Source organism: Chelmon rostratus, chromosome 16 (genome assembly GCF_017976325.1).
Source record: "Chelmon rostratus isolate fCheRos1 chromosome 16, fCheRos1.pri, whole genome shotgun sequence".
In the NCBI taxonomy this organism is placed as follows: Eukaryota; Metazoa; Chordata; class Actinopteri; order Chaetodontiformes; family Chaetodontidae; genus Chelmon; species Chelmon rostratus.
The window spans coordinates 2844174-2975484 of record NC_055673.1 but is presented as its reverse complement, the minus strand read 5'-3'; the positions used below and the strand labels follow the sequence as shown (position 1 = coordinate 2975484).

Genomic DNA, 131311 nt, shown 5'->3' with positions numbered 1-131311 from the left:
TTTCTTGTCAAGAGGTACAACACCACTCCTATAACTGTGAAAGTGGAGCCAGGAGGGGGTTAGCTTAGCCTAGCATAAAGTCTTGAAACAGCTAACAGCTCAGTCCAAATGTGACAAAATAAACCAAAGCTTACTAAGTATGCATCTGTGGTTTTAAGGAAAATATCGTAGCAAATGTTGGAGGAATTATCATGAAGTTTGGTGCACGCATTCATTTCCCCCTCAGGGTGAACTCGTTTTCATTTAGCACCATCATCTGATCATCATTTCAAGCCTCAGTCGTGTAGCTATTTAGCGCTGATTAGCGCTGCTAGACATCAGAAGGATAATACTGTCATTTTGAGCATTTTAGCATGCTGATGTTAGCACTGAGCTCAAAGTAGCGCTGTGCTTTCCACTCAGGAGGCGTTTCATCTGTGCATTTGTGCAAAGCACAAGTGACCTACACACAGTATTGCACCCGAACACATCGTGTGATGTAGGACTGAAGCTGCTTGCTCAACTTATGCCATGATTTCTCTCCAGCTACTTCGGAGAGATCGGGAATTTGGCATTTGGGAAATGCTCTCAGTTCGTTTACTTGGAAAGAATCCACAGTAATTGTTTCCACCGCTGCGTTCAGGCTTAATGAGTGTGTGCACAACTATGAGGCGACTGGGAGTAGTAACGCAGATGTTTGTGCATGTGTGTGTGTGTGTGTGAGACAGAGAGAGAGATAGGTAAAAAGAGAGAAACTATCCATTCATGGGTAATGAGCATCAGAAACATGTGTGTGACATCTGGCAACAATGGGCAAAACCCTCCAAACCCCCACTCCTCTCATCTGGCACCAGGCCTCTCCCATGAATCCTTTGCTCTCCACTCTACCACCCTTCCTCTTCCTCTTCCTCCCTCCTGGCGTTCCTCCCGTCTCCTCACTGAAATCCACATCTTAAATCCTGCGCTGGAGAGATGTAAGCAGAGGGGAGTGGCGCAGCCAGGGGGATGATGGAGGGAGAGAGAAAGCGGAGGAGGGAGGGGGAAACCCTGACGAGAGGAGGTGAAAGAGAGAGTTTTGGGTGGAGGTGGGGGGTGAGAGATGAAGGCTAATGATGCAGCATGATGAGAGGAGATGGCGAGAGTGAGGAGTCATCACCACTGGAGAGCGAATGAAAGAAAACGGTAAAATCATGAAGGGAGATCCAAGGAGGTAGAAACACTCAGAGGACAGCGGGCACTTTGAGGATCACAACAGGAGGAAAGTGGTGGGAAGATGGAGTGAGAGCACACACACACACACACACAAGCACGCACACACCTCCTGCCTTCTCCCTGAAAGCGCACAGACCCGTAAATCCCTCTGAAGCCAGCAGCAATGCAGCTCAGCTCACAGCCGCTGGATCCTCTCTCCATATTCCAAATCCCATGATGGTCTTATTACCATAATCGGCTCTGAATGGAAACACAACAAGAACACACACACACCGCCAGTCGCTCAGTTACTCAGCCGGTCTGCCAGCCATCCAGCGGGCCAGTCAGCCACAATCTCCATATTTTACCTAAATCCCAAAATGTCCCTGCCAACCCAGGCCGCCCTATAAGTAACGATTCTGAAAGAAACCATTTGATCAAAGTGCAGCGATAACACGGAAAACACAAAAACACCTGCACACTTACATTAATGACAGCCAGCATGAGATTTTTCAAATGTGAAATAACACAAGCCACTCGGCCCCACTTCCTCTTCCGCCTCCTTCGTAAACCCTGGCGATCACGTAACCGACCAGAAGACCACAGTGGAGATCATCATCTGCAGCCTTTCCGGCTTTCTTTCTCGAAAACAAACTTGGACAAGCTGCAAAAAGCTGAGACTCATCCTTCATCGGACACCAGGTTTTGATCTTACAAGAGAGAAGAAATTTACAGACTAACTAGTTTGGCAAATGCACGTTTTGTTAAGTTTAGTAAGTCCTGTAAAGCACAGTGCAACATTCAAATCTGTCATGAGACCAACCGACACAAAGCAAACCTGGGGGTTTTGGGCTCCTGGTGGTCTGTGGACTCGTGGTAGCTGCTGGCTGTCCCTGGTTGGTCATCTGAAGCACACAGTCCAGCACAGAGCTTTGCTTTGTTCTTTTATGTGAATGAGTCTCAAAAAGCTGAATTAATTTAGAATCTTCTTCATTTAGATCCTGATTGTGAGTTGACAGGTAAAAGCAGGTAAGCGGCTCAGTGAGCCACGTGTACTGGTTTGACTGGACGCACTTTCAGGTCCATCTTTGTGGCATGTTTCCTCTGTGAAAAGGTCTTGAATCAGCCTGTGAGTCAGCTCGTCCATTAGCTTCTCAGGCACCATGATGGCCAAGTAGCCAGACGGCTAACCGCTAACCTTGTTACACCTTCACCTCGGTGACATTACACACACACGCACACACAAACATGCTCACACAGACTCTGCGAGATAACAAGGCCTGCAAACGAGGCTAACCTCATGTAGCGGAGCAGCCAATTAAACCCCCGGCAGCCTCGCGCTACACCGCTGCTGCTCATAAGAACGATGATGACGGTGATGATGGCGCCCGCACCGCAGAGCCCAAACAAGACTTGAAACATCGCCTCCCTCTAATCGTTATTTGATTCCCCGCGGAGACAAAAAAACACGAGGAGAGCAGGAGGAGGAGGAGGAGGGCTGAGGGGAGAGGAGTTGAAAGGGTTTACTGTGGCTTAGTTTAAAATATGCCGTTTTATTTTATTTTTTTTTCTTCTGCGCACTAAATTTAGTCGCTCACAGAGCCGTCTGGCACTTAACACAGCAAGCTAATGAAGCATGCGAACCACCACCACCAGCTCATCGCTATGTGATGCTGCTACGTAGAAGCTTTTGGTAAATTCATTATTGACTGTTAGTGGGTTATGGTCGGGGTTGTACGTGACCAAGTGTTTTCAAAGAAGTATAAAACCTTTAAATACTTGAATCCTGCATATTTATCGGGACATTAGGCTCCAGCTGATTGTCAAACCTCAGATTCAGGTGTGGGTCTGCTGCTATCTGCCACTTGATCCTTGTACAGTTAACCAGAGTCTGTATGCTCGTCAATAAGTCTATGAATGTCCCTGTAGGTGGCTCTCCCAGTGATGCACCTCCAGGACAGAAACTTAAGGTTTGGAGAGTGTGCAGTTTGGTGGATCTCTGCTTTTTGCTGATAGAGTTTAGAGCTTTATCAGACCGTGACCTCCGCTTTGCACCGGGACGGTTGGTCGTCAAGTGGGAAGCGGCTGGAATGAAAATCAGGACCTCTCTGCCGGGAGCTTGAATCAGATTCGCTGCTTTTTTGTGATAAAATGAGTCAGTTGAGTAAGTTTGGACTCATTAGGAAGACATCCAGGCACCTTCATTTCTAGGCGTGTCCATCTATGGGGAGGGTAGAAGTTTTCTTTTAATGATAAACTCAATATTTCTCAACAAAAAAGTGTCCTTGATAATTTAGTAATGATTGAATAATTTATTTTTTATGGCCGTCACTTTTTATTCTTTCTCATTCAATTCTAAGAAGTTTTGAAAAGTGGAGGTCTAAATTGTGCACGATCCTCAGTCTCTGTTGCTATGGAGACAAAACCATAATTTATTTTTTGCAGAGTAATTTATTTTGTAAGTGGAGGTTCAAACACACACTTTAACTAAAACAGACAAAATCTTGTTCATACATTTCTGTGTTAGCACAGATGAGCTAGCTTTCCCAATGTGTCCAGTCTTTATGCTAAGCTAGGCTAACCACATCCTGACTCCATCACAGTATTTAATGTACAGACACGATTGATTTTGATCTTCTAATCTCACTTTGGGACATAAAAACAAGTCAAACGTGGACACCCTGCAGACTTTTCCTCATAGTGTCTTCTTTGTGGTCCATTTTTAGGCCAGTGTTTGATTTGTTCTTCTCATTTGTGCACCTGACAGTACGTATCTTTAAACCCTCTATGGTACAGCGTTGCCACATGGCAACAACCCCCTTTTAAGCCTTTTACACACAGATAATACATCCCAAATTATGATGCGATGCATTAAAAACGAGGTGGGGTTCTAAGGAAACCAACAGCAGTGTTTAAATTTGTCAAATTACTTTCTGGAGGCCGTTTTGAAACCCTTTTCATCATCGACAGGAGGAGCCTCACCATTTGACTCCTAAAAATTCAACAAAAAAGTGTTTTTTTGAGGTTTTTCAACGGGGAAAAAAATACACACTCAACAATAGGTGAGTTAAGTTCATTATTATGTAGTTTCTTGCATTGTACTCAAACAATTAATAATAGAAAATGTTAAAAATGTGCATGTTGCCATATGGCAACACCGTACCATTATGGATTGCTAGTCTGGCATGTTGGAGAGGGAAGCCCTAAAGAAGAGGGGAAGACCGTCCCACATTGAGGCCAGGAAGAGGAACAGAGGTCCCATTGCACCAGTGCCACCAGCAGCAGTGCATCAGGACAACACAGATCACGTCATGTCGAAAAAGGGCTGGTGCAAATACCCAGGCTGCACTGGGATTGTCAGAGTTTAGTGCACAAAGTGCGACGTCTACCTGTGCCTCACGACTGAGACGAACTGCTTTATCAGTTTTCACAAGCAGTAAGGCAAAGATGGCCATCAACAAGTCAAATCAGTTACTCAAAAAGTACTGTACATGTATTCCAATTAAATGTTGTTGTTCAGGCCACTGGGGATTGTTTATACTATAACATGAGTTTTAAAATAAAGGTTATATACAATTTTAAACAAAACTCTCTTGTTTTCATTACTTTCCATTAAGGTACGGTGTTGCCATATGGCAACGAACCCTAAAAACTACTAAAAAAATAATATTTTTTGAAAATGTCTCTTCATTATGTTTACTTTTAAGAGAAAAAAAAACACCCCAAACATTTTTTTTACCAACTGGGATCATAGTGCATACCATAGCGGGTTAAAAGAGGTCAGACAGACACTGGGACAGTCAGTCAACTTTCTGTCCACACTGGGGACGCCATTAGCCAGAACACTTGTGCTTGTAACTCTCTTACATTAAAAGAATGAATATACAGCTAATGTGAACTTCAGAAGACTGCTTTTCACTCCGAGTAGAAACACGTCCACCCTCAGTCGGACATTGCAGGTCGTGTTGGTTTAAACACGTCTTTCACTACGTTGCACCTGCTTGACTCACCTCAGCACCCGGCTGCCCCCTGCGGAGTCAGTCACAAGCAACAAAGATGGAGACGGAACAAGAGCATCTAAAGGACTACCACTCGAAATCCTATTTCTGCTTGATTTCTCTCCGTTCTTCACTGCTGCCTGGACCAAACATTCCCTCGGGGGAACAATAAAGCGAATGCAAATATTACACTGACTTCAGTCTTTGGAGGGAGGGTTTACTCGTTTACCTCCCGGCCATCCTGCTCTATTCTTAAAAATACGCTCCTGAAATTAACATTCATATTGTTTCCACTTTATTGAGCTTTGCTGTTATTAATACTGCAAGACGCGTTCAGGAAACGGCAGAAGTGAGTTTTTTATTTGCGCTGCACAGAAGGTTTCTCACTTTGAGGATTAAAGATGTTTTTGTTGTTGTTGTTGTTGTGCTTCACTTAAATGTTGCTTTTAATCCAGTGAAAGACACGAGTCGTGTTTCAAGAGTAATTCTTTTCAATCCATTCTGAGCCAGATTTGCATTTTCTATCCATCCTTTTTTTTTTTTTTTTCTCATATTGTCACCTCAGTCTTCCTCTGGCTCTTCCTTGGCAGCTAAGGGCATGGTGACACACACACACACACACACACACACACACTCAACTCCAGCTGAGCGCTGCTCCCTGATGTGGAGAGGGAGCTTAAGTGTGTGTGTAAGCTCATCTTGCCTTTAGCTAATGCCATCCACACACACATGGACACACATGGACACACACACACACCACATAGGCATGCAGTATGATTAGGTGGAAATTCAACATTGCGCTGCACTGTCACTAACATGCATGAATATTGATGTGCGAACAGGCGGCTGCCTCTCACACACGCGTATGTGGCCAAAAGCAGCTCTGCAGCACGCACACACAGACCTGCAATGAACAGAATACTAAGGCAAAGGGATATGACTGTCAAACGTGACACACACACACACACACACAGCTGAGCATCAAGTGTTGAGAAGGCCCACACACAAGTCATCAAGGTGACTGAGCAACAATATCCTCTGTGTCATTAACACACACACAAACACACACACACACTCAGGGTGAGAAATCCGTCTCACACGCGTCGTTTCACGCACACACGTGCAAAGTTTTACACACTCATCAAGTACAAACATGCCTGAGCACTTAAGCCTTCACACGCAGACGTGCTCATGCATAACAGAGCATCACTTCCTCGACCTCTGCAGGACAAGAGTTGCCCCCCCACTCCCCCCGAACACCAATGCTCCCCCCGCCACCCCTCAAGCAGCTGTTTCCATGACAACATCCAATCGGCAAGCTTGTACAGAGAAACAGCCAGTCGCCGTTTAGAGGCTCATGGATTCCACTGGAGGGAGGGAGGAGGGTGGGAAAGATGGACAAGACAAATCAGAGAGAAAGAGGAGGCACGGATGGAGAAAGGGAAGAAAGGCGAAGAAGAGAAGAGATACGAAAAATCAAGAGAATGAAGGAAGGAAGTGCAGGGGAGATGAGAGGGGAGACTTGAAGAGGAAAGAGAGGAAAGGAAGGAGGAAAGGAAAGCAGGCAGGAGCAAAGATGGAAACAAAACAGGAAGGAAAAGAAAGAACAGAAGGAAGGATAACAGGAAAGTAGGAAGCAGTTGGTTGGGAGAGAAGGGATGAAACAAATTGGCAAGGAAGAGGAGGAGGGAAGAGGACAAGAAGGGAAGAGAAATGGATGAAAGTAAATCACAGGGAGAAAGAAGGTAAAGAGGAAGGAAGAGGAGAGAGAGAGGAAACAAGAGGAAGGGAAGGGGAAGAAAAAGTTAGGAAGTATAGAATGAGGTAAAGGAGAGAAAGGATACAAACAAGTCGAAGGAATTGGGCTCAAAGGAAGGAGGACATGTAGGGTTGAGGGAGGAAAGGGACAAATCAGGAAGAACAAAACGAAGAAGGAAAGAACTTAAGGAAGGATGGAAGTCTATGGAAAATAAAGAAGAAGAGGAAAGGAGGAAGCAAACAAAAGAAATTAAAGAAGAAAGAACATGTAAGGAAACAGGCTGGAAACCAGCAGGGAGAGCGGGGCTCAAGGGAGCGAAAGTGAGAAGGAATGTCAGGTCAAAGGTCAAGTACAAGCCAGGATCAGAGAGCGAGAGTTACGTAGATAAAAGGTTGAACCTGTGATGTAACAGGAAGAACACAGGGGCCCTCTGTGTGTGTGTGTGTGTGTGTGTGTGTGTGTGTGTGTGTGTGTGTGTGTGAGAGAGTGTGAGGTCCACTGGGTGATGTAACACAGGGGTCCATTTTTCCTAGAAAACCCTTTTCAGCTCTTAGAAAAGTATTTTCAGGAAATGTGCCTCTAACCGGTGGAGGATCTGCTGTGTGGTTTCACCTGAAAGACGTCTTTATGAGCTGCAGTGTCACCAATAACCACCAACAATAATCTAAATACAGCAGATTGAGTCAAAAAAAAATCATAGAAAAAAGACTGTGAAGAAGAAATCAGTCAGATCTGATCCAGAATCTGATCAGGTGTCTGCCAAATGGCTTCAGATTGGATGCTTCCCAATGAAAAAGACCTTACGAGACTTCTCTTTCTTACATGTTTTTGCCCACAGACTTGAACTTTTGGCTTTTTACAGCACCAAACATTCTGGAAAATTTTTAAAACAGCTGCTCGTATTTTATTTCACATCCAGTGGGGGCTCGAAGCTTCAGTCACACAACATCTCACAACAAGACAAAACTCACCAGATCTTGAATAAAGTCTGCGCAAACAGGAAAAACTGAGGAGGGTAAAAACACTTAAGTGTTAAAAGTGCTAAATATTAAGATTGTTCTTCAGCTGGTCTGGTTTAGGTGTTCCTCCACAATAAAACATTTATCCAGAGAAAACAGAGCTTAAAGAGTCTGATAAATATCTAATATTTCATTAGATTATAGACACAAATCAGAAGTGTAAACACGTGACAGATTGTGGGATTTCCAGGTGTTGCCTTGATGCTTGATGCTTCTTTCTGATCAAAACCCTTAAAACAACCCATTGAGCACATCAAGCACGAAAACACGTGTGACACTTTTGGGGGTCAAACGTTTTCACACCACGACGACGATGATGAGCAAATTAGATCTCGAGATCTTTTGCCAACAACAAAGTCTTGACCCGCACCGCTCCTCTTTTCACATCGTCGGGGCTCGACGGCGCCGCAATTAGCCGCAGAGCACGCGGCGGTGATGCAGAGGCCGACGGCGCTCGGGGGCGACGCAACGTTAATTAGAGTGTGTGGAAAGAAACAACACGATGCACACAGAGAGACACGGTTCAGCGGGCAAATGAGACGGCAAATGGGGCATGCCAAAGTGGATGAAGAGTACTCAGCATCTGTGTGTGTGTGTGTGTGTGTGTGTGTGGTGGAGGGAGGCAGGTGTGTGTATATGTAAACTTACATGCAAGCAACCACATGTGTGTGGCTCATGTTATCCATGAGTGTAAAGAAAATGTTTTATGCACTAAATGTGCATGTACTCATCATATATACTGAGTGTGTGTGTTTGTGTGTGTGTGTGTGAGAGAGCGCCCTCATGCTTGTGGGAGGCAGCAGCTTCTTCAAAAAGCTTTTCCCAGAAAGTCATTACCATTCATTCAGGCAGGCAGCCTTCCATAAACAGTGATTAGAGGAGGAACACTTAGCGTAACGCCGGATCACTGAGCCTCTTCACACTCCACATCGCCGCCGCTCTCCTAAGTCACCACTTTAATTTGAAAATCCATCAAACGCTGTTTTGAATGAGTACGTTCAGTTTGCAAACTCTCCTTCAGCGCCGAGGACCCCCGGATGGAGACGCTGCACGGCGCCGTCACGCAGTTTGTCTCCTCTGTTTTCCACAAAGGACACGTTTATTTTGCTGCATTACTGTTTTGGGCTCGTTTGGCTGATTACTGTCTGATTGGAAGTGAATCACGGTTTGCAAACAGATGATTTGTAAACATCTCTCGTCGTGTCAGATTTCAGTGTTTTATGATCTTTTCAGGATCTTTTCAGGGGGGGTCCTCTTTGGTGTGTCTATCCAGTTAATCTACATTTTTCTTTTTGTCATCAAATCCCATGAAAACAACCAGAGCAGCCATGAACGTCGCTAACGAGCTTCTTCCTCTGCGCCGTCGAGCTTCGTTACTAAAAACTCATCAATGAGGCACACTGTCTGTCTGAACACACACACACACACACTGTGTGTACCTACGTACTGTACATCAAATGTGGATTAATCCGCTGCTGAAAGTAGTCCCCCGACACTTCCTCTGGTTTCAGTAACACCTGCTAAAAACTACAGCGACCAGCTGTTTAAAAAACTGTTCGTCAGTTATTATTGACGAACTATTGACTATTATTAGTCAATGATAGTCAATTAGACACCTGTCTGTCTGTCTGTCTCGCTGTCTGTCTCTCTGTCTGTCTGTCTGTCTGTCTCTCTCCCTCTGTGTCTCTCTCTGCATGTCTCTCTGCTTCTGTCTGTCTCTGTCTGTCTCTCTGTCTGTCTCTCTCTCTCTGTCTGTCTGTCTGTCTGTCTATCTCTGTCTATCTGTCTCTCTCTCTGTCTGTCTCTCTGTCTCTTTCTCTCTGCCTGTCTCTCTCTCTCTCTGTCTCTCCCTCTGTCTGTCTCTCTGTCTATCTCTCTGTCTGTCTCTCCTCCTCTGTCTGTCTCTCCCTCTCTCTGTCTCTCTGTCTGTCTCTCTGTCTGTCTCTCCTCCTCTGTCTGTCTCTCCCTCTCTCTGTCTCTCTGTCTGTCTCTCTGTCTCTCCCTCTGTCTGTCTCTCTGCCTGTCTGTCTCTCTGTCTCTCCCTCTCTCTCTATCTCTGTCTCTCTCTCTGTCTCTATCTCTGTCTCTCTCTCTGTCTCTCTGTCTGTCTCTCTCTGTCTGTCTCTCCCTCTGCCTGTCTCTCTGCCTGTCTCTCTGCCTGTCTCTCTCTCTCTGTCTCTCTGTCTGTCTCTCTCTGCCTGTCTCTCTGCCTGTCTCTCTGTCTCTCCCTCTGTCTGTCTCTCTGTCTGTCTCTCTGCCTGTCTCTCTGCCTGTCTCTCTGTCTCTCCCTCTGCCTGTCTCTCTGTCTGTCTCTCTGCCTGTCTCTCTGCCTGTCTCTCTGTCTGTCTCTCTCTGCCTGTCTCTCTGCCTGTCTCTCTGTCTCTCCCTCTGTCTGTCTCTCTGTCTGTCTCTCTGCCTGTCTCTCTGCCTGTCTCTCCCTCTGTCTGTCTCTCTCTCTCTCTGTCTCTCTGTCTGTCTCTCTCTGTCTGTCTCTCTGCCTGTCTCTCTGCCTGTGTCTCTCTCTCTGTATCTATGGAAACTCTCTGAATGTAAATCAGTTGACAGTTTTTCTTTCTGCTTTGTTTTAATTCACTTTAAGAACAAACTGGTTTCTCTGCTCACAGTCTGACATTTTATTATCATTTTTATAAAAACCTAAAAACAAATATTCTCTCAGACTTTAGAGTCGCTCAGAGTTAAGAAACAGAAGACACTGATTTAAGGGAAGTCACAAAGTGTTTCAGACTGTTGGTTTTGATCTTTTTCTGGGCTTTGTTGACTGTAGAACAGAGACAGAATAATTCAGCTGAATATGAACGAGCTTCAGGTCTGATTTAATGTCCGCTCAGCTCTCCGAGTTTATGGAATAAGGTGTCAATAATCCATCTCTCTGTACCCATGAACACGCCTGTTGGGTCATTTCCTGCACATGGTTTGGTTTATATAATCATACCGAACACATTCCTGAGCCGCTGTCTTGGAAGAAGGCTGAGAATCACGTTTTCTACAACACAAGACAAAACAAGCAGAGTCCCTCATGAGGCAAATCCTGAAACCTGAAGCCTTCCTCCAGGACAGTTTCCCACTTTACCCAGATATCAGTCCAGCTTGGTGATATCAGATAAAACACACCGATAGCCACTGCAAACCACAAAAACATGGGATTTCACAAACAAGCGTTAGCCCAACGGTGTTGTTCAACCAGGAAACAGATCCGTCCAGGAAGAAAGCATCAAAGCAACATGACAGTAATTCATAGTGCATAGTCCACGAGTGTGAATCGACATAAACAGAGTAAAACAAGCCCAACAGTAAGTGAAGACCTCAGACCGCGAGCATAACGTGAGTGAGTCACCTGAAATACGTCTAAACGCTTGAATAATGAAACATCCCTGCTTCTCATTAAGCTCCTGCTGGGGTGAAATTAAGATAAGATAAGATCTTAACAGCCTCGGTTTGCGGTGATCTGGTTCTGAACTGAGAGGAAATCCAGCCCAGGAAGCCCCCCCTTCAGCACTGTTACAGCAGGTGAGCGTTTTAAATGATGTTAGAAGCTCCTCTGTTGCCTAAAGCTTGTTTAAAAGGTCTCTTTTTCCACATGAAGCGCCCTCGGCTGCTCCCTGCGGACCAATTAGACTCCAACTTGGGGAGTTTATCCTCCCTCTCTGCTCAGAGCGATCCCACCAGCCCCATTTACTTTCACTTTACTTAACCGGGATAATCCACTTGGTGATGAATCGCTTCCCGGGGAGCTGTGCTCCGAAATCGGCCAGCTTGAAGTGAAAATTCACAGATGTGGTAAACGGAATGATATCGATGTGTTAAATCCTTCTCTGCTGAAAGTGGGCATTTATCTTCATATCAGAGTTTATGGTGTGTGGCAGGGAGAGTTTTGACCATCTTTTGAACATATTTAGCTGTTGATCAGATCAGTAAAGGACTATCGGATAACTCAGTGATAGATGTTAGCTTGCTTTTTACAAAATGTTTGCGAACGATCACAGGGACATTTGTTGGATGACATGAAGGCTGTGTGATCCCCCAAACTTTTAGGTTACAGCATTACTTTAATTTTATTGTGCTGGTCACACGTTAATCTAAAGAAGAGGCTTTTGATTGGCTGACATGATTACAGCAGTCATTATCAATGTCCCTGCTAAATTAATCAATAATCAATATTTAAACATTTGTAAACAAAGTGTCTCCTCGCTCTCATCTGCGTTGTTTCCAGGACGCTGATTTTTGTTAGCGTTAGCGAGTTAGCGACTAGCCGCTAGAGCATTCAGCAGCTGGACAGCCAGATGTTTGTCTTGAGAGGTGGTGGAGAACAAAAGGAGAGCTAAAAGGAGAGTGAACGGCGGCCCGACGTTCATCAGGACACGACTCTAAATGAACGATTGTGTTGGTCCGTGTCTGTTTGCTAACATGCTCAGCTGATACTGTGGCAGCCTTGTGTTTCCCCAGATAGTTTGTTGAACTGCCCCCTAGTGGCCAAAAAATCAATACAGGTTTAAATAATATACAGTAAATATATAAAATGTACTATTTTTCTCCCCAAATATTAGAGCTTTACTAAAGTGTCCATTGGTGCTTTGCATGATGAATACCTTCAGCACTGAGAAGTGCTGTATATATCATATAAGGAGAGGAACCAATATGCCTCTTTAAATCTTGTAAAAATCCCTTTCTCTAAATAGCAGACTTAATATTTAGAAATCCAGCACAAAATCAATCTAGGTGTCATGACCCGTGCCATGCACGGCAGTTTCCCATTGTGTGTTGTCTTTGTCTAGGTTTTGTCACATTCTGTTTTATTTTGAAGGTTCATGTTATGTGTCTTTGGTTTACTTTACTTCCTGTGTTTTCCCTCTCTTGTGATTGTCTGTTTCCACCTGTGTGTCATTAGTGATCCCTCCTTATGTATTTAAGTCTGTGTCTTCCTCCCTGTCTTTGTTGGGTCGTTGTCTGCGCTAGCTTATTGTTTTGTCCCCTTACCATCTGCCACAGCCACAGCCTTAGCCACAGTCACAGTCATAGCCATAGCCCCCTTAGTAAGTGTTTTCGCCTTGTTTTGTCTTTGTTCATGTCCGTGCCATGTTCCCGGTGAGTGTTTCCTTGTATTGTCGCTGTCTCAAGCCATGCCACAGTCCATCTAAGTTTGTTTTCTGGTTTTGTCTTTGTCTTTCACCATGCCACGTGTCATGTAAATGTTTGTTCACCATTTTCTTGTGTTGTCTTTGTTCCTGTGGTACTCCTAAAATGGGTAACCACATTTAGTATTTCATATATCACATTTAGTATTTCATATAAGGAGCCAGCCTTATTTTCATATAACTGTGTAGGTCACATTAATAAATAAATTGTATTTTTTTTCGTTTTATATGCGTTATCCTCTATAAAGGGAAATTAAAAAGGTGAGTAACTAAATAAGAGAAGAAAAGCGGAACCTCAGGTACTGTTGTCGTGCGCTCCCGGTTGTCTAATGCGGACCAACTTCCGGTTTCCGGTTAGACGCAGTTTGGAGAAAGAAACGAGTACTCCTGTCGTTTGTGCTCAGAGTCTTCCCTTCTTTTCCCGATTGGTCTCATATCTTTTGTTATCGTGGTCACCGAGCCTGGGACCTGTAACATTCCCATCCGAGGCCATGTCGCTGTTTGTTTGTTTCTCCACAGTCACTAGTGTGTTTCAGGTGTTTTTGAATATTTGTTTAGTTTTTCCCCAGCCTCATTTCTTGTGTCTTCTAGTGTTGTCTTTCTCAATCAGCCGTGTCACATTCTTTGTAAGCGTTTGTCCTGTGTTTCCCTATGTTGCCCTCATTTTATGTGTAATCCCTTTTACCCTAGTGTGTGTTTATTCATAGTTTCCTGAGTTATGGTTTTTTTTGTTGCGTTAATAAATGTATTAATTTGAATCTAGTGCCCCACGAGTCTGCATTTGGGTTTAATCCTTCATAGTTCCCACTTCCTGACACTAGGACTCCCCGACCTCATTAGAGGTCAACCAAATGTATATTGATAATATTAATATTTTTCCAAATTCTGTCTAATTCCTTAAGATTTCTATCCTTACAGAAGTCTGTGTTGAATTTTGTATTAGGGTGGATTTCCGCAGCACTCCCACTCTATTATATGTAATTACACTGTATATATCTTAAATCAGCTTTAATTTAATACACGCTAATAGAGAAAACTGAAGCTAATTAAAGAATTCACGCTCTCTGCTGGTTATTTGCACACATGTACTTAGCTGCGCTTGAGTTACCCATTTTCCCGGCTATAATAATTCTTGTCGACAACCAATACTGGCAATATTCGCTGTATATTTGGAACATTTTCAGCCGCTATATTTCAACAGTGCACCTAATGAGGATAAATCAAGCAGAACGAAGCCTCCCACAGTTGGAGCAGCACACAAGCCAGCGCTCCATCACATCGTTAGCGGCCTCCGAGTCAAACCAAGTCAACGTTGTTATAAGGCTCGGGGGCAAACGTTAGAGAGCAGGAGAGCTGAGGACAATTGATTTATCTGTGGTCGCACAGAGGGACCGTATAGGAACTATTGAACGCATGAGACTGTATGGGTGAGTTTGATTCACTGGATATGTGGCCGACCCGGCTGAAGCTCTAATTAGCTGTGGTTGATTTTTCTGTCAGTCCGCTGTGGATGAAACCCTCGTGAGAAATAAAGACGGCATCTCTTCCTGAGCCTGAGCCTCAATATTTAAAGCCGTGATAAGAAATATTTAATAGCCGCAATACAGACACAGATTTTTGATCAATAACTGAAGCTTAACGTGGCCTTTCACAAAGAGATTAAAGGATGATCACGGTTACTTTCAGCTTCACCCCAGATTTTCTCTCTTGATAGCTGACTGACCTTTGACCCAGGTTAAATCACCATGGTAACCTGTGCTGTTCGGCTGGTTCAGGGGATCAGAGCTGTGCTCCGATTGGAAAAAACCCAGGATCCTTCATTACATGGACATGCAGCAAAAATAGGAAATCATATGCGCAAGTTATTGGAAAATGTAGCCCCAACGTGTGGCAGGCGTTGACAGAGTGTCAGCTTTTATCCAGCAGTTTTTCAGCTGAACTCGACCACATGTTGTACCTCACACAGCTGCTCTGACGGCTTGCTTTAACAGGATATGGGCCTGTTTTCCCCTGACAGGTCCAGAACCACAAGCACCCACATTCATTAGAGGTACGGAGAAGAGGTGGGAATTAAATTAAACGTCACCCCTCTTTCTATTAAATGTACATTTTTCATGTTCCGGCTTCAGTAAATGCTGTGTTTCAAACCATCCACTCATGTTTTTAGTCCACTGAAGGATAATATGAAGCAGTTATAATGGCTGAACGGATAAAGCAGAGAGAAACGCGGTGGAGAACACAGCTTTTTTTATTTGAAAAGGTTTCACTGCTACATTAAATTCTTTGAAATGAAATAGACTCTTCCGAGTTATTCTCGCTCCACTCGGCAACATTATCTCTGGGTAGAGGTGCACAATGCATTTCTAAAATATTTCACTTTTATCTTGCAAACAGAGCCAAAGGGCTGGTAGGCACGAGGAGTCACAGGTGGATTTTATATTGGCCCAAAAATGAAAGGAAAGTTTACAAAATATGCAGCAAAGTAAAGGAGGTCAGTTAAACAGAACCAAACTCTGGCTATGATAATATAAACTGTGCATAAAGTCAACAAACAAAAATGAACTATTAAGTATAGTATAAGTCCTTTTAATTTAGTAATCATTCTACACACAGGGTCGTGCAACATACTGCAAGCTGCAGTCCCTTTATACACAAAAAAAAAAAAATCTTTTATGGTGGAGGACGAGTTGAGGGGTCTCAGCCTGAGGAGAGAAGCTGCAGTCTGGTGGTCCAGCAGAGGATACTTCTGTATCGCTTGTCAGACGGCAGCAGGGTGGCTGGTACTCTGCAGCTTTAATCTCCCTCTGCAGAGCTCTCCTGTAATTTGTATCGGGACGCTTCCTGAAGCTCCTCTGTCGGAGTTTACAAGAACTCGACTCAGGAGTTTTGCTTGTTTAAGTTTCCTAAAAAATGCAATATGTGAGCTATTTAAAAAAGGTGAGAGATATTTAAATCAGCTGTGTGGCTGCAGGTGCTTCATCACAGTGTCCCAGCTCTTGTTTTCATTAAAGATTAATTTACTTTTTGAGTCTTTATAAAAAGAAATTATAATAATAAATGATTCAGAATAATAAGAGAAGCATTTTTTCCACCATCCCCGGCACTGACAGTAATCTATAAAGGTGAGCATTGAATCCCACAATGACTCAAATGTTACTCATAAGAGGATTGTGGATTGTGTCCAGAATGATATCCTTGTGTAAATAAAGAGGATTATTGCTGCCTGTCAATACGACACAGTAGACGTGTTCTTTCGTTATTGAAACGGTCACAGTTTGTTTCTTTGTTTCTGCAGATCCGGAGAGAACGTGGAGAAAAAATATATATATCGAGAACACGTTTTACTGCATTAATATTGTGTGCAAATGAGCTTCAATTCTTTCTCAAGTTTTGATTAACTCACAAATGCACAAATCAACCAGAACGTGAAGTTGACTCTTGTGCACATGCAACAGCATTTCAAGTGCTCAATAGAGTAAACTGTGGTTTTGACATGAATGATTTGGTAACATACACTTTTATTTGTGTTTTAACAGGATCTGCAGTTTTAAAGAGGAAACAGTGTGACTTTAACTTGTTATAATAGCCAAATACTCAATACCTAATGTACCAGCAGTGAATAAATGAAGGCTTATATAATATTAATTATTCCTTGTATTGTCATGTCTGCATCTTATTTTCTCTTACAGTCTGCTCCTTATTTTTGTGGTTACACCTTCAACCTTTCATTGAAACATATCATTTATCTCTACAGGGATCAACTGGTTGATCATGTTTGAGGTTAATTACTCTCATCTGGATCTGATTCATTTGTTCCATGAAATCCAGAGCTAAGTGTGGAACCAGCTCCACACGTTAATGAAGTCGTGACTCGTCCTGACAAAGCTCCCCTCAGTGTGTGCGCCACGGCTGCCGAGACCTTCAGCCTGTTTAAACTTTCAGGTCCACACTTTCTAGTTTTCAGGTCAGCGCTGTTTGGAAAATAAAAATTCATGACCCATTGTAATTTTAAGACACTGACACTCCCCAGACTCTGCTGCACAACACAGTCAGTCTGCAGCTGAGAGCCTCCAAAGTCTGATTTTATTTCTTCGCCTTCGTGACACAGAAACAGTGTTTTGGAATCATAATAAACACAATAAAACTGAATTTAACTGCAGTGAAGATCACGTGTGCAGCAAAATCAAACCCTGAGACGTGCAGAGATGGAAGACGCATTCGGAAGATTTATCAGCTAACTGTGCTTAAAGTAGGATAAATGTTCATGTCGCAGTAAAATGTTCCTGTCAGTGTTTCTCTATCATATCTGATGTTTGTGGATTAATATTCCTGCTGCATTAATGTTGCATTTTACTGCTTTAGATGTTTCAGGTTGAGCTCATGTGAACTACTTTATACACTGTTGCCTGGTTTAATCTACAGCGATGCATCAAGTTCTATAAGATCGTCATCTATATAAACTATACAATTATGGAAATTGCCTACTCAAGTAAAGTACAAGTACCTCAAATTTGTACTTACATACAGATTTTGAATAATGTAAACTTGTAGTTTGTTCTGAGTCAGACTTCACATCCTGATTTACTCCGCTTCATAAGATAAGATTCATGGACTTAATCTTATCTTACAGATATTTAACAATAATTTCTGAGGACACCAACATCCATCGCACGCAAACACCTAGTCACAGGCAAATGCATGAGAAGACTTCAGATTTGTGCCGTTTGAATACTGCTGTCAGTAAATACTGGAAGAATTTAAGTGTAAATAGCATGAATGTGGCTAAAAAGTCCTCATTAAACAAGAGCATGTGAGTTTGCTTCAGGCTGCGCTGTCAGAACAAACCACAGCGATCACATCTGTCTCCTGTGCACATCAGCGCCGACGCCCCGCTGTTCCAGACCTCCACCCCCGTCCATCTCCTCATTCATCACGCTTCACCTTTCTGTTAACTCTCGACCCTCCGCGGCCTCCAGAGGAAGCAGCAAATGTCAGCGGGCCCCGACGAGGCCGCGTCATCAGGCTGGAGATGAGAATTACTGCTGAAATCACAGGGCGGTTAGGCTGCTTTAAAGCTGAGATTCACTCCGACAGGCTCTGCATCGATCTGAGCTGCAAGGTGGACGCACTTGAATCTTAAAAATTGTTTCAGCTTAATACACCTTGGACCTTATTCTTAATAAATAGGGCAGTTTGTGCCATGGCTTCAATCAGTTATGATAACACTGAACACACCAGAGACTCATTTCCAAGCAACCATCCATCTCAGAAGTTTCTACAAACACTTTAGCTTCTGCAAGATTTCCCAAAGTAATACTTCAGAGTAAGAGCATCCACCTGCTGCTGAGAGTACCTTTAGTGGATTACAAATATCATTTAACCAGAGAAAAGTCAGTACAAGGACATGTTGTGCTTAATTTAAAGTGTGTTTGACATAAAAAGTCTACTTCTAAATATACGGTAATTAAGTTCTACTTGCATGTACAAAAAGTGAATATACTAATTCTGCAATTTAAAGTGGTATTTCAAAGCACTTATAAAAAGTGTGCTTCATTGTAAGTGTATTAGAAATTGTACTAAATTACAAATACTTTTAATAGTAATAAAGTGTACTTATTTCCAAGTCCTTTGTAAAACACTATTAGCAGCTTGTGTACTTTAATTTTACTTCATTTGAAGTATATTTAATGTTGTTTTACTAAGTTCAACAGACTTTAACACCAGGTTCTGACAGAGGAAGCAGGAGGCAAAACTTGAATAAACTAATGTTTTAATTAACGTTCAGCAAGCAAACCAACAGAGATATTTTTCCAAGAATACTGAGTTCAGTGGTGCACAGTCCCAAAACTCCTGATCCGAGTCTTCGGGGTTAGCAGACAGAACTGGTCCTAGATGGGGTCCAAGGGTGGGGCATGTCTCCACGAGGAGTCCAAACAGACGAGATCCAGGCGAGGGCTGAAGCGGCAGGATTTCTCACAGCGAGAGCAGACAGGCAGCACACAGACGAGAGCAGGTGAGTGGAAACACCTGAGCATAAACACGTGAGCGGAGCTCACAAGGTGGAGGACAGACTGAAGCACAATGAAGGAGTCTCTTTAGCTACCACTCGTAAGCAGACAATTCAACGAAGACTGGTTGTTTGTCCGGGGTTTTTATACTGTGCGTCCATGTGCTCCCATGATTGAGCACACCTGTGCTCACCTCACACCTGCGCTCAATCAGAGGAGAGGCTGGCCCGACCTGTCGGCCCCGCCCTAGAGTGATGTCACTCACAACACAAACAGACAGGAGACAAACACACGAGTACAAAAAAAACATAATTACCAACTAAAAAAGCGGAGTTATGAGGATTTTACCTAACAGTGGCAGCTTGCAGCACAGCTATAGCATAAGCACAAACACACACTTTACATGCACGCATGGCAGCATTCATCAGCCAGATACTGGTGTGAGAGTTTGCACTGAAATCACCGTGATCGAGGTCCCACAATGCATTGCTCTCTCAGTAGCAGCAGCCTGCAGACAATTAGATCAGACCGCCTGATTCGCTCATCAGTATGCTGCCGCTGACATTTCACTGGCCGCTTCATCGTCAAACACACACCAAAACGCCAGCGCTGTCAGGTGTACAGGGAGGTGTGTGTGTGGTGGTCGTGGTGGGGGGGCAGGGATGATGCTACACTGTCTGTGTTTTTAGGTTCATATTTCAGTTTTTAACATTTCAACTGGACTGATTCTTTTTTTCCTTCCACCCTTGATGTTTTCCTATAAATAACACGAGAATGACGACGGCGCCGCACGCCGGTCACGTTGTTTGCTCTTTAAGATGCTGGTCACGCTCCAGAGGGCGTTTGATGGGTTGAGGTCAGGGCTTTTTGCAGGCCAGTCGAGTTCTCCCACCAAACTGGGAAGACGTTTGTTTATGACGCCGGCTTTAAGCACGGGGCCACCGTCACGTCGAACAAGAACCTTCCACAAACTGTTGGCTCCGAATCCTTCAGAATTAATGTCCGCCATCACTCAATACTCTGATAAACTTAGAAATCATCAAATTCACTGTCCCATGTCGCTATTTTCTATAGCTGCCATATTTCGTGGGACCGCCTGAGGGCAGTTTCCATGGGAACACAGCCGCCATGGCTTCCATCATATGGAAGCGGGCGTGGTTTCATCTACAGTGGGTTGGAAAAATGATGAGGCCTGGCACAGCTGAAAGCTAACACCTGACAGATTGGTCGCAGTCCGACAGCGAACAGGAGGACGCGGCTTCTGAACCCACGACTGCTTGGCAACCAGCTGGAAACCGCAGACCCCAATTATTCCCTCCTTAAATAAGCAGACAGGTTATAATGGCCGCGCTGCACACCTCTGGGGGTCATCAGGTGGAAACCTCCCTTCAACAGTGTTTCGCCTACTTAGTCCCACTACACCTCCAGGAGGTTAGGCAGTGAACTCCGGCGTCCCAGAGTCACCCCCCCTAGTGCCAGTTCACACTGCTCCTACACAATCCAAACAGCACCGCCACGTTCAACTGACCCAGAGATGCTCCAGGTAGTGGCCAGTACCGATGCTACCATTTAACTATTGCTAATGCTAATGCTAACCGCTAAGAAGAACAGAAGAAGACAATACAGTTCCGATGCTACCATTTAGCTAATGTTATGTGCTAACCGCTACCTGCTAAGAGGAACAGAAGAAGACAATAAAGCTAGATTCACCTATACTGTTAATGTTAATTGCTAGCTACCAATACTAACTGCTAAGATACTATCATACTCTCACCGCTTTAGCTATTGTTAGCTGCTACAATGCTACCACAGGCCTAGATGCCACATGTAACTGCCGATTGCCACACTACCATCATCTACCCCTGCCTCTCACCAACTGCACCAAGAAAAAGCGGGGTGGGAATACAAACCCTGGTTCGGGTAGGGGATAGAAAATAAAGAGGTAGAGTCAAAAGATGAAAGTAGGGATTGGATACAGACCCTTGTTCGGGTAGGGGGTGGAAAATTTAGAGGGTGCTGAAGGTGGAGGCCTAAACCACAGACTAGATTTAACAGCCTCTTCTAACATTTCCTTCAAGAAGCAGCAAACCCTACCATTTCCTTCAAAAAGCAAACAAAGCAGGAAAACAAACCCTAACATTTCCTTCAGGAAGCAAACAAAACAGGAAAACAACCAAAAAGATCAAAAAACAAGCCAACTCTGTATCTTACAACGCAAACTCACCTGAACAGGCCGCATGGTCCCAAAGAGAGACTCTAGCTGGCCACACCCCCACCTTATCTAAACTTCCTCTTCCTGGTTCTCTTCCTATTGGCAGAGCGAGAAGATGGGGCGGGGAAAGCAGAGAGAGGTGTCTTGTTCAGACTTTAACCTCTTCTCCCGCCGGGTTAGGCATGCATGTCCTCTGCCCCCCCCCCCCCCTCCCTTACTGTCCCTATTTCACCCCCCAACTACTATTATTTCTCCTGATCCATATCCACTGACTAGACCTAGCAGCCTCATCTGACATCTCCCTCACTGTCTTCCTTAAATTTTGCCGATGCACTCCCAGCTCCCTCAACAGTGAAACAGCTGACCCTGCAACAAAACCTCTACACCCCACTTCAACCGGACAGACCCTGGTCTTCCATCCCCTCTGCTCAGATTCTGTCTTTAAATCTGCATACTTAGTCTTCTTCCTTTCATAAGCTGCCTCCACTGAATTTTCCCAAGGGACTGTTAACTCAATAAAAAACACAGTCTTTTTACTCATGGACCATAAGACAATGTCCGGCCTCAGATTACTATAAACCATTTCCTGGGGCACAACTAGCTTTCCTCCCAAGTCGACCTGCATTTGCCAATCATCAGCCCCTACCAGGCAGCCACCTACCTGCCTTCTCCCTGACTTAGCAGCTCTATTTTTCTCCCCCTCTCGAACAAACTGCACATCTAACCTCTCCTTTCTAGAACTTCCAGAATTCACCTGCTTCCTTCTCTCTTCAATGCCTGCGGCTAAGCTTCTCAGCACCTGATTATGCCGCCATGTATACCGGCCTTGTGATAAGCTAATTCTACAACCTGACAAAATGTGCTTTAAACTTGCTGTACCTGAGCAGAGTGGGCACGATTGATCGCCCTGTACCCAGAGACTCTGCGGGGTTGGCAACACATCGTATGTCGCCCCTATCAGAAATTTAATACGGCCTTCCTCCATATTCCACAGGTCCCTCCAACTAAGTTTCCTCTTCTCAACACCTTCCCAATTCAACCATTGTCCCTGTTTGGCTTGACCAACTGCTTTTGCCCCCCTTAACATCTCCTCCTGCCTACGCACCTGTTCCACTACAAGCTTTCTTTTCTCCTTTAGACCTGCTTTATTCCACACTGGTTTGCCTGGGCCAAGCCCCAAGCCTCCCTGGCCAAATTGAACATTTCCTACCATTTCTGCATGCCTAAGAGCTGCCTCTGCCTCCTGCACTGCTGCCCTTGGGTTCCATTTCCTCCCCCCAGAAGGATTCGGAACCACATTGCTAACTAACATGTCCTTACTCCCAGATAATAAAAGTTCTGTCCTAACCTTAGTGCATTTAAACTCCTCTGTTAGACTGGATACTGGCAGCTGAAGCATTCCTTTCCCATACAAAGCTACATTGCTTAAGCACCTGGGAGCACCCAACCATTTTCTAATATAAGAGCTAACTAGCCTTTCCATTCTCTCTGCTACAGATAATGGGACTTCATATACTGACATTGGCCACATTAACCTAGGATACAAGCCAAACTGCAAGCACCACAACCTCAGTTTTCCTGGGAGCCCTGATTTATCTATTCTCTCCAGCCCTTCTGCAACATCCTTTCTAAATTGCACAACCTGTTCAACATCATTCAGGTCCACATTGTACCACCGTCCTAGACTCTTAACTGATTTCTCCCTAATTGTTGGGATTTCCTCACCATCTATAGCAAACTTCCTATCACTTACTTTCCCTCTGTATATTGAAATACTCCTTGACTTACTAGGCTTAATCTTCATACTAGCCCACTTGAGATTCTGATTGACTTTATCTAACAACCTCCTTGTACATGGCACTGTTGAAGTTAGCAGTGTCATATCATCCATATAAGCCCTAATTGGTGGAAGACGCATTCCATTCTGCCGTCTCTCCCCACCTACGACCCACTTGGAAGCCCTAATAATTACCTCCATAGCCATTGTGAAAGCTAGCGGGGAAACTGTACATCCTGCCATAATACCAACCTCCAATCTTTGCCAGCCTGTTGTGAGCTCTGCGCTACTTGCACACAGTCTGATGTCTTGGAAATATGCTTTCACCAAGTTAACAACTATCTCCGGCACTTTAAAGTAGTCAAAGGAACTCCAAATAAGGTTATGTGGCACTGACCCAAACGCATTAGCCAGATCTAAAAATACAACATTCAAGTCTCTTTTCTCCCTTTTAGCTGTCTGAATCTGATGCCAAATCATGCTAGTATGCTCTAAGCATCCCGCAAATCCTGGTATCCCTGCTTTTTGCACTGTCGTATCTATCATACCATTCCTTTCTAAGTAATTAGCCAGCCTCTGTGCTACGATACTAAAGAAAATCTTTCCCTCAACATTTAGGAGAGAAATCATCCGAAACTGGCTAAGGTCCGATGACTCCTTCTCCTTAGGGATGAAGACACCTCCTGCCCTGCGCCATGCTCTTGGAATACTTTGTTTCTCCCAAACTATTCTCAGGTATCTCCATAGTGTCCTTAAGATGCCAGGTGCACTCTTATAGACACGGTAGGGGACTCCATTAGGCCCTGGGGCCGAAGAAGCCTTTGCACGCCTAACCACCTCCACAACTTCTCTCCACCTAGGTGGGCTCACAAAAATAACCTGGTTCAAATGAACAGCAGGCTCCCAAAAAACCTGGACAACAACATTATGAGCATTTAAAGTTCATTCGTTTAGCTGGTTCACCAGTCCCAAAAATGACATTTTGGAATAAATGTCCACCTTAAATCATTAACATTTAACCACTTTAAATCATTAACATTTTACCATTTTACCATTAAGACAACATTTGGTTATGTGCTGAGGCCTGGAACAAGGACGATCAACCAGAGCTCAAAGTGACACCTTCATGTTAAAATTATTTGACTAATTAAAAAGGAAATGCAGCAAATTCTCCCATTTATGAAACAAAATTTTAAAGTAATCAGTAACAAAGGTTGTTAAATAATTGTAGTGGAGTAAAAAGTTCAGTATTTCCCTCTGAAATATGGAAGTATAAGAACCTTGAAGTTGTACCTCAGTACGTGAGGTAGCCCAGCTACATTTCACCACTCATCATAATTGATAGGAACGATGTCTAAATCCACTTAAATAAGACCCAAAGTCCTCTTTTAAACAGGGTTCATGCTGGCAGACTCATAGACCTGGTTTTATTCAGGTTTTATTTTTGGAACAATAAATAAATAAAGTAGAGTGGAGGTGAGTTCAAGGTCTGTGGGTTTTTATATTCCCTTACTGCTTCATCCTGCGGTTTGTGGGGAGTGAATACAAACACTGTTCGACTTGTTTGTGGCCACACACACACACACACGCACACACACACCTGCCCACCTGTGGACTGTGTCGGAGGAGGCGGTTTGTGATTGACAGCTGGTTGGGATCAGGTGGGGCTGCTGAAGGTTTTTGAGGGCAAACGGAGCCTCGGAGAGACATTTAGAGTGACGTCCTCACAGTGAAACAGAGAGCGACACGGCAACAGATGTGACAGTTAAACCTCGATCTGACCCGCTGTGTGCCGCGCACACACGCACACAGGCACACACACACACACACACACACACACATTATTTTTGTTAATTATTAATGATTTGAGTCTCTTTTCCGCTTGCTCTCTCTGTTAGAAAAAGACACACCGACATGTTTGTGGAAGGCTGACGTGGCCTCAGACAGCAGCCGTGCAAAGTTTGAGCATTTGAGAAAAATAAAATAAGGCGTGAACGGTGTTGGGAAAATAAAAGATGACCTTGAATGTGCCTTTAAAGTGCAGCGTCTGGGCTTCTTTCCTTCACAGAACCGCAGGAAAACAACAATGTCTCATCCTGAATAATTTAATTTCAGTCCGTCACAAAACAAGACCTTGAACGAGTCATCAACACAAATCAGCACAAGAATTTAAATGTGTGTTCTCTACTTAGAGCTCACAACACTTTGAGGGAATAAAATGTTTGCTTTGACAACATCCAGTCCCAAAAAGCTTCCATCTTACTATTTAAATTAATTCTGTGTCGGCAGTTTCCCTCGACATCGACGTCTGCATTGTGACAATAACCAGACTGACTTTCAGCTCATTGATTTGGTTTTCTGCTCCTCAGCTTTGTCCCGATTAATAGACTGTTTGACGCCTGCTCTGCACCAATCATCAAACAGACACAGTGAGCGACGAGCCGGTGAGCACGGTGGCGCCTCGTGTCTGCAGGAAGTGTAGCCAGGCGGCTGCTTGCTAACTTTGACTTTACATACTGGCAAACATGTTATGGTGATAACTTGTCTGTCCTCTTGTCATTTCAGGTTGTTCTGCTGCCATCAAATGACCAACAATATATTAATATGAAATTATCTCTGGACATTTCTCTAAAATTCTGCTAAAATCATTGTATAATTATGAGAAAGATAATGAAGCCTTGGGGTAAACAGTAGAAAACAAAGGATAACATCAATTAGACCCCCGTTAACAATGAGCACTAAGAGTTTGGGATGTGCTTTAATCAACTTCATTTGCAATTGAGTTGATTACATAATTGCTGCTGCTAAACTGCACAAACTGCTCCAGAAAACGAGCCTGTCTTTAATTTCAGCTTAATTACTCGTGTGTTAGCTTTGGCGCAAGTTCTCGGTATTGATCTTCTAAAAGAGGCGTCACATCCAATTTGTGTTCTAAATTTGAACAAATGGGTCGGCCCATTACGAAACAATTCAGAACACACAATGAGAACCGCCGACTCTGAAGCTTTTCCTACAATTGGAGGGAGGCTGAAACACACACACGCACACACACACACACACACACGTGTTGCCTGCGTAGTCGTCAAGGCAACCGAGGTGACAAAAGGGATGACAGCAGAGTGTAAGGGAGGCCGGAGAAGAGAAGTGTGTGTGTGTGTGTGTGTGTGTGTGTGTGTGTGTGTGTGTGTGTGCTGTGCATCAGCCACAATCTTCAAGACAATTAAATGAGTTTATTAGTGACTTTAACTGATTTTATTCTCCAGATTTGTAATTAAACGTTCTTAATCGGCCTGTTTATGTCTCGTTTTCCCTAAATTCATTTTGATCCTTCTAATGAACTCGTAGAAGAAATGTAATGGAGTTCCAGCCTGAGAGAGAAGAGTTCACACAAATAAACCTCATTTAAACTGAAGTAACTCGCCAAAAAGGATGGACGACACACAGGGTGTGTGTGCGTGTGTGTGTGTGTGTGTGTCTCAGTATGGGAGGTTGGCCATCTGGTTCTCATTGAAACTCGAGGTGGTACATTGAACTCACCTTTCACCCAGTTCTCCTCTGGGTCTGAAGATGACAGCCACACACACATGCACACACACACACACACACATCAAGTTGCCTGTTCAATTAAGAAATGAAACCAGGTTCTTTACAACCAGTGCTGCCTAATAAAGGGTCTCCAAATGTGGTCGCAGCAGGGTCGTATCACCTGAAAGCAGACAGACACATCACTTCATTCTGAAGAATTATGTGATTTAATTAAACAGTGAATAATGTGAAAAAGTGGAATCCTCTCAGATAAACACGTTTTCTGTGGTTTTACTTGAAAGGCTCGTAAGCTTTGGTACAGAACAGTCTCACAGTCACATATCCTGTGAATTTCTCCTTCCATTTTTTAGAGAAATTTGAATTTGACTTTTTCTGGTGAACTGAAGGATGAAATTTTCCTTCATGTCTTGAGAAAATTCTCGTCCTTCTTCAGCTGAATAAACTGTTTTAAAAGCCTCTTGGATCAGCTGGAAAATGCTTCGTCACAAAGCTGAAAACAGGCTGTTTTTCTGAGATACGAGGTTCTCACAGGACAGCCAGGCTACAAACATATGATGATCTTATAGAATATGATGCATCACTGTACATTAAACCAGCCAACAGGATATAAAGTAGTTCAAATGAGCTCAACCTGAAACATCTACAGCAGGAATATTAATCCACAAACATCAGATATGATAGAGAAACACTGACAGAAACATTTTACTGCTACATGACGACTTTTACCCTCATACTTTAAACACATGTAGCTGATGCAGGACTTTTACTCATAATGGAGTATTTCATCAGTGTTGTATTTGTTCTTTCGCTTAAGCAAAGAATCTAAATACTTCTTCCACTGCTGAAGAATGTCCCTGAAAGAAACCAACAACAGCTGAAAGATGCCGCTGCCTTTCAAAGCCTTGCTCTCTGGGACTCCCTGGTCTGACTGTAAATACATTCAGCAGCGGGGTTGCAGGTCCTGGCATCAGCTGGCACAGCTCGGCACAGTGTGGCACAGATCGGCCGATGTTGGCTCGCAGCATCGGCGCCATCATGGGCAGATGGTCTGCGGCGTGACGAGGGGGAGCTGGTGACGCAAACATCGCCGAGCAGCTGAAACAACCCACCAGATACAGGTGGTGAGGTGATCCACTCCTACACACACACACACACACACACACACACACACACACACACACACACACACACACACACACACAGGGGCGCACAGACCAGACTGGTGTGTGTTGCATAACTGAGGTTGAGGGGCTTCACTGTCCAATCTGTGCAGGGGGCCTACAATTCATAGCGGTAGTCATGGAAACACACACATTAGGACATGTAACCGTGCAGACACACGTGTTCAGTTAAAGAAAACACACGTAGCTTACTGTGCGTGCACATGGAAGTGAAGACACACACATGCACACACACACACTCTGTGACTGAACAGAGGAGCTGTCAGAAGGGTCCGAGTGCCTCCCGATGGTCTGCTGTTGCACTTTCTGTGTGAAGCCTTTTATTGTTCAGTATCTCACACAAACAGGCAGAAGAGGGCACAATAATAACATCAGAGGAAGTGTTCTAGTGAGGCGCTTTAAATAACGTGGATACATTTTAAATTATACTTCAGATCAAACAGTAAACACTTCAGTATTTGACAGAAAACAAGCTGATTTCCCACAAACAGACAGAAAAAAATAATTTTATTCACCAGTGGAAACGAGCACGGATGCAACGTCTGTGATGTTACCTGGTTCCTGAAGGATTTACCACCCTGCACCTTATTCCTAGCTGTCTGCAGCCAGGAAATCCAGGTTTTGGCGCAAGTGTGCAGCCTGGACGGAGCTGAGGCAGGACGAGCAAGTGGCAGCCAATCGAGGCAAAGCACGGCTGTTAAAGGATAAGGCTCGATAATTTCTTATTGTCAACAAATTCCATGAAAAGATGAAAACCATCACTGTGTTCGTCCACCTCTCATTCACTGACTTTCCAACTCTGTCTGCAGCTCTCGGCTCTAAACCCAAGACACACAAAACAGTTCACGCATATGAAGTTTCACTTAAAAAGGCTCAGATGGCCGAAATTAGCCTGCCACTGTGCTGCTTAGCAAACATTACTCAGACAGGAGGAAATGTATTGGGGACTATTTTCAGCGGCGTATTAATACACATTTTCTGCTCCAGTGAGTTTTTGGGGCAGCAGGACGGTGTTTGAGGGATTCAGTAAAAATACACTCCGTGTGTGTTCATGGTAATGAAGGAGCGTGTCAGCCAGTGGCTCGTCAGTGTTTTTAATAGTATTTGGAGCTCTATGATACAAAGAATTTTTCTTTACGCCTTAATATCTTCCTTCCTTCCTTGATGCAATACATTTTTAGGGGTTGTTCAGATGTTGCATCTGGAGATGTGTGGAAAACGGTTGGGAGGTTTTGTAGCAGAAGCAATTTGCATTGCCAGGAATTAGCAACTAGTAACATAAAAACAACGTATCATCATGCTAACCAGTTATCCCAAGTTCTGAGCTGGTGTATCTCCAGGTGTTGTTGGTGTAGTGAGAACTTGATGGCTCTGGGAATCCCTGAAGGATCTCTTCCATCTTCATCTTTGGCTGACATAAGACAGAATATCTGAAGGGCCCCTTAAACCATCAAAAAACACACATTAGAGGAAGTGATGTTGAGAATCTAACTTGTGGAGTTTAACATTTTTTATTTGTATAACTTGAGTGTTTGGTGCTTTTTGTATCCATATTTCTGTCATGCTGGGATGGTTTCTCACTGACTTCAATACAGTCCTCTGTCTCTACAGCGCCTCTCCAGGAGCAGGTCACAACACTTTCACATTAGATTGAACAGTGTGGTGGTTGCCGCTTGGTTTGTGCTTTCAGATCACACAGCAAGACACCAGAAAAGCTTTGTCGGTGAGTAAGGATAAGCCTTTATTGGTGTTTGGAGGGAAAAAAGCCAGACCACATATGCCATCGTCCCTGTGGACAGCACACAATACTGGTGAGGAGTCGGGGTAGTGTTGCGCTCATGGGACTTATAGTTCATAACAGTCAGTCACAACATGGAGAAGTTAGCCGAGAGTCCACAAAACTGAAGGAGAAATAACATGGCTGTGTACATTATTGTCATCATCATTAGTATTGTTGTCATTATTACCCGCAATGCTGTTTTATCATACAGCAGCAATCGCTGCCACCACGTGAAGTGCGGGCCTCATACGCCCGCCAGAAAAAGTCGTAACACGCTCAACAACACAGTTACATAGAAAAATAGCACTGTCAAAAAGTTTCTGAAATGTCTGTGAAGAGATCCAAAAATCCCAGGTATCAAAAAGAAAAAACACATGGCTTCTTCTCCCATCGACAGATGGAAACGAACGAAGCTCTGAAACTTTTCTTCCAGGGATTTAAATTCAAAAGTTTGTGTATCGGGTTTAAACATATTCCCACAAATAACCAAAAAAGACAAGAAAAAGGAAAAAATATATATTTATATATATATTAAGGTTATAACTACAGCTCCCACAATGCACCTGGGGTTCACTTCAGTCTCTGTGGATGGTGCCGACAGCAAACAGGCTCATGGGAAACAAAGTGAAAGTTTTTCTTGGGAATCAAACAGGGATTTATGTGAGAATCAAATCACGTCTTCCCCTGAAGAAAACAGGCTGTTGCATGAAATGAGTGAAAAGAAAATTTTAAGCGCATCATCAACAACAACAGCAGTTATAATACTAGCAACTGTGGCTAGAGAGCAGCTAGCTGGATCTTTAGTTTCTTTTTTGAAAAATAAGGTTTGGTTGACATCTCTAAATAAAGACAGGACTGCTCTAAATGAACCGTTCACTAAACCCCTCCCCCAAACAGCGACTGTCCAATCATGGCTTAGCAAACATGACTGACAGGTCTACCAAGCTTTGGGTGTCTCAGTGAAGAGAAGTGTAGTAAAAACAGTAATGTACATTTAGTTTGGGGGGTCGCTGAAAAAACACAAGCGTTAGGAGTGGATTAATCTGCATGTTTACCTTCTCTAACATGAGCTAAAAACGTCAGCGGGCATGGCTAGCTGGAAAAAGATGTAACCCATTGTTACTGCCAAGCCCAAGAGTTAGCATATGATTAGCTAAATACATTATTAGTAGTATTAAAAGCGATTATAGCATTAGTCCCTAATGCTACTAATGCTATATCAGTTTCAGCTACTGTTAGCCATTAGCGGCTCTATCCTACTCTTTATATACTCATAGCTCATAGTTTTGCCAAATTCGTGGGTTTGCTCTCATACGAAGTCTCGTCTTACAAACATGTTTGAAAATATTTATAATAAAGCAAACGGCTGCAAGACAAGAACAATACTGTTCAGAGTCTTCCACAAGGAACGCTAACATTTTGCTTGGGACATGAAGCTTTAGCCTCAGTCTTTTAGCACAATATCCTGTGTGTAGCCATCAAGTTACTACCCAAACTGGAAACAGCATTTTCCCAGGATGTTAGCTTAATGAGCTAGCTGTCAAACCAAACTGCGACAGTTTTCCTCAGCCATTTCTGCATCATTGCACAGCATTGTAGTACATTTGCATGATATAATATGTGTAGCCAGCAAATGCATGTTTAAGACCCTTTTGCAAATTTCTCCAGCTGAGTTTTTGTTCGTTAGCCAGCTAGCTATAGCTAATACAATCGACTAGCGCCACCAGTCGTTTTAGCCACTAAAATTAGCAAGCAACAAAAACTGAGAAGCTGCGTGTCCACATCTTTGTCAGCCACTGTTTCAAAGCTATCGAAGGCTGTGCATATTATCAATACAGTGCAACTTATTTAGTGTCTGAATTCTGATCGTGAATTTAAAGCCAAAAACAAAAAACAACAGAAAAAAGAAAAACAAATGGAATGGTTAAAGTTGTCATATTGACATTTACGGTGTGTTGATTGAATCATGACGTCAACTCATGCATTAAGTAGCTAACGTTAATGAGTAAAGATGAAAAGGCAGCAAAACATCCTTTCACTCATCACACCCTCGTCTGTCGGCTTCTTTATCTGTGATGCATTTGTGAAGAAACATTACGAAGCCGCCCGTTAAACTCGGACGGCCAATCCAATGATTTCGGAAGCAATGGAGTTGCTAGCTAGGTAGCTACAGCTAATAAAATCTGCCAGCAACCATTGGCCTACAAATAAGAAGCTGCTTGTCTGACTTATGGACCCACTGTTTTGAGAAATAAAGCCACTGGTGCTGATGGTGAACTGTTCACGGATGGAGCGGGGTTTAGCAAACGGTCAGCTGGTCGGACGAGGAAGTTTTACGTCCCATCGTGAGTTAGTAATAAACTGGGGTACAACAGATTTATAACTATAAAACCCAACAGCTCTGAAATGCTTTGCAAAACAGGAAAAATAAAATATAACCTCCCACCCCAAACAGAAAGAAAAAGAAATGACAAATTCTATGATCGAATCAAAGACTTTTTCTGTTTTTTTAATACGTGTATTTAATACCTCAGACAAAAACACCTGAGAAAAAAACTGACAAAATGATTCAGATGGGTTTCTTTGTAATATATTCCATATTACAACTATAATCACATAATTCAAGCATATATCATATACATATATATATATATCTAGTGAGAGAATAGTTTAATATTCAATAGTACAGTTGTATGGTACAGTAGCAGTAGGGTGCATTTCTCGTTTCTCATTGGGTAAAGTTTGAAGGAGAGGTATAGACAAGTGTTGGTGTGTAAATCTATATACGATTTATCGATACAATATGCAACAAAAGAAAGAAGAAATAAACTAAAAAGAAGGAATAAAAGACAAAGAAAGGGTATAGGCAGTTCAGTACTGTGTGTGTGTGAGATGGTGGAAGTGGTTTTTATGTGTGTTTGCATGTGTGGCTGTGATTTTTGTCAGTGTGTGTGTGTGTGTGTGTGCATCAGGTGAAGGATCAGATCAGATCAGCACCATAGAAGTCCATAACAACATCAACAACAACGATAAGGGTTAAAACCTGGGTGAGGACCGAGTGTGTCCGTGTGTTTGTTTGTTGTGTGTCTGCATGCTGAAGGTTTCAGTCACTGGGCAAATCAACCCTAAACCAGTTAGTATTTCATTTTTGCACTTCCTGGACAAATTGAGGAGTAAATAGAGAGAGAAAGACTGCAACCACGTTGCGTTTTCGTCATCAAATTGTGTCTCAGCATGCGTGTGTGTGAGCGAGACACCAAGCCGAACGCAAACCCGGCAGCCAAACCCTCCACCTTATTTATTTTCTAACATCTGCTCACGTCCAGCTGCTCTGATGGCTAATTACTTCCTGTTTTCCTCTCTCTCTCTCTCTCTTTCTCCTTCACCTTCAAAAGTAAGAGCCCTGCGATTATTTCAAAGTCAGACACGGAATCAAAGAGAAGATAACAAATCAAGTGCTTGAACGAGCCCACAAAGAAAAAAACGAACACAAAAATTTCCTAAAACTATACAATTTTTGTTTCACCATCTTCCCCCTGACGCCCTCCGTGCCGCGAACAATCGTTACTAAGATACCCGGCCTCGCCTCGCCTCGCCTCGCACCGTGTGAAATACCTGATTCAACCATGATACATTCTCTGTTACGCCTCCACCTCCAACTAACCAGCTCCATGAAATCGAAAATAGATTATTTGTTGTTTAGCGATAAACAGCTGGGAGGAAAAAGCTTCATGTGGCCCAGTGACTGTCCAGCTTACAGCCCCTCCCCGCCCCATATATAAAATATACAAAAGATTATCTCCAAAATCCTCCTCCTGACTATCTCTGCTAATAGAAAAATATACAATAATCCTATGTCAAAATCTCTTTGCGGTATGGACGAAAACCCTGCACCCCTTCCTCCTCCTCCTCCTCCTCCTCCTCTTTGCTGGACTAGTCTTGCCTTCCTGCTCAGTTCAAAAATATACATGTTTTTTGTCCTATTTATAGAAAAAAATTACACATCTGACCTCTCCTGGCTTGAATCCGTGCCTTGAGCTTAAAAAGTGAGATTTCACTGGCATAATGTGAATTCAACACCCTGTTTGAACTGGCTGGAGCGGCGGCCGGAACGCACTACCTGCGAAAACGCCGTGCGACACCGGCCGTAAGCACAGCACCGAGGGCGACGGGAGCTGCCGAGGTAACACGGGGTGATACAGTACGTTGTGTGGATTCAACGAAGCAGCATGTACAAAGAGAGTCAAAAAAAAAAATGGCGTCGCTGTGCTTTCCTGTCGTGACATCCTGGAGCACAGCGCGCACGCTAACACGTGTTTCGTGTTTGCGCCCGGTGTCGCACAGCGCTTACTGTAGATCTACGCCGGCCTTCCCCCTCGCCACTTCAACTAAAGTGCTGCTGTTGTTGGGTTGCCTTGTACCCTTTTCTCATTTCCTCCTCCCCATCCCGCCCCTTCCTCCTTCATCTTCTTCCTCCTCCGTCGCCTCACAAGTCTCCGTGTCGACTCTCGTACTTGTTGATGATGTTCCTGCAGCGCCCCAGCTCCTTCCGCATGTCGGCCACCTCCTGGCGAAGGGCGGCGTTCTCCCGCTCCAGGAAGGCGGCGCGCACGGAGATCTGGTTCTCCTTCAGCCGCCGGGCGTCCCGCGAGCGCTTCGCCGCCTCGTTGTTCTTGACGCGCCGGCTCCAGTACTTCTCATCCTGTCATCCACGCCAGTGTGGTATGTTGGGGTGTGTGGGGAGGAAAGTGGGGGGAGGAGACAAAGAAAAAAGGGAGAGAGCGGAATGAGAAGGGTCAGTTGTGTGGTGAGAGGGAAAGGATGGAAGGAAAGGAGCGAGGGAAGGAGGAAAGGTGGCAACGGCTCAATAGTCAGAACATGAAAACATGAAAATGTGGACTGCAAGAGAACAGAAAGGCTAAACGATGTCATTTTATACCATGGCCACAGAAAATACTCATTTCTGATTGGCTAGAAGGGATAGCGGGAAAACCTCTGTTGCTCCAACATGCCATCGCATTACACCAAGATGGTTAGCCCCAAAGCTAATTTCTGTGGTTGTTTGTTAGCTTTAGTGCTAATATAGATTCTGTACAGATGCATTGCTAGCGACAGTGTCTCTGTAGCCAAACATTTGTTATTTTCAGGTGGTTCTATGGGACACAGTTAAGCAGCTAACTGCGCTAGCAACAAGCAGAAGCTATATTAGCATTTGCCTTTTTATGGTTAGGACGCCTCTGCCTCGTCCTCCCCTGTGTTGTCCCCTGTCCCTTTGTGTGAGGTGAGTCCTCTCCTTGAGTCTGTCCTCGTGCGTGTGTGTGTGTGTGTGTTCCCCCTCAATCATGGCTCACCTACACCTGATCCCCGTGCCAATCAGCCACCACAGCTGCAGCCGATCCACCAATCACCAGCCACAGGATCAATACGTTCTTTGCTCTAGTTTTAGCCTTTTTTTTTAACTAAAGCGTGTTCTCCTCGTGTCTCAGGATCATCTGCCCAGCTCCGGTCCACCACCTGAAATCCTGCTGACCCCTCCTGGATCTGCACAGATCGTCTCCCATTGATCAATCTACCTTTTTTATTATTCTAACCACCTGAACCTTGAATCCAGTATTTTCTCAGCCCTTAACAATTCTGTCATATAATAATGTATATTTATATTTATAATGCAGCATATTGAACATAAGGGCAGACAGTGGATGGATGTTTTTATGCTTTTTTCGCCAGTCAACACTACAGTTTATTGTAGCTTCATCATCATGTGACTTCTTTTTGCCTGTGGTTGGCGGCCATGGTATAAGAGCAGTAATACACTCCAAGATGTTCTCATCTAGACTATAACAGACTCTTCATTATGTTCTTCTTTTGGAGCATCTGCTCATGTTTTTTCATGTTGGCCGTTAATGTTAAAGCTCACGCAGACACATTAAAAGACAGACACCTGCACTCTCCAGCACTCACATGGTCTGCATGTATATCAAGCAGGTGCTACTTGCTAAACTTGATAATGTTGAATCACTTGCATCGTGCAACATCTAGGATGGGACTCCAAGGTGAGACTGAGGATAATAATGACTCGTGAAAATACTATTAATAAATCTTCTCTCTTAATGGAGCTTGCTGTGCTCAGCTGCTCAGATGAATGAATAAGTACTCAACGCTGCAGACAGAAATACCCTGCAGCCTCCCGAAAGTCTGCAACGTGGTTTTTTGGGGCATGAAAGACATTTGCTGGCAGATGAGGGTCTCATGAGAGGAGGATTGGAAACCACTGAGATTGTTGTTTTGAACTTTTGGACCTAGAGAGCAAAACAGAATTCCAAACTGAAAGTAAAACCCTGCCAGAGATCTCTGTCTGAAAGATTTATGCCAGTGGAATCACGGCAGGTTCACAGAGCTTTTAACTGGATCTGTTTACATCTGGCAAAGTTAACTTTACTCCACCATTAAACTCATCAGAGAAGTCATTATGCTCTTGCAGCATTTTTACACTAATCTCAGAGCACTGATCATTGCTTTGGTATTAAATCATTGAATCTAATGTCTCAATTATGGGCAGCTGCAGAGCAATCTGAGCTAGCTTTGGGCCAAGATCATTTTTCCAAAACCTGTATACAAGTAATTTATAAAACCGGCTGCGACTGAGCGCGACAAGGTGAATCTTCATCTCTCCGTAAATTACAGACACCTCAGGAGCTGCAGCTGCTCTGCACTGAGCGATGAAAGCATGAGCCAATGATAAGACCCTACTGTGCAATAAACTGAGCTCAATATATTGTAGTACTGTTGTCAAGTCAGGTTCAACTTTGACCTTACTTTAAATTATGAAAACATCTCACTGTATGAATGAATTTATCTGTAACTGAGTCCCAAAAACCTTATTTTCTGCCAGTGCTGTCAGAATATTTCAGCCTATTTCAGAAATCGACTCATTATCTGGAAATTTGTGTCAGTATTTGGAAATTGGATATTAACAAGTATCAAGAAATACAACATTTTTGTATTACTGGCAAATTTTGAAACTAAAAAGCCCATCGTGTTTGCCTTAAACAAACCATAAATGCTGTAAAATCATAGTAAAGCTAACCTACAGAATTACTGGGTGGCTGGTGAGCAGTTTGCATGCTTGCATTTGGCAAAAAAAAAAAAACATGTGAAACAAGCCAGACTCTGATAGGACTGCAAGGAATTGAGGGAGATGTAGTACCTTCTGCTCATTGGGGACCAGCATTTTGCGCGCCTTCTTGATCATCGGCTGGGGCTTCAGCTCCTCCTCAGAGAAGCGGTGCCGCCGCGGGTCGAACGCCTCCTGGCCCGGCACGCTGGACAGAGCCAGGTCGGCTGGGTCGGGGTCAAAGTTCACCATGATGTCGCTGTTGCCGTTGGCCCCCGCCGGAGGTCCAGGAGGTCCCGGAGGGCAAGTTGAAGTGGGTGACTGGTCCTGAGGCACCGCCTGACCACCTGGGAGGGATAAAGAGACGGATGATGACTTAGTTTGATGCTCCACAAACTTCAGGAGTCATTCAGATCTTGAATTTTGTACTGATTGCAACTTTTCTCCCAAATTAGAGTATCAGTTTTTCTAAAAGCCAAGACAGCTTTGTATAGAAGTGAAGGAGGGACACAGCCTGAATTTCTAGAGATACAAGACTGGTACAATGTTTAACACCTATGAGTCCAACAAAGGTGCTGATCCGACATAAACCCAAAAGAAAACAGCACAAACACAATATATTTAATGTTTGAGCTCATCAGCTTCATTGATTTTCATAAATTTCTGCTTATTCTGCTGATGCTGATGCAGCAACACGTTTCAAACAAGTCGGGACAGGAGCAACTAAAGACTGGGAAAGATGTGGAACGCTCCAAAAACACCTGTTTGGATCATTCCACAGGTAAACAGGCTGATTGGTAACAGGTGATAGGATCATGATTGAAAGGCTCAGTGGGTCACAGCGAGGATGGAGCGAGGTTCAACACTTTGTGAACACATGATTGGATAAAGGATGTTACTATATGAGCTCAGGAACACTTCAGATGTTTGAGCTTGTGGTTGTGGGTAAAGTTATGTTTTAAAGTTGTACTTCAGTCCCTCTAAAGTGCATCTTTATGTAAAAAGAAGCTAAACAAAGCTGCTTTTACTCCATGTCCGTATACACACACGCTGATGTACATCCAGTGGAGGGCAGCTTTTTAAGATTAGACGTGTTAAATTAAAGCCCTGACCGTGCAGAGTTCAGCAGCTGGTGCACAAAAAGCTTCATGACGCTCGTGGGCTGCTGCTTTAACCCGCGGGCTGCTGTGCTCGTTAAGAAATCCATAAACCAGCTGTCTCACTCTTGTTCTTCCTGTGCCACAATAAATTAAATTTGGAAAACACGAAGAGATTTAGAGAAACGGAACAATCCCGGTGAAACATATTGAGCAGATTAGTGTGATTGTGTCGTCTGTAACAGAGCTGCCAAACATTTCCAGAGCCGATATAAAGGGGCTTTAAGTTACTGTGGATGTGGATGCATTGAAGTGGAGTGAATCTGGTTTGAACTTCTTCTCATTCGCCTTATCTGCTGAGTATTCTGTGCAGGCTCCTTCAGATGGTTAGGTTAATTGCTGGTTAATTGTGTATACGTTTCCAGTGACGTATAATCTGCTTGATGGTGCATGCAGATGCAGTAAACACAGAATTAGCAGGACTGGCTTAATTACTCGTGTAGGTGTCCAATCATCACCATCTACTTTCATCCGCAGATGCAGAGCCCATCTGCCCTCACCGAGGACGGTCACATGTCAGAGAGCAGCGGCTAGCTAACACGCTAAAGATGAAGATCTGATCCCAGTGGACATCAGGTCTACAGTGACACAAACAGGAGGCTCAGACAGTCTGCTTTAGCGTCCCATGATGGTCTAAATGTTGTTCCAGAGCCACTTGGCCTCTGGCAAGATGACATTTTAGGTTAGATTAATCTCTTGGGTTCGTAATATCTCATCATTTGTAGTTTTGGATACATCTAATATTTGTTGCAAATGTATTTTTACATTAACAATAATAGTGCAAGCAGCTACAGTAGCTGACTTTTTATTTGAGAAACTGTATAGATCTTTGTGTTTGTTGTCATACCATGTCTGCTATTATTATTATTTACATTAGAGGTAGTGAAAGCAGCATTTCTTCTCCTCATTTTAGGGCATGGAAATGACCTGATTTAGATTCTATAATGGCAAAAGCAAAAAACAAACTATGAAATTGTAAAAACCAGCTGCTGACAGGAACCGTCACTCAAACCCTGTTGTAGTCTGAAGGTTTGGTACTGAGCTCATCTGCAGGCCGCTGGCTGCAGAGTCACATGAGCTGGACACTCTAGCCAAGATTGACCCACAGAGATGAGTTGACATAAAGAGGATTACTCTATAGACAGCGGGCAATATGTTCAAATTGAACTGAAAATGTTGGAGGAGGGGGGATGCGAGTATGTTCGTTTGTCCATGAAGCACAACCACTTCTTTTCACGTCTTGCATGTTTAATGACAGGTGGACACTGCAGTGCTTCACATCTTTAAATGTCTAAATCAGACAAACAGCATCTTCATTGTGCTGCTGGCCAAAGTGGCTGCAGGGACATCGATTCACCACCAGGTGGCAGTATCGAGCCAGAAAAGCTGAGCAGGGCAGCGGGTTCACATGATGCTGGATTTACAGCAGGCAGGAAAGATCAGGTTTGTCTTTAACCCTTTGTGGTGCCTCGTGTGGGAAAATCAGCTTGTATCACTGAATACAGACACAGAATGATCGTATCTGAAGCACAACAGCGAAATGAGAGAGAAATCAGATCTCTTTCGCCCGTTTATGTTTAAAAATGCTCAACTGAAAGACAACAGATGATGTTAGAGCTGCTTTTTTTCCCTCCCCAGTTGGATTCCAGCAGGTTTCACTGTGGAAGACTGGTGTTAAAAATCAATGTTGTGGAAATAAAATAAAATGAAATAAATATCGCAGCACCAGGCAGTGAGACAGAAAGCATGATGTAGTGATGCAATCAGTGTGACAGTGTGACTTCAAGCTAAATCAGTTCAAGTTATTCCTGAGTGCTGCTCGTAAATTGCGTAGCAGTGAATGTAAAAGTCCCCTAGATGCTTTCACCCTGAAGCTACTCTGCATTAGCGCTGCTTCTCTTTCCTGAATGCAACGCTATAGAGCCGAGAACAGTGGGTCTATTTTCAGTCATATCTCTACACCGGCTCAGACAGTTCTCATTCAATTTCCATTTCTAATGCCTGGAAAAAAAACGACAAGATTTTTCCAAACGTTTCCTCTTTGGAATACAAGTGTTAGTTGAGCAATCATCCAGTACCAGTCTGAACTCTGTTGTGGCAGCATTTGTAAGACGCTTTTTTGGAGCTCTGGGCTCTGAGCCACAGATTATAAATAACTGCCGAGCTGGTGACCAATACCGGCTGAAACAGTAGTGGAAAGATTTCAGATACTTGAGCGAATGAAACATGTTTGCAGCACGTAATTTGACTTGTAAGTTATTTTTTACCAGAAAAAGACAAGAGGAAGCGATGTTGGCTTTGAAACAAATACATCCAAAATCCCTCTCGTTAATGACAGATTCAGAAAGAGTGATGTAATTTAATTTGGAAGATGTAGCATCAAACCGCGGAAGCACGAGAAGGCGTCCGGGACTTTGTGCAGGCGGTTTTGTAAACCTGGAAACGTCAGTCAGAGCAGCACGACTGACACTGATTTCCTACTCGAGCGCTGCTGTGAGCTGTCAGTCATTTTATTATGCACGTAAACCACAATACCAAAGTCAAACCTGCTCAGGCTCAGGCTCAGCTGACTGACGCTCTGCAGCAGGCAAGGGTTGAAACATTTGAGGGGAAGTAGATGGTCGAAATGCCCCCCGTTACCCCTGAAATCCAGCTGAAAACACTCGACTGCACAGTGAGCGTGCAGTGTTGGTGCAAGAGGAACTGGTGGATGGTTGGTTTCGAGTTCAAACTCATGTCAAACCGAGATCATATCTCATGATTGTGTTTATATTCAGTCCTAAAAAGGGAGGGGGGGTATAAGTTTGACTCCTCTGGGATTTTAATCACCTTCACTTTCACACAATTTGTATGTTTATTTTTTGAGAAACTACACAAAAACATCTGCACATTTCGTACTTCTGTCTGCCCCCAGCTTGGAGCTGGGATTTACAGAAACTCCAGTGTGACATGAACGCATCATCCTGCTCTGCAGTTATTATCCTTTATTTTTTTACTTTGGTGAAAGTCAGGCTGGAGAAGTTGACTTTTTTGTGCATTTGGTTATTTTGGGCGCCTCACAAATACAGTAGCTTGGTGATTGGCCGGTCTTGGCGACCTGTCGCCATGCAGAGTTTAACACTGCGGCAGAAGAGTCTCGAAAGAAGCTTCAGTTTCCAGACGTCAAACAAATGAGCTAAATGAAAGAATAAACTGCTCCAAACATGGACATGATGTTGCTCTTGCTGGTCAGTTACTGCGCTAGCGGCTAGCTGCTGGTGAGCCTGGTGGAGCAGATATTTCCCTCAGGAGTTGGTAGAGACCAAAAACAGAGTGAAAAGGAGAGCTGTTACACTAAGATGATATACTGGCAGCTTGTTTCTGCTGCCCCCAAGTGGAAAGAAATATCTGAAATGCAGCTTTAAGGCCTCTGCCAAGCAACATTTGCTCATTTCCAACATTGCCGCTGTGAGGATTTGCTGTTTTTCTCTCTTTATATAATCATAAATTCGGCATCTTTGGCTTTTGGACTGATGGTCGGATGATTTGCGGCTGCATTTTATGCATCAAATAATCAAACAAGTCCAAAAAAAGTTTCTGACAGGATACAAAATGGCATGCTACATACGAACTGTGCACATGTTTATCCATAAAATCACCATGAATCTCCCATAATGCAATGTTCCATATATCCCCTCTTTATCCATCCATACGTCCTCTGGTCCATCTGTTCGCCCGTGAAGCAGCGACTCCATCAGATGAAGTGCCGCAGGTTTGATCTGACTCTCTGGCAGCTGGACGGGGGCTGATCCTGGATAAGTCTGCCCAAAGCCCCGTCCTAATAACAGCCATTTTGGGCAAAAAGTTGAAACTGATCCAAGACCACGGGTCCCGCTGCTGCCGGATAAACGGCCGCCGAGCGCGGCTTCGCCTGGCTTCATTTCCTGTCTGTGAGCGGGAGCCATTTGGACGAAGCAGCCGCTGACTCTGGGATCCTCTCGCCGCTTTCATTAATTTAGTTGAGATTATGTGTTTTTCTCGTTCCGCCTGTCGCTCTGCCTGTCAATCTCTGCTTCTCCCTGTCTCTCTCTCCATCAGGCTGCAGGGAGCCTGTCGGCTCCACTGACAGCCTGCTTGTATATAATAATATTGTTGGATTAAGGCAACTAATTCTCAACATTTTGCCGGTGTGATATTTAAATCCAGTGTTTCTACCAGAGCTAAAGTTCCTCCATTAAAACTTTGTCGTCCTCCAGACTTTTCAAGGTCTCGTTTGGTGAAATTCAAGGACTGCAAAGTTTAGAATTAGAGCCTTCATTTCTTATTCATATTCTTGTCAAGTCAAGAAATGCTGGTTGAAATCCTTCATTTTTAAACGGCTGCTGTATCATCTAAAATCTCCATCACAGGATTCGCCTCAGGATGCGGAGAGCTGATCCTCGGATGGAGCGAACGGAGGCATACTGATGAAGTTTGGTGATGTTGTAACTTTAAAGCATCGAGAACTTTTCCCGTCCTCTTTGGGGAAACTTTTCACGCCTTTTCAAGGTCCAACAGTTTGATGGGAGAGGACGTGAAAACGAGGAGAGGAGTTCGGGTTCGGTTTCCGTCCTTCTGAATCAAACAGCTTCTCTCTTGAGCCGCCATTTTGCTCCAGTGTTCACAAAGCGTGCAGGGAGGAACGGGCTGCAGTGGGCAGAGACGCCCACGGAGGCAGAAAATAGACGGGTCGAGGTTTGAGAGTCAGGTGAGCAACTCTTCCTCTTGACTAATCGCTCGCCTGATCGAGCTGTGCTTTCACTCGATCCGCCGACGCATGAAACCAACAGCTGAACGCAACAAACGCACTGCGGCTTCCCGGGGGTCGCAGAAAGGCATTGTGGGAAATGTAGGAACCCGGAAACTGAAGTGGAAGCAGGCGAAGCAGGTGAAACGGAACCAATTATAGCAGAAGAGCCTCCTGATGTACACTGCACTTCAAACTCATCATCACCTTCATCGTCATCATCAGCTGCTCTTCAGCACGACTGAGCTTTTCCTTTAAAATCCATTTAAACCTTTTCCTGTTTCAGTGGTTCTTATTTAATAAAAGGAAACAATGCAATTAGTGGGACAATGGTAATTATGCTAATTATACAAGGACGGCGGTAACACTTCTATTATAATTACTGTAATTGAGAAAATTTTTGTGTACTTGTACTTTTTGGGGGGTTTTAAAGTCTGTTTTTTTTCAGCCACAGTGAGTTTTCATCAATGTTAAGTTCTTCACTACATTTAAGCTGCAATGTCTGACTCGTTATCTTTAAATCTGAAAGTCTACTGAACTCCTTCAGGACTGAATTTTTGTTTGATGCTTTATTGTGACGGTTCAGTTCAGTTCCTGTTATGACAACGACGACTTATTAAATCTCAACAAAAGGAAAATGCCTTCCCACCCAAAAAACACCTGGTAGTGTTAACGTTAGGACTGCTGGAACATTGTGCTCTTATGGTACTTTTAATAGCAAGAGCAGTAACAGTACTGCAGTAGTGGTAGTACCAGTAGTACCAACAGACAGCAGTCACTCATAAGTTTACTGGCAGTTCTAGTTGTGATAGTAGCATTGACAGAAACAACAGTAGTATTAGTGAGTAGTAGTATTAGCACTAGTAGTTGTGCTTGGCATAGTGTAGTAGTATTTATAGTAATAACAGTACCAGAACTACTGCTGTCAGTACTTTTATTACTGCTAGTCACAGTAGCACTAACAGCACTAACAGTCGGACTGGTAGTAGTATATCAGTACACTCACCAGTAGTAGTAGTAGGAGCGGTGGCCTAGGCAGTACTATGACCAGCAGGAGTTGCAGTACTAGCAAGAGTCATAACAGTAACAGTAGTACTAATGGTATTAGACAGCGTCTCAGTAGCAGTCCTTTTTAGTAATTACTGTAACATTAAAAACAGTACTAATAACAGCAGCAGTATAATTAGCAGTACCACTAGATCAATTAGTAGTAGTAACAGTAGTCTTGGCAGTAGTCCCAACAGCAGCAGCACGAGCACTGGGAGCAGGAGTCACAGCATTTAAAGCAGTAGTAGTAGTACCTGTGGTAGACCTGTCAGCAGTGCAATACTTTCAGCAGTAGCAGAAGTTGTATTAACAGCAGTACAAGCAGTTTTATAAGAGTATCGACACTACAAACAGATTTAGTAGTAATAAACTGTCACAATAAGAATAAAAAGAGAAAATACAAAATAAGTACTGCAAAATAAAAAAAAATGCTGATAATAAACAGACAGTAAAATATCTGTAAATATCTGTTTTCAAATGAAAAGAGCAGTTTCACAGTCTCAGAGGATGCAGCGTGTGCAGCGTTCACTGGTCAGGATCAGTTCCAGTAGTCAGTATTATGTAATAGCAGCGGTAGTAGTCACAGTATTAGTACTCCCATCAGCAGTAGTAATCAGATAAAGAGTCAGAGCAGCGTTTCATTTCCTGTACAGTTTGTTTCCGTCCTCTGAGTGGACAACATGGAGATGAACTGTGAGCTCTGCCAGCAGCTGTTTGTGCCAGACACAAAAAAACATCGAGTGGAAATACAATACAGACGTGGAATGCGATGTAGGAAGTGTGTTACATAAAGACGGCTCCCCTCCCTGTAACGTAAACACCACCGTGACTGTCTGCTGCCATGTTTGGCTTCTTCCTCTCTATCTCAAACACATGTGATCCTTCCTCCACAGCAGCAGCATAATGGCCAACTGTGAGCCTTTCCTTCAATTATATGAGCAGACGACAATATGGAGGAACAGCTGGTCACTACATGTATCATACTCACTCCCTCAGGGCTGTGCCCAGCACTGCTTTTCATTATCAATTGATCTGTCTGTGTCATTGATTAATCCATTGGTCTGTGTGGTGTCACAAAGCCCAACATGGCATTTTCAGATATTAAATAATTATTAGGGCTAAAATATTAAATTTCGTGAATATATATCGATATAAAACAAAGAAACATATCAACAAGATTAAAACAAAATAGTTGATTTGTTTTAGCAGGCATGCAAGAAGACACACACACACACACACACTTGCAACTGGACACACTGCTTTCTCCAATAGGTTTAATCCTTCATATAATTTTCATAAGAAATCAGGTTGTTTCAGCTTCAGTTTGAGCACTTTGACTTTTAAAATCTTTTAAAATATGTACTAGATCGCAATACATAACACGTTGATAATAGCAGTACTAGCGGCACTATTAGCGAGTGGTAGTATTAGCACTAGCAGCCTTGGCAGCCGTAGTAACATTAGCAGTAGCAGTGCTAACAGTACAGTGTGAGTCATACCAGTAACAGCAGTACAGAAGTACGAGTGGTGCTTGCAGTAATAGTAGTACTTTTTACAGTATTTAGAGTCTTCACTGTAGTACTATCAGCAGTAGTAGAGGTAGCACTGCATTTACAATAATAAAAATACTACAACTACTGTTTATACTTCCACTGCTGCTGTTAGTACTGACTGTTGGTAGCAGTAGCTCTAACAGCAATAAAAATACTTCAGGTAATAGCAGTAGTATTATTTTCAAAATAAAGCAGTAGTATTTTGATGAGTGGTAAGTACAACGGCATAAATTTAATTAGTGTTGAACATAAATATCCAAAAAGTATTTTCGCCCCGAGCGGTTTTGATTCTGGTCACGTGATCCTTTCAGATTATTTTTATCTCACTTCGCAGCATCTGTAACATCTGGTTTCAGTCTCGCTGTGAGACACACATGCACGTCCATGTACACACTGCACACCCAGGCAGGCTTGGACTCGCCTCTGCACACACACACACACACACACACACACACAGTCAGGCACGTGCACCTTCACATGAGTGTGCAAGAACACCAGTGAAAACACACACACACACACACACACACACACACCAGAAACAATTCAGTCCAGGTGACACACCCCAGGAGTCTTGTTCCTAATGTCAACACAGTGGTGGGGAGTTATGTCACCGCAGTGTGGAGATAGCAGCGACCTCCTCCCTCTTTCTGAATCACTGCTCACGTTCTGCCAGTGGTCAGCTCGGATTATGAGACCTGGTCACATGACAGGACCAGACATGTCAGAAGAGGCCCCCCCGCAGTGTGAGACTTCACAGGATTTCTGCATCTCAACTTTACTATTTACTTCAGTATTTTGTTCATTCTTGAGATGAAGACAAGCAGCCTTACTGCAGCCTATGTATGCACTGCATGTGCAGCTGTGTTACGTTACAAAAAAAGGCTAAATATCTCAGCAGCACATCCGACTTCCAGCAAAAAAACAAGAAGAAATCCAGACAGAAGGTCTGGCTCGGGGACGCCTTTGGCCTGCTGTCAGTGAGCCTGTCATCGCTAGAAAAACAACAGCATTGAACGATTGTTCAGATGCCTAAAACGCCATAACGTTCACTTTCATGTATGACAAGCGACGTGGCGGGCCCGCAAACCCTCTAAGGGAGGAAGCCAAAGCGACTGACTTTGACATGAGACCACTGTTCAAACCCCGTCTCCTGCCAGACATCGGTATCTCTCCAACCTTAACCAGCCAGTCTCAGCTGACCAACCCAAACCAGGTGTTCAGACTGAAAATGGTACTACGAGGAGACTCCTGGTGGGCTGTTGTACCGGTCCAGGAAGTCCAGTTTGACTCAGATCCCTGAGTTTGAAGGGTTTTTAGATGCCAAAGCACGAGATTAGAAGACAAGTTTTTACAACTCTGTCCACATTACAAAGTGCTCTACCAGAAACGTGTGCATGTATGTGTTTGATTGGCCAACACAGACACACGACACGCGAGTCAGTGGTCACACTGACATTTTTCAACACAATCGCAGGTGGTAATAAACGGCTGTAGCACACACCTGATGCGTGATACGGACAGAGAACAGGAATCAGCAAAGGTTGTGACAATGCGGTTAGTGAATGTGATAAAAATAGCTTTTCCTTTGAAGAGGTGAAGCACGCCGCTGCAGGGAAAAGGACAGTGGCATTCCTACGAGTCGATGCGCCGCCGGTCTATCCTGCTTTTAACTGCAGATCAAAACAATAAAGGTCATGTGACTCAGCCTTTAAAAGGTCACGTGCATTTTGGAAGGTCCAGGCAAATGATGTAGCACTGATGACATAGCATCCGATCAAAATACACGTGAGGGAGGCCGCTGAGCTTTTTTAATTTGTGCGAGGAGGAGGAGGGCCCACAAAAATACTAGAATGAATAGCTGTGGATTTGGGGAGGGGCCCAATGAGAACTGTGAGGTCCAGAACTTTGCGCTACGACCCTGCACACATAGTTTGTTATGTTTGCAGCTCAGAAGTAATCAAATATATTCATATTTAATTAAACAGCTAACAGCTAGCTGCTTTACTGTAATGCTCACATTAGCATGCTAACATGCTCACAATAATAATGCTAGCATGTTGGTATTTAGGTACAATCTTTATCATGCTAGCCGTATTAGTTTAGCATGTTAGCAGGTTAACAATCGCTAATTAGTGCTAAACAGAAAGCAGGCTACAGCTACCAAAGTCGTGAGGATTCTTCCTCTGGGAACCTTGAATGCGCATGAAAAACACATGAGAGGCAATGCTGAACTACTTATTTTGAGCTTTAGTTTGTGGGACTTGTTGAATCAGGATCTGAATGATTTCTGGTTAGTCTTTATGCATTCTGTGGCAGAGGGGGGGCTGGTAAATGTGTACATTTCTACAGTTAATAGACAGTAATTAGAAGTATAATGTCTGTTCTCTATAGATTCTGCGTCACGCTTTAAGATTCAATTAAAACTCTCTCTCCTCGTCCGAACTCACTGTCATCCCAAAGCTTTTCCTCTCTTGCTTCGTCCTCGGTGTTTATTCTCTCTGTAATCTCTCCTGCTTCCCCTCTCTCTCTTTATCTCCCTCCGCTCTCCTCCTGCCTCGCTCTCTCCTTCCTCCTCCAGCCCCTCCCTTCCCTCTCTCTCTCTCTCTCTCTTGCAGGCTGGCTCTCTCGCTCCGATGCTTTCTGCAGCGGCACGTGACGTGGCGGCCGCACATGGCCCGAGCGTGTGAGCGACGGCGAGGGAGAGAGACATTTCAAAACATGCAAAGAACACTCTTGACTCGCTCTCCCCCTCCAGCGCCGTTCTCCTCCTCCCTCCCCCACCCCCCCACCCCCCTCTCTGTGCAGTGTTACAGAGTGCAGAGTCAGTGTCTCGTTTAACTCTTCCCTCGCCGGGATTAATCACAGCCCTGAATGTTAAATCAGCCGCTGCCTCGGCCCGGCATTATCCTGCACACTCCTCTTTTAAAGAGACAGCAAGTCATTTCACTCGGTTTAATCGATGCACGGCCACACCAGACTAAAATGCACTGGAATTAAACTCTTACTGTATACCTCATCTCACTGGTTGACGATTCTTAAAGGGTTTATCTGGGATTCTTCCAGTCTAGACGCTGGTATTTTGGTTGTTTGAGGTGAAGCAGCTCTGTGGTTAAAGGAGAATCGAGCTCAGCTGGGGAAGTCATTTATGTTGTTCCTGAAGCAAAGGGCAGTCTAATCAGTGCTGGGGTTGTTTGTCTGCAGGAGAGAGTGGCCGCGCCGATACGGGCTGTGGTAGCTGGACTACGTACAAACAGGGGCTTTGGATGAATAAAGGACCCTCATGTGAGGAGGGCCTGCAAAGATACTAGAATGAATGCTTTGTTCTCACTGCTGAGCCGCAAACATATCAAACCATCTGGAGTTTCGGACCCTACACATGATCCACAACTCGGTGCAGGGAAAACAAACAAGTGCAAAAGATCAGATATATTTCTATTCATTATGAAAACAGCTAACAGCTAGCTGCTGTTCTGTAATGCTAACATTAGCATGCTAACATGCTCACAATGATAACACTAGCATGCAGATTTTTAGCAGGTATAAGTTTTATCATGTTCAGCTCATGAGCTTAACAAATGCTAATTAGTACAAAACAGAAAGTATGCTACTGCTACTAAGTGAGTACTACTTGTGAGGATTCATCCTCTGGGCACCTTGAATGTCTGTACAAAATGTCATTGCACTTCCACCAATAGCTGCTGAGATATTTCAGTCTGGACCAAAGTGGTGGACAGACCAGCAGGCCCACGTTGCCGTTAGCATGGCTAAAAATGAAGGCATTTAACGTTTGTAGGCGGTCAATGAGTAATCTTAATGTTCTGTTGTTCACGTGTCTGTTAAAGTTACCCTCTATGTCACCTTTTGCAGGTCACATTACATTTCACTTAGAAAAAAGGCAATAAAAAAACAAGGACATTGTCAGTATTGCAAAACTAAACACTTTGTAGCGTGACTCAAAACCTCTGAGCATAAAGTATTGTGTTTGAGTCCAGTGTTTTAGTCATTTAACTGGCTTAGTCTCAGTTTGTTGGTAGCTTGAACACAACAGATTCACCCCAGTCTGTTTCAGCCTAAATGCCCCTTCATAAACACATATATGGAAGTGATGCTGCTGCTAACGCCTTAGCATTTTTGATGTAAACATATCTGGAAACAATGACAGGCAAGCAAGTTCATTTTTGACACTGTGAAAAGAAACACCACCAACTCAACGACCAATTACTTGATTTTCCCCCGAGCCTTCGACTAGACCTAGACCCTGATACTCGCTTATTGTAGAAATCTGTGTCTGTGTATATGTCAGCTCATAAATAACAAGAAATGGCAGCACAGAAATGCCAAACTGCATTTGAGAGAGCACTGACAAGTCGATTTTTTAACTTTAAAATGTTTAAATCAGTATGTACTGTATCTAGGTCACAGTACTGCAAACACAAATATAAAGGATCAGTATTAAAATTGTTGTTTATGACATACATCATCAGATTTTATTGCTGCCCTAAAACATCTGTGTTAACTCAGTTGTCCCCCACAGATGGATGGATGTCATGCAAACTCAAGAGCTGCCGTGATTTCATCCACAACACGTTCAGGACTCCTCGTCCGTGCTGCCGTTAAACTACTGAGCTGCTGAGCTCAAACGAAGCCAGTAAGTGCTAGCGGTATGAGCTAGGCTAACCTAGCGGACACGCTGCTAGCGCTTGTTTCAGCTTCAGCATTTCAAACACGCAGCTTTGAGTTTCTGTTTCGTGCTATCAGAGACTGCACATGACAAAGACACTGCATGCGCCAGCTGCTCTTATACAGCATCGTTTTGTTTAATGCTTACATCTCAACACAATGTCAGACTTTTCCCTACAGACGCTTCGAGGCCACATTTGTGAAATAAAATTTAGCAAATTCTGACATAAAACGGTGAGTTCTGATAGTAGAAAGTGTGCTGTGAAGTACGCAAAACCATACGTGTCTCAAAAGGCTGTGACAAGTCCAAAGTAGTGGATAAACAACTAAAATACCTTTTTACTTAAATAGAGTATAATCTTACTTTGATTATGCCAAATTATCCAAATATAGATTATCACAAGAGTAGAGCCTTATTCTGGTTAATTTCTGGGCACTGACGTCCATGTAAATGTAGTTATTGTGGTTGATCACAGTTGCAGAGAAGTTGAGGACGAGGAGATATCCGACAGCTGAAAATCAGCACATTCCCGCCGAAGATCCAACTTTGGATCAAACTGAAAATGTTTAAAAAAACGAGGCCTGAGATCCAGCTTCGTCAATAAATAAGTAAAACCAAATCACATGCAAATGTCGGATAAAAACCCAGTTCCTCATTTAGCTGCTGTGTGTTAACTCTGGTTTGTTGCCTGTTGAGGTATCTAGAGATGTGTAGAAGTATGGACGCCATATTCCACTATTGGCTTGTTTGTTTTTCGTCTGTAGTTCCCACTGAAGCTTCACCACTTCTGCTTTCACTGTCAGCCTCTTCACGTGTCAAAAAACGGTACAAATTCCCATGAAGTTTGGTGGACTGATCAGATCTGGGTGGTTATTCAGATTCAGGATTTCTCTCCAGGTGACTTGTTTCATTTTTCTCCCGCGTCACGCTTTCTGTCGCGATGAGTCGACACAAAATTTCTTCATCGTCATCATCTCCTCGTGTTCTTCGGCTTATCCGGCGGTTGCCGTTGAGGGCTGCCTGTGCGAGAGCTGTGAAAAAAACCATGCAGCTGATGCTTCCTTCCAAACACGTTGCAGGTCAATGAGTGCATGCGTCCTCCAGCATGCGCGGGCTCGGGGGGGATCTGAGGTTTAAAGAGCTGTTTTTGATTAGGAAGGTTTCTGACTGAGCGAGCTGACCTGGAAGTGTCGAAGCTGCAGCCTGAGAACAGCTGATCTGAGCTACAAGTAGAGATGATTAATGCTTCCTCTTCTTAGAAAACAAATGACTGCTCTTTAGGAGGAAAAGAAAATGTTCTGGCAGGGAAGAAATAAACAAATGATCTGCCTCTTAATTTACAGTAAGGGCCATGGTGGTCTTCCTGTATCGTCTGAATTCTGCTGAACAGCTTTCCTCCTCTTCCAAAAATTACCTCAGTGGGCGTTTGCTTGGTTAAACAGCATCGTTAGTGAGTGTTGAGCAAAGTGACATTGAAGAGGACTGAATGAGGCTTCAGTCTGGCTAATTCTCTCTGTCGCAATATCAACATGAACCCTTCGTACACCAGATTGGACAAAACCTCCTGGGCTAAGGTTTCTGGAAATGTCGACTTTTATCCTACTTTTAAACTGATGTGAGAAACAGGGCGTGCAGGTAGAGAATCGTGTTTCATTTCAGGGTTAAAACCATGATTTTAAATACCTGTGCATGAGAAGAACTCATTAACGAGCAATAATTTATCCGCCTTATTTTGGATTTTTCTGTTTTTAAAACACCATTTGCACCACGAACTATTTCACTCGCACATTACATTACATAAAGAGACATAATCAAAGGCTATTTGAGCATTTTCTGTCTATTTTTTGTGATGTGTGGCAAGAGCTGAACTGGCTGTAGTCGTGTTTTCCGCTGCAGGAAAATGCCAAATTTAGGAAGTGTGGGAATAAAATCCAGGTGGAGGTCGGTTTAAACAATTCTGGACTGTTTTACAGTATAAAATCCAAGTGTTCTTCATATAAAATGAGGTGTAGCTGAAAATGTAATTATTTATTCATCATGTTTGGGGGTTTCAAGAGACAGTGAAGGACATCAAAGCACAGCTTGGTCCTGCTCCTCCTCAGAGGCTCAAATCCTGCAGCTCAGCTTTCCAGGTTTAATCTGGTTTTGTGAGAAAACCAGTGAATTTAATATTTGTGTCCGGTTCCTACAGTTCTGTGACCACAGCCGGTTTTATCTGTGCAGCGTTCATCCACTAGTCTCCGTTTTAATCCACTCTCAGCTAAATCCTCGCAGATGTCAAGATTTATGATTTATTGCATTTTAAGGAACAAAGGTAAAAAAAAAAATGTTATCAAAGAGACTTATAAAACAGCTGTATCCATATTTCTGTGCCCCCCCTCTGAGCTGTTCCTCCGTTTTCAATTAAAATCAAATGTGCATGTGGATCAGTTTATTATAACCGGTCTATTTTCCATCTCTTTCTCTGGTCGATTCTCTCCGTCTCTGCAGCTCTGTAGTAACACTTCAGCTTCACAACGACCTGAGGGATTTCTGGCTGGATGCATCACGCTCAACCCAGTCACGTGTTTATAATTCAGAATAAAGAGAGCGCGCACACACACACACACACACATGAGAGCATGTTCACATTGGAGCCCAAACAGTTGCATGCAAATGCTGAAATAAAGAGGACACTCTCATATGCACGCTGGAAGTTCAGCGTACTGCACAGACGCACAAAAGCATGAGCACGTGAAGGCTTGCACACAAACGCGCGCTGATGGTGTGTACGCGCAGACGCTCGCAGAGGCACTCAGGCAGATATGAACACACACCCCGAGCCTCGCAGCGGTATCCAGTGGTATTCGCTCCTGTGTAGCAGCTCTGTGCTGCTCTCTCTCTCTTGCATCTCTCTGCGTCTCATTTTTTCTGCTTTTGTTTTTCTTCAAGCTACTCTGCAGCTCCTTTTCACTGTGAAACATCTCCTCTCTCATTGTTTATGACTCAGAATAAAAAGAAAAACACAGTGTTCCAGTCACATTTCTCAGATCCTGCTGGGCTCTTCATCTCTTACTCTCTCTTTCTGATTTATTCTCTCTCGTAGCTGCGTACAAACGCTTCATGCTACATCCTGTATTAAAGATAAGCGAATTCTGTGAAAACTGTGAGTCGTGAAAAGCACGGCCATGATTACGACACACACAAAACCATGAAGTGCACAGCTGATTATGACTTCATGATGAAAACAGTCCCTTGATTCCTGCCGTCCAGGCAACATGTCAACACAGCAAGAGGAGCCAGTAAACTGTGGGATGAGCCCACAGAGAATAACCGCCCATCTCTGCTGCTCTTCTAGCATCTTTCAGCTCATTGTTTTGGTTCATCTGCGGTGCTTTAAGCACCAACAAGAATTGGTTTTCAGTGAAAAAGCTCTTAAAAGCCACAGTTCAACCGCAAATGGCACACAGGCAAGGTTAGCGGTTAGCTGGTACACAGATATTTCCCTCAGGTGTTAGCCAAGACCAAAATGGACAGATGTTCCCTCAGGTGGGCAGAAAATATGACTCCAAATTAATTCTAGTGTTGCTCCGTCTCTGCTGCATGATAAACAATTATAAGGTAATAATATGTCAGTGTTGTGTTGAGACGACCTGTTCTCACTCCCACCTTGGCATCACTTTTTAAGACACTGGTACGTCTTTAGCAACATCTTTGAACGTGCAGGGCAGTCCCATGGTTTGAGTGGTTGTATGTGACGAAATGAGTGAGAATTTGTTGGTTTAGAGCTCGCTGGTCTGCCCCGACATGGCCAAAAACAATCTATTAATGCACGTGTGACTAGAATCCATTTCATTTCATGCACAGGAAGGACTTTTGTTTCTTCAGTTTACCCTTAATCAAGTGCTTCCCCCCCGCCTTGGTGCCACTTTAGCATTCCCAACCTGGAGCTTCAGAGGAGGCACCGCCTTGAAGGCTAAAATCAGGGAACAAAAATCTCTGGTGCAGAGTGAATGCAACAGATCACAACAGAGATTGTGATTCGTCTGTTCAAATCCACCTGCTCAGAGGTGTGGCTATGACTTATCAATGCATTCGAGCAGCATCACAGCTCTGCTTCTCATTAATGTGTAAAATCTGACCGAGCGATCTGAACACACACACTGTCGTTTAGTTCAAACCAACGATGCTTCAATGAAGACGTTACATTTAATTGATTAACACAATAATAGCTGTTAGAAAAAGCCGCGTCTCCTTCTCTGCGTCCAAACATCGGCAGTGCTTCACACACTCCATCACTCACTGTCTCAGCCTTCCTTTAAATGTCTACAACCGCTGAACATTTACAAAGGCATTTGGCAATCTGTCATCAATAAATCATCGTGAAATTAGCTGTGATGATTCATTCGACTCGCTCGCAGGATAAAAAACACGACCGTCAGCATTATAAAGAACGAGCTTCGTGGCTTCAATTAGAATTGGAAGTTGACAGACTTGTGAAATCTCCAAGAGAAAAGGGAAAATGAAAGAACGACAGACAGAAAAGCTCCTGTGATGTTCTGGCAGTTCTGGTTCACATCAAAAGCAGCAGAGAGGAAACAATGAATTATGAATATATAACGGATGAAAAGTGGCGGTGGGAGAGCGCCGAGGAGGGCCGGAGAACCGGGTGTCAGCCATTTATCAGAGATATAATTAGAGAAGACCCTACTCTGGTTATTGTTGAAGGAGTCCAGTGGTTGAATCGGGTTCGTTAATGTAATGTATCATGAGCCTGTGTCCTCATTAGTGCCAGATCACATTAAGGTCTCTGCATGTACGGCTTCATCTGTGTCTGACTGCATTAGCTGCCGTGGCGGTGTTGCCTTCTCACGTGCAGATGTCAGCTTTAATCCAGCTGTCGTCTTCTCAGGCGCCACATTAAGAAAATCTTTCTCATTTCTAATGAGAAAGTTTGCTCATTTTTATTGATTTTTAAGATTTTAAGATATTAAAGACATCAAAACCTTCCTTCTTACAACCTCCTTCTGCTTTGGTGTGACTGATAAAGTAAATTATTGATGCATAATGTATTAACTTCAATTAAATGTCTATCTAAATGGGTCAAAATGGAATAAAACCACCTGAACGCACCCATACATTCTCCAGATTCCCTCTCGGCTTACTGTTGATGTTCAGTCACTCACCGTGTAGACACTCAGGCCCTCCCATCATGCCTTGCTGCTGCTGCTGCTGCTGCTGAGGCGGAGGTAGCGGCGGCGGTTGTGGCTGGACGGTCTCCAGTCCCAGCAGCGAGGAAGAGGAGGATGAAGAGGACATGGAGGAGGACGAGGAGGAGCAGGGTGGAGGGGAGGTTGGAGGGCACTGGGAGCTCTGGTTGGGCACCGCTGACTGGGAGCTCTGGGAAGAGAGAGGGGACAGCGTTAAATCCCTGCTCGTTGAGCCCCGTGTACTCGTCCAGGTCGTCCACTATGCCGATGCTAACTAGCATAAACACAACATAATCCATAGTTAACTTAGATAGCAGGCTAACCCGCTAGGACACAAGCTTGCTAGCTAGCGAGCAAGCTAGCAAGCTAACATGCATGAAGACTTTTCTTTGTCAGATGTGTGAGGTGTCTGTCAGCAGAGGCCACAGCAGGTCGGTCAGGTCAACAGGTGTGCAGCTACACCTTGCCAAATGAAGGGAGGCTTAAGCGAGGTTTGCACATGCTTTTGTTCCGTATCAGTCTTACCTGGGACGGGATCTGGGCTTGGGTGGAGCTGGGCCCGTTGCTGTGCATCCCCATCCCGTTCTCGGTCAGGAACTCCTCCAGGTCCATGTACTGCAGCTGGAACAAGCCTCCGTCACATGGCAGGGTCCTCTCCCACAGCAGCGGACCCAGGAAGGCTGACTGGGAGTTGTGCCGCAACCCGCCGGACCCAGGGGCCCCTCCCACCTCGCCGGGCCCTCCAGCATTGACGCCCAGCGAGTCTTCATCAGAGTCCAGGGGCTTGTCTTTGTCTGGAGAGAAGGACGGACGAGAAGTCTGTTAGACTACTTACGAGACTCTTTCTGACCACGGAGGGTAATTAAACTTCTTCCTCCCCCTTTCCCCGTGTTTGTGTTAAAGGGCAACAGGAAAGATAAGAGCCGATAAGGGCTGATACCCACTGACAGTCCAGCAGACTGACTCTGACTGCGCAGAGAGGCTGGTAATCGCATTCAATACGGTTTCATTTGTTTACTGTAATTAAACTGTCCTCAAGCTAATGTGGTAATGATTTATCGATGTTTGAATGAAACCCCACATAAAGCACTTGACAAGCTAATGCCCTTTGTCTTTTATTCCAACACACTTTGTATCCACGCTGGGAAAACTGTACAACATCAATTATTTGCTGCACTTGTGGAGTTTTCAGACAAACTGACGACCGGGAAATATTCCAGCTCGCACACACGTACTTAGATGAAGTGCGTAAAGATAAGTCTGGTAAGATGCTCTCAGGTTTGATCCCCTCAGAGTAAACACACACTGGTGGAGTCTGATGCACGTCAGAATACCTTTCTTTGCCTTTCGTTTTCTGTGTCAGTCCACAAACAGGTATTCTAGTTCCCTGCGCTACCTCTGTGGATCACCACATCCCAGCTACACACCTCGACCACCGCCTCCACCTGTATGATGCTCCCAGTGTGTGTTAAAGGCAAGGTTTCAATGAAGACATGAAAAGCAATAAAACACAGCCATGCTGATTCTAGTGCACTCATGCTAACGCTAAACTGAGATATTGCTGTTATTGTCATATCTGAGTCGGTTTGCTGATTTCGGTTGCGCTGCCGTGTTTTTATTTATCATCCTGAAACTGCTGCACGAGGCCATTTTGCAGTAAGAGAATAACGAGAATTTTGATATAAAAATCTGATATTTTGGACACATATTTAGCATCTGACAACAGTGGTAATGCATGAACAATAAACACAGGAAATAGGGTCAGAAAATTGGAAAACATTTTTTTGATCTCACTGTCTTTAAACGTATTGACTGAATAAGGAATGAACCAAAAAAAATGACCAATTTTGGATCTGGTGGATGGATTTCTCGGACCGCTCTGTTTGATCCAGATCTGTCTTCTTTTATTTGTCTGCTGACAAGAACGTCCGACGGACGAGACGTCTGCTGGAGCTCAAAGTGGCGTTTACAGTACATCATCACTTTGTCAGAAAACTCTTTTAAAAGACAGGCATCGACAAAAAGCCCCCGAGGAAGAATCGTTGTTTGATAAACAGCGGCGGGGGTTCGTGCTCCTGGCTAGCGCTCGCGTCCTTCGCTTTCTGCAAAGCACTTAGCTGCAATCATTAAAAGGCATCTATAAATAAAGTTGACTTGGCCGGCCCTGCACTCTGACCTCCCGGAGGGACGGGCCCGATGGAAAGATAGATATAGACATCAGACATCAATAATCCATCAGCGGAAAAAAGACATGAAAACCAGGCGGCAAATTTAACTGTACCGAATGGAAAGAAGAGGGATTGTTTAGTGCCCTGATCGCTTGATAATATTATTCTACAGAATTATGCCTGCAAAAGTGCATATTCAATAAATGGCACACTGAATAATAAAACCCAATAAAATAGTAATAAAAGAGCATATTTAACTGGGCTGGGACGACAGAGCGCGAGAGAGAGAACAAGCTGGAGGGACGGAGGCAGAGCATCAGCGAGGCCGGAAATTTAAATTTAAAGGGATTAAAGGACATAAAGACAAGAGAGATTACAGCAGAGGAGGGATGGAGAGGGGTGGAGGGAGGAGTCAGGGCCATCATATTCAAGCCCCTCATAATCTCTGCTGCCATCATCCTCCTCCAGTTTCCTTTAACTCGCTGTCTGCTCATCACCAAACTCAAGGACAGATAAAGAATCTCATCTCCCTGAAGATCTCCAAATCTCAGCTTCAACTAGAGCTGCTGTTGCGTTCACTGGCGGCTGTTTCGGCAGTCGAAAACCAGCCGAGCCAATCAGGAGGCTCGAAGGCCCGATTATCATTTTCCCGTCTCAGAGCCAGAAAGACGGCAACAGAGAAATGTCATCAAGGTCTTTGCAGGTGCACATAAACATTCAGATTTGACAACTATATCAACTGTGAAATCTGCATCATTCACTGAATCCTCTGTGACAGTACACTCAATATTTATATTTTAATATTGCCTGTAACACCCGAATAAAGTCTTATCTTATGTTATTTTTGGGTTGTGACCAGAATGAGACGTTCAAGGACGTCATCTTGGGTCAGTTTCCTGCATTTTCTCATGTGTGAATTCAGCATAAAAACACATGAATGGAAAAAAAAATCATCATTGTACATTAAAAAAAATAACTGGGCTATCAAGTTAAATGCACGAAATGTTAAACTGTTGTTGAAATTTTAAAATACACGATTGAAGGGGACAACACACCACTGGACAGGCACAATCCAAAGCATATCCACGTGTCTCCATCCAAACTCAAAAGAAAGCTGCATTAAACCAAAGCAGCTCATTCAGATTGTCCTCACAGCTTTCAGTGCTTTATAAGCGCTGCAGGAGGCCACGTCCTGATGCACGAACATAACTTAAAGCAGCCAGTCGGCAACACTGCTGCATGTAGCTTCACAGCTGTAACAGACTGTGTGGAGGGGACAAGGAAAACGTGCTTATAATACCTGAAGAAGTGCCTCCGTACCAAAACACAGATAGCCTGCTGCTAATGCTAGCCACAACAACCTGTGACTTCAGTTCCTCCTGCTGCAGGGACGTGACATGCACAAGTTATTATTTCAAATGCACAAATGACTCAATCTTGTGCACAAATGTAGAACAAAATATCTCCGGACACCTGCAGGCTCCAAGGAAAAGACAAGACAGCGAAATGACTGAATGCAACAGAGGCCTTCAGAACAAATGGGGAAACCCCTTTAAGAGCAGCAGGGGGGGAAACGGGTAGTAGGCAACGTACTGTGCACTGTAAAAGATGAGACGAAGCCTGAGAAAATGCAAATCAGCAGAGAGACCGAGGAAGAGAGCAAGACAGGAGAGAGTGAAGAGGAGAAAGTCAAAGACGTGCGAGAGAACGACAGACCGAGAGAAAGACGAGAGAGATGTGCTAGATGGAGTGGGTGTTTGTGAAGGCGTTAAACAAAGCCAGCCAGGGAGAAAGCAGGAGGGCAAACGAGAGAGACATCCACTCTGCATTGTGGAAGGCATCGAGAAAAGCTGAAAACATCACACGCGAAACATCTTTTATATGCCCCTGAATGCATCACCTATCATTAGGAGACTGCGCGCTCTATGGGCGCTGACAATGAGGCTAGCCGAGGCCTGTGAGCCGCGTTCTGACTCCATGGAGAGAGGCTGTCAGCCGCGCTCACCATCACCTCCTCCTCCCCATGCAAAGGAACAAAAAGGCTCTGAAGAAAGGAGCTGCAGTGACGCCGAGAGGCCGCCAGGGGCCGCCAGCCAGCGGGCAGCGCTCGGACCGAGTGATCGCTTTGTTGTTCTCCCTCCCTGAGTTTTATCTGTACTTGTGAGGGCAGACTCTTGACAGTGCTCGTCCTCGCCGGGACAAAAAAAAGGCTTATTTCAGGGTTTTAACTGAGGCCTCGAGGGAATGAATGGAAGTCAATGCAGGGTCCTCACAAGTCCAACAAAACCATTCTGTGTGTGTGTGTGTGTATGTGTGTGTGTGTGACAGCAGCTGACTGGGAGTTATGACATCCCTACAGCATGAGAGGAGAGAGAGGCAGCCTGGTTAATATTTGTCATGGCAGCTGGTGGATAGGAAACAATTCAATTCCACTCGGTAACCTTTATTTAAACAGACCAGAGAATCACATTCAGCACAAACGGCGGCCGCTGCTGCTGCTTTGGCTGTATTTTGATGGCATCCACTCCAGATTGTGTTTCTTTTTTTAAACCCTCTTCTTCCCTCCTCCTCCTCTTCCTCCTCATCACCATCATCATCATCATTATATTTCACCACCAAATGCAGAAAGGAAACGTTTAATATGAAAAATCCAGTGGGCCAGAAGGAGGAAGGCTTAAGTGAAAACAGTGTGTGTGTGTGTGTTGGATAAGAAGGGCCTCTGCCTTTTACAATCACACCTACCCACTCAGTCACATGCGCGCACACACACACACACACACACACCAATGAATAATCACTGTAATATTCCTGTGATATTTCCACAGAGACTTATATTGAGTGGAGGCTCTGTAATGACTACTTATTGTTTGTCACATTAGTGCACCGACAAATGATCATTTTGATTAATCTTCCATTGATTTTGATTAAAATGTCAAACATTCCCGCTACAACTTCCCACAGCCGAAGGCTGACGATTCAAAGCGCTTGTTTTATACAACCAACAACTCACATATATTCAGTTTAACATCAGATTTGACAAAGAAAAGCAGCGACGAATTTCTGTCCTTTTAACTTAACTTAAATAAATGCAGATTAATCGACTGGGAACAACTAATTGATGAATCATCATTCATATTATATAACCAGCCTAAAATATTCCTTTAATATTTCTGCATCTCCAACGTCTCTAATGTGCATTTATAATTGTTTTTGATATCTTTATTATTTTATTGCATGTATTGTATTTAATTCATCACAATCTATCACACAAACTCGTGTCATATTCATTAAAATACATTAAAGCTCATTTTAATGCACTTGTAGTCCACTGAAAGTGCATCTATGTGTGATACTCCAGCAGTGACTTGTTGGCTGAGGTATTTTCCTTGCTGGCCCTTTAAGAAGCTTCTTGCCCCCCCTCCTCTCTCTCACACACACACACACCTACACACACACATGCACACGTGCATACACTCACCTTTCATCTCGCAGCAGTCCTTGGTGCCTCTCTGGTCGGCCTTGATTGGCAGCTGGAGCAGTGACTTCAGGTTGGTCATGGAGGTCAGGTGTCCACCTTGGGGTCCACTTCCAGCCGGGTTGCTGGCCCCAAACTGGGGGCTGGTGGCCCCGGCAGGGAGATCCGGCGGTAAGAGCTGAGTGAGAGGCCTTGACATAACTTCTAGGGAGGAGGAGGGGGGAGGTGAGGGGAGGAACGGGGGGGTGGGGGGAGAAGGGCGACCTGCAGACTGTAACTTCAAGATCAAAATAATCCAATTAGCGATAGTAATTGACAGGCGCGCCGTCAAAAGGTGCGCGGACAGGTGAGTGCGTGTGTGCGCTCAAGATGTCCACCTGATGTTCCGCTTTTCCGCCCGTCCCATGAAGAAAACAGTGCAAAGAAACAGAGTGAAAGAGGGGGACTTATCTCCAAAATGGCACCATGTTGGCCGAGTCTAATTCATCTTCTCAGACCGGAGGAGCCTTCAGGAGTTGCTGTCACCTCTTCTCTCGTGAGACGAACTCAGCTCCGCGCTGATGGACGCGCACAGGCGGACGAACTGACTGAGGCGCCGGAGCGAAGTCCCCGTTGAGTTCGCGGAGATAAAGCGGCGGCTCACGGTCGGCTCGGCTCCGCGATCGATCGGAGAATTTTAGTCCGGAGGAAAAAGCAAAGATGAAAGCAGATAGAAACGCGGATGTCTGTCGTCCCGTGCAATGAGTGGAGGGAGGATTAGAAACAGTAGAGTCCAGCAAAGGCGAGAAAAAAAAACCTGAACCAAACTTGTGGTTAAATATGAGCGAAAAAATATAAGATGAAGGAAATAAAGAGATCCCCCCCAAAAAATAATAATATCCAGTAGTATGAGAGTCAGATAGATGGTACTGATGGCTCTTATTTTCCTCCCTCTCCCTCCCTTTCTCTCTCTCTCTCTCTCTTACACACACACACACACACACACACTTCTCTCTATTTTCGTCGTTCTTTCTGATTCTCTCTCTCTCTCTCTCTGCCAGTCAGCTGGAACCAACACGGGCCGCTCGTGTGACGTCACCGCTCACGGGGAAAGGCGCTTGGGGGTGTGGATCGTTTGCACACACAGGCCACGCCCACCGACAACGCCCCCTGCCTTGCGTTCGCAGCTGTGCGTTCACGGCGCATGCAAAGGCTGGTAAATATGAGCTTCCGCAGAGAAAATACAGCTGCCAGCTCAAATTCAAGTCAGGATCAAATCAGGATCAGGTTTATTTTAGGAAAGCTTTCATATACAAGGAGTTTGCCTTAGTAAGAAAAGGAAAAACAAGAAGTGCAAAAGTCAAGAATCCTAAATAGCCTCTCAAATAGAAAAAAAAAATTACCATTACAATATATAAAAAAGTGAAAAACATTTAAAAATGATCTTCAACTCATAGACTGTATAAAACATGGACATAGTCTCCGTCATGTCACCCACAGATTTCTGAATGGCCATTTCATGTCACTAAGCTTCAGTTAAAAAAAAAAAAAAAAGAGCACAATTTAAGTGTTTGATTAATTTCACATGTAAGTAAGCAAGTCCAGGTAATCTTGCTCTTGAAGGTGAAAAACACAGCTGACAGGAAAAAAAGCAGTTTGTTAAGAGCTTTTCTTTAGCAGGATGCTTATAATCTCCCAGGGTCACAGAGATAACTTAAACAGGCTGAGATCGAGACTGGAGCTGCAACAATTACTCAATTAATTGATTAGTCGATCTACAGAAAATTGATTGCCAACTATTCTGAAAATCAAATAGCCATTTTAACCATTTTTAAGCATAAATTCCAAAAAAAATGCTGGTTCCAGTTTCTTAAACGTGAGGATTTGATGCTTGCCCAAATGTGTCGTCAGTCAGTGTTTTATGATCCCCGCTCTGATGAAAACCCAGTCAGCACACGTTTTTTGACTTCTGATAGTAGTCTACATCAAGCCAAAATGGATAAAGTAGGCAATCTGTGGCATTTTTCTTATTTTTATTTTTCCTCGCAGCGTTTGAACGCAACACATATTTCAATACAATACAACACCTCCCAGTAATTTCATCCAATGGCTGACAGCAGCTTGGACTGTTGCGCGCTGAGCCCCGCCCACAGTCCTTCCTGGACGGACCGTGAACGCACCCCGCCCCTCTCCTCTTCTCTCACGCTGTCATTTAAACAGCGAGGCCAAAACAACCGCGATGACCACTGAATGAGAGTGAAACTGGACTGAGACGTGCGCACCTGAGACGTCAGGAGGTGTGCTTTGTCCGGGTAGTTGTCAGGGTCGAAAGAGTCTGAATAAGAAACAGTTTGAACAAAGCAAACACAGGCATCAGGTGTTCACATGTGAGCGGACGGACAGTCACGCCGTATCACTGTAACAATAAAGTCTTTTCACGGGTAAACATACATCCTCCATGGTGCGATCTGTGCGCGCCATAAACTGGAAAACGATGTTTATAAATGTTTATTTCAATACGGATAAATGGTGTTTTTTATTTATAGACGACTGCAGGTCACAAAGTTTTAAAATCGTCACATTTAAGGTGATTAAACTGTATTTAATCCCATAAAAATGGTCTGGAGGGACATAATTCGCCTGTTTTTCTATGTCCTGTGTCCCCGTCTGCCTCTCGCGCTCTCAACAGCAAAGAAGCACATGGCACCGGCACGCGCCGACTGTTGCCTACCGGCGACTCAGGCGCGTCGCGATTGGCTGAATCTAGGTCACTCGCTGCCTCTCCCGGCCTCCCATTGGCTAAAAATAGGTCACAGTCTCCGCCCACAGGTTTCCCCATGCTATTGCCGCGTGACAGGCCGGCTGAGGGGAGAACACGCGGGGAGGGGGCTGATTGTGTGGATTAGTGTTTCACTTCTGAGGGATGCAGACAAGATCACATCGATTTCTTCATGGAAATAAATAAAAATCATTTGCAATATTCAACATAAACAAATCTATAAAATCACAAAAGAAGCTAAGCTAACACTTTAAATGGGATAATGTAAGAATAACATGACAATGCCCTTGTTTGTTGACATATTAGGTTCATACTAACTAATCAAATTAATAATAGTTCCTTTTATTATTTTGTGAACTGTGTGTTGTTGTTCTTGTGTTGCATGTTTTAACTTCTAATTAGCGCCGTACATTATCTTAATTATGTCTTTTAAAGTACAAACAGAATCTGGATTACTCTGTAACATCTGTCCAGGGACTACAAAAAATGCATTGCAGTATATATTTGTATACTTAACTGGCATGATAGCTGTGGCTTTCACCATGTTTTCTTCATCATAGCCTGACTGTGTTTTTTTTATAACTTCAATATACTGCAATGATAGCAGCCAATAAAGGAGTAAATCATACAGAAACATGCAGCATCACGTGTTTCCTGTTGATACTCGTTTGACTGATTCATGAATCAGATGCAGCAGCTGCACTGTGGGAACAACAGTTCCTGGAAGGACGTGGAAAAGCCTGCAAGTCCTATCTGGTGACAGAGTGCTGTCAAATATAGGCTGCATGACAGGGATGTGCTAGTAAGAGGCCAAAATAATCTCTGCCACACACACAAACACACACACACAAGCAAGCAAGCAGGAGTGTGTGTGTGTGTGTGTGTGTGTGTGTGTGTGCTGGCATGCATCAGGGAAAGTGAGGAACAACGGCTTGACGCCATTAATGTGTGATTCGAGTTTCATGAGCCGTTTCAAGTTCAAATTATTTTCCCCTGGTTCCTTTCCTCCGGACCTGGGAAGCAGCAGCCTTTATTCTAAAGTGCATTTAAATGGCTCCACCTAGTGGCCATTTGTCAGCAAAGCACTGAAGCGTTAAAGTCACATGTACCAAAGCCTCATAAACACTGTTCACTCTCTAAGTGGCTGTGCAGCTGGTGGAAGAAGCATTCAGATGTATTAATGAAGTAAACAGTCACAGTACTACACTGTGAAAATACTCTAGTACAAGTAAAATTCCTGCATTCAAAACCTTACTCAAGTAAAAGTACTCAGTCTGCAGAAAAATAGACCATGACAGTGTTTTGTTATTATTGCTATTATTACTGAACTCATTTGAACTACTTTATATACTGTTGGCTGGTTTAATCTACAGCGATGCATCATATTCTATAAGATCATCATATGTTTGTCCTGTGAGAACCTCGTATCTCAGAAAAACAGCCTGTTTTCAGCTTTGTGGCGATGCATTTCTAGCTGATCCAAGAGGCTTTTTTAACAGATTATTTAGATGAAGGAGGACGAGAATTTTCTCAAGACATGAAGGAAAACTTCATCCTTCAATTCATCACAAACATTCAACACATGTGGAGATACGAGCTTTTTACTGGAATGGCAAAATGTAATCTGAAAAGTAACTAGTAACTAAAGCTGTCAGACAAATGTAGTGGAGTAAAAAGTACTGCCTCAGAGATGAAGTGGAGGAGAAGTTGCATAGAACGGAAAGTACAAGTACCACAAAATTGTACTTAGGTACAGTAACTGAGTAAATGTTCTTAGTTACATTCCACCACTGACAACGAGAAAATTCTCTCCTCCCCCGCTCTGTGAAACACGTTTCAGTGCATATGAGACTCCCCAGTCAAAGCCGGGGGGCAGCTGCCGGGTCCTCAGGAAGGCTTAAACAGCTCACCTGACCCTGATGTCCCAGGTGCACCACACCTGACCTCCTGCGACTGTGTGTGTGGAGCTGCAGCTCGCTGAAAGTCGACTCTTGTTGTGTGCGTGGGGGCAGGCTACATGTGTCAGAGAGAGGAACCACTTCAGCGTCCCTGTAGGAGGAGAGGGTGGATAAAAATACACGCTGTGAGGAGATGGAAGCTGCGGTCGAGCTGCTGTTTTCACGCCGTTCTGGAAGTTAACAGCGTTCAGATCAGCGTCTTACAGCAGCAGAGCTGTCGCTCGCCCATTTGAAACTTGTTTGTGCTGGATGAGGCTGATGGAATCATACGAGGCGTTTAATGGCAGCTGTGTGCTGTCTGATGTTTGTTCTGTGAACATTTGATCCTGGAATCTAACACTGACTTTAACCACACCAGCCCGACCATGTTAAACCCAATACTGATCACAGAGGTGGAAAATAGCTTCAAAGTGTATTTACTCAAGTACTTGTACTTCATTTTGTCTATTTTCTACTATTTTCTACTTCTACACGACATTGACAGCACAAAACATGCTTTTACTCCACTACATTTTACTTTGCATTGTGATTAATAAAATAAAATCAACAAATAAATGTTATATAAAGTAATATATGTAACATATAGAAGTAGCCCTACATCTAGCAGCTGCAATATTAAAGTGATGCAAACATTAATGCAATAATACTTTTAGAAAAACTATATTGTAAAATTTTGAATGCGAGTATTTCTGCTATTTCTTACTCGTCCACCACTGACTGATCATAAGAAATCTAAACATCTAAAACAATATCCTCAAAATCTCATCCCCATCACGCCACAAGACCGTTTACTGTAGCTACTATTTGACAGGTTCTCCCCCCCAGGGAAGAATTCAGTGACTTTCCTCACTTCCAGTAAAAGGTTTCATTTTCCAACTTTTGAACTGTGAAGAAAATGCTTGAAAAAACGAATGAAGCTCCGTTCAGCTGCAGGCCCAGAGCGATGTGAGACACCCCAGGAGGGAAGCCACCGTGTTCTCATGTGGTTTGGTTGAACCCACCTGTGAACCCACCAACCTGCCGTGGTTAGACCCCAGATAAAAGAGGGAGGATGTTGAGGGTATTTTTTTTTTTCTAATTCAAGGCGAGGGCGACACTCTCAACTCAAAACGAAACTCTGATAACATCTGTACGGTCCTTCAGATTCTAGCATCTGCCAGTCTTAGTCACCACGGCCGACACAGGCTACCTGCACTTCTTCTTAGGATGGGAACAGAAGCCATTCAGAGAAGTTTACTGGACCTCCAGTGTCCTCCTTCTACTCCAGTTCTCCCTTTTTGGTCAGCTGCAGAGCAAACAGGTGATGACGAACACACCTGCTCCAGCTAATGTCTTCATTTACCAAACTGTACAAGAGTGTGAGGTACATTATAATAAAGGAGTTAAGGAGGGGGGAAGCAAACCCCCCCTCCTCAGAAAATGATCAGGTGTTAAAGTCGAATCAGGCTTGAATGATGAGCGACTGTCACAATATTTCCACTTATTTATTAGGTGAAACTTAATTCTAAAGGCCTGCAAATTATTTTCCTAACAGTTTCCAAGACGTTTCCAGGAAAGAACGATGTCATTTGCTCGTAGCTACGGTGATATTTTTTAATTGGCAGCCTTCTAATGTATTAAATCCAGTTCATTAACCTGCAGCGTGTCTTTGCACTCATTACACAGCAGATCATCTGAACATCAAAAGGAAGCCAAACAACTTCAATAGTGAATAAAAACTGATGGATATTATTTGGGTTTAAACCTATTTTCCATATATTTTGTACCAAATTACAGTTATTTTGTTGAAACCTTTAAAATAAAGTGTCTTTCATGACCTACATTCAATACTGAGCTCAAACACAACTACTGTTATTTCTTTGTGGGGAATTTTTTCCAGATATCAGCTTTTAACATGAACTTAAACCAACAGTGTTTGTGACGTTTCAGATTTTTTTTATTTGATTTGAGGGTTTTCAACAACTCACTTTTAGGCAAAGAAAAGGATAGTAATTTAGTAATAATATTACATGTTTTAGTTTTACAGAAAAAAGAAAAAACACGTCTGGACAGAACCTAAGTAATGAACTATGTGTACACGCTTTTGTTACAAAAATTGGGCATAACTGTGGCAATGAGGGAGCAGGTAAAAGGAGTACAGGGAGGGGGAAAAAATATCACATCGATACATATACTCGTCCCGCTGTTTTACAAAGATAGTCCCCAACTCATTCCCTCCCACCCATACGATACCAACAATGATAAAAGAAATGATACTTGGAGTAAAAAACAGCAAATAATCAATATATAATAAAATATAATACGAATTGTACAGTACACTCCGGTTATTTCTGTTGTCCTTTTCAAATCCTGAACACATTGAACAGTTTGAGCCGCGTTTTCTCGCCGTCCACGCCTCGTTAAACAACGACAAAAGTAGTGTACGTTAAAAACAAGGTCACCAACACGTTTCTGTTTTATCCCAACTCCTTTTTTTCATTATCAGCCACTTCGGCACATCGACTAGCTTCGCCTTTTGTGACAGATAAGAGCCTTTACTGTTATAAAAATCCTTTTCACGGGGTTCTGAGACTGTCAGGTCTGAGTTTCCTTTTTCTTTAAAGATGAATTTATCTTGAGGGCAGATATCATCTCATTACAAACAGTGAGAGATCCTCCACTGGGGTAACAAATAAACACACAGAGCAAGAGACACAGACTATACTGTTTAACTGTGAATAATGTGAAAACAAATTGAAAAAATAAACTGGTACTAAAAGGTACCTCACTTCTACAACAGGCATCCGATCCATATGTATGCGCCAACACTGCTAAAGGTAAAATAATTAAAAATAAAAAAAACAGGTGATGGAAACTGGATTAATGCATTTGTCAAACTGGTGCTACTAAAACTGTCACGTGGTCTAGAGGTCCTTCTCCTTCGGGGAAGGGGGGGCAGATACTGAGGGTGGTTCTGATTTTGGGCCTTTTGAAGTCCACACTAATTCATCAACCACCTTTGCTGGAGTCAGTCAGGACTGGGAGCGGCGTGGGGATATCCCCTCCCCACTCTCACATCTTTTTCTGTTAAAAACTTGCTAGCTCTTGCTTGCGTCTTGGATTATTTAAAAAAAATAAACGTAAAAACAATCTAGTCTAGAAAAAAGTATTTTTTACTGACTGTACTCAGTCAGAACTGTTGATCTCTCAGGCTGGACCAGAACGGGGACCGTTAGCTGGACTGGTGAATGGTCATTATCTGACTGGTCATGTGAGGAAAGAGGTTTCATCTTCATTAGTCCCCAGTTCCCACCCCCGCTGCCGGCGGTCAACCCCCGACAGGAGAACTTGTGGCGCCCCAGAAGCCCGGGGTTCCAGAAACGGTGTCGGCATTTGCAGCACTGGAATGCGGCTTGTTTAAGATGCTGGCCCCTGTGTTTCAAGGCTTTGTGTAAGGAGCCGGTGCGTCTTCCACACACCTGGCACCGCAGACGGGCGTGGCGGCCTGAGTTTCTTGGCGGGTGCCTGATGGCGTAGTGGACCAGCAGAGAACCCTGCTTGGCGTATGTGGCGCTGGGGCAGATGGGGCAGGGGAATCGCTTGATAGGAACATCCATTGAGGTGAGCCCGGTGACTCTGACTGCGCCGCCGCTCCACGCCTTCACTTTCATCACGCCGCCCTTTATCCTCAGCTGGGCCAGCATCTTTTTTTTGTTGAGCTGTGCTTGCAGTTTGCCCCTCTTTTTCCTCAGAATGATCAGCTTCTTGCGGGTGTCTTTACTCAGCGGGACGCCCACCAGCTTTCCGTCTCTCATGATGCTGTGGATCACCACTCGCCTTTTTTTCTTTCGGTGCTTTTTTGTCTGTCCATGCCGCTTTTGGAAGTTTTTTGAGCGGTAGTGAAAAGGGTGCTGCAGCTGTAGTTGTTGTTGCTGCTGCTGCTGCTGCTGCTGCTGCTGCTGCTGCGGCTGTTGTTGCTGCTGCTGCTGCTGCCCAGGGGCCCCTTGCTGCATGTGAGACGACCCGGCGTAGTTGGGACCTGATCCAGAATCGTAGAAGAGCGGCGAGTATCCAGAGGGTTGGGACTGGTTGACGCGCTGTCCGTTGCGGTCGATGCCGTGCTGAGACAGCTTGTGCCGCACTAAGCTGTTGGAGTAGGCGAAGGCTTTACCGCATACTTCACAACGAAAGGACTTTTCCAGGCCGACTCCGCCGCCGTGGACAGTCTGCTGATGTGCCGTCAGGTGGAAGTAGTGTCGGAATGATTTCCAACACACCGTGCAGGTATACAGCCTCTGAGAGGGGGTGCCGGACGTCGGAGACTTTTCTCCTTGGGAGCAGGATGAGAAGTAGTCAGAATTTGCAGAGTTGGCGACTTGACTTATGGCAGCGGCGACACCTTTAATCCTCCTCCCCTGGTTGTCGATCTCCCCTTTCCTGTGCAGCTTCCCGTGCCTCACCAGGCTCTGTGCATAGGCAAACATCTTCCCACACAGATTGCATTTGTAGTTCTTTTGGCCGGAGTGCACAGTCAGATGCTTGGTGAGGTGGAAAGGCTCACGGAACATTTTGCCACATACGTCACAGGCGTGAGGCTTCTCCCCCGTGTGGACGCGGTTGTGGCGCCGCAGGGTTTCTGCCCTTCTGAAGCGTTTGCCGCAGATCTGACAGCTGTACGGCCTTTCTGACCCGTCCCCCGGAGGAGCGGGGCTCCTTCTTCTCCTGACGATGGTGCTTGGGTCCCTTTTCTCCCTGGGCTTCCTCGGCCTCCTGGGTTTCGTGTGGGGCTGGCTCGGGTGGGTCAAAGGTATGGTGGAGCCGTTGAGGCTGGACGTAGATGAAGGGCCGCCCATGTTACCAAACCCCAACCCCCCCAGCAGGCCTCCGATGATATCTCTCCTCTCTCCTTCCCGGCTTTCTGTGTTTATGTCGCAGGAGGCTGCGGCCGCAGCGGCAATGGCCGACATCGCACTGCTGGTGACCTCATCATCCGAATCGTCCAATAGCGAGGAGAGGGGGAGGTGGGGCTGTTGTTGTTGTTGTTGTTGCTGCTGCTGCTGCGGTTGGTGGTGGTGGTGATGTTGCTGCTGGCTCTGTGGGTGGGGATGAAGAGTTGGGGCTAAAGGGGCCTTCCGGAGTGTTTGGCTGGTCATTTCACTGGCTAGCGAACTCTCCGAGGGGTACAGAGATGAGGATTGTGATCGCCTGTAGTCCTCGACCCCGCTGTTGTAGGACGACTGGTTCTGGTAGCGATTTCTGGAATAATCTGTTGCATACTTATCATTAGCCATCGCCGCCCCATCATTCGAAATTCCTACCCTGCTTCCACTGCTTCCCATTTTACTGCTGCTGGGATTGGATGACCCACTCCCGCCGGTGCTGGCCCGGTTTTTTGAACTCCGAGGAGGTTTGCCGCAGGCACCTGAAGCAGCGTGATTGAGAAGAGAGGTGCTCTCACGGAAGCAACGGCCGCAAGCCGGGCAGCGGAAAGGCTTCTCGTCGTGAATCTTCTCATGTCTTGTGAGCGACTCTCGACGGTTGAAGGACTTCTGGCAGATGTTACAGACAAAGGGCCGGTTTTCTGAGTGGGTGACGCTATGTTGGATGAGGTGACCCCTCTTTTTAAACCTCTTCCCACACTCACCACAGCAGAATATCCTCTCAGGGCTGGGGGAGTTACAGTCTGACTTCCTGCTTTGGCTTTCCGGTGTCAAGCCGTGGCTGCGGAGATGCCTTCGAAGGCTGGAGAGGTGGGTGAAGGTTTTACCACACTCACCACAGTGGTAGAGGGGTTCTGGTTCGGGCTGGCCCGATGAACTATTACTGTGGCTTTCTTGGGATTTGGACAATTGTTGGTTGCCGTTGGCTACAAGCACAGAGGTGGAGTTAGAGGGAGGAGGGGCAGAGGAAGAGGAGGAGACGGCGGAGGACGACTGCTGCTGCTGCGATGACGATGAGAGGAGAGAGGAATGCGGTGGCTCGCTTCCGATGCCACTTATCCCAGATCCTCCTCCCACGAGGCCTGATGAGGAGCTCTGACTGTGCCCACTTGAGCTGCTGTTATGGCAGTTACTAACACTGCTGCTGCTATGGCTGTGACTGCTGTGACTGTGGCTACTACTGTCCGCTTTCCTCTGGGGCAGGTAGCCTGCCATCGCTTTCTTTCTCCGGCTTCCTCCACTCGAAGCCGACGAAGACGAGCTGTCTCCCGTCTTTCCTGTGTCATCTTTAGAGAGGGACAGGTGCAGCGGCAGGGGGAGGGGAAGGCCGGCCTCTTGCTGCATTAGTGATGCTATTTGGTTCGAGGAAAGGACTGGAATGCCTTGGAAATCAAAGCCACCCAGCGGGGCAGGCTGGGGGGCCGGGTGGAGAGGGTGCGGGTGGTGAGTGTGGCTGTGTGGATGAGATAAGGCATGAGGGGTCAGCTGTTGTTGTTGCTGCTGAGGCTGTGGAGCTGTGTGGCTGTGGCTGTGGGAGGAGTGGAGGGCTGGGGGAGGGGCCAGGGCTGAGTTTGAATCAGTGGCCCCTTGCCCCAGACCCAAGCCCAAGTGGTTGTGAGTGCCTTGCTGGACAAGGAACTGCTCCAGGCTGCTGTTGGTGGGGACGCCGGACAGGAAGTACTGGTTGGCGGCAAGCATGCAGCTGAACTGCTGGTGGAGGCTGCGGGGGTCAGACTGGCCGACTAGGGGGACTGCAGTGCTGCCAGAGGGGTTGTTGGAGGCTGAAGACGAGGTGGAGGGAGAGGGTGAGGAAGAGGGGGGACCGGGGGAAGGCTGGGGGACAGAGAGGCCTGGATGCAGCGGGGGAGGCGGTGGCGCAGGTGTGACGACCCCCCCGATGACCCCCGCACTTCCTCCACTGCTGCTCCCACCAAAGTCAAACCGTCCCATCCCAGAGTGGAGCTGCTCCTGCGCCAGCGCGGCCTCGGCCGGGTGAAAAGGCCGCAGAAACTGGGGGTACCCCGACGAGGAGCTCCCACTCCCGCTGCTGCTGCTGCTGCTCATCTTGCTGGATTTTCTGGAGCTGTGGGACGAAGAGGACGACTGGCTCTGGTGGGAGATGGGCGGGGGAGGGGCGCTCATCTTGGCAAATAACGACGAGGAGTCAGCGAAGGCGTTGCTCCGAGAGCTCTGGAGAGATCCGAGTCCGAGGCCAGACAGGAGGCTTCCAGAGCTGTCACCGGAGGGCTGGTGCTGCTGCTGGAGCTGCTGCTGATGCTGCAGCTGGACTTGCTGTTGGTGGCTCAGTTGTCGCTCTAATCCAAGGCCTTTGAACTGGTGGGCTTGGTGTCCACTTAGCATCTCTAAAATGTCCATGGGGTACTTGCTGAACTGGAACATCTCCCAATACAGCTGTGGCAACGAAGCCACAACTGCCACGTGCACTAAGTCTGTAATTGCTGGAAACAGCAAAAAAAACCCTTGTCAAGCTGACAAGGTGTGATTGTTCAGAGGTAGTCCTGGTGTGATCTCTACCCAAACTTCCAGCGAGCCACTATAATCCACCAAAGGCCGACGCTTGCTTTTCTCACATAAATGTATCACTAATACTTAAACTCTCCATTCAAGAGTGAAGCTTTCAAGTGCTTCTGTGGGATGTTACAAAAAGGGTCATAAATAGGCAGTAAACTACATGATACTAAAAAACAGTCTGTAGTGTTTCTTCAAAGTGTTCCATAACCGTATGCTGACAGCGGAGTCCGTTACTTCAGTGCAGGATGAACCATAGCTTCACTGCCCTTCTCGCCCTTCATGGAGTTATTTGGACAGCCTGAAAAAATGAGAAGAAAAAAAAGGACAACAATGTTAGTGATTCAGGAGCTTGATACAGAGCAGATAAACAAAACAGTTTTAGCCTCACTGCCTCAAACCCCGGATGCCCCCCGAAGCCCTCTGAATAAACAACTCTGTTCCAACACAAGCAACTGATGTAGCTGATCTTGATACAGCTAACATTAACATTTTTTGCGGTTTTTAATTTTGAGCTGCTGTACAATTAATGTTTGGCAGTTCAATCACTGAGCTGATCTTTTTTATATATACAGTAAGAAACTAATATTCACTCTCTGAACTCCCAAGTGTTCCTGTGGCCTGTAGCTTATGGTGATGCTTTATGACTACCGATATTTATTCTTAGGGTGGACAGGGACTCTCTGATTGACAGTTTGGTGATTGTCAGCCTGCATCATCAGGACCCATGTGGGGAAATCCTGCAGAAGTTTATGCATCACTTTAATGCCTCTGATGTGCATATTTATGCTCTTTGGTGTCACAAAAACTTCATGAGGAAATAACTGATTATAAGCATTATTAGTATCATTCGACTGCATGTCCTGAATAATGACTGGCAGGTAGAGATGACGTCTTGCACAATAATGATTCTTACTACTCAGGGATTGCTGTCACGTACTTTAATTTCTTTAACTTATTTAATGAACTGACAAAACGCACGTGTTACTGTGGTTATCAAATGATTTCCAAAAATTAATACATGGTGTACACAGATCAATTATAAGATTGTTTTCTGAGCAGATTTCACGATCTGCAGGTGGATTTATTAGTACTTAACATTTAAAGTCGTGATAAAAGTCACACTCAAGGGATGCTTCGCTGCCACAGGAAAAACCCCACTGCACTGCATGGCAGCTGTACCAGATCTGAGGTAAAGAGTCTCTGTGTGTGCTGAGCCTAGAACTGTTATGCTCATATCGGTACTCAAATAAAGTACTTGAACCCAACCAACCAACCAACAGCTGCCATTAAAGGTATAACTTGATGTTGTGCAAAATGTTTTCCTGTTTTCTTTTGTTACTGTTTTTAAATCTTTTTTATGGACAAGCTGTGCAACCACACAGAGTCTATTTTAGGTATCTAAATCTGTCTTTCTGTCACTGTTCTAATCACATAAGCGTTAAGATGTAAAAATCACGACTCCGAACAAAGCTGACAAGATCAAGAAAAATAAAGACAGAAAGAAGATTTGCACATTTAACTTTATGGTATGGAGATTCGAATACCAGTCAAACAGTCCACTTCAACACTAGTGAGTGAGACAAACAGCCCGCAGAGGGAAAAGAAAGGAGAGCGGTGGCTTAAAATGCCACAAGTCTCCTGTCCAGCTCCTGCTGGATAACATGGCCGCCTGTTGTTGGCTCTAACACACACACACACGCACATGCACACACACACACACACACACAGAGCTAAATGCCAGATAAAAAAAGGTGGTCTGGTGGACAGTGTCTTTGTGTGTGGGAGGAAAACAGGGGCTGCTGACAATCAACATTCAAGCTCAGCAAATCCCTTCTGTCAAAAATGCTCTCTGATATTTGGAGATTGGCATTTTCAGTTAACTTCACTGATTATTTTCCTGTTTTGTTTCTCAATCTGCAAGGTTTTATTAACAACTGGGGACAAAATGTACAAATGTGGGTCACTACATGGAGCACTGGCCTGATTGTGTTAAACCATCAAGGATTGAAATTGCTACTAATATAGAAATTGCTGCTTGTAGTTTTATTTCTAGTTTATTTCTAGAGCATTTACACCCGATTCTCAGTCAGAAAACAAAACATGTGACGTACCAAACAAGCCCTTCTATCATTTTTTTAAAATTCTGCATCCAAACCAGCCTTGGTCATAAAAAAGAAGAGCAATATTCTGACAACAAAGTGAGTTTCTATGGCTACAATTTTGTTCCAATACAAGATTTTCTTCCTGACCAAAACATTAGCATAAAAGCTGCGATGGCAAACGAGACTGATGCTCTTGTGTCTGTCTTGCCTGGGTGACTGGGTAATTCTGGTCTTTATTCTGACCTTCCTCTGGCTTCCACAGAGCGCTCCACATGAACAACTCTCCCCTGAGACAGAAACCAGAGAAGCCAAACATCCTCATGCGTGCTGTCACATCTGCGCACAGCCTGAAGCTTAGCAGAGCGACACTGGAGACGACGTAGGCCGATCCTGTAAGGAATCTTCTAAATGCCGCTGTAATTTAAAAAAAAAAACAACCCAACTTTAACTCTGATTTACCTCAGAACAACACTGAAACCTGCTCTCATGTTAAGCTCCACGTGTCTGTACATTACAGTACATTAACCACTAATAGAAGCTGCTTCCTAAGACGATTCTGAGAGGCAGATTCTCTCAGCATTTTGATCAGGTGTGCAGTCCACCTGCAGCCCACTGCAAGCTGAAACTGAATTTACACGAACAGGCAAGGGAAGCTGTGTTACGACTAAAAACTGCAGTCCAACAGATTCAAGTCATCACACACAACTTAACCTTTTAACTGTAGTGTTTGTTGTAACGATATCCTTTTTATTAAGTTTGATTTATTTCCAAAATTATGAACAAAATTATGGCTGCCATTTTCCAAGCAGTAAGAAAAAAGAATATACTTAGAAACTAATTTTACATATATTGGAGAACTATTACTGTTGCTATAAATATAAAATAAAGTATTTTGGTATGAGTGCCTGCATGTTTAATTTATCCAATCATCCTGTATCATAAATATGTCCGGCATTTGTAACAAACCAAAACAATTCACAAAAATCACTTAGAAATTCAGCAAGTTTTGATGATTTTAATTGTGGACAGACCTCCAGCCCCAATATGCAATAGAGGTGTGGCATCCCAATACCAATATGGCGGTCAGTCCCTAGGAATTGTGGGATATGGTGTTGGATGTATGAATTCTATGCAGCCGGGGAAATTATTTTCTCTTGCTAGAGAGACTACAACTACCAAGTAGAATAGCAACGCTCCATCGCCTCACCTCAGACACAACAAGCAGCTGCGGCTACATCCACACAAATTCATTTTCATTTTAAATGAAAACCATCTCTGCCCAGACGAGCATTTCAGCACCGTTTCATACTGTCTTACGCACACTGCAGAGCTGTATCACACAGGTGCACAGGTAAAGGTTAGGGTTAGGGAACTTTAAATCACAGTAACAGTTAAATAACTATACCGTACCATACTTCATCACATTTATTCATCACAATTATTTTCTTCTTTTATTCAGAACTTCCATAAAAACAAAAACAGCTGCCTCACGTGAAACAAAACCAGTTTAAATCAATACATAGAGACACTAAAGCTGGTCTCTCTTGTGAACCCTGGACAATGTCTGCAGAATCAGGCATTGTCCAAAGTTGCCCTTTCATACATGTAGCGCATTTGTCCGTGTCAGACGCGTCCTCACTTACTGGAAATAATCTGTTTTAGACGAGGGCGATGAGCGGGTCAAACATGCAGGAAGACGAGGAGGACTCATTCGTAATGATGACTGTTTTTGTGTTGATATCGATGGTATTTCTACCGTTGCACGACTCTATACTGCCATGATTTCATTCATTGCACTGGACAATTTTTTCGTAGCATGTGCGACATGTACGTCTCACTGTATCTGCAAGAGTCCTGCAAGAGTCTGCAGGATTTATTTCCAGGCATTCAGCACAGACGCTAAATAAATAGCTGGTTTTATTTTTCAACCTAAGAAGAGAAACCAAGAGAATAAAGACTCTCAGCACTCTGGCCACCAGACCATGAATGTATGGGGAATTGCTTTCAACAGGCTGACCTCGGATGTGCTCAGCGAGAAAATGCTCTACAACATTTTTGCTGTTGAATGATACAGTCCCTCTCAACTGTACGCAACGCTCAGAAACCGCCTTTCAAGTCCATTTGCTTCAGTTTAGTTGTCAGGGGTAACAACAAATATGTCCAAGGTGAAAGCACAGGAGTGAAAACAGATTTATCACAACATAAGAGAGCACTCTGCATCCTGACACATGCTGTAAACCTTTGCATTAAATGTTCTGACAAATACTTGAAAAAGGGGCGAAACAAAACTGTGGCAGTTCCCTCCAAAACTACAACCAACATCTGCACCATGATGTTCGGTGCACCACCGTTTCCATTAAAACACGTTTTGACTGAGTTTCTCTGTTATGTTAGAATGACTGGTGGATGGTAAAACAGTAAAATAAATCTTAAGCAAGGCACACTGAAGTTGTTCTGGCGGCTCTTTGAGGTCCTGCATCTTATTGTGACACTTGAAATGGGTTTTAGGCTTATCACCCATCTGTATTTGTCATTGCTCTCCAGTAAAAACAACGTGGAGAAACATTTTGTGGAAAAACTACCTTAAACCCTTTGATTAGCAGCTATCACAGATGCTATCAGCTGCATCAGTATCAACAACCACATTACAGCTTCTTAATAGTCTGTCACTAAATCAACTGATCAGTTTCAGAGACATGTGCTAATTAAACAACTTTCTCTCAGAGAGAAAGTGTCACTCTCATCCAGCCTATGGAAAAAAAAAAGCACAACTTGTCAAATCACAGCATTCCTGAGCGCAGCAGGGTTTCTATTCTCGGCCTCGACTCCCAATTTCAGGTCGCACAAATCTCATGATGAAAACAATTACAGAGCTGTCAAACTGTCATGTGAGATGAAGCATGACACGCTGTCATTTTCTATCTTCATGAGCACAAGGGAGCTCAAAGTGGATTACAGTGCAATAATAATATATCTTATCAACTAATTTACCTTTCTGTGAATTTCGATTATGTCTTTTTAGAAATGTCCTGTGACTGTCTGCACGTCAAATGACAGTGAGGCAGGTGAAAAGCTCTGCAGCAGAGTCTCACAGATACTCTGATGTATGTGGGGTTCACTGCTGTGCAGATATACACCAGTTTCACTATTTAAAATACTGCTGACAACTGCATGACTGACTTGTAAGTACTTCAATGAGCTGATGACGAAATATTTGAGTATTCAGTTTTTAAATCTTGATTATTTCATCATTAGCAACTTTTTCAGATTAGAAGACAAATTGTTTATCCTGTTCTTTAATTACTTTTTGCACACACACCCTCTCTTACACACACACACACACACACACACACACACACACACACACACAGGTATCATCTGTTAGTCTGAGCTGCTGGTTCTGCATCATTTTCTGCAAACAGCATGTAATGACAAACCGCGCAGAGTTAAAAACGATGTGCTTCACTCATCAAACCTCCTCTCAGCCAACACTGACAACATCCAGCAGCCTGGAAGCGGAGCACAAGTGACAAACTGGTGCTGATTGTGCGAACAGTTAGTCTGACAATTTGTAGGAGTGTGATTGCATGTTACGTTCATCTTACCGGCTGATCCACAGGTCTTGAGATCCCAGTTGGAAAGCAGCTGTGGGGGCGAAACTGTTCGCCTTCTCCGCCGACAACCGGTGACCTCAGGTCGACAGCCTGAAACAGATGTACCGATGACCGAGCAGGTTAGACGGGATACAAATTACTGTTACCAGCCACTCACCAGCGTCTGCTAGCATCCATACTCACTCACAGCTAAGGTTAACTAACTGCCAAAATGTTGCACAAACGACCGCAAACTCGCACGCTTTGTGCCGCAATTCAACCCCCACGGATGCAGGGTGTTTAAAATTGAGCCAAAATATTTTTAACCACGTTATAATACTGATAATAACACCCAGACTGGCATAAAGGGGGGCATCCCAGTTGCATAGCACAACGCTAGCACTGCTAGCAGCTTAGCTGAGCCGTTAGCTACGCTTAGCTGGGCAGCTAACAAATTAGCCGATATACTATTGCTGGGGTCGGCTTGTGTTTTTGTTTTTTACCTTGTGGCATACGATGGCTGGGTGCAATAAAAAGCTCAGAAACACGGGAATAAAAGTGTGAAAACATCGAGCGGAGAGTGCGCCGTGAGAGCGGGGTCCCTACTGCCTGTCAGCGGGGCCTTTTTCTTCATCCATGGAAAAACACTGTGAAAGGCCTGGCTCTCCATCGGCCCGGGAGGGCTGCTTTTCACTCGCTAACAAAAACTATTTCCGCTGGCCTGGTCCGATATGTCCATTGTCTGACGCCACGGTCCTACTGCTCGACCGGCTCGCCGCTCGTCTTCACCCAAACGGCGCCTTTGTTTAGTTTCCGTCGTGTTTTTCCCTCTTTTCTCCACGCTCGGCTGTTTTCCGCCCTTGTCAGTTTTAGGTGTCCCCCTCTGTAGACGACGGCTCCTCCGATGCTGCTAGCGTTAAAATGGTAGTTTCCTGTCTGCATAATGGTTCCGGGTAGAGCTAGGCACAGGTTGGTCTGTCCGGCCGCGACCACGCCGCCGCCGCTCCGCTCGCGTCCACCTCTGCCTCTCCGTTTGCTAAAATATGCTTTCTATCCAGCATGCTGCTCATGAATGAATAAACCCGTGTGCGCGCGTGCACGTGCGCGCGCGTGCATGTTTACACACCATTAAAAAAGATATCACCTCGCATTCTGACGCGGTGTCATTAAGCCCCCCTGTGTGGGTGTGTGCGTGTGTGTTTGCATGTGTGTGTTTTCACACTGTGTGAAATGGTAATGAGTCAATTAAAGATATCATTAAGGCGCATGCTGCATAACATTACAAAGTGAATGTGTGTGTGTGTATGTGTGGACGAGACAAAAACAGTGAAAAACCGAGATTTTGTGCACTGGCTGCACTTCTGCGTTCTTGCGTGCGTGTATTTTGCACGTGCACCAAGCACCAAAACCAGGTGGATTTTTTGTGAGAATAAAAAACAAACTGGATCATTTTCTGCATAAAACACACAATAACAATGCCTTAAGAAGAGTTTACTTTGGTAACTACCCAGACAGAGTTTTGGTCTGGAGGTTTGGAAATGTCTGTTCTCCCTCAGCAGCCATAAAAGTATTGATTGGTTGATTGACTGACTTTTGTATTGGTGTAAGGATGCAGCCTCGGGTCTCCCGCTGGCTCGGTCTTACTTTATTTGGCATCTTTCACTCCTGTCACAGAACAACCTACAATCCATAAAACCATTTTAAATAATATATAAGCCCTTTTTCCATGTGGGCCAGAAATTCATTGTAGACGGCAGAGAATCAGAGCTGGACTCTTTCTTTATCTCCTGCAATTTTTTTTTTTTTTTTTAATTTCATGACTGTAATGAATTAAGTCATTTGTGGTAAAGTGAGGGGGAGTGGAGGGGCGTTGCTCCCCTGTGTCTCAAAGCTTCAAATTGCCTCCTGGGTGTAGAAACACAGGGAGGCGGTGCTGATCTGACAAACATAATAGTCGGGATCACACACACACACAAACTTAATTTTCATCCCCTCACACATTCCCGTTCAAACCATCAGGAGAATCTGTTTATTGAACCTCAATACATTTTTTCTTACTGAGATCTGAGATCAGAGCAGTATTAGAGGACTGAGGTGTCTGTAAGGAAAACGCACAACAGTATTAAATTACATAAAAAAAATTAAGCACTTTTGAGTCCAAGTTTTCTCTTTTTTTGTGACAATTTCTGTGACAATTAAAAATCTGTAAAATAAAAAGCCATTCTGTCGCCCTCTGAATTGAGCTGCAAGGATCAGTCATTATCAGGTAATGTAGCTATTATGTGTCAAACAGTTTGTTTCGTCTAAAACAACCACAAAAGGACAATGTAATGTCTTGAAAACGTGATCAACAGTCCGAAACGTAATGATATTCAGTTTACAGTGATAGCAGAAAAAAAGGTCTACCTGCAAACGTGAGCCTGTCAACTAAAAAGCACAGTCAAATTTCATTACAAAAGACAGAAACAAGGTTTAGTGGGATTTTTTTTATTGTTATTATCAATTAAACAGTATGGTTTCTACAAACGCAAGAATTGATCACCAATAACAAAAGGGTTGCACATCTGTGAGACCTTTGTTTGGATATTCTTGGAAATAGACATATAAGGGGATGTAATAAATAAATGTATCATACAATTTGAGGTATGCAGAGTAGCTTTGAGAATACAAATATGCCCATGCCCCCCCCCCCCAAGTCGTTAACACGCACGCACGCGACCGCGCACACACACAAACACACATACAGGCACACAGTTTTATCAGGGGAGCAATTAACTGAAAGTGGATTACAACACCTGTATCGGACCTCTGCAGGTATGAGGAGAAATGAGACATTAAAAATACAAATGAATTTTCACGTGTCATTTACATTTCCCCCCTTTTTTGCCTCGTTCTCTTTTAAAAGTTAATGAGATGCTTCCATTGTAAAAACCACGGAGCGTTTCCGGTCCGGTCAGCCAAAGGCAAGTCGCGATACATTCTCCTCCACAACCCACCGAAGCAGCAGCTGCAGTCGCTGAGAATCTCTTGAATGCATTTCGCTTTTTCCCCTTCACACGTGCTGCAACTCTAAAACGCTCGTCAGGCTCTGCGTTCGGCTTTTGTGCCCGTGACGTTCTGCTAATATGAGCACAAATGAGCATGAAAAACAAATCACATTTTGCAGATACATATTCAAGTCAGAGGGCGGCGACACATCAGCCGAGTGACGTCACGGGGTCGGTGGCGTCATCAACGAGCCAGCTGCGTCACTTCTATTCAGATACCAGACCTTGACACAAAAAACGCCTCCAAGAATTTACATTTTCGAACGTTTGGGAAGTCCTCGCTTTGGTGAACGTAGCTCGACGAGAAAAGCTGTGATCGATCGATGTCCCTTTTTTTTCTTTTTTCTTTTTGAATAAAACAACGACAGGCTGTTTAAATTTCATCACAAGTTGATATGAACACGTAACGACCGCGACTCGGGTCCTTAAACTCGTCTTCGTGAGCTGAAGACGCGACCGAAAGTTTGGTCAAAAATGAGGTTCAGCATTCCGAAGAAGAAGAAGACACTGAGAGTTACACACACGGGCACACAAATGAAAACAAACGCATGTACATTTACACACATACACGCCGTGACATCATAAGTCAGCACTATGACATCATCAACACTGGCTTCTGACACGGTCATGCGGTTCGTCTTTTCTCGTTGATTGCATCAGCTCTTTTGTTTTTCTTTTTTTAATAATTCCACTAGAAAGTTCGAATATTGAAAATCCAGGATTATACATTAAAGTTCACAGAGATTAAAAAAATAAATACATGTTTAAGTAAAAGACAAAAAAAAAACTGATTCATGATAAGAGCGTTCATAGTCTGATCAAAGGGGGAGTTTTTACACGTATGATCATAAACCAATAACATTAACATGAGCACATGTGTCGTAGTAAAAGACTAAAAATGGCTGGCAGGAAGCTTCGCTCAGTCATCAATCATGTCTGTCTTTATCGAAATGCAACTCAGAAGGGACGCTGAAAACCTCAAACAAGGCCTCACTGGTCCCTTAAAGCCCAAACAGGGGAAATCCAGCCTGAAAGGCCAGAAGGTCCATCTCACAGCCAGAAAAACCAAAAAAATGTACAAAATATGACATCATCATGGCCACCTGTCCATTCAACGAAAACGTTTTCATGGTCGAGCGTTTTTACACGTTGCACAGAAGTTCCTTCGCTCTGCAGGATTTCTTTGCATGTTTTCTATGATCTCTCTACACAAGAAGAAAAACCGAACAACAAGCATGCGTCCCGACACGACACGCACAGGAAATGACATGAGAAGCAGATGCTGTAGAGCACAGACACACGAAGATAATTCAGTATAGCCCTTGGTGTGAAGTGTCCATTGTCCCCCGCCTCCGACCCGTCTGCCCCCCCTTCCCTTCATACGAGGTGAGCAGCTGAACTTGCAGGTAACGCGTGGCGTCGTGGTACAGGAGGGTTTGTCGAGTACCAAAACGAAACCCTCGACTCTCCACGGCTCACAATGAGAAGTTTAAAACTGTGGTTAAAGGAAGTTTGGTCGGTCGGGGTCGTTTTAAAATGTTTGACCCCAACAGAGTCTGCATGAGGTTGGTTCTTCTTTACGAGAGGTCTAATTCCAAAACTTTTTTTTTCCCTTTTTTTTTTCTTTTTTACTAATTATTACGCAAAGGGTCACAGCACAAAGTTTCATAGATGACACACACCCACTAGAGTTCACTGTACAAAGGCTTTAAGTTAAGCTGCAGAGTGGATTTTCCTCTGCAGGCCGGGTCACTCCGGAAGGTGCCAGCCAAATTAATCTGCAACTTCTCTGCAAAATATGTGGCGCTAGAAGCTTGGTGACACGGTGACGACTCACAGAGATAGTTGGTGAACTACTGCAGCTGACGAGCAAACCGCTAACGCGCTAGGAACATGCTGCCGCTAGTCAGCCATAAGAGCTCCCCGAGCGTCTTTCTGTATTCTTCATACTGGACTTTTGTCTCCGTTCTCCCTTCTGTAAAGGGAAACAAGGCTGCAGAACTAGCAAACTTTTGCTAATTGACAACCTTGTTAGCTCTGTCAAAAACTGGACAACTCATTCAAAAGACGTGTCCCCACAAACCAATCCAGGAGATGCAGCATTTTCATTGAAATTAATTGATTTTGCAAAAAATGTCACCGGTTAGATGCCGGTGTGGCTGGGCCTTCACAGCAGCAGAGGGTGTCTATGCAGGACTTGTTTCGTGACAGAATGGTTTTGATTTGATCTTTTTCTCGTGTGAATTGATCAGGCGACAGCTAACTGTGATTAGCTAGATGATGCTTTCATTACAGTCCAATCACAACTAGAGAAAGAAACGACGGGCAGGTCACATGTCCAGCCTTCAAGCTGCAAACTGGCTGGCTAAAAGATAAATACGTTTTAAACCAAATACACACAAAGTCTTACAGGGCTCAGTAATCTTAATACTATTATTATAATTATCATCATCAGGTTAATTTCATACAAAAGCGACTTGTTTGGTTTTAAATACTTTTTCTAAATACAAAGAAGCAAACCCGTCTGCCTCGGCCTCGGCGCTCCATCATCCACAGTGGATTCAAAGACAGATGAAAGTCTGTCAGAGCTCTCGAGGACTCGGAGGACAGCGCAATAAAACTCAAGGACAATTCAACAAATTTGACTCAGCGGGTGTCCTTCAATAAAAGTCACAGCGAACACTCGGCAGCCTTTAGCTGCACTCGCTGCGTTTGCTCTCTTTCAGCGGACAGTTCTGTCTCCCCTTTACAAAGAATGGCTGAATATTCTCTTTTACACAAAGTGACAAGGAGAGAATCAGTTGGCTTTACTCGCTGTGAGATTAATGTTGTCTGTTTTATGAAGGGGGGGGGGGCTGTTTGCTGTGCAGCCCTGTGAGGCAGCCAGATGAGATCAAACCTCGTCCTCGTTTCCTTTTCCTCCTCAGCTCACTCATCACTTCATCCTCCCGCTAAATGCCTCGCCACTTCTCTCTCCACTGTCTGCCTCTTCAGCCTCGCCTCTCTGCTCTTCATCTTCCTCTCTCTTTACCTCCCTCGCCCTCTCACACTGTCACCTCGTTCTTACTCCCAGTCCGCAGTCCCTGCACTCCTCCTCCTCCGGGGATGAAGTGCAGCTGTTCGATGGTGTTCTGCCTCTTGCTGGCGAAAGCCATCCGCCGGGCGTTGGGGTGGCCTCCGCCCGTCCCTGCTCCGCCTCCGCCGTGGGGGTCCCATCCGCCGTGCATGCCCATCCCGGGCATGGCGGCGGAGCTGCGGTCGTGGTCGTGGCCCGGCGTCGGGTGGGAGTTCATCTTGATCATGTGGTGGCGGTCCATGGAGGGCGTGACGCAGATGTTCTGCTGCGACTGGGCCTTCTGGTGGTGGCTGAGCCGGCCCATGGTGGGCACCATCCCGCTTCCTGCTCCTCTGTCGCCCCCGCCGACTATCAGACCCATCGCAATCAGCCGGTCCTCCAGACGGTCGGGTGAGACCAGAAGCCTCTCGTGGGACCTGGAACCACAGACTGGTTTATCCTCTCTGATATTTGATCGTGCTCTCGGGTCATGCCTGAATAATAACTGCATATTCAGTGTTTAAGGCCGTAATTCAGTATTGTCATTAATAATAATAATTCAAATAATATTTCAAAGTATGTATAAAAATGTACTAAATACTTTTAATAGTAATAAAGTGTACTTATGAAAAGAATACTTATTTTCAAGTTAGCAGCTTAATTAAAGTGTACTTTAATATCACTTCATTTGAAGTATATTTAAGTATATTTCCAACACATTGGTGATATAATAGAATTGTACTGTGAGTGTGTTTTCACTGGTGGACTTCAGTTCACTTCAAGCTTAGTCAAGTATTACACTGAAGTATACTTGAAGGCCACAAAAATAGCACAAACTGAACTTACATTCTTTACATCATCCAGCATTTAAGTATAATTAAAAAGTACATATTTTTTCACCTGGGAAGTATAACAGTAACACACATTTCGTTGCACTTAATGCCAATTTAACTATTTTTTATTGATAACAGTGATAAATATCAATATGGCAAATATATTCTTATTAATCTTATGATACTGATTTTAGTAGAGTCATTATTTAAAATACAGAAAACTATGAACAGTTTAATTAAGGTGTCTTACAGGATGTAATTTTGTGATGTTTTGATTTATTTTTGTTCATTCTCACAGCAGCAGCTTGGGCACAGCTGCACACCCCACACATCTGAGTTTAAAGCTGCCAACGTGCATTACTTTTCATACGCCAGTGATGTGGTTGAGAGCTCCAGATTAAGCAAGCAAGTAAGTGGACCTTGAGTTGAGATCATTTAATGAAAAGAGGAAAAAAAAGTCGTATGAGATAACAAGGTTGAAACTGGACTGATTTAATTTAAGTGTTCTCTCACCTTGTCAGACACTTAAAATCTTAATGAAACTGTTCAGCTCTTGACATTCATTAAACACGACTCTCTCTGATTCCGCTCTCTCTTCCTGTTTCTTTATGGAATTTGATCTCCTCTCCTCTTTCATCTCTTCTCTTCAATATTTAACCTCATCTCCGTTCTCCTCTCCTCTCTCCTCTTACCTGCGGAGCGTCTGCGAGTTGGAGCCCCTGCTGTTGCTCATCATGGCTTTGTAGTACTGGTGCTGCTGGTTCTTGGACAGGCGGGACAGGGTGTTGCCCTCCCCGAGCGCGAGCAGCTGGTCCTGGGAGCGGACGCGGCGCGGCGGCCTGTCGAAGGAGGAGCTGGTGTAGTGCGTCTGGGAGGGCAGCGGGTACGGGTTCGGGGTGGAGGCGGGGATGTGGATGCGGGGCCGGGAGTCGTGGAGGGGCAGCGTGCCCCTGGATCCCAGCGTGTACTCGCCTCCCCAGGGCAGGTGGTGCTGCGAGGAGTGGAAGGAGGGCGGAGCGTTGTTGGAGCGACGTTTGGAGCTGTAGTAGCTGGAGTACTCGTCCAGTTCTTTCTCTGGTTCAGCAAAACAGACAGAGAATGGTGCACTATGTTAAAGAATAACAAAAGATTATTTCCTTTATTTTACTGAACTGATTAAAGAAATATCTTTGATTTGATTGGTTGTTGCAGCCTGTTCAACATACAGGTGTGTTTCACACTGTAAACTTAATGCCTGACAAAAGGTCACCAACAGGCTGAATCTCAGTCGTCGCTGCTGATAATTTAATTTTCCCACGCACCTGTCCACCAGGTGTGACTACAGAACGCCTGGTTGGATGTCTGTAAACTGTGAAGTGAAACGTCTTCAGTCCAAACTGTCTTCAAACGCTTCTGGTTTCTGAGCAGCAGTTCAAAACCCAAAGATATTCAATTTAAGACGACGACAGAACAGGAAAGTGAAAGAAAATCCTCCTATGAGGAAGCTGGAACGAGTAAATGTTTGGCTGATCAAAGTGATCAATTATCAGAATTGTTTTGTTTTTAAACTTTCTGTCAATTGAATTCAATTTTTTACTAAATCAGAGAGGACTTTATTGAATAATATTTTCATTTCACTGACTGTTTGAAATAAAGACAGAGTTCTGAGAAATTATTGACGAAGAAATGCACGAAACGAAACAACCCAGTGAACTCCCTGCTGATGAAGGTCGGCGGATATGATGAACGTTAAGTGGAGGCTAATGGAGATAAATGCACCAAATGTCCAAGATCAAGACTGCACCGCAAAATAAAGCATTAAGGTAGAGAAAGAAATGTCAGAAAGGACAGAAGAACGGAAGGAAAAGAAACGAGAAATGAAAACGAGAGCAGATACAGAGGCAAAAGTCATGTGATGCAAAACAGAAGGATGTCGAGGATGAATGCAAAAAGACAAACAGGAGGAAAGAAAATATGTCATGTGTGGCTGGAAAGGGAGGTGAGATACCCTGATGGAGAGGAGAATAAAAAAAGAGAGGAGAAAGAGAAAAGAACAGACAACAAAAGGTGAAACAAAGATGGTGGAGGCAGAGAAGAGCAGGAAGTGAAGGTGGAGATGAGAGACGAGGGGAAGACGGGATGAAAGAGACACACGCTGTATATTACATGAGGCATGAGAGAGTCAAGGTAAAAGAGAAGCCGAGGCCGAAGAGAGGGAGAGGAAAAGAGCCGAGAACAGACCATAACAGAGGTGAGACGGTTTGAGAACGAGACCGGTCGCTGTAAATGAAAATAAAGACAGAGACACGCGGACGGACGGAGACACAGAGGTGGATGAACAGTTGGACGTTCATTAATAGTGAAATCGAGCGAGTTTCTGCTTTATAGCCAGAGACCACCTTCATCTTCAAAGCATTTCCATGGGAGCAGCTCCCCAAGAGCCAATTTAAAGCTGACCTTTAACCAGCCACCTCTCTACCTCTGCCTCCCCTCTCACCTTTTCTTCCTCCCTCTGTCAGGTCTCTTCCTCTCCTTTTGCTCTCCTCTTGCTCTCCTTCTTCCTCTCTTATTCTATTTTTTAAGCACCATCTTCCTCCTCTCTCTCTGTTTACTCCCTCCCTGTGAGGCCAAATTATCTGGAGGTTTCTCCCTGAGCTGCCGGCCGCAGACAAAGAAGCCTTTATCAGCGTCCTTTCTGCAGCGCCGTGTGGGAACTACATCAAAAGGACCAGGTTTCATACAATGGCTGGCGAGAGGCTGCAGCCCCTCTCTTTGTGTCACAATGACAACATTTTAGTTCCCTTTTGAAGGGGCGTTCCACCATAACTGACATTCAGGGTGTTTTTCTGAAAAAGCCGGCGTTTAATAATCAGACAGGTAAAAATACTGCTTCGCTTTCAGCGTCAGCGACTGATTCAATGCAAGTGATTCAGCCTGCATCTGGCTAACGGAGGCGTTCACATGCGCCTGGCTGCTCCGCTCTGAGAAATAAAACCACCCGGCACAAAGTGAAGTGAACGCTTCTTATGTTTAAAGAAACAGACGCGTGATCGGCGTCGTCACGTCAAGTCCGCTCTGGTGTTAAAATGTGGTCGGGCTGTTCAGATCTGCTCGCGTTCGCAATGTTTGTACACAAGGAATCGCGCGATGAAGGAAAAAACGTTCCCACGCCGTCTACTACCACCTCAGTCCCGGCCAGCTGCTGCCTGAAGCGGGTGCGATTGTCGGATTGTTGGTCATAGAAATTGTTGGACGCAGTTCCCTGATCGTGATGGTAAAGACACTTTGTTGGACATTCAACAAGCACAATAAAGCACACTGCTGCCTTATTGTTATTATAAAGTTTTCACCCCACATGGATTCTGGATGCCTGCAGGACGTTGCAGAAAGTGGATTCGAGGCTTCTTGTGCACTTTGTGAATTGTGGATTTGAGCTGCCGGACTTCACGTTATGCACCCGCAAAGAAGTTAAAGCCATAATGACGGAGCAGAGGGAGAAAACTGCACCGCCTGCAGAAAATACAGAATGAAGACAGTCCAATCAGCAATCCTGGACTCATCGCTCTCTTGAATAAATAGAACTGATTTATGATTATCAAGGAAAAGGCAGAGTGCAATCATGCTTCATTAATTAAAATGAATTTGTTCAAGCATTTGAGGAAGTTCAATCATGGTGAGAGACAACAGAAGAGGAAAATGTGTCCAAACAGAGTGGATGAAAGAAGAGGATCTGCATCTCTAAACCGTGACACAGTCAGTTCATCCAACCGTGAAAAGCTACAGGACGGCTGCCATTAACGCGCCAGAGATGCTGTTTCATGATGAGAGTGAGGAGATGAAGGGAGGTGGGATGAAGGTGCGATGAGTGGAAGCCTTTTCCAAACGCTGCTCGGCGTCGTCTGTTGAAGTGCTTTCTCCTTTCGATTGGATCGTCATAATAAAGAGCCTCATCTGGACTTTCAGCTCATTACTGCTTCCACGTATACACACACACACACACACACACGATCCCCCGTGTGGTAACCATCCATCACTCAGCCTGCAGAGGCGACTCCCCTCCCCCTGCAGGCTTCAGCAATCGCAGGGCGAGAGAGGTACAGACAGAGAGAGAGAGAGAGAGAGAGAGGTGGCCAGCCGCTGCCTCTCAAACATCTTTTCTTCCCCGTCGAAGGCAGCCAGGCCCCTGCAGACCAGCAGCCAACGCCCCTCCCCCCTATCTCCACATCTCTTCCCCTCCAATCCTTTCTTTCTCTGCCTCTCCCTTCTTTCTTCTCTTTCTGCGTCTCTATCTTCCAGAATATCTCTTTTTTTTCCTTCCTGCTGTATCCTTATTTGCCCAATCAGCTCTTTCACTGCCTCCCCCTGATCTTTCTCTGCTGGTCAACCAACCTCTTTCTCTACATTTATACAGTTTCCCCAGTCCCCCTTTTCTCTGCCCATCACATCTTCCCCTCCTCTTTTCTACTTACTCTTTTAACACTGATGCTTTCCTTTACCCCTTAACTTAAATTATCTTTCTGTCACTCCTTTTTTCATTTATTTCTCCCTCTGTACATCCTTCCCACTACCTTAAAGGTGGAGTTGGTTACACTGGAGAAACTGTAAACTAGATTTTTAAGGCATCAAACTGAAAAACCCAATCCCCTCCCTTCATGCCTCTGTCCACCATGAACGCTCACTGACTTCAGTCTGAATGTCTGAATGGGCCCCATCCCCGTCACCGCTCGCTGCTGTGGGTGTGTGCTTCATGCTACTGGGTACCAGAGTCCGTCAGCTCATGTCAACTACTTCATGTGTCATTCACATGTAAGAAAACACCCGACATTGTTAGGATGAACGTACGCAACGAGCGGGGCCGTTGTTGTTGTTGTAGTACTGCCACTCTTGTGCTACTAGCTTGTTATAGCTGGAGCAATATATCTTCTTAGCCCTGCATGCACGGTGAGTGCACGGGCAGAGTGCTCGCTGGTGGGCAGGTGCATATCTAGACAGGCGTGAATGAGGCGTGAGGCGTTTAGGCCTGAATGCAATGATTGGCTGGGCTTTTTACAGGCCTGCAACCACACATACCAGATTTTTTACTGTTTTTATCAGTGCATTTGATTTGATTGCTGTTGGGACGTAAAGAGAATATAACAAAAAATGCTTCTAAAATATGTGATCCACCCAATCAGTCTCCAATCCCTTCCCTCAGTTCCCTCTTCTCTGTTTCAGTTTGTTTACTGTCATGTTATGACTGTTTAGCAGACACAGTTCACACATTGAGACTGAGCTGACATGTTTATTTGGCTTCGCGGCTGAGTTACACGTCTCCTGGCGGCCATGCCGGCCTGCTGCCGTAATGGAGGCTCGCTCGAGAATCGGCTGTGTGAAAGTCGAAGCGATCGGGCCACAGAGAGAGAAATACCTGGAAAGAAAGTCATGTGGTGGGAGTAGGCCGGTTAACTTGAGAATAGCTGGCTCATAGTTTAGCTGGCAGAGGCAGTGGCTGGCGAAGTGGGTGTTGTATGTTATTATTGGTCAGTACAGGCAAAATGTTAGCGTGAACCCAGCTGCTTGGCACAATCTTGCCCTGCACAGCAAAGCTTTTGGCCGGTGTAACACAGGGCTGATGTTGGCTTGCTACGTGTTTCTGCTAGCAAGCAACAACAAACCATTTCGAGGCACTTGTCTCAAAGTATTAGCCAAACATCAGATGTGAAAAACGTGTGTTGATCAGACAGTGTGGTTGACCAAACAACAGGCTGACATTAAATATTTTCGACATAAAGGTCAGTTTTAGTCACGAGGAGCACGACTCAGCCTTTAAAAACTGTTGTATAATGTCTAAAAAATAAAAAATGATGACGCTACGTTGATGTCATCGGGGTTATACTGGAGTTTGAAAGATGTGGGTGGTGACCACGCAGGTAGTGCTTGAAGAAAGATAGAGTAGCAAGAGTAACAAGTTGCATCATGGGAAGTGTAGGATCCGGTATATTTGGAGCTTGATGCACACGGAGGATTGAACATCAGGATATCTGATGCTTAAAATGATGCTTGAACTGGTGAGTCAACGCTTCCAAATGGCTGCTAGCGAGTGTGTCGCATCACCTGAAAGCCCTCAGCGGATCCCAGAAAATCAATTAGCTCTCCTCTTTGCTTCCCTTTTCCCTCTCCTGTATTTCCACTCTCTACTCCCCCGACATCCCTTAGCCTCCCCCTCGACTCACCCAGCCTCTTCAGGGAGCTGTAGCGGCTCAGCTCAGGTTTCATGGACAACTCGTAGGACGGCGGCAGCTGGGCCAGGTTGTGGAAGGAGTGGGAGAAGGAGGGATGGCTGCTGTTGTGTCTCATGCCCCCTCCCATGATGCTGCTGCCACCAACGACGCCACCGCCAGGACCTTTACTGCTACCAGAGAGCAGGGAGGGTCCAGAGGAGAGCTGGGGGGTGTTGTTCATACGGGGTCCACGCTCTGAGAGACATTAAGAGGATGGAGAGAGAGAAAAAATGAGGAGAAGAGAAAAAGGGGTGGGGGGGGTGGAGAAGAGGATAAGCAAGTGAGGCAGAGAAGGAGAGAAAGGAGGTAAAAAAAATAAGGGAGGACAATAAAAACAATTCAACAATTAGGAAGAGATGAGATGAAGAGGAGGGAATAAAAAAGAGATGGAGAATGACAGAGGGAGGAGTAGAGGTGAGGAAAAAAGAAAGATGGGGGAAAAAAATAGAGAATGAAGAGAGAGAGAATAAAAAGAAATGGAGATGGACAAAAAGGAAGAGGAGAGAAGAAGAGGGAGATACTAGCTGGTTAATGATCAGTAAACACAGGAAGTGTCTCTGAGCTCCATGGCGACCATCTATTAATACAACTCTGTGCTGTTCATCTGAGGCTCTGACACAAACATATCAGCCACATGTAAATACACAGAAATACACTGATACCATCAGGGGGAATCTACACACACACACACACGGTCACATTTATGCAAAGTGCAAAAGCAGCACATCAATCAATACACATAAAAAATGATTTGTCTTACGTAACATTAGCAGTATGGGGGAGGGGCAGGGGTGTCGGTTTTGCAACAAGTATAATATCAGTTACATCATACGATATGCGAGTACATTCATAATTCCAAACAGCAAACAGACAGCACTGTCACTGACCCAACATGTCGGTGCGCTCAGTCAGCGTTGACCTGACATGTGTAGGTTCTGTACATGAAACAGGGACAACGAGCTCACATCCAAGAGGTGCAGCTGAAATCCTGAACGAACGCATGCCGCCCATTGCCGGAGCCACCGGGGAGTCGATTTAAATGTCCGATTCGTAGGGAGGGGAACGGGAGAGACTTTGAGGAGTGCTGGGTGTCAGCGGCGGATTTAAAAAGAGTGAGAATGCAAAAATATGAAGCAGCGATAAAAGATGACGTAATGCTGGAAAATTGGCCATTTTCTGTTGTTTCCTGTCTTTGAGACAGACACAATCGATGTTGAGTCCATTCAGGGTGGTCAGGGTTATGGGCTGCGATCTTGTTAAGATTACTGCTGGACATATCTGGTCACTGACCATCGACAGTAATGGGCAATAATGGGAAATAATGTGTCTGTTAAGCGTCACCCAGGGAACACACACCACATGGACGTCTGTGCCGTGCATGTTACACACACGGTGGGAAGAAAAGCAATGCTAGCTCTGAGATTATGTCATCTACGAAGCAAGAACTGAGCAGGAAGAAGGCTGCAGAAAAGAAGAGCGTCGAGTTGAGCTAAACGTGCTGATTTCTGTGGCATCACACAGAATTAGCACGGCCGTTTCCAGGAGTAATTGGTTTTTTTGGAACACCTACGATGGCTGACAGAGAGGTTTGATAACGGCCTCGTGGACAAATGAACCTGTGTGCAGAATATCTGACTCAGATTGGAGGGCCGTGAACCTTAACTAACATAGGACGAGTCCAGACAAAACTAAAGAAGACCAAAGAACAATTCATCAACAGTTAAAGCTGTCAAATCTCACCTTCCTAACCAGATTTCCAGAGTGGAACCAGAACCATCAATGGCACTGATTTAATCCACCGTGATGTCATTCTGTCCATCACTCAAACCCCTCAGTGCAAACAATATAACAACACATTCATTTCCAGCAATGGACTCATGTAATACTTAATTATCAGTTTGAACACCAAAAAAGCACAATTTAAGCTCAAGTTTTAGTTGAATCTGGACTCTGACTTTATTCTTTCCTGTTGCCTTCTTGTGTAATTCACTCCCCGAGGGACGCACGGGTGGGTGTAATGCTTTGGAAGAACAGGCACTGAAACAATGTAAAAAGTTCAGGGAAAGTCAGGCTTGTCCCCTTCATCCTTGTCATATTTCCACAGGACGCTCGTCACTCTGTGGCAGCCACGTTAGATGCTCCAAATTAGCCTTCACGAGCAATGATTTGACTCATGATGAGAGTTCTGGGGGGGAGATAAATCACTTGTGCTAGAATTGCTTTTTGTTTTCTTGGTGCAAAGCCTGGGAAAACACGCTCAGGTGAGTGCAGTGACCTCGCTTAAGCCAAGACCTCCGGTAATCAGCTGTAAGCACGGTCGCACATCACCGCTACACAGAAGGAAGAAGGAGCAGGCTCGTGGTGGAAGTGGGTGGAGGGGGGCAGACAGGCTCGCATTAAGCAGAGGGCAGGCCAGACAACTTCTAGCTCACGCTCTTATGAAAGATGCGTCGCTCTCAACACAGCCACGTGCGTCGTGATGTCAGCATATGGAGGCGTTTCGAACCGCCGACGTGAGCGCCGCCACAGAGCTGTGTTGAGAACGGCACAGCTGCTCAAAGAGCGCGGGACGACAGGCCGTCACACCGACAACAAGACAGACAGACAGCGTGGCAGTGAGGCCGGGGGTCCGGCCGGCGGCTCGTCGCCGCCCGCGCTGGACCGCGCTGCTGACCACGAGGCTTACCGATGGTCGCAGAGTGTTTGGGGCTGGAGGCAGACCCCTGCTGGTTAAAATGGTGGTGCAAGTTCCCAGCTGCAAAGAGAGCAGAGCCGACAAACTGATGGACAACCACTCCAGAGACACAGAGCCGTGTGTCGAGTAAGCATTTGTGTCAATAGAGAGAGAGAGAGAGAGAGGACAGAGAGGGACAGAAAGATGGAGGAAGGACAGGGGGAAGACAGTCCCTGCAGGAATTGGCTTTTTTTTCTTTGATAATTTGACTTTATGGACTCAGCTGCAGATTAGCAGAACACAGCACGTCTTCATGTCTTGACAATAAGATGTTTGAGTTTTATTCTCCATAAGCAGTTTAAACACTGTCCAGATTCCAATCAGCTCAAAACACATGAAGTGTTTTTAAAGTTAATGCATATTAAGAAAATATGGACTTTGAATAGAGTCCAGCATCTAGAGTAGACAGGAGCAGTTATATCTGGTACAGAAGTGCCACATTTTCCTTGAGTTGCATTAAAAAGTTCTGCGAGATCACAAAAAACAACTCAGCAAAAAATCCCGAAGAGACTGAAGCAGCGAGCCGGTGAGAGGTGAGAGACAGCGGCAGAGCGACAGGACAGCAGTGAGACAGGCAGAGCAGTGACGAGAGAAGAGTGTGTGTGTTATTAAATGTACAGAGAAGACACACACATTCAGCGACGCTCTGATATCCACTCAACCTTTTTCTGCGACCAGAGAAATCTGTTTTTTTCTGTCGTTGGAAACAGCACAAAGCTGGAGGCATCCTGAGGTGCATCAGCGAGAGAAAACCAACAAATAAATGCAGACTTGTTGAATCTGTCTTTGATTTGCAGCCACTCACAGGAAGTGCCAAAGCCTTTTAAGCATACATGGCCTTGATTTAGCTAAGCTGTTTCAACAATAATGAAAATCTGTGATGACAAGGTGGATGGTTTCCACTGCATTTCAGCATTTTAATACTAAACTAACTCATCACAGATGCGCTGTCCAGTTGTGTTTTTTTCATGGTCAAGCCTGAAGGAGCCCTACAGATATCAGAGTTAAGGTTTAACGTGGCGCTGTGACAGCTACTGAGCATTCAGCTGATGCATTTTCGTGAATTTTATGATTAGCTGAACATCACGTTTTGCAGTCCGCCCCAAACTGAAGCCTCTACATCTGCAACATGAAAGAGAATTAACTCAGAGAGAAGAGACAGTTCATATTTTTGAGGTTTTTGTTGCTGTATGTTAGAGAACGTTTATTACTTTCACTACAAGTAAATGAACTGCCTTCTTCACGTCCTTCACGTGTTCGTATGTGTGCTCACATTTAGAGGTTTTCCCGTCGACACACAGATTAAATGAAGGTGAATCCTCGCTACACAGCTAAAAGGTTTTAGATGTGATTTCTGCAGATTGGCTTCATTTTAAAACAAAGAGTTTTTCCCTTTTTATCCTTTAGCTTCTCTAAATAGCAGCGTCTGGCAGCTCCTCGGTCACAACAAATGTATTCCAGCTGAAGTGCGATGTGTGTTACTGATACTGAGACTGAACTGAATAAAAGCAGCAATTATTACCGTCTCTGTCTCTGGGGACATTCACACGCTCACTTCACCTGAACATCAAAGCATCGTTTTATGATTTCCACCCAGACGAATGCGTGTAATTAATCTTTCTGCTGTTTCCACATCTGACTTACTGCGGTTGTCTTTGCTCTGCAGGATGGGGGTGTAGAGGTTTTTGGACGTCCGTCCGTCCGAGGTGGTGGTGGTCAGCACTGTGGTGTTGTTCCTCTCTCCCTGCTGCACCGGGCTTGACTGGTGACGCAAGATATCCACCAGTGATCTGACACAGCAGAGGGCGGATGGAGGAAAACAGAGAGGGTGAGGAGAACGACAAAAGGTCAGACAGAGACAGAGAGAGAGAGAGAGAGAGAGAGAGAGAGAGAGAGAGAGAGGGAGGTGAGGAGAACGAAGGGAAGAGGAGGAATATGAATGTGGAGGAAACTGATGTTCAGCCAACTCTGTAACCCACACTTCACTGTTCCTCAGGCTCTCTTTTATCTTAATTCATATCAATCCTTCAAATGTATCAGAGACAAACCTGTCATCATCACTTCAGATAGCTGCTGCTTTCATTCCTTCTCATTCATGGATATAAACCTCTTAAAATTCCTTTCTAATAACCGCAAATTCACCACAGAACATACATTATTGATGTTTCAGTTCGCAAAAAGCACAGAAATTACATCCTTTATCTCAATAATGGTTGCTTTTATCTCCACACCCGCCTTATTGAAGCTTTAACAGCTTTAAGTTTAACAAAAGGAGCTGAGGGTAAACCACAGTCTGAACTGGTGCTTGTGTTCTTTGTGCTTTCTGGTTTTAAGACAAGTTAACCAAACCAAAGGCGAGCCCATCGTGCTCTCCTGAAGTTAGAAGCGGCCGCTTGGTAACAAGCTACATGTGAGTCACGCTTCTGTTTAAAAACTCAGGAACTATTCTGCAGGCAGTGTGAACAGATGAACCAAATGCAAACACGTGAGCGAGTAAACTTTCCATTACAGATCAGACCAAAGGAAAGATATGACCTAACAAAGTCTCCAGTCTGCACTGATGCTCTCTGTTCTGTCTAAACCACGAACAGCCAGGAAACCCTGCACACCTGTCCCATGGTCTCACCTGGGCATGTTGATGTCCCTATTGCGGGGTCGGCGCGCCACCTTGCTGAAGGCGATCCTGACGCCAACGGCCACCACCAGCGTGAAGGAGATCACCCCTCCGATCACGTAGGCCGTGCTGTTTTCAGAGGACAATGACAGCAGCTCGCTCAGCGGCAGAGGGAATCAAACAGCCACCCAACATTTCTCTCATTCAAAAATATGATGTTTTTCAGTTTGTATGTTTTTTTTACTGGATCATCGACTTTAATTCTGTTGTATTTGCACTTTACAGCACAAAAGAAGAAAATAATGCAGAAATAAAACAGATGAAGTGGTTTTAAGTGACAAACGAGTCCGGACTCTGACCTGCTGTTCTGCTGCTGGAGCGTCTCAAAGTCCGGGTCGGGCTTGTTGCCCACAGGCACGGTGACGGGGACCTGTGGGTCGGCCCAGACGGGGGAGTGGTAGTTGTTGCAGGATTCCTGGTCCAGCCGGTTCCTCTGGTGCTCGCAGCAGAACCGGTAGTGGCAGGTGCCGCAGCAGTAGATGTAGCTGCCCTTGGAGCAGTTGAACGTGCTGTCAAAGTGTCCCATCACGTCGTAGTAACCCCTGTGGAACAAAGTCGGTGAGTCGGAGGTTCGTGTCTCTGTCGCTTGTCCCGCTTAGGATTCCTCTATGCCCGTGAAACCCTGCCTGGGTTTCTGGACCTCCCATCATGAATAAGATGGTAAAACATGTAGTTTAGTTCTGTCAGCGGTCACTTAAGCCTCATTGATCCAACGTCTACCAGCATGTCGGTCCATTTCAGAGGCTGCTGTCCAATCAGCTAATGCATATTTTTCATGGCCGTTTCTGATCCGAGCCCATTACTATCTGACCTTGATGAATTCGACGTCAATGTGGCTCAGCTGTGCCTCCATAAGGCTCTAAAGCACCAGACAGCATTCCTCTTACGTGTGACCATTCCAGCAGGACTGTTGAGAACCTCAGGCTGAAAAAGGTGAACTCTGAGCAGACAAATGCTCGACATCACCACAGGTATTTATCCAGCTGGAAGAACCAAACAGTCAGCACCATGAATGGAGGAGAGGCTAATGATGGTTGTATCAGGCAGATCTTACAGAGAGAAATGACGGCGACATTAAAGGAAACATCCACTTTAGAGGAACACGAGTGAGCTGAATCTGGAGCTTTATGTAAGTCTTGGATCTGCCTGTTACTGGTGCACGGTTGGTGCTGCATTGGACTGCGTGAACGTAGCTGCTGTTGATAGCTGTGGCGTGCAGCTCGCCAGCACACAACTGATTTAGAGCTGATTACATGTTGCCTAGCAACAGCAAGACGCCTCTCAGTGCAAAATATAAGCTTCGGGGAGATCGAGATCAGAGCTGCAGGAGGAAAAGAGTCATGATGCGCCTCGTTTTTACGGCATCCAGTGTGATCAACGCGCTTTACACCGATGGACATAAATCTGTGCTATAAAGGAGACGTGTTTGCATCCTAATGTCTGCGAAGGTTAGCTTAGCCGACTTTATACAGCACATGCATGTAGATCTGCCCTTTAACGCTCAAAACAGATTCACTGAGTTAAAAAAAACAAAAAATCATGACAAAAACTAACACCAAACAACACAACACACCACACACACAGGAAACAGCTGTGTACCTGCACACGTCCACATCCACCAGCTGTCTGGGAGGTGGAGCCACCTGGGCCGCACCGAGCGGAGGCTTCAGGGCGTCGGCCGTCATGTTCCTTGGCAACATGGTCTGAGGGAGGGGCTTTGGAGGGAGCTCGGCCACAACCGGCGGATCGTCTCCGTCCTCCACCTCGGCTGCTTTCGGCGCCACTTTGGGTCCAGCGGGCGGCGGTGGCAGTGGTGGCTTGTAGCCGGTGAGGAGGAACAAGGTGGCGCCCCTGCTGCCCGCTGCAGCGGCGCTGCTGCCGCCGCTGGTCAGAGTCCTGACATCGCTGTCAACAGCGCGCTGCTCCGTGGTGATGGTCAGCGTGGAAACAGCCGGGCAGGAGAAGAGCAGGAGAACGAGGGACAAGCGACACATCCCTCCTGAAACTGTTGGTTTCATTGTTTTATCACAAAGTTCTTGAGCCGTTGTTAAAAAAAAAATTCACATTAACAGCTCGGAATGCGCTGCGAGTGATCGGCGTCCTCGTCTTCTCGACTTATAAAAAGCTTTTGTATGAAAAGTTTGAGCTCCAGCTCTAATCCCTCGTTGTTCTGCACACGCTGCTTCTCCGGGAGCTCAGCAGACTGACTTTGTTCAAGCGATGTCTCATGAATGTGTTTGGCATTTCATTCTTCATCTTAATGTAAACATTTCTCAATATAAATCCTTCCCTTAAGCAGCTTCTGTAAACATTGAGGTGTTTCAGAGTTTTTAGGCCCTATACGAACGAGTTCTGAAATAATCAATTCAAATGAAAACTTCAACCGATTACAAATACAGAACAATGCGGTTTGTTTCACAGCAGCAGGCGTCAGATTAATTTTGGTCTGTCGGTTGACAAAGCGCTTTTTTTACAGTCCGCTGGCCAAAATCCTTTAAAATAGGCAGTAATTTTTCTTACATTTCCTGTAAACAAAATGAGTGTAAACTCTGAAATATAAAGACCCGTCCAAAAAGAGAGGGTCTTATATCTCCTACTGAAGAGTTTTCTTGGAGTCGTTTATGGCACGATTCACGTAAGAAACTGCGATGGAAAATGTGGTCTGTAAACATTTAGCGCTGCATGTAAACTTTATTTTTCACGTTCGACGAGCTTTAGCAGATGTCGGATGTATTCTCGTTTGGCACTTCTGTTGTCCCGCGTGGACAACTGATGTGTAGCATCACACATGGAAAAATAACGTTTCTTTTAAATCAAATCAAAAACTGGAGCTCTGCGTCTCGCATCTGTAAACAACAGCGCCGGCGGCTTCAGAGATCTCGGCTCCGTCAGTCTGAACGTGGCACAAGCTGGGACTTCAATTTGTGTTCCTTCTGCATCAGGCTCACGGTTTGCAGATAAACGAGCTCTTCCTTTCACACGATTCAGAGGAGGAGAATCAGTAAAGGTCACTATGCTTGAAATTTTGGTTTAAATTATAGTACGACAGCGAATTTGTGGAGAGAGTTTGACGTATAAAGGTAACGCTAAGTTAAAGCATTAAGCAGCATCAGATCTTTAAGAAAAGTCCTTCCAGCGGCTACTAGAGGACACAGATGAGTTCAGTAAATGAGCATGACAAGGCATTCACAAAAGAGTGATCAGAAGCGAGAGACCGGCGCCAAAATTACAGAAAGAAAAGCTAAAAAACGGGAGGATCTATGTGCGCTCGATACCCTTGTGTGAGTGTCTTTGCTCTGAATTTAGCTTGGCCCAACAGAAGAGAACGAAGGAGGGCTTGGGCCCGGTTCTAGCAGGGCAGCGAGGTTCTGCCCACAGAACAGACATGAAAATGTCCGGATTCATCCGTCAACGCAGAGGAACACGGGGCGACGACGGGAGCTGGACGCAGTTCACGTTCACTGCCACGCTTGAACCGCAGGCCGTCCGGTCACAGGTTCAGTCCCGAGCTCGATCCAGAAAGACGGAAGCAGAAAAAAGGTCTGAACTTACGAAGCCACTCTTTCATTCGGACGTACGAAGTTTAGGGTTTCTTTGCAGGAGCGGTTCCTTCATGGAGTCCCTGAATGTGTGTGTGCGCTGATGTGTTTGAGGATCACTTTGCTGACGTGTGAAACATCATGAGGTGTTCTGTAGATGTCTTCGTATGGCTGGTGTTCAGTATGGCTTTAAGTTATGTTCCACTCCTTCCACAAACAACGACAATACAGTGAAAGGTTTTCAATTGCATGTTTTTAGTAGAATAAAAGGAAGAATGCAAAACGTTGAAGAGGTCACTGGGATTCGATAAAGGGGCTTTAGGTTGTCGAGTGTGGAAGAAACAGGCGACGACGAAGAGCGAGAGGCCTCTCTCGTACAAGCGACTGGAAGAAGGAGATAGGCAAAGTGTCAACAGTGTTTCACAGCGCAGACTGAGACGACGGTTTATCTCCAAGCCTTTGAGATAGCAGCGGCGGCGGCGGCGGCAGTAGTGGTGCCTACAGTTATCAGGTTAGACGCGGCTTGTGTTGCCTGTCAGTCAAACGCCGTCCTGCCGAATCCTCAAAATGTTCACAGCGGCGTCAGAGAGCGGCGGCGAGTTATCACTGCTTCCCACGCGCCTCCTCTGCAGCAACTACAAGCAAACCATCAGCTGGAGGATCGGTTTATAAAGCACTTTGAACCAATAATGCACTGATCATCGTCCCCGTCTGAAACGTCGCTCCGTTTCAGCGTTAAGAGCAGCAACTATGCAAACACCGAGCGAAGACAACGGATATTAAGTTTTACGGTTTAAATATCTCTTCAATACGCTGCGATGGATGTGTGGAGATTAAACGTGATTCTAATGGGATGCGGGATGTTTTAATGCGTTCGTGGGTTGAAGGAGAGAGAAATAAAGCTGCAATCTAGTTACTAAATCAGGCTTCAAAGCTAAATGGTTAAATAAATTCTTGTGATGATTCTGTGATGCTTAGTTTCGTTGATTTTTTTGCTTCTTCTCTCGACACAGTCAGTTTGGCACCTGGTTTTGGTCTTGCTTAGAACAACACAGCTGACGAGGAGGGAGGAGGTCTGTGACCTCTACCCTGAAAACAAGAAAGTAAAAATAGTGGAAACAGCAGGAGCAGTTAGCGAGGAGTCTCGGCAGCGGAGAAAACCCCCCAGAAAACCTCCATGTGGTCCAGGGGCGGTCCTGTCGAGGTCCACCTTTTGTCTGCTGCTTCAGGTCTTTCTCTCACAGGTTCACATCCAGAGGCTCAGGCTGCAAGAGAGCAACAAACATACAGAGTGAGGATGCATGTAGTCTGCTGCGGCAGGTGAAGGTGATGTGAAGAAGCAGCGTATTCTGTGTTCATATTGACTCTAAACTTTCCCCAAACAGACAAGAGTTCATCACTTCTGCAGCGCCAAAACGTCTTATTTAAAAACACTTTCAATGCTGAACTAATATCATGTTATAATGTTGATGCACAAATTTATGTGCACGTTAAAATGTTTTTAAAATGTTATGGAGAGGATGTTGCATGTATCCAAATAACTCTGAATACGAATCTTTCTGTATCGCTAAACTATCAGAGAATAAACCACAGGCATTGAAAGGATTCTGCAGACTGAACCGCATCCTTTCATGTGACTGATTATTTCCAATTAATGAAACCGTTCAAAACACTTCTGTTCAAATCACGACTAAATACACACGTTTTAAACATCATCCCTGTACTCGAAAGCCAAATTTCACATTAGATTTTCATCTGTTGTGACATATCAGACATTTAACCTCTAATTAAACATGCAGAAAAACCATAGCAACAGAGGAGCAGAGCAAACATCACTGATGTGACTGAAAGTAAAATCTTCGGTGGAGCATACTGAAGAGAAGCCAGGATGCACCTTTGTGCCTCAAACGGCAGCAGGACAGGAGCGTTTGTCAGTGTCAGTGAACTGCACACTGCTCAGTCTCGTTTCCCCCTGCAGAAAACCGGGCAGGTGAATGAGGACAACGAGTTAATGTTGCTTTAGGTTTAGCTCAGACATTTAGCTGGGCCACTTCCTGTGTGGAGACGCACACACACACGCACAGACACACACCTGAATTTCATTTGAGCACAAAGGAAATTCATTCAGGAAGTCTGTTAATAGGAGGACTGTGATTTCGGCCGGGGGCTGATTTTATATAATACTCTCGCCTTGAGCAGCTTTCAGAACTGCTTCTTTAACACTTGATTAAACCTGAAATTCTGCTTTACTGTACAGCACATATACTAGATCCTACAACACACACACACACACACACACACACACACACACACTCGTGTATATATAAAACATCAGCTGACAGAGGAGATGGGAGCAGCCGTGATCTGACTTTGATAAAAAGAGAGCAGGCGACATGACAGCTGCCATATGGAGTCATCTGACAGAAGGACGGAGGAAAGAGAGACCGCAGATGTGTGTGTGTGTGTGTGTGTGTGTGTGTGTGTGTGTGTGTGTGTGTGTGTGTGTGTGTGTGTGTGTTCTGTTTACAGAATGAGGCCTGCAGCTACAGGAATGGGAGGGGTCCAGCATAACCCTGCTGTCAGGAAAAAATCTCACAACCCCAATTCTGATGTTTTCCTACTCTTATTTAGTACAAATCGCTCATGTCACCATAAACTACATGTACTGAGTGACTGTCATGCCCCTGTGATACTACAATGTGCTGTTGTTGTAAATATACTGCATATAAAGACGCTGTGCGGAAAATATCCTCCTGAGTTCTTATGGAAATGTATCTTCGCCTTCACACCACGGTGATAAACATTGAGAAGAACAACATCAACAGATGAACAGAAGTATGGTCATCCATCTTTGACAGAAAATTAACTTATAACAGACACTGTTTAAGTTATTTATCCAGTAAATTAAACTAAATATTCACATAATGTTACATCTCTGGGCTCAGGTAACCTTCATCGATCCAAAAAACTCAATAGATTCATTAATAATGGAAGCAGGTCTCAGCACCTGTTACAAAACGGTGTGTGCACGTTTTTGTTTTTTTGTTTTTTGTGGGGAAATTTCCTGCTAGTAGGTTAAAAAAAATCTCCAATCAACATGCTGGACAGAGCATCAGTTCAATGGAGTGTTCACAGATCTGTCACATGGCTGTCAGACATGATAACGACCTTATTAAGTGGATCTGGCATCAGCCAAACGTCCCCATTTCACATTAAATCGAGTTTATTTGAAGCTCTGTCTTTTTGTTGTGGTAAGACAGTTTTGATTTTAGACTACTGCTGATACTCATCACTTCCCGAGCGTGCTGTACAGAAATGTATTTTATCATGAGAGCAGCGGCAGATCGTGAGATCGGAGGTGTTGATAATGCCACTGGAGGCATGAAGATTACAAAAACAACACTTTATGCACTGTCTGTCTATTGCATGTTTATGAAGCTCAGTAACGGGAAACTGGTGTTTTACTTTGTTAACAATGAACTCTGGTGGGTAGCTCTGTAAAGCTGACTTCAGGTTTCCTTCACTGGTTTTAATGTTCCGGGAAAATCCTCATCATCAATGACCAGCTGCTTGTTTTCAGATACAAACTGAAAGACTGACATACAGATGTAACGATGACCTGCAATGATCAGGACTCCCTCATCTGTCATCTCACTGCCATGAAGGAAATGTACTCCGATATTGCAAATCCTGCATCTAGCTGTTTCTTTCCAAAGCAAACAGACATGAGATCAGTCACCGGAGCGACATCACCTGCAGCTGACGGAAGTATCAGAGCTGCAGTTTCCAAGACAAGACATGCAACGAGACATCAGAGGCCGATGGTGAAAAATGAAGCAGAAATCAACAGGAAGGGAAACAGGGACGAGATCAGTGTGAGTGGAGGAGAAAAATCTGAGAACAGGATGTTCTGATCTCAGGGTTGAGGAGTTGACGGGAACTGTTTCCTGAATCATAGTAACCTAAATAGCCTGGTCCTCTCTGCTGGAAAGTTCTGGGCGCTCTGCTGCCCTGACAGCCTGGCTCCACATCAGTGTATCTCGACCCTCCGGGGGCTTTTCCGACCCGTTTCCTCAGATGTCGTAATTAAGAAGCCCCCGCTGACTAACAGCTGAACTTCCACTGGCTTTCGAGGCAATCAGAGCATTAACTCAGTGAAAATAAAAACAGAATACACAAAGCCGATCCGACTGCCATCGTGTGCACGAACGCAGATGTGCACACTGTTGTCCATTCATGGATCAAACAGGGATTCACAAAACACTAATTTAACACTTCAGTTTAATGAATGCATCACAAAGTGAGCAGCCAATAAAACTGCACAGAGCTAAATGAACAGTGCATCAAAATGAATACGTGAAATGATGAATTTACAAATATATGTAGAGCTGCAGCCAAACAGCATTTTGAGAGCATTTCTCTTCCGTCATGCGATGTTATCTGGTTAAAACAGGATGTGAGGGGGAGAGGTGGGACTGTTCAAACATCTCTGTGACAATCTATTGGCTGATTTCATTTTTGTTTTTATACTGGTCCACAGTGAGGTAACACGGGAGATAACACTGCTCCACAGGAAGTCAGAGTAATAAGATTTTCATTTAATTATGACTGTGTTTATGAAAGGATATTCCTGCTTGTTATTCTGAATTAATCTCAGAGTCTGTGCATGTGGGTCAAACTTACTGTGAGAAAGTGCAGCGATGTGTTTAAATAACACTGAAACTACTGCCAGCCCTGTTTACACCTCCCAATCAAACAGTTCTTACATGAAATCCGTTGCTACTTTACATAAATTTACAAATTTGCCAGATGATAGAGAGATGGAAAGAGCGTGTTATAGTTGTTAAAGCAGCCAAGCCCACACACAGAAAGATTTAAGAGCTTTCCAACGTCTTTCAGCCCCTACAGTAACCTGCCTGCCCACCACGTCTTCCTATCTTCCTGTATACGCCTGCACTGCTGGTGGTTGACATGGCTGTGTGCCTGCATCTGCACACACCCCTGCATGCTGTTTTCCTGCAGAGCATGGCCATTTGTCTTGCTGTGCATGCTGCACACGTGTATGGATCCTTGCTGCCCATATGCCTGCTGCTCTGCCTCCCTGCCAACAATATCTGCCAGAATACTATATTATACCTATACGATATGGTACACTACAGATCTGCCACGTTTCCATAGTATGTAATGAGTAACTAATGAGGCTTGTGTCAGCTATCTTCCTGTTTAATCGTTTGGTCAATAAAAAGCCAGAAATTAGTGAAAAATGTCACAATTTTTCTTCAAAAAACAGTCCAAAACCTGTAGACGTTCACTTTAGTACAACAAAGAAAAGCAGCAAATATTTACATTTAAGATGTTGAAAGCAGTCATGGTTGGCATGATTAACTTTTTGCTCAGCGCTTAGTAACTGTAACTAGGCAAGCAGCACTCGGCTGGAAACGAGGAGCCTGGTTGTGATTGCTTCAGCGAGGAACTGACAACCTCATGTTTTAGAAATTGTGAGTTTTAAAGTTTAATCTGCCACCGTTCTCACCATTAACTCCATATTTGCAGTGCTAGAATTGAAAGTTTGTCAGGTGTAGCAACAGTAACTAAGGAGGGCGGGGCTTAGTGAAGAGTCAATTATCAGAATAGTTGCAGATTAATGTTCTTCCTTTCAGCAGTAATGATGATGACGTCACCCAAAGATGAAATTCTTGGTTTTCAGAGATCTTCTGAAGCTGTTTCATCATCTAGAATTCACACTGATCCAGACACTGGAGTCCATTAACAGCACAATCTGTTCTGATCTACACTGAATTATACTGACAAACTGCAGTAATCCCAAAGAAAATCGACTTCAAAACGCAGTTATTTTAAGCACCGTGTGTTACAAAACCTGAACGTATGAGTAATGCTTCCCTGAGTGATTCAAACACTCAGAGACGTGGTGCCAGACCGACAGACATTTTAGCCGCCGCGAATTCGGGGAAAACACTGCAAAATTAAAATCGCAAATCTGCACGGAAATGATTTTTTCCTCCAGTCCTAATGTCTGCCTGCGTATGTCGCTTCATGTCCACAGAACGTAGAGTGTGAGCTGATTCATGTATGTTTATTGTTCTGTAATATGTTAAGTTGTGGTACTGTGATTAATTGAATAGCTCCAAGCAAACTGCGAAGAAAAAAATAACAATAGAAGCAACTCTAGATGTTTCACGTGTGTCAGTCGATTAAGTCAGATAGAAAATAAATGATAACAGTTCAGTTTGATTATGGTTTCAGTGATTTATCAACGAAAAACGTCTTATATCCACCGTTCACAGCTCCTCAGACGCAGCTGTTACTGCTAATTTTATGTTTTAACTCATTTAAAACTGAATTTATTTGGACTTTTGGTCGACGACACACACGTCTCACTGATATCCGATAATTTATAGACCACACAACTCATCCATTAATAATGAGAGTAACTGACAGATGAATCATGACATTACAGCAGCGCAGAGCTGACTGCATTGAGCGTCAAATCCATCATGCATACATGTGCCATTTAGTGTTGTGTGTTGATACCGGAAAACATTATTAATATTTTAACATTGATTTCACCCACATGTATATGTCCACACATGCATGTGCCCCCACGCTTACAGAACGCTGTGCATCTGTTTCACTGCTACATGCCTTTCCCTTGCAGGAACACATGAGCTTTAAAGACACAGAAGCCCCCTGACAGAGAGTTAGAGCAGCAGACCCCCCCATCACACACACACACACACACACACACTCATGCACACATCTCTCCTGACTCCATCCATTCACTCCCTCCCTCTCTGGCAGTGCGTGGGCTGAAGCGTCTCTCTCTCTCTCTCTCTCTCAGAATAGCACTGCAGCATTGAAAAGAGAGAAAGAAAAAACAAGAGGAGGAAAGAAAAAAGACGTTTGTTCCCGTGGTTCCTCCTTAGACCGTTTTTTTGTGAGAGTGTGTCCTGAGTGTTTTCCTGTAACATCACACAAAGAGCGTCAGTCAATCCTGCTGGCCGGCGTCCACATCGACGCCGTCGGTGGGCTGTCATCTCGCACAGCAGCGTGTTTTTATATGAATCTACTCTCTGTCTCCTCTTCCTCATTCACCATCTCCCTCCTCCTCCTCCTCCCTGCCTGTTGCCTCCACCTCCACTTCATCATTCGCCTCACTCTCAGGCCTCTCGTCCTCACGTCTTTTTCTCTCCCTGACCCATCCTCTCTTTTTCTTCTTTAACCCCATTCTCAACCCTTCTCTCCTTCCTCTCTTCTCCATTCACCCCCCTCCTCCCTCGCTGGAGCATGCTGGGAAATGTGCCAGTGCATAAGGGCATGCAGCAGCAGCAACAGTATGGCTCTGTATTCTAACATGGACCGAGGCGAAGCTGGCAGAGCCGTCACTGCAGTGAACTCTGTCCGTATAGGTCAATGCACTGCCCTTGGTCCTGACACAGTGATGCGGCGGCGGAATAAAACTAGTTTAAAAATAAAAATCCATTAATGCAGCCTAGTTTTCAGATGATAGTGTGGAGTGAGGAGTATTATAGAAGGCCCATGCGTCCATTAACTCTCATCAGAACGACACTACATAATGTCATAACGATTTATTTCAGCCGGAGTTGAGTAATCTGGCGTTTGGTGGGCTGAACCGTCACCGCGTACGAGGCACACTGAGGTCAGTCGTTTCAGGGGTTTAGGGTTTTTTTTTTTTCTTTTTGAAGTCCACATCACTTTAATTAACTGGAACGAGTGAATCTTTGCCATTTTTACTCAACGAATAACTAATGAATCACTTCAGTTTTGTTTGGTTTATAAAATATTAGAAAACAGTGAAAAACGTCCAAAAATATATCAATATTTCAAAATAAGAATAATAATAAGATAAAAAATATCCAAGATCCCAAAGTGACCTCAGCAAATGTCTTATTTGTCCATCAGTTCAAAACCAAATATTATATTCAGTTTACAAAAAGACAAAGCAAAGCAGCAAAATCTCTCTTTGAGAAAGTGAAACTGAACTTAAAGCTTTTTGTCATTTTTGCTTGATGATTTAAAAAATGAGTCAATTATGATTCATTTTCTGGTGATCGACTAACTGACGTATCATTAAAGCTCTACCAAGAAACCCTGATACACACAGTGTACACAGGGCTGGGTTTGATACCAGAGCTGATAAGACATTAAAGTTTCCATATAAAAATCCAAACCAGAATTTTTCCTCCAGCACGCTTTAGCCTACAAACCCCCTTTTTAAATTCTTATCGTCTCAACAAGCAGCTGCACATGTTTGTTGGCATGTTTGCTTGACAAATTACTTCCTGATGAATCTACTGATCGTTCCAGCTCTGACAGAGACAATAACGAAATGCTATTAATTCTAATCTAATTAGAAAGAATTCAGTCTATTAAGAGTTCTAATGACTACAGCGTGCTAATGGCATAAAACACGTAAAACAACACTTTCAATTAAAGAAGAATTTTCCTCTTTGAAAACAGGACCTCCTGCATCACCAGCCAAAACGGCTGTTTTGATGTCAAACGTCACCACCTGTAGTGCCACTGTCATCAAGACTAACGCAATCATTTTAAAGCTGCTTTGGATGTGGGCAACAGTAATCACTTTGGAGAGTCCTTGAGTTTGGAAACACCCGACTGAAGGCTCTGATGAGTCACTTTCTAAAGGCGTCTCCACTGTGGGCTGCGATTCCTCCGATCCTCCTGAAACCTCTGGGTGACTTGATCCACTCTCTCGTCAACAGTGAATATCTAGTTGTTACATCATGATACGGCACATAACTTCTCAGTCTGTTCTATTCCCATCATGCAACATTTTAAGTACAGCAACGTGCGAGGCAACCTGCGCCTGCGGTTAACTTTAAGGTGTTCACTCCTCTAAGGCCTGAAGATAAACACAAGAACACAACTGCTTTTTCTGAGCTCCGGTCCAACTGGCCTACTTTACATAGTCTAAACCCACATAACATCCTGCCCCACTTCCTGAAGACAGGCACAATTTAAAAGCCATTACCTCAGATCAAGAGACTTAGTTTTAGCGTCTGGGTGGTGTGAGGTGCAGAAAACATGGTTTAAAAGGGTGACGAGCTAACTGACACGCAGCAGCTCATTTTCCAGCCTTTCCTCTGTAATTCCCCGTGTGGCTGAACGAAAGGTTTCAGCTTTTATTAACGGTGTTTGTTGCATTGTGACAATTTCTTTAGGCAAACACAAGTTCTGTAAAGTCAGAGTAATCTGAAGTTTGATCCAGTCAGTTTCTGTAAAAACTACCAACTGCAGAAGTCGCCCTGCAGGATGGAAGCACAGCGCTCCTGCTGCACGTAACGAAGGGCTCATTTATATAACTTCTGTCTGCTCGCAGTTAGTTTGTGAGCAGCGCCTAAAGCAGAGCCTGACAGGACCTGAGGAGCTCAGGAAACTGAATTTGTCTGGATGAACTCAAGCAAACAGTTAACAGCAGTGTTACCACACACACACACACACACACACACACACACACACACACACACACACACACACACACACACACACACACACACACACACACAGACAACGAGTGGTTTTTAACGGGTGCTGCAGGAACTGCTAAAGCTGGCGACTTGACATTGACGGTTATCAGACTAACTACATTTGCTTTTCTACGGTATTGAATTCTACTGTATTACTGTTTAAAAAAAACAAACACTCAATTTGCATCCTATGGAAGTTACAAAAAATATAGAACATTAATATTATGTGAAATTAAAAGCATTTGTTGAACCCCCCCCCCCCCCAAACTTCTTTAAAGGATAACTTTCGTTTTTTTACAATCTGGACCTTATTTGTAGCATTAAATACGACCATTTACTCACCCAGACATCTTTGGTGGCATTTGGAGTCGTTTTGAAGAAATTAGCCCCAGAGGAGCGGCGCGTATATCCGTATAATGCGAGTACTCGGGGCATCCATGCGCAGCCTCTATAAACGCATAATCTGCGGCGAGACTCGTTCATATTCCAATATTTTGTTATGATATGCTGGTGCTATTCCCCTCTGAGCCCGTGGTGGCATGTTATCAACATGGAGTCTCTAGGCAACTACCTCTGATGTGGATGATGTCATTACCAAACGCCGCGCTGCGAGCAGCCAGCCACAACACGGCTGACTCTGCGGCGGTCGGCTACGAATACGCAATAACGAACCATAGCTGTGCCAAAGTACAGCTAAACTAGCCGACCGCCGGCTCAGAGGGGAATAGCACCAGCATATCATAACTAAATATTGGAGTATGGTCGTATTTAATGATACAAATAGGGTCCAGGTTGTAAAAAAACGAAAGTTATCCTTTAAGGGTCAATGGAAACTTCATTTAGTTATTTTCTACCTGCTTGAATTTGGCCTAAAATACAGAAAAAAGAGAAACAAAGAAAAAACATGGAAGAGACACAAACAGACAGAAATGAACGTGATAACTTGCTCAACTGAAAACACCAAAACAATATATTTAATGTTTGAGCTCATCAGCTTCATTGACTTTTGGAAATATCTGCTTATCCTGAATTTGATGCAGGTGCAGGACCGGCCTTAACGCACCTGACATAAACATAACATATAATTAAATTCAGGAAATGAACAAACATAATGTGCAAAAAAAAAAAAAAAAACAGAATAAAAGATGCAAAAGAAGCAAATAATCATTCTGTAAAAGGACGTCTTCCATAAGTCTTTGTAGAACGAGTGATTAATCAGTCAGCAAAGCTTTCATCAATAAGGTGAGTGTGTCCAGAGTGTGATATGGAAATGCTGTCGTTGACTGCATCATGCATTCTCAGTTCGTTGCACCATATGCTCCCATGGTAACTGTGAACAGAGAGTGTCAGCCGCTGGGAATAAGGACAATTTGGAGGCACCTCATAGATATCACACAGATGTCTTTGCTCTGTTCGTCCCAAAGCTGCCGTCCTGCGAAACCGCTTTGAATATTTCTTTCAAAAGATTATCATCGCAGTGTAATTAGTCGATCTGATCTAAGCATTAATTAGTCCCTTTCCATGGGAACAGGGGGATTTTTCTCAGTGACAGCTTCAAAAGGTGGAAATTAAACAATGTTTTGCTGTCATGTATGTGCAGCAGGGGGATGTTACCATGCTGGGGGGGGGGCCCCCTCACAGCCAAGGGGAAGGTGTCGGTCCAGCGAGGAGCGTTTTCATCTCTCGTGGCGGCGGCACTATGACTAACCGCTCGGTAAATACTTTCGGCTTGAACAGTGGCGCTCGGCGGCTGCTCTGCTCTGCTGAGGCGCTGGCAAGCAGAACGGACAAAACAAGTCGACAAACAATGTTTGTGACAACAATCGCTGCTGCCAAGTGTTTTCCCAAGAAAAAGATAGCCGATAAAGTCACTACAGGAATATAACTGAGGGGGTTGCACTGTGTGTGGTGAGCAATATGATCATGAAAACTCTGGATTAACTAAGTGATTACAACAAGCTGTGCTTATAATATGAGAGCAAACTCTGCACCACTGTCTCCAGTGGCTGTATAAGTCTGTTTGCCAAGCACATGCAAGTTACTGTGGGGGTGAAAAAGTTAGTAAATCTAGCAACAAAGACATCTGTCTTATAGAATATCATAATAAATTAGTACAATTACCTCAATAACAATACATACATCAACACTGCTCTTTCCCTTCCTGTCTGCTCACTTCTGATTTGTTTGTCCTAATAAATTACTGTATGCCCACTTTAATATGTTGGTTTCTTCTTATGGCTGCATTTCAATGGTACTGCTTGTTGTGGCTATATTAAGTTTAATCATATGAGATTCACACCAATTGCTTTTTGCTGTGCATTTCTTAAATTTCTACTCATAACACATGCGGGAAACATGCAAGATGCAGGATAGAGCAAACAAAATAAATGCTGGCAAAAACACCTGGGTAACGTAAAGTAATCTATGTCATTAAAAATGGTCTGAATTACTGTAATAACTGAAATAAAAGGAGATGATGACATGTTTTAATACATTAGGGCACCATGCTTTCTTCCTCTGCTGATTTCTGATTTGTTTGTCCTCATTAACGTTCATGTGACCAGTCCAAGGTCTGTGAGCCTCTATTACTGTATATGTAATTTTATAAAAACAAAATCCAGTCCAGCTCACCGATTTGCATCATTACACGTAATGGCCTAATACAACCAGAGGAATTAAAGCAGTAGATCCCACAGCAGGAACTGAACAGTATAACACTTCCTTTATATTGTCTCAAAGCATATCGTCATCAGACGTCATTGGTTGTTGTTAGAGAAGTCCTGAGCTAATTGGATCGTATCCTGGCCGATCCGGGACTATTTTAACGGAGCGGTATCAGTAAAGCAGATCAGACTCTTGTCCTTTCTTTTCTGAACTCTGTTTTGTCCACGTCAGCCTGCTGGTGGCGCAGTGCTGCTCTCCTTTACCACAGTGCAGCATTTCACTGCATGTGTGAGTATAATTACAGCACATCAATGAGAAGAATATGACAAAATTCACTCAGCTAACAAAACATGTTATCTCTCCTTCTCATCAGCTGAGAGCAGTGTACAAACATTTTTATATACAGCACTGAGTAAGTAGTTTGATAACAGGCCAAACTTAAACTGGACTTAAAGCACTGCCTGTAAATCGGTGTCTGCACTCAGCTAAAGATGGTTTGTGAGAGGAGAAGCTCCACTCGCTAACACCACGATCGGATGAGTGTTTCTGTAGTTTGAATAACTCTCACAGAGTCACGTCTTCCCACAGTTAATCTGTCATTAATACACACATCAATAATTCAATCTTAGAAAAATACAGGAATAGAGAGCTCGGTCTCACACTCCCACACAGATATGTACTGCAAATGTGCAAGATGTACATAACATCCTGCTATATGCTGACAAAATAATGTCCAGAAAATCTGTTTCTATTTGTTAAAAGGCAAATATCCACACACACTGTTGGTGTTGGCCCTGATACATATTCAGTCAGCATTTAAGTGAACATGCATATCAGAATAAGACTCAGTACCAGCAGATCCTCAGCACGGAGGACTCTTCAGGATACATTCAATTAGAAAGTGATTATAGAGACTCGCACAAATTACGGTATGAGAACATTTCAGTCAACAGGAGATTCTTCCAGTTTGTCAAGATATATTGGGGACATTCACAGAAAATTACAGGAGCCATTTACACAAGAGAAATGTGCCAGATTAAAACAAAGTCCACACATCATGACGCTGTGAGATTTGTAAATAATGACACTGCTGGCCACTTGACGTTGTTCAGAAAACTGCTGTATAAATAGAGTTTATTCTTGCACAACTATAGTCGCTTCAAAAACCGCCACAGTGTGAACAACTGACCATGTTCTACTTTGCCTTTGCTACAGCACGTGATTGACTCCAAACTGCTTCGAGTCCTGCCGCGCAGACTCTGAGTCTGCTCCAGTATGACTGCCTACATTCCCAGCTGACGTGGGGACAGCCAGCATTGAGCCCAACCAGGTCAGCCATATGTCACCACTCAGACTGAAACTTTTAATTAAAACGTCTGCTCGGTGACAAAATGGGTCATTCCATAATTAGACGTTTAACATTTAAAAAAGGCACTTGTTTTTGTCATATCGCTTTTAAAAGCAGCTGAGCAAAGGTTCAGGCATGAATGTGCTGCACTTTCTAGAGAGGATCGTCTCAAAGAAGCCCAGGTGTTCCACAGGCCCACCCTGACACGTCACCTTTCGGTCTCACACGGTGAGAAAGAAGAGGAGTGACTGTACAGTACAAATACAATACTGTTTGTTCCTGAAGGTGGTTGTGAGCTGAGAATACCGTCAGCCATTTGTACCCACGTCCCCGGCGGTGACGTCAACACCTGAGACTCTCGCAACATCCGGGGGTGCAGCCAAGGTCATTCGTCTACGTACGCCACCCGTTTCCAGCTCGTTCTCTGGGGGACACTGAAAGCCTGGCCACCACCATCAGATTAATCACCGCTGACTCATAAAACAACCGTGATGGATGGTGAAGCTGCAGTCGATCTGCCTCCTCCACCATATCGGGAATGAGCGCACCGGGCCCGGCAGCCACAGGAGAGCTGAAATCACCCATCGTGTGTGGAGAGAGCGCGACTCTAAATCATCCACTACGCTGCCTTTAAAACGCTAAACTCTGCAACTGAGGTAAATATCACCCAAAATAAACACCTGCTGGATACTTTGCTCACTTTTTGAGGAACAACCCCCCTCTGATACTCTGACACCGTTATATCATCTATCTGTGATGTGCAATGCTTTTGTCATCAATTCGGTTTACCCACTTTCACGTCTGCTTCCACTTCAGTCAGTGATTCCCTGCGTTTCCCAGAATGCCTTTCAACAGCCCCCGGAGAGTGGGCGTGAACTTGTTGATTTCACTCAAAGGTAGGCGTGCATAGGCATACAAACAGCTTGAAAGTGCGATCATTCAGCTGTGGGGGGATACGCATCTATAATGGCAGCTATGTCCTTTACTCAAACACAGCATGTCCTGTGGCTGCACTGCAGTCCGGTCTAACGAGCGCTCCCTCTTCCTCCTCTGCAAAGGATTTCCATCCTCATGGTAATGTTGAACGTCGGCGTGAAAGAGCCGCTCTCAGACGAAGCTTCTGCTCTTTGATTATGAGGAACTGACACAAAAGTTATTACATTTATTGTTCATGTTTTATGCTATTAATCAACTACTAGATGAAGAAAATCAATCCACAGCGATCCTGACACCTGATGAGGTTATTCATCAGGACAAAGTGTGAAGTATTAATTAGTTTCAGCCTCTCGAATGTGAGGATCTGCTGTTTTTCTGGTTTATGTCACTATAAATTAAGAATCTCTATAATGACAAAATCTTGAGCTCTGGGCTATTCTGACATCTTATAATCTATATCTTAAAAAAAACATAATAGCTGGACTAATCAATAATGAAAATAATCACTAGATGCATCTCAGATTTAGTGTTGTCAAGTTTTGGACTGCTAGTTGGAAATAAGCAATTTTAAGATGTGACCTTGAGCTCTGAGAAATTGCGATGGGCAAATTTAACTATTTCTATAGACTGAACAATAGCGATTAATTGTAAAAAAAATGTTTTGCATTAAAGCAATCATTAGTTGCAGCCCTATTTTGACAACTAAAACATCCTGTCGCCAACAACGAGGCTGCTACACAGATCTGCAAGTGATGTAGCTCATCGTTTTTTTTTATTTTAAATTAATCGCTTGAGTAATTAAGTTAAGATGCTACAAATTCACAGGTTACAACTACTCAAATAACACAAGTTCCAGCCTCTCTATTGACTCTCTGTGGGTTGTAGACTGTTAAATTTGAAGCCATCATTTTGGGCTCTGAGAAACTGTTTTCCTCTATCTCTGACATTTTACTGAACACAATCAATCAGTTAATTGACAGATGAATCAATAAAGAAAATAATCTTTGTTGCAGTCTTACTTCTTCTGCTAAAACATTCCCATATAAATAAGAAAGATTTTCTAAATGCAGGGTGTAGTGCCAAAATCTTTTTTTTTTTTTTGCAGATTCAAAGAGCTTCAGGCTGAATTTAAATTTTACATTTTAAGTTTCACTTGATCAATTTGCTGCAAGTATTGCACCAGAATCTTCATTTGGCCGAACAGGGTGACTCCAAGCGTGTCAGTTATGGAGGATGGGAAGCACTTCTCTAATATACCCTCACTTTACCGGCCCGATGAGGCAGGTGTAGGTGTGCAGCTCTAAGAATCCTGGTTAAAGCACATCCTCAACCACACATGGCCCTGCAACCATATAGGCAAGGTGATATCATCCACAAACACGCACCTACACAGACACCTACACACATGCATGCCCAAACACCCAAACACACACACAAATACACACAGTAAGTTAGGTAAGGCTAGCCAACACCTGTGAGCCCATGAGGCAGCAGTGCAGAGGGGAGCAGCTAGTTTACAGTGTTTCTGCAATAGAATGATGCATTAGCATTCATGAGGCAATTATGCCTCACGTTGGAGCCAGTCGTGGCATTCATGTGTGCGTGTGTGAATGTGCTTTTGCATGTGTGAAATCCGTCTTTTTCTTCATGACTCTAATGTAGCACACACAGACACAAACTCACACACACATGCACACAAAAACACACAATGTCTCCTTTTCTAAGCTGCTAGGTGAGTCCATATGGATGCTGCTGCTGCTGCTGCTGCTGCATTCAGGGCATCACAGTGAGACACAAAATGGGAGGGTTTTGTTGCATTATGCTGAGGCGTTACTGTATTGTATGTATGCATGGCAGCAGATGAGACAACAGCCTCATGATAAAAACCTGCCTAACACACTGCAGCACCAACACCGACGAAACCAAAGGAGCAAAATACCTTGTTTCTTTTACGCAGGGGCTCCACAGACAGGATGCTGATCCTATAGATGCGGCACCCGTCACCATTTTCCCCCTTTGAAGAAACGGAGAAGAAAACAGTGCCTTCACATGAATTGAACTAAAATGCAGTTTTTCTCCCCCCATAAATCAATGGAGGCTCAACAATAAAGCGCAAACATCGCAGTGGCACACATGCGCCCTAGCAGTGAAAATGTGGCATCACTGACGCCTTCAAGTTCACATCATCTGTCAGGAAAAACAATTAAAAAGGCTCAACTCGACTGGGGATGTTGGCGTGTAAAACAGGACCCTCACAGACCGCTTTTCCTCCAAATGTTACAAGCTTGAAGTTAAAAACACGACAAACCACTTCAATTCACTGTTTTTCACGTCTCTTAAACACACAGTGTCCAGAGAGACAGATCCCTCTTACCTGCTGTCTTCGTTTCTCGCTCGCTTCCGACTGTGATTCCTGGATTTGTTCAAAAAAACGTGTCACCTACATTTTTCATTGTAATCCCCAGGTCTGGATGAGGAAACGGATTAGCCGCAGTGAAGCCTCGCTCTCTGTCCTCCTCCAGTACAAAAAAAAAACACAACGGAAGCGTATAAAACCAGTGAGAAAATATTAAAAATATCTTTAGCGTATATCGTCACGTTATTTCGGTTTTGTCGTTGTGGTGAATGACTGAGCGCTCTCCCCGTGATGCTCAAACGGTCCACACACGACGCGGACGCTGCTCCCTCTGTCTCCCCAGCAGACACCGCTCTCACACAGGTCCGCTGTGCTCCGTGGCCAACTCATTGATTGGGCAATACGGTACTAGCCCACGTTTGCATTCCTCAAGTACTGGAAATGACAGGCCAATCCTGGAGCGGGCAGCCGCAATTGTCAGTTCTGATTGGGCGAGCCGCGATCGAGACGTTGGTGAATTCCTGGTATACGCGCGCACCTGTGACTGCTTACAGTTAATGTAAATATTAATGCGCCGACCGTAAATGGTGCTAAATATTAATGCGCTGACCATAAATGGTGCTAAATATTAATGCGCTGATCGTTAATGTTGATAAATATTAATGCGCTGACATTTCGAAAAGTTTAGGGATCCTGGATTTAACGCTGGAGTTCGCTTTTACCTCAATCCTTCAAGGTAGCTAATGTTAACGTAACGTGGTTTCTAGCTAGCTAACAACTAATAGCTAGCTAATGGTATAGAGCTAATGAGAATTTGTTAGCAGATTTAGCATGAGTAAAATACATTGGAGGCACAATAATACAGGATATATAAATGCAGGTTAGGTGGTGGCTCACTGTCTGTTGCCAAAAAACATAAACTTAACTGAAAGGTTCGGGTCATCCTGTCATAGTCGCACAGGTAGTTTTGGTTAAATTTGTCCAGTTATTTTGCGTCCCCTTATTTGCAATACAGGGGAAGGAAATGTTGTTCGTGGTGGACACAACATTGAAAAAACACATGTCAAACATTTAGCAACAACACGTCTTCCCGGAAAGAGTTTTTCTGGATAAGAGTTCATTGGAACTACTTTGTACTAAAGAAATAGTCCCTATGAAAAGTGGGCTCTGTGCATCAAAGGGGACGCTGTTCCTGCAAAGACATGACACCTCAGTTGTATTGTAACCCACAACTAGATGCATGACAGAGCGGAACAGACCTTTGAAAAGAGAACAGTCAGAGCCATAAAAGTATGGTTTATTCTATCATTTATGATTTCCCAGGCTTTGGACTCCCCATTGTAATGTATAATTATCTATTATGGTAATTGACTTCACAAGATATAATATCAGACTAATAAAAGTCTGGTATTAATCTCCTGAACGCTCCTCTGTGAATAAAAAGGAGTTTAATATGGGTTTAGGTGGGGTTGCCCTCCCCTTCCTCCCTGCTTGGAGCTGTTCAAAGGCTGCTTGATGAATGGGAGGAAAGAGGGAGGATGGAGGATGCTGAAGCACCAAGCGATAATGCAGTGTCATCAGTTACCTTGACAACCGCAGCCTGTACATCTAACGTGTTAATTAGGAATTTTTGCCAGGAAATTAGCAGAGGCTTGTTCCCTGTTCCTGGCCCGGCCTCTGTAGCTCAGGCCTTGTGCCTCCGTCACTCACTGCTGACTTAAACAACAAGAGAGAAAATATATAATATGCAAATCTCTACGGCGCTCTGCCTCAAGCCCTGGCTTACATTGCTTGGCAATGCAAAGGTAGTCCTGATGCAGAAGCTACAGGCACCACCACTTTAGCCCTGCAAAAGCAATGTTGGCGTGGGCAACATGTTAAGTAAAATCATTAAGGTCCATTTTAGTCATTTGGTTCAAATGATGGAAAATGACATGACCGGAAATGAGAGACATAAACCCATGAACCACACATGCATGGAGTGCTCACATTTTAGCAGCAGCAGGTCTTTCGGTTTTGTAACATGCACACAGGCATGTCAGTGGAAAATAACAGATCAAATAAGTGACCTCACAGATCAGCAGGCGGTACGCAGAGTCGAGTGTTTCATGTCGACGCCTGCTGCCAGTGTTTCAGCCTCTTCAGTGCACACGGGTTTTAAAGGTTTGGAGTGAATGGGATGTCCTTTAGAGAGCTTCATCCTTTACTAATGTGTTCTCATTTGTCGAACACATTTCTTTGCTAAATCAAAAAGGACAGAATTTGAGTTTTTCTGTTGTTCAGTGTTTTGTGGTTTGTCCACGAGTATTTGAATGGATTGGTGTTGGTCTTGAGAAGTTCTAATTCGAAGCTAACACCCTCCAATATGAATTAAGTTATCACATTCTCAGATAATCTATCATGATGTATTTTTCAATGGTTTGATTCTGCGTCTTTGTATTGCATTTTGACTAATGTTTGGATTGACCCTATGCGATGTCGTCCTCTTATTATGACAAAGGTTCCTCCCTGGCTAACATGAAACTGGATTCACTTTGAGCATTTTATTTATTCATGCAAATTAATTCTTTATTTATAGGCATAATGTATCCCTGCGTTTCTCTTATGGTTGAATAAGTCTAACAAAGGACTGGTCAAGCATTTTAGAAATACTGTTGTACTAAGTGCTACAGTATGTGCAGTTTTTTATTTTTTATTTTTTGATGAGATCCAGTAGACTTTCAGTATATTATTTGATAACTTTTAGACAAATTTCTTCAAAAATTACAAGTTTCGAAAACCTCCACATTTACCAAAATACAGAGGTCATGACCTCAGTGTCCTCAGCAGTAGCTGCTATGCCCTGAGTGCCTTAACCTGTCCAAAAAATCATGGTGGGTAGTTTTAGCGGTTTTTCAGCCTGAATACTTGTGATTTTTGGCAATAAAACCACAAGACTTACACATAGTGGACTGTGAAGCTTCTTAAACGAACAAACAGTATGTAAGCTTACAAAAAGATCATGTCAGTCTGAAAAATGGAGGACCTGAGTTTGCACAGGTTAAATCTCCGCATAGTTTACAAGATGAACTCATGCTCCTCAGATGTGCTCTTTTCTATCAGACATTGCCAGTTAGACTCTTGCAAGCTGCCTTCAAGTGATCGGCCATTTTCATGCAGATGAATATTTTATTCCGAGTCTGTAGGTTTCAGTGGAAAGAGCAGCGCGACCTCAGTTCAGCAGAAACACAGTGGAGGAACCGCAGATGGAGAAGCTACACGTTGGTCTCTGCAGAAATAGCCAGAGGAGTTGGCACACGTCTACCCGACCGTTTGCCAGCTGTTCCCTCACCAAAGACAGCTCTGGTAATCCTTTAATATCTCACTATATTATACACATATCACAGTTCATGGCAAAAATACAAGGCAGATTAGGAGTAGTAGACAATCATTCATTTCACTGTAAGTGAGACACACTGCAGGTCCCTGCAGCTGTATTATAACAGTATTACAGTCGTTCAGGTTTAGCTCGCCTGCAGCGAATTTTCATAACAAAAGCTTCAAGTATCAATAGATCAATAGCTTCACTAAACTTACAATCGATGGACTGCTGGAGATCAATTCTGTGCAGCACACTGAATTAAACATGTGGGTGTGTGTGCGTGTGTGTGTGCATGCATGTGTGCATGCGTGTGTGTGTTTGCGTGTGTGTTTGTTCAGCTTCAGACCCAAGTGAAGTGCACATAAGGCGATTTTGATTTAAAAACCATCCCAACAGATTTGGTTGCAGTTGTCAGCATTAATCATTTATGGTAGTCATGAATAATTAGCGATGAGGCACTGGTCACATTCTTTAAAAGCAACCATCAGTTGATTGTATTGAAATAAAGCCATCACCAAACCACAGTGTGACTGACAACTTAAAAACAACTACAAATCTTTGAAGGTCAACTGATCCCAAAACACTGAGTGTCAGTTTGCTTCCAGAGGGAATAACACAACACAGCTGTCACAGAGAAATTCACTTGATTAAGTTGATTCATAAATAAATGGTTAAAAAAAATGCTCATATTACAGAAAACACAACGCAAGATTTGTATCCCTATAAGGACATAAAAAAAATCACAATTTCAGCATTCAAAACCTGAAAAAAACACACTTGCTGACAGATTGGCAGCAGTTTGGAGGATGCAGTCATAACTGGCAGCTTAACGGAGCATTTTTCTCAGTACTCCCTTTTTTCATGTATCACATCAATACATCCTCCATGTACTTGTTTTAGGATGCTGCCTTTGATAAGATTAAAAAGGAAATCACATGCATGCTACCAAATAACACAATTAAATCAAAGACTTATTTCCAATACAGCCCAGTTTCCAAACAGTAGTTCTGCCGTGCACGATTTATGTCCAATGCTCCATTATTGTTGACTTGGACACGGGACACTGGAATTTACATCCTGTCACGATCCAGCAGTTAATGGGTACTATAACCACAATCTTTCCTTAACCGTAGGAGTACTGTAGTTACCAAATGTATACACGGTCGACAGAAGTCATTTAAAAAATGTTGGAATTAGATGCTAAAAAAGACTTTGTGCCATTGCACATAATGCAGCTGTCAAATATCAAAAACCAGTTTGTAAGATCGTACGGTAGGGTTGCTGAGTAAGAGATGTTCTAGTGTTGAACACAGTACGTTCACAGATAGCTCTCTGTATGTTATGGACCTTTCTTTTGTTATGTCTGTTATGTGTTTTTCATTCTCTCTTGCACTCAATAACATGACCTGATTAAATAAAGGTTATATATATTAAAAATGACTTACTGTTTGAAGTGAAAATCTAATAAGAAATACCATTAATCCCAAAGATGTGATGCTTTGTTTTTCTTTGTGTGATCACTGGAGGAGAATAATTAGCATCAGGTCTTAATTCTTGTGTTTTCATTTTTCATCAGATCGGTGGGAGGAAGAGCTCAAATCAGTTTCAAGCAGGTAATCAGTCACAACTTATTCAGTACTGAATGCATTTACAAGCGTGATCTGCAGGTGTCTGTTCAGCTTGTCATGGAGCATATTACAGAAAATACAACAACAGGGTGAGCTTCAGTTTATAGATCATCATCAGTAAAGAGCCGAGGATGAAAAAGATGTTTCTGTGAGCTCTGGATGAAAACGCAACAACAGAAACCTGGAGAAGAGAGAAAAAGCTCAACAGAGAGAGATTTTTTTTTCAAGAGCAAAATTAGAGCATGTGGAGGAGGAAGATATGGCCGAGCAGATATGATTCAGAGGGGGCAGCGTGATGTGAGGTACTTCTTGAAGAAATGAACCTTTAATGATCCCCTTGGGGATTCAGTCCGACCGTCAGCAGAGGATGAGGAGGGACTCTGCTGTTCTGATTAGACAAGGAAGGTCAAACTCTCAGGTCTCATGCAGCTGACAACATGGCATTAGTGGACACCTGATTTGTTTTCTATGGCCTTTCTCAACCCCCACTGCCTCCCCCACTCTCTCCTCTGGACAGGAAATCAGTAAAACTCCCCGGAGGGCTTCTGCACTCAATATGGCTGCTGTTGGTGAGTGGGAGAAAGAGCGTGTCCTCTGCAAGATAAGTTTAAAGATACAAGGATGCGATCCAGACTGTGTGAGGCTCATATTAGACATGTTATTAAATATGATATGTTAATATATATGAGAGAGGGTTCTACCTGTGCACAGACAAAGACCTGATGTCAGAATTTAGATTTTTAAAGTACTTTTTTACCAAGTTTCTACTTAAAGACCAGAACAGCCTTTTTAGCAGGTTTTTATGATGACGAGAGCAGCATTTTAATACAGGGAATTATTCACTTTCTTGCCAGAGTTATCTAAGAAGATAGATATCGCTCTTTTGTCTGTCTGATTATTCAGTCTGAGCTTAGCTTAGCATTACGACTGGATGTAAGGAGAAACAGCCATCCTGACTCTGCCCAGAGTTCAAAAATACACCCACCAGCACCTCTAAAGCTTGTTAATTAACACATTTTGTTTGTTGAGTCCATCGACAAACAGAAATGTAAAAGCAACAGTTCTTCTGTGCAGTGTCTCTGCTAGTTGCTTGGTAACCTTATGGTTGCTGTAGGAAGTCAGTGCACCCAGCTGCTGATCATTGAGAAGTAGTTAAAGCACATAACTCCCCCTAAAACCACAAAAAGTAAGATATTGTTTCGGCTGTGAAGGAGTCCTGCAGGTGTGATGCAGTGAATGTTTTGTCCTGTAGGACTTGTCTCAGCACAGAGCTAACCAAGCTGTGTCTTCTGTGATATCTTTAGTGTGATTATTACAAAAATGCTACAATAAATATCAGTTTTGGCTTATACCTTCAACATGATGTTCATATTCATTTTGTCAGAGCAGGCGGTCTTTGCACGGTGGATATCTTTTTTTTATCTCTATCTATCTTATTTTGGAAACAGTGTGGTGGCTTAAAGGTTAAGGATGTTGTCACCGGAAGGTCGACAGTTTCCCCGGACCTTTACCCCAACCGCTCCGGTGGAGCGGCAGATCAGACTGTGGTTATACTGAGTTGCAGTGACTTTGTTGTAGCTGCCAAATGTGAACATGTAACTGTGTGAATCTCTGAAAAAGAGAGCGTTGCTCTCAGTGAACCTCCCCTGAGTAAATGTAGGTAATCCCATCACAGTACAGGTGGTACATGTACTGACCAGTACAAACCAATACTCTTGTACATGTTCCTGTTGGTCGCAAAATCTAATCAAGGCAGTTAATGAGTTGTGTTTGGTCCTATTCGAGCTGTTGATTGTGGGACAGCTTGTTGCTCTCCTCTGCTGTCCTGCTCTGATGTGATGCTCTATGATTGAGTCATAGTTTAGTTTCCCCTACAGGCTGTTTTCATGTCACCCTCCAATCAGAGGGCAGAGACTGGAACAACACAGTGCACACTGAGGTGCAGACTGACTCTCAACCTGCGTCGCATCCACCTCCACCTCTGCTCCACTCTGTAAGCTCTATGAGACAGTGCACTGCCTCATAAAGCTAAAACTGCATGAAGAATCTCTGTACAACCTCTCAAAGAGGAAGCTGAGGAGGTTTTTGTAGCAAGCAGCTGTGCAGAGCCTCTGGCACTTCAGTGTGTGATAGCTGGGAAACTTTCTCAGGGCGTTTTCCAGAGTCTGCTCCGGCACCACCATCGCCAACACTCGTCTCTATAGTAACATGTATGAACAGATGAGCGTCAAGGCGGTGGAATGTAGGTCAAAGTAAAGATGGCGTTCGCTTGAATGCGAGCACGCTGTAAGGTATGCACGCTCAGGAGCCTGAGAGAAGTGCTTTCAAAAATTAGGAGATTTTCTTTGGACGGTTCCAACATGTTTGTTTCATCTTTGAGACAACACAACATCTGATCATCTATAAGCTGTGATCACCTGTTTGGCCACATGTTGTTACAGGGAGGGTTGGACTAAGTGTTCTTATTCATGTACAGTACGCTCGTCATTGTGTTTTATAAAGCATGAAGAGGAGGAGGAGGAAGCAAATGAGGTCTTTGTTTCCTTTCCTCTTGTTTTCTTCTCTTTTTCTCATCGTGTTCAGCCTTTACATCACTTCCTCCGGGGCAGGAGGGAGGGAGGGGGGTGCGTTTGACGCTGCAGTCGGCGCAGCGCTGCTCTCAGTGGTGGACCTGCCAGACCTCAGTACAGTCAACAGACAGGGATGAGTCAAAGTGTCCTCTGGCCAGCAGAGAGTGCGTCACTCATACACATGAGCAAACACATGGACACACACACACACACACACACACATACAAGCATGTACAACCCGTATGCAAAGGTACCAATGCTGCCCAGTGGAAACCCCGCATCTCCACAATGTGTGAAACCAAAAGGCTGCTTTGTTTTCAGCTCCAGCTTTGTGACGTTTGACTTCTGTTGGTTTTATAGGACACGTTTCCCTTAAGAGCAGCAAATAAACTGAAAGTGAAGTCACTAAAGTTTATCCTCCATTCAACGCAACATCGATAAATCTGAACTCCTTTTTATTCTTTTTATTTAGAAAGTGCTTTCAAAAATCAAACTGTCCATCAGTACCAGTATCTGCATCACCGCCCTCACACAGCTCATAGTAAACTTGGTATAGGTAGGACGGGTAGTACTGATATTTCAAAGCCATAATCGGGGCCTTACACTCTAAGTTGCTCAAACTTCAGTCAGATAAATGATCAGTGAGTCAGGATGACCGGACTAAAATGTATTCCTCTGCTACTAGGAGATGGGAAGGGGGACGGTAGGTTGACAAGGGGGGGTTTCATCCCCCCTCAAATCACTGACTGGTTGTACCGTACCTTCAGTGAAAGCACATCCCAGCAAACTAACAGGCAGCACTGAGGCCTTTCTTCAGGGAGCAGAGGGCATGTTGTTCCTGTTAGCATCTTAGCATCAAAGCAGCATTAATGCAGCAGCTTTCCTCTGTTAGGATAACGGTTTATTCTGCGTCTTATAAAGCTTTGACTTATAGTTGTTACTTCATGACAATTTTTAGTTGGGTGTAATTTAGACATAAAACATGGTGACATTACGAAGGATTTGCCCTCTGCAGTCAGTCAGTCAGTCAGTCAGTCCTCTGTAGATCTCCAGTCTCTGTAGTCGGTTAAAACAGGGATCCAGGCCAGAAAGATGGTCTTCCCCACCTCGCTGTTGTACCTCTTTAGATACTCGATCTCGTGGATCATTGATGAGTCTCCAGTGATTTCTACCATGTGCTGGAGGAGTTGTGCATTTGGTGGAGCAACGAGTATATAAAAAGTGTCCGCTGTGGTGTGAGATTCAACATATGAGCGAAACATTTTTTACAAGATCTGTGACCTGAGCAGCAGCCACCACGTTGATCGCGTTGTCCGTCTCCAGCACTTCCTCTTTATGTGTTAACTGCTGTTCTTCCACTACATTAAACAGCAGTTCCACCAGATGAGAACCAGTCTGACTGGAATAAACAGCTCTCGTTTGCAGAACATTTGATAAAAGCTGCCAGTCCTCCTCGCTGATATGATGTGCTTTGGTGTCACTGTAGGGTGCATTTATATATAAATATGTATGTAGTCGTTTCTGTGAAGTGACTTTGTGATGGGAGCTGATACCGTGGCTCCAGGATCTTCAGCGGGTACTGAAACCTGGATCAAGGTCCAGCAAGAGAGCAGCGTCTGTTAATTAGAAATTAATGGTAGGATTGAGGTTGCGTTTTTTTCATGCAGTGCCTAATCATATTTTCAGAATCCTGATTCAGGTCTGTCACTGCAGAGGTGCAGAATCGTCTGCGTCCGCATCCCAATTCATCTTAGAATCTAGAAATGTCCACACCTCCAGTTATGATGTGGCATACATTCAGCCAGTCATCCAAGAAAAAGAAAGAGCGAGAGCCTCTGCAGCCGTCACACTGCCGAGCAGCAAAACACGGCCATATGGCAGCACATCTCCATATGTCGCTCTGCAGTTTACATGAGGTAAAACTGTGTAAGGAGTAAACAAGCGTCGCTCAGGCAAACACACATGAAAGCAGGAAGAGTGTAAATAAGTGGGGCGGTGGTAGCCCAGAGGTGAGGGGATGGATGGGGGCAGTGTGTGTGTGTGTGTGTCTGTGTGTGTGTGGGGTTGGTAGAGGGGGGCGACGCATACCACCGAGGTGCCCTTTAGCAACACAGCTAACTCCTGGTGGCTGTGAAGGAGCCACACAGAGGACAACAGAGGAAACTGCTGTGTGTTCTGGGAAAAAAAAATCGCAGGTGTGAATGTGTGACTGCGTGAGGAAGAGTAACAGCACTGTGATGGATGAAGGTTAGAAAATAATCAGAGAGACAACTTGATGCTCTGCCCTCGAGGATGCCCTTCCAGTGGAGAAAATGCGATGCAGTGCATGTAGGCTTCGCACATGCTGGAAAATAATTTGACCTCCACGTGCCTCTGAACGATCAACTCGTTGATATTTTTTTCATTTCTGTTGTCTGTTAGCAGATTTTATATTTTTACTGTTGCATTTTACGATATTGTCATTTATCATCTGCTTAAACACCAGCCTCCACTCAGCTTGCAGGAGGAGTTGACAACTACATCAATTAACACTTTGCAGTATATTAGAGTGTGTTGTTAATTATGAATATGTTGCGTGTAAATGCTAAATTAGGAGGATTCATTAAGATGTGACCGCTGTTATTTATTTATGAACTTACTTTAGTCGAGTTCAGCTTAGCTGGCAGCAAGACGCCCAATACTGTCAGTGTTTGCAGTGTGTTTAGGCCTGGAGCTGATCAACAATCAGTCAATTAATCAATTGGCTGATTGACTGAAAATTAATCAGCCACTATTTTGATAATTGAAAAATGACTCAGATGATTAATCAACAAAAAAAATGACCCAAATTTCCATCGTCCAGGTTCTCGAATGTGAGGATTTGCTGCTTTTTTTATTTTAACAGAAAATTCAGCATCTTTGCTCTGAACGGTTCCATAAAACAAGCAAATTGAATGTGTCAGCGTGCTTTGATGGGCTTTTTTAACGCTTCTCTAATGTTGCACTTAATATACAAAATGAGTAAGTGCTGAACTTTTCTGTGGCTTTAAGTCAGTGGTGAAAAGTAACTAAGTGCGTTTACTCAAGTACTGTGCTTCAGTACAGTTTTCAGGTACTTTCCATTTTCTGCACCTTTCCACTCTACTGCATGTAGTCACTTTGCACATTCAGATTATCATACTAATGCAATGTAATTAACTAATAAATTACAAAACCAGTGAAGTTGGCACGTTATGTAAATCGTCGATAAAAAACAGAATACAATGATTTGCAAATCATTTCAACTTATATTCAATTCAATACACTACAAAGACAAGATGTTCAATGTTCAAACTGAGAAACTTTTTATTTTTTTGCAAATAATCATTAACTTAGAATTTAAAGGCAGCAACACATTGCAAAAAAGTTGGCACAGGGGCCTTTTTACCACTGTGTTACATCGCCTTTCCTTTTAACGACACTCAGTAAACGTTTGGGGACTGAGGAGACCAATTCAGGTGGAACTCTTTCCCATTCTTGCTTGATGTCCAGCTTAAGTTGTTTAACAGTCCGGGGTCTCGTTGTATTTTACGCTTCATAATGCGCCACACATCTTCAATGGGAGACAGGTCTGGACTACAGGCAGGCCAGTTTAGTACCTGCACTCTTTTACTGCGGAGCCATGCTGCTGTAACACGTGCAGAGTGTGGTTTGGCGTTGTCTTGCTGAAATAAGCAGGGGCGTCCATGAAAAAGACGTTGCTTGGATGGCAACATCTGTTGCTCCAAAACCTGTATGTACCTTTCAGCATTAATGGTGCCTTCACATATGTGTCAGCTGCCCATGCCTTGGGCACTAATACACCCCCGTACCATCACAGATGCTGGCTTTTGAACTTTGCGCCTGTAACAGTCCGGATGGTTCTTTTCCTCTTTGGTCCGGAGGACACGACGTCCACAGTTTGCAAAAACAAATTGAAATGTGGACTCGTCAGACCACAGAACACTTCTCCACTTTGCATCAGTCCATCTTAGATGAGCTCAGCGAAGCCGGCAGCGTGTCTGGGTGCTGTTGATAAATGGCTTTCGCTTTGCATTGTAGCGAGGAACTGTAGTTACTGACAGTGGCTTTCTGAAGTGTTCCTGAGCCCATGTGGTGATGTCCTTTACACATTGATGTCGGTTTTTGATGCAGTACCTCCTGAGGGATCAAAGGTCACGGTCATTCAATGCTGGTTTTCGGCCTTGTCGCTTACGTGCAGTGATTTCTCCAGATTCTCTGAACCTTTTGACGATATTCTGAACCGTAGATGATGGAATCCCTAAATTTCTTGCAATAGCTCGTTGAGGAATGTTGTTCTTAAACTGTTCGACAATCAGCTCATGCATTCGTTCACTAAGTGGTGACCCCCGACCCTCCTTGTTTCTGAATGACTGAGCATTTCAGGGAAGCTGCTTTTATACCCAATCATGTCACCCACCTGTTCCCAATTAGCCCGTTCACCTGTGGGATGTTCCACATAAGTGTTTGATGAGCATTCCTCAACGTTCTCAGTCTTTTTTGCCACTTGTGCCAGCTTTTTTGAGGCACCAAATTCCAAATGAGCTAATATTTGCAAAAAATTACAAAGTTTACCTGTTTGAACATTGAAAATTTGGCTTTGCAGTATATTCAACTAAATATAAGTTGAAAAGGATTTGCAAATTATTGTATTCTGTTTTTATTTACGATTTACACAACGTGCCAACTTCACTGGTGAGTGAGTGAAACCAGCCCGTTTGTGTGTTACACACATTAATCCACTAATAGTTATAATCCAGTACTTTACAGTACTCATCATGAGAACTTTGACCTTTGGCACTTTACGTACATTTTGATGTTAATACTTTTGTATTTTTACTTAAGTAGGATTTTGAACGCATGGCTTTTACTTTCCTCAGATGAAAGAGCGGAGTACTCACCGCTGCTTTAAATGAATTATGTCAACATGTATCAGAAATGTGTGCTTGAACTATCAAAAGTAAAAATAGTCAGTATGAAAAATGGTCTTTTAATGAGCGTTGCATGACTAATTCATAACATACTGTATTAGCAGCCCTTTAATGGTGTAGCAGGTCCAACTTACTTAAAGCGATTATAACTACTTTACAAAGCGTTGGATGGGTGAATAATTAATGAAGTTAACATGTCTTGAAAAGTAAAAGCTTAAAGTGAAATTCAAATTCGTCCAAACTGCACAATATTTGATTCAATGAAATCAAATTTAAAATGCAGAAGCACTTTGTGACTTTCCACCTCTGCTGGCCGGTGATGTCAGGGTGCAGAAAAGAGCCAATGAGCAACGAAGATGGAGACTACATGAATAACAGGATCTGAACATCCACCTTGATCCAAACATAGCTCCAGCTAATGGGTACACACCCGACCTCCCCCACTAAAGCTTCATTAAAGCTTTATTGTTCCATACAGTGCCACATAATGCAGTCCGGCTCTCCCTGCGCTGCTTTATAATGTTCACACTGTTCGCCGGTGAAGTGACAGGTGCTGCAGTAACGGCTGCCGCAGAGTGCTTCAGGTTTACCTGGGGGGTCGGAGCAGCAGCAGGGCCGCTGCTCCACCTCATCTGCACAGCGAGTTCGGGTTTATTTTCACTGTTTGTGATGATTGATCTTAAAATCTCAATTTCTGCACAGCTCGGAATTAATGTATGTCCTGGAGGAGTTTTCCAGGTATTATCAGTAGTAGTAATGAGTCATTACTTTAGTAGTAGTAGAATGTAACTAAGTACATTTACTCAAGCAATGTACTTAATAACACAGAATTTGAGGTACTTGTACTTGAGTATTTTCCAGGTTTCCTGCTTTATACTATTCATCTGACAGCTTTAGCTGCCAGTTACATTTACGATTACAGTTTTTCATACCATTTCTGTCCAGTAAAAAACATGTATCTCCAGATGTGTTGATGTTGACTGTTTGTGACAAACTGAAGGATGAAGTTTTCCTTCTCGTCCTTCTTCAGCTAAATTAACTGTTTGAAAAGCCTCTTGGATCAGATGAAAATGCTACTTTTCCTTACCGTACCTTAAATACATGTAGCTGGTGATACTTTTTCATAATTTTACGAAGCAAGGTTTTGATGTAGGACTTTTGACTTTTACTTAAGCCTCCGTACTATGTGCCACCTTTCTGAATCTGTTTGGTTGCTGATGGACGAGGATAAATCTAA

At 44.1% G+C, this 131311-nt stretch overlaps 3 protein-coding genes across 3 annotated transcripts; all 3 read right to left on the bottom strand.

Moving 5' to 3' along the window:
- Positions 1-32097: 32097 nt before the first annotated feature.
- dbpa (D site albumin promoter binding protein a) lies at positions 32098-61736 on the bottom strand. Its single transcript, XM_041955067.1, has 5 exons — positions 60756-61736; positions 55635-55903; positions 55086-55299; positions 36811-37064; positions 32098-34305 (listed from the first exon to the last, which is right to left on the bottom strand). Exons 1-5 carry the CDS (start codon positions 60949-60951, stop codon positions 34090-34092), a joined length of 1149 nt encoding a protein of 382 aa, XP_041811001.1. The 5' UTR covers positions 60952-61736; the 3' UTR covers positions 32098-34089.
- Positions 61737-67388: 5652 nt separating this feature from the next.
- Positions 67389-79579, bottom strand: LOC121620111. Its single transcript, XM_041956060.1, has 3 exons — positions 79118-79579; positions 78627-78725; positions 67389-73217 (listed from the first exon to the last, which is right to left on the bottom strand). The coding sequence occupies exon 3, from the start codon at positions 72785-72787 to the stop codon at positions 68621-68623; it is 4167 nt and encodes a 1388-aa protein (XP_041811994.1). The 5' UTR covers positions 72788-73217; positions 78627-78725; positions 79118-79579; the 3' UTR covers positions 67389-68620.
- Positions 79580-83409: 3830 nt separating this feature from the next.
- Positions 83410-99214, bottom strand: shisa7b (shisa family member 7). Its single transcript, XM_041955867.1, has 8 exons — positions 98796-99214; positions 97496-97738; positions 97149-97265; positions 96167-96312; positions 94475-94543; positions 91741-91983; positions 86242-86623; positions 83410-85153 (listed from the first exon to the last, which is right to left on the bottom strand). Exons 1-8 carry the CDS (start codon positions 99212-99214, stop codon positions 84706-84708), a joined length of 2067 nt encoding a protein of 688 aa, XP_041811801.1. The 3' UTR covers positions 83410-84705.
- Between the last annotated feature and the right edge of the window lie 32097 nt (positions 99215-131311).

Coding starts and splice junctions, on each gene's coding strand:
- shisa7b (XM_041955867.1), bottom strand. CDS start 99,214: ATGAAACCAACAGTTTCAGGAGGGATGTGTCGCTTGTCCCTCGTTCTC. Junction 94,544..96,166: donor GCAGAGCAAAGACAACCGCA/GTAAGTCAGATG, acceptor CTCTCTTTGCAG/CTGGGAACTTGCACCACCAT. Junction 86,624..91,740: donor CAGCTCCCTGAAGAGGCTGG/GTGAGTCGAGGG, acceptor TTGCTGAACCAG/AGAAAGAACTGGACGAGTAC.
- LOC121620111 (XM_041956060.1), bottom strand. CDS start 72,787: ATGTTCCAGTTCAGCAAGTACCCCATGGACATTTTAGAGATGCTAAGT.
- dbpa (XM_041955067.1), bottom strand. CDS start 60,951: ATGTCAAGGCCTCTCACTCAGCTCTTACCGCCGGATCTCCCTGCCGGG. Junction 37,065..55,085: donor AGGGCCTGAGTGTCTACACG/GTGAGTGACTGA, acceptor TATCCCTCCCAG/GTGGTCAGGCGGTGCCTCAG. Junction 34,306..36,810: donor TGGTCCCCAATGAGCAGAAG/GTACTACATCTC, acceptor CGTGGATGACAG/GATGAGAAGTACTGGAGCCG.